This window comes from Lycium barbarum, chromosome 11 (assembly GCF_019175385.1).
Source record: "Lycium barbarum isolate Lr01 chromosome 11, ASM1917538v2, whole genome shotgun sequence".
NCBI classification, from domain to species: domain Eukaryota; kingdom Viridiplantae; phylum Streptophyta; class Magnoliopsida; order Solanales; family Solanaceae; genus Lycium; species Lycium barbarum.
The window spans coordinates 17,805,963-17,950,141 of record NC_083347.1 but is presented as its reverse complement, the minus strand read 5'-3'; the positions used below and the strand labels follow the sequence as shown (position 1 = coordinate 17,950,141).

General features: G+C 35.4%; 8 protein-coding genes, 2 long non-coding RNA genes and 1 other non-coding gene across 13 annotated transcripts; 5 read left to right on the top strand and 6 right to left on the bottom strand.

The window, feature by feature from the left end:
- The first annotated feature begins 36,682 nt into the window (after nt 1-36,682).
- LOC132618224 (serine/threonine-protein phosphatase 7 long form homolog) lies at nt 36,683-37,796 on the top strand. Its single transcript, XM_060333287.1, has 2 exons — nt 36,683-37,509; nt 37,602-37,796. The coding sequence occupies exons 1-2, from the start codon at nt 36,718-36,720 to the stop codon at nt 37,791-37,793; spliced, it is 984 nt and encodes a 327-aa protein (XP_060189270.1). The 5' UTR covers nt 36,683-36,717; the 3' UTR covers nt 37,794-37,796.
- Nucleotides 37,797-37,994: 198 nt separating this feature from the next.
- LOC132619499 (uncharacterized) lies at nt 37,995-38,794 on the top strand. Its single transcript, XM_060334391.1, has 2 exons — nt 37,995-38,312; nt 38,396-38,794. The coding sequence occupies exons 1-2, from the start codon at nt 37,995-37,997 to the stop codon at nt 38,792-38,794; spliced, it is 717 nt and encodes a 238-aa protein (XP_060190374.1).
- A 5,569-nt stretch (nt 38,795-44,363) lies between these two features.
- On the bottom strand, nt 44,364-50,923 carry LOC132618220 (receptor-like serine/threonine-protein kinase SD1-7). The gene is made up of 8 exons (XM_060333278.1): nt 49,528-50,923; nt 49,313-49,450; nt 48,779-48,948; nt 48,466-48,676; nt 48,138-48,375; nt 47,890-48,040; nt 47,294-47,793; nt 44,364-45,199 (listed from the first exon to the last, which is right to left on the bottom strand). The coding sequence occupies exons 1-7, from the start codon at nt 50,753-50,755 to the stop codon at nt 47,506-47,508; spliced, it is 2,424 nt and encodes an 807-aa protein (XP_060189261.1). The 5' UTR covers nt 50,756-50,923; the 3' UTR covers nt 44,364-45,199; nt 47,294-47,505.
- Nucleotides 50,924-82,969: 32,046 nt separating this feature from the next.
- On the bottom strand, nt 82,970-86,191 carry LOC132618221 (G-type lectin S-receptor-like serine/threonine-protein kinase B120). Its single transcript, XM_060333280.1, has 6 exons — nt 84,903-86,191; nt 84,651-84,788; nt 84,090-84,542; nt 83,746-83,983; nt 83,502-83,652; nt 82,970-83,394 (listed from the first exon to the last, which is right to left on the bottom strand). The coding sequence occupies exons 1-4, from the start codon at nt 86,143-86,145 to the stop codon at nt 83,775-83,777; spliced, it is 2,043 nt and encodes a 680-aa protein (XP_060189263.1). The 5' UTR covers nt 86,146-86,191; the 3' UTR covers nt 82,970-83,394; nt 83,502-83,652; nt 83,746-83,774.
- On the bottom strand, nt 83,104-83,645 carry LOC132619498 (cysteine-rich receptor-like protein kinase 10). The gene is made up of 2 exons (XM_060334390.1): nt 83,502-83,645; nt 83,104-83,394 (listed from the first exon to the last, which is right to left on the bottom strand). Exons 1-2 carry the CDS (start codon nt 83,643-83,645, stop codon nt 83,104-83,106), a joined length of 435 nt encoding a protein of 144 aa, XP_060190373.1.
- Nucleotides 86,192-98,335: 12,144 nt separating the features above from the next.
- Nucleotides 98,336-101,606, top strand: LOC132618204 (G-type lectin S-receptor-like serine/threonine-protein kinase B120). Of its 3 annotated transcripts, XM_060333268.1 has the most exons (8): nt 98,338-98,653; nt 98,753-99,586; nt 99,664-99,801; nt 99,901-100,070; nt 100,173-100,383; nt 100,473-100,710; nt 100,790-100,940; nt 101,039-101,606. In XM_060333268.1, exons 1-8 carry the CDS (start codon nt 98,365-98,367, stop codon nt 101,324-101,326), a joined length of 2,319 nt encoding a protein of 772 aa, XP_060189251.1. In that variant the 5' UTR covers nt 98,338-98,364; the 3' UTR covers nt 101,327-101,606. The 3 variants fall into 3 exon arrangements, with proteins under 3 accessions (XP_060189252.1, XP_060189251.1, XP_060189250.1); XM_060333267.1 differs by having other exon boundaries at nt 98,338-99,586; XM_060333269.1 differs by lacking the exon at nt 101,039-101,606 and having other exon boundaries at nt 98,336-99,586; nt 100,756-100,892.
- Nucleotides 101,607-102,834: 1,228 nt separating this feature from the next.
- Nucleotides 102,835-118,320, bottom strand: LOC132619497 (uncharacterized). Its single transcript, XM_060334389.1, has 16 exons — nt 116,653-118,320; nt 116,373-116,525; nt 116,077-116,273; nt 115,764-115,974; nt 115,423-115,660; nt 114,986-115,127; nt 114,598-114,909; nt 108,238-108,416; nt 105,720-106,894; nt 104,892-105,413; nt 104,580-104,732; nt 104,284-104,480; nt 103,969-104,179; nt 103,630-103,867; nt 103,359-103,500; nt 102,835-103,282 (listed from the first exon to the last, which is right to left on the bottom strand). The coding sequence occupies exons 1-16, from the start codon at nt 117,980-117,982 to the stop codon at nt 102,971-102,973; spliced, it is 5,712 nt and encodes a 1,903-aa protein (XP_060190372.1). The 5' UTR covers nt 117,983-118,320; the 3' UTR covers nt 102,835-102,970.
- A 3,692-nt stretch (nt 118,321-122,012) lies between these two features.
- Nucleotides 122,013-123,219, bottom strand: LOC132618206 (uncharacterized). Its single transcript, XR_009574024.1, has 2 exons — nt 122,800-123,219; nt 122,013-122,593 (listed from the first exon to the last, which is right to left on the bottom strand). It is a non-coding gene; the product is annotated as an uncharacterized LOC132618206 (long non-coding RNA).
- Nucleotides 123,220-127,933: 4,714 nt separating this feature from the next.
- LOC132618205 (uncharacterized) lies at nt 127,934-130,550 on the bottom strand. The gene is made up of 3 exons (XR_009574023.1): nt 130,125-130,550; nt 129,080-129,203; nt 127,934-128,361 (listed from the first exon to the last, which is right to left on the bottom strand). It is a non-coding gene; the product is annotated as an uncharacterized LOC132618205 (long non-coding RNA).
- A 4,868-nt stretch (nt 130,551-135,418) lies between these two features.
- Nucleotides 135,419-135,500, top strand: TRNAS-UGA (transfer RNA serine (anticodon UGA)). The gene has a single exon. It is a non-coding gene; the product is annotated as a tRNA-Ser (tRNA).
- A 772-nt stretch (nt 135,501-136,272) lies between these two features.
- LOC132618203 (G-type lectin S-receptor-like serine/threonine-protein kinase At4g03230) lies at nt 136,273-141,033 on the top strand. The gene is made up of 7 exons (XM_060333266.1): nt 136,273-137,993; nt 138,958-139,083; nt 139,221-139,417; nt 139,503-139,713; nt 139,795-140,032; nt 140,159-140,309; nt 140,391-141,033. Exons 1-7 carry the CDS (start codon nt 136,679-136,681, stop codon nt 140,700-140,702), a joined length of 2,550 nt encoding a protein of 849 aa, XP_060189249.1. The 5' UTR covers nt 136,273-136,678; the 3' UTR covers nt 140,703-141,033.
- Nucleotides 141,034-144,179: the final 3,146 nt, after the last annotated feature.

Sequence of the window (144,179 nt, the reverse complement as noted above, 5' to 3'; positions counted from 1 at the left end):
ACACAGAGATCTTCGTATTCTACACTTTTGGTTCCCCTAGCAACTTGAAGGTTTCTCATTGCTTCTTTGAGACTGTGGATCTCTTTTAGCAATATGTTATCTGCCCCTGCCTTTGCATCATTTTCCATTTCTTCGTATTGATCTACCTCGGGTTGGAACCTGACCGCTACTGGGTTGGTAAAGGCTTGTGTTTCTGCGGCATATACCGGAGGAACATATTGTGCATTAGGGGTGACAAAGTGTGCCCCGTGTATATGCTGGGTTGGATAAGTTTGGACGATGGGGGTGTTTTGGACAAGAGGTGGTGTGTTATAATTGGTGTTTATAGGTGGTTGATTTGGTGGGTTAAGAGGAGTGGTTGTAGGTAGTGGATTAGTGTTGGTGGGTAAAGGAACATAGGGAGTGTGAACTAGCGATTGATTTGGTGGGTTGACGGGTGGTGGATTAGGAGTAGTGTAGGTAGTGTAGGTGGGTGGTTGATTTTGTGGAGGAGTATAGCTAGTGTAAGTGGGTGGTTGACTTTGCGGGGGAGTATAGGCGGATGATGGATTTGGTGGATTTGCGGGTGTGATCGGAGGTAAGTTGCTGTTGGTAGGTGCATTGTTTTGAGAGGAAAATGCTCAGGAACTGGGGATTCGAGTGATGGGAAACGAGGTGGGTCTGGTGCAGTATTTCTAGGTTCAGGAGGTGAATTTTGGAGTGTGATGGATAAATTGGTCAAGTCCCTAACCCGATTTAGTTCTCCACGTAGATTCTCAATTTCTTGAGTCAGGCGGGCGATATGTTCATCTCGTTGAATAGCAGTTCCGTGTTCGGAGGTCTCGGGCGGATCGCTAGAGATCACGATGTTTTCCACACCAGTTGAAATAGATGCGGCCGGATCAGACATGGTAATTTCATTTCCTTGAACAACCCAACTACGTTCAGGTAACGATGACGTCTTTGACCTCGTGACGTAAGGATGGTCGGCCATCGAGTGTCAACACGAATCAACTCTCTGTTTGGGAATAAGATAAAATAAACATACAGTATAAACGATGTTAATTTCATGAACATATCTAGGTAAAGTCATGGTCACGTAAAGTCGAGTAAGGCAGGTGGCAAATAATTCATCAAATAGAGTCAAACAAATTGTCAAACAGATATAAACGATTATAAATAATAACGCGTCCTAATATGCATTTGACCTCTTTGTGCCAGAGGTGGGCCTAACGTTGTTTGAAGGGTAAAGTGTGCCATAATATGTCATCCCGTTGCTTTGATTAATTTAAACAGATTCTATTTCTCAAAAAATAAAGTACAAAATAATGTAATATTTATTACACGTCAAATGAATACAACATAAAGTGTTTCCTAATCTAAATAAAGTAAATAAAATTTTTATGCCTAACTTCCAGCTCCATTTGTGGTGCCCTTGATCTTCGTCATTTATTGTACTCCGATGCAAATGCATACCTGTCATAGAAACGTTAGTCATTCCCTCCTTCCTAAAGTTTAATTAATTAGAGCAAATAGTCAATATTTAGGCACAGTTATCCTTCAAACATGCATATAAAGTATGATTATTGTCACTTGGGATTGTGAACCCGCTTGGACGCTTGGGTAAAGTCGTCTAATGGGTTTAATACACCAAGGGTATTAAAACTCCTAGGTTATGAGATGTATGCTCTTAATAAAGGGTGTTGGTTTAGCTCTATCCTAGGTTGACTAAGAGTGGGTTTACTAGGCACAAGGTTCCCGAGCGGACTACTCGAGTGAGAAGGCTACGCGGTCCCCGTTACTCGGGCACCCCGCGCATACGCCAACTCTTCTAAAATTTGGATTCTACGAAAGAAATTTGCGGGTGCGCAAAACACACCTCGCGTGTACGTGTGATAGTGTGAGTTTTCCAGAAGTGGAAGAAATATGAACGGAATGACAATTTATCAAAGCAGTAACACTTAGACAGTTTATATCAAACAACAATTAATAACGCACACAATTTGTAGCATGTAAAACAGTTTAGGCAAATAAAGTAACTAAGTTAGCACACAAAGCCTAATTAAATCTAAGTCTGTTATGGTTAGAACCTAGGTTTAGTTCCCCAGCGGAGTCGCCAAGCTGTCACACCCCATTTTTAACCTCGGAGGTTAAAGTTAGAAGTACGACATATTGGAGATTCCCGTTTTGTTTGTGTTTTAAGGAGTCGCCACCTAATTATTTACGGTGAATTAGGAAACCTAAAGTTTATTAAAGTAGTTATCTAAAGTTGATATTATTGTAAAGTCTACGAAACCAAAAGATTCTAGGTAAGGGTTCAATTAGTCTAAAGGGAAGGTATTAGGCACCCTTTAAGACCCATTAACAATGGTTAACCGACCGGACTTATGATTAGTTAGGCTAAATTTAAATAAAGTATTATAGGAAAGAAAATAGCTTTGTAAATATAACTGAAGTATAACAGTTTTATATAAAAATAGTATTTCCGATGTTATTTAAAAATACGACTTATAAATGTTGTTAAAACTTTAAACGAAAGTATAATGATGTTGTTTAAAATAGTACTTATAGAGGAGATTCAGCAAACGTGAATTTTAGGTGAAAGATTATATTGTATGAATATTGTGATGTAAAAAATCTAAACTTGTTTTGTAAATAGGATGTGAAAGAAGCGGGTTTCCTTTCTCTTGCTTTATTAACTTTATTTGACCATTTTCGGCTAAAATACATATAATCGGGTAAATTTGAAAAAAAGTTCATAAAATATAATCGAATTCATATTTTATGTGTTAGTGACGTTTTAAAATTCCTAAACTAATGAGAAGGTAAAATAATTCCTTCAACCCAAAGATACATAGGCATGCTGTTTGAAGTCAATTACTCAAATAAATGTTATAGATACTATGAATAGTTTGAAAAATAGAAGTGAATGTAATTTGTGGAATTAACTACTCATTGCTAAACTACAGCCCTTATTATACTAGAGTTTATCTAAGTTAATAAAATAAGATGTTAGTCCTACAAAGCAAAGAAAATACACAATCATAAAAATAAGGAAGAGAGTAGAGGAATAAATGAGTTTGGCCCATTTATTATGGGCTCAACTGCTGAACTGTTCACGTTTATTGGGCTTCAGCCCAGTAAATTTCCTTATATGGCTGCTACAGGCTGTTCCTGTCTATTGGGGCTTTGGCCCAGATTTTTGTTTTCTATTTGTGCTGCGAACAGAGGCCGACTCGAGAAGAAAGATTGTTGTTGGGTTTTGGCCCAACACCAAATGCGGGAGATGACATTGAGTATTAAAGTAAGACTCTTCGACTCCGGTATGTACATGTAAAAAAGAAAAAGAAAAGAAAAAATAGGATTAGAGCGGTGGCATGATTCGAGATTTTATAATTGGCAATTAATCATAACAGCAACTTCAATATCCAAAACCAAAGCAGGTGACTGGTCATACGTTCATGCACATAATCGAACAACAATACACTTGCAGTGTAGGGACGAAAAAGATGGACAGGCAGAAAACATGAGATGCCTTACAGGTCTTCATTTTCACTATTATATTCTGTGAGACAAATAAGGTGTGAGGGAGACGATAATCTTTCTACATGCTTCCTCATTCATGTTGGGTCATTTGTAGAAGTTGGGTAAAATGAAGGTGCCAGACAGATAGTATTCTAATCCAGTAGCCATGAACAGTTTAGGCACAAAACAGCCAACATTCGATCGAATAAGACAGGATTGTGACATTTAGGCATACTAGTAAGCCGTAGTGATCCTCTCTTTCGTACAGATCCAAACATGTATTTCATAAGAGCGCATGTTCATCGAATTTATGCAATGCCCTCAGGTGAGTACAAACAGATCCAACTCATTAAGAAATGATCAAATAGTACATAGCTAGCGCGTTCGTTTGATAAAGAAACTTCAACATTATCACCAGACTCAACAGGTTACTTGCATGGGTTTAAAATTGCTAAAGCTGAGTTTTCAACAGAACTGAATCATAACAACAGTGAAACTTAAATAAGTAAGACCTTTGTTTGGACAAAGAGGACCGAATCAAATGTAATTTTGGATGTGAAATAGGCCAGCCCAAGAAATGGAAAATCAGCAGATTTAAATAACATAAGGCATGACCCATCCTTCTTATTTATCTTAGTTACTGGACTGAAATCAGTGACAAGGTATTTAAGTATAATAAAGTATGTGAGTCAATGATAGAAGCAGGTATCCAAACACCATATCAACCAAACACATCCTTCATGGTAAATATGTCATTTTTTAGCACAGCCGAAAGGGAAAGGGGAAGGGATGGTGCAGTTACAGATCTGAAACTAACAAAATCAAGTGAAAACCCTTTAATCCCAGTAACACACCAGCAAATATCCCATAGACAAGATTCAGGACACATAGAAATTTTGGAAAGAACTAGGAAATATGCAAATGATATAAAGGGACTGACTTAGCATATGATTAATTGACACAAGAATAACAATTTCCATTGAACTTAGCAAAAGGATTCAACAGGTGTAAGGTCAGGCATTTTAAAGTCAAAACCTATATGTGGATCTAAACACATAGACACATAAACATACTCATTGATCAACAAGAGAGTGGGGAAAGGACGAGCCCACACGAGCAAATTCAAAATGTGCAGAAAGAGGGAAGAAAACTCATGGGCATCTCATATATTCCAAACTAAAACAAATATGCCAAAGCAAATACAAAACACAATTACATGCATAACCAGAGAGAATACCCAGGTATCTTGACATGCTTCAAAAATAGATAATCAAGTGAACATGCATATTTGGCATTCCCATTTCGACATGTTAACTAGATGCAGCAACTTCACCATTCTTACAGGTTCGAACGAATGTCCTCTAAAGGCGTATACTCATATGATTCATACAATTCTTATAAGTAAACTTAAAAAGATTCAACTCAACAGGGAGCGATCATATAGCGTGTTTTATCAATAGGAAACCTCAAATATATTTTTTCAGAATTAAGCATAGTCCCTGCATGTATTTGAAGGTACTGAAGCTGGATCTAAAGTGTTGTTCAACCTTATTAACATGTTCTAAAATCTGTAATATTGATACTAACAGTACGTTAATTGCAGAGGCTTCATAGTTTGAGCATGAGTCATTCGGATGAATACACAAGTAGTCTTTTTTACTTAAAGTACCAGATCAATGTCATTCTAATCCTAATGAATGCAGTTTAGGCCCTATTTTTCATGAACCAAACAGGATTGAACGTCTCGACCCAAACTCTAATATATGACACTGAAACTAAACCCAAAACTGACATGTTTACCACATTTCTCATGGAACAGAACTGAAACCAAAGATGAAAGGGAAAGAAATTTGAGCTAGGCATCAAGGAATAAAGGAAAACACACCCATACAAACATTGCCACTTCCCTATATAACTAAATTCAGGCAACCAAACACACCACAAGTCACAGACCAAGATTATTTATTTGGATTAAGCGAGTGATCATTATGAATTGAACTAGTAGCAAATAAACCACATGAGGGCATTTAGATTTTACACACACATACGCAACCAACTGACACATACTAACCTATCGCAAAATAATTGTCATTAGTCTAAATCTGATTTTGCCAATTTAAGCCCAACTATTGCATGCTAACATAGGTGGATAAACTGAAACAGAACTAACTTGTATGCTAGTCCACATCAACGCCAAATCAACCAACTAATTTATACCATAGACATATATGAAACTTCACAAGCCTAATCCAAACAGAAACCAACACAACATCTATTACCACTAACAGCTATTAAACTAATCCATCAGCTAACTAATAAGTGTATAAACATATAAAACACATAAGATAGCAGGAAACATTTAATTCACCGATAGATACATAAAGCAGAGATGTTTACTGAACTTTTGTTGGTGCAGTGAGTCGGGGGCGTCGAGGTCTCGGATTTACTCTCTCGAATGGACAGATTCGAAGCCCGAATCGCAAAATTAAAATGTCTTTGTTGTAATTAAAGTACTTTTGCCGAGCGGCGACGACAGTTGATTGAATTGTGAAAACTTAACTTTTCAACACAAAAACTCATAAACTTAATCACTTTCTGATTTAAGAAAAGAAAAAGGGTTCAGGACCAGATTTTGAAAAATTAAAAGAAAATCCAAGACTTTTAGAAAAATCGAAATCTGGTCAAGACTTGTTGGAGATTCGAACGTTGGAGGAGTTTTGGGATTCAAGATTTTGTTTTCTCGATCTTGACCCCGTTTCTTGCTCGTTCAAAAATCCCCCTTAATGTTGAGTAATTTCGTTGTTTTTATAGAAAATTATGAAGAGAGAGAGAGGAGGCGGGACAGAGAGGGACAGAGGAGACAACGGCGTGGAGTGGAGAGTGGGGTCGTCGGTGAGTGGAGGGGAGCGTGTGTGGGGAAAAGGGAAGAGGAGCGGCGGTAGTGGGGTGAGTGAGACGAGGGAGGTACTTGAACCTGCCAGGTTCAACATTCGCCTCCAACAATTTATAAATTAAATGAAACACATCATGAGTTAAATCAGCGGAAGTCTTTATAAGTACTAGCCATCAACGTGGCAAACACCCATTAAGTCGTACGAGACTTTTGACAATCTACCCACAATTCTAACAACTATCTATGGAGCTTCTAAGAGACATAACAATCCTCAAACTTCGGGACGCAGCCCGGAAATCTAAAATAATAAATGAAACAGGAAGTGTCCCACGAACAATGATGTGGGCTCACCAAATCAGCAGCAACAGCGAGTCCTTTCTAAGCGCCTGAAGTGTCAAGAACCTGCTCTTCTCCGTTACCTAACATACCATCCAAAAACAACAATGGTATGCCTGAGTACTTCGTACTCAGTGAGTGCCTCGGGGACAATAAGTAATATAGACATAAATATAATAATACATAAAGAAATCAGTTCCGAAAAAGATAGTATACAAACTGTTATTCCACTTTATGAGTCTTAATATCACTTATTGCACAGTTTAATAAGCCATTTCAAAATACCAGTTTCAATTAAGCTTTAAATCAATCTGGCATAAATACCAATTTCATAATAAAGATGGATATCACAATCGCCTATATGAGCCCAACTCAATATCATCAACATTTCGTAATACACCGGAACATGACTTCACGGTGGCTACTCTTCCTCCCGAATAGCAAGGCAATTAATGCACCCCCAGGTAGCGAACCCGGAAGTGGCCACTCTTCCTCCCGAATGGCAAGGCAATTAATGCACCCCCAGGTAGCGAACCCGGAAGTGGCCACTCTTCCTCCCGAATGGCAAGGCAATTAATGCACTAGGATCCATAGTGGCTACTCTTCCTCCCGAATAGCAAGGCAAATACAACAACAAGATTCATGGCATAGAAGCCGATTTACAATTTATCTCAAAGTAGTCACACCATTAATAACATTAAAATTCATTAAGCCATATCGAAGGAATAAGTCATTCCAATCAACGGTTTGAAAACATATAACTTCTTTACAAAAGATTTCCATGTCCCAAATTCATCAATGAATATGTCATTACCAACCCTTAACCATCATCATTACGCATCTCTCATAGAAGAAAAACATTCACAATATCTCATACCTCTATAGGGTTTGTTACAATCTAGGTTTAATGTGGGTTTGTCCCCTCACACACATTAACCACCATTTAGACATGAATTAGAGTTCAAGAAACATGAAAAGGTTAGTTTTCCTTTAGTTCATAAAAAAATCTTGAAAGAAAATTCATACTTCTACCCATAGATTCAAAAGTGATTTTCATTCAAAATAAGTTCTTAAAAGAGAGACATACCTTAATTTGTTAAACAAGGTTTAACAATTCACTTTCTAATGAAGAACACCCAAACCCTAGCTTGAATCCCTTTGGAAAGAATTATGTTGCAACCCTAGGTTTTTGTCACAAGAATCATGTTAAGAATCATGGGTTTATTGTTAGGATTGATAATCAATGATTAAGATGTTCTTACCTTAGTGTTGGAGGCTTGGGGAATGATTTTCGTCCTTAGGGTTTTGAGAGTGAAAAGAATGGAAGAAAAACTAAAATTTGGCAACTTATAAATTTTCAGCCCGTCAGGCACAATCGACGGTTCAAACGACGAACCGTCGATCAGATCGACGAAGCGTCGATCTGTTCCGTCGAATTCGTCAATTTTCCAGTGAGTCAGGCACAATCGACGGTTCATTCGACGAACCGTCGATCAGATCGACGAAGCGTCGATCTACTCCGTCGAATTCGTCAAATTTCCAGTGAGTCAGGAACAATCGACGGTTCATTCGACGAATCGTCGATCAGATCGACGGTTCGTCGAAGCTACCAAACTTCCAGCGAAGACAGTCTTCAGTAAAACGGTCATAACTTTTTGTACAAAATGTTGCTCGGGCCGGGCGACCTACCGTTGGAAAGCTATTTCAAATATCTACAACTTTCATCAAGGATGTATTTCCAAATTCTCAACACATTTTCATGAAAATCGCCCAGAAGACAGACCTACCAAAACTTAGGCGAATTTCAGAGCCCCTAAGAACTTCACTAGTTGATTTGACTTCAAAACGATCCTTCTCCACCCGAATTCATCAAGAATGGATTCATATACATATAATATCATCTTAATACTAGATTTTTAATATATGCACACTTAATTCAAATTCACGAGGTGTTACAGTTCAAGTGTCTTAGGGAGTCTATGAAACCGTGTCTAGTGGGGTCACTTTTATATGTGTGTGCGCGCCACACATATAAATAGTTGACCACCAAGACATTTAAGTTTGTCTCACTTCTTTCAACTCTAGATCATACAATAGAGCTATGTTCTCGGAAATCATTTGGACTCGTGTGGTTTCTCGTTCTACCGAATACGACTCATTTCAGTGGATGAGGAAGATGTGAAACTAATTATTATCGATGTGTTGCTTTCAGATAGAGCTATCAGGAGTTATTCCGACTCGTGCGCATTGCATTCTTTCAGAAAATGTCTACTAAGAGAAAGGCAACTTCGAGCTACCATTGATGCGACCCCAAAGACGAACTCTCAAACTCCGAGAGTTCTAATTTTTCAATTCTGCGACTGTAAGTCATCAGAACCTGCTTCAAGTACCACTAATGTCTCAACTCAGACCAATGTGAGGAAGAGTGGTTTTCATAATCCTATTTGATGCAAGTGTAATAAGAGACATCAAGGGGTGTGCCGTTTTGGCACCCATAGATGTTCTAGGTGTGGCCGGCAGGGTCACTATCTGAAAGATTGCCCGCAAGTGAAACAGGATAACAAGGGTTTTTCACACCCTATTTGCAGTAGGTGTGGAAAAAGACATGCAGGAGTGTGTAGGATGGGTTCGGATGTGTGTTATAATTGTGGTCTCCAAGGCCACATACAAAGAGAATGCCCTTCAGTTATGCACAATAGTAACACTAAGGGTGGTGGTGCAATTCGTTCCCCCAAACCAGGCATAGCCAATTCAACAACACCGTTCGCAGCCCGTAGTACTCGGGCACTAGTAGACCAAGGCACTGATAGGGATGAAGTATTAGGATTAAGTGTGGATCAAACACGTTATCATGATATGGTAGATCGCCAGGACTCCGATGTGCTGTCCCATGTGTCATAGGTATGCCAATAATTTTCCCTCCTTGTCACATATGAGATATTATGCCCTAGATCTATTATGTCTTATGTGGTTATTGTGCAGTTGATAGTTCAGATTTAAGACCCTACAGAGTAACATGTTATGAAATTAGCTGCAGCAATCATAAATTGTCCACGGTAGTTTTGAGCAGGAAATAGCCTAAGAGACAACCACCTGTAATACTAGAAAGTCTCAACTTTTTTCAAGGATATATATATATATATATATATATATATATATATATATATATATATATATATATATATATATATATTTGCCATATGATCTATGTACATGACTAGAAAAGGACTGATGCGATAGGAAAACTATGAGTAGATGATATTGAAATTTTTGTAGGGTTAGTTTGAATTTATTTAAGCTTATTCAAAGCAGACCTAGAGAGTATGATGTTAGTGAGTTACTACAAGAAGCAGATATTACTATGAGATAAAAGATATGAATTCCCTCTTAGGTTATGTTATTAAGTATTTTATCCCTGATGTTTATAGTATGGTATAATTTTGAAAGTGGAGGTTAATTATTCCAATTTCTCGTTTGAGACAGATGAAGTTTCCCTAAGTGTGATCTATGCCTATAGTTCAGAAAGATAGTATACAATCTAAGAATAGAGTCAGATGAGGAGGAAAAGTTAGAAATAAGTAAGTTTGAGTAGTTACAGTAAATTAGAAATTTTCAGCAGAGTTAGTAGAAGTACGATTTGGGTTACTTAGCCAAGTTAGCACTACTAAGGTAACTGTCTGAATACACCGAAGGCGTGTTAGAACCCAAAGGGTTTAAGTTAAACTTGAGGTATAGAAATTGGTGAAAGAAGAAAACCATCTAAGCAGTAAGAGAGCAAGCTACAGAAGAAGAGTCTTTAAGAGTTATCAGAAAAGAGTTTTCCCCAAGGCTAGTATGCCAGTTATGTACATTAGAAACCCGTTCATTTAAGTAATCCAGTTTTCCCCGTAAGTAAGACTTGCTTGAAGTAAGCCGAAGAAATGGGTCGTCAGTATGTTAGAAGAAATTAGCGGAACCACTAGATGACCACTTATCACTAACTCAAGGGATCCACGGGCTTTAAATGTCAGCTTTTGAACTAAGGGGGAGATCGTGTGATAAGGTGCCGATATAGATTATGTGTTTCATAAGTTGATAGGTGTTAAAGAGATTATGTCAAAAGATCACAGTTTCATGTAGCTAAGATAAAGTGTGTTTTGTCATGTCGCTGAGATCAAGTTTTAGGGAGAATAAAAGGTTTAAGAGTGTAACGTTTCCAATTCCAGAATAATTCATGTACTATGTGGTACTAATGCCTAGACGTACCCTACTCGTGCCTTTCGTACCTATATCATGCCTATGTTAGAGTTTTACGCTCTACGATTAAGATACAAGAAGTAAGACTATATATGATACTAAGCTATGCAAGGGAATGTCCTTTCATGTTTCGAACATTAGGTTGTGCTCATGCCTAGAGTTAAAAACTACGTTCAAGGCCCACTTATTTATCGTGCTTTTACACCCATGTCCACGTTCTAGCTTCTAAGTGTTTTCCGAATATGATGTTGATTGTGATAATGATTGAGGAGAAGGTAACACAATAGTTTAAAGACTAAGAATCCTATGGAATGCCCACTTGGTCCTTGAACAAGGGAAAAATGCCTTAGGTAAATGATTTATTTCAACTCCAAAGATATGCTACCTACGTTCTCACGTACTCATGCCCACGACCGACTTCTTTGAGCATCCACATATAGAAATAGCATAACAGTGGGTTTGGTAGGTAATGATAAGAGTAAGTCAAGATGGATGTCATACCCACGATTCTACGTAACTCATGGTTGTCACACCCCATTTTTACCCGGAGGTTAAAATTAGAAGTATGACGTATTGGAGATTCCTGTTTTTTGTGTTTGTTGTTAAGGAGTCGCCACCTAATTATTTACGGTGAATTAGGACACCTAAAGTTTATTAAAAGTTATGTTTAAAGTTAGCTCTGTTTAAGGTCTGCGAAACTTAAGATTCTAGGTAAGGGTTCAATTAGTCTAAAGGGAAGGTATTAGGCACCCTTTAAGACCCATTAACAATGGTTAACCGACCGGACTTATGATTAGTTAGGCTAAGTGTAAATATATTATTATAGGAAAGGAAATAGCTTTGCAAAGTTGTAGATAACCATGTGAGAATGCTATTTAAAATAGAACTTGTATAAAAAATAATAATTTGTATAAAAGAATATTTCTAATGTTATTTTTGTAAACACGGCTTATAAATGTCGTCAAGGTTTTAAAACGAAAGTGTAATAGTGTTGTTTAAAATAATACTTATAGAAAATGTAATAATTTGCGTAAAAGAAGATTCTAAATGTTAAATGAGACTCAAAATATTGCTAAGACCTTAAATGAAAATATAGTAATGTTATTCGAAAAATAAGATTTTGTAGAAAATAGGGTAATTTGCCTATGAATAATAGCCTTTTAAAAGATAAATTGTCAAATGTTATCTTTAGATAAAAATGATGTTATATGAATATGGTGGTATAGAAATGCCTAGACTTATGTTCTTAAATATGATGAAAAGTCCATAAGTTTCTTTCTATTTTTTTATCACTCTTTATTTAACCAATTTCAGTATAATTGGATAAATCTTGAAAATGTTTATAAAATATAATTGGATTCCTATTTAACGACGTTTTGAAATTCATGAAATAGTAAGAATGAAAGATGATTTATTTAACTCAAAAATATATAGTCATATTATTTGAAAATCAATTACTCGAATAAATGTTATAGATACTATAAATAGTTTAGAAAATAGAAGTGAATGTAATTTGTGGATTTAACTACCCATTACTAAACTACAACCCTTAATATACTAGAATTTATCTAAGTTAATAAAATAAGATAAGATGTTAGTCATACAAAGCAAATAAAAATACACAACAAAAAATAAAATAGAAGGAAAGAGGAGCAAATGGACCAGTCCATTTTTTAAGGACTATTGCTGCAATCTGTTTGCTATTGGGCTGACTCAAGAAGAGGATTTTATTGGACTTTGGCCCAACACCGAATGTGGAAGATGTGAATGACGGAGTAAATGTGCATTCCAAGCCTGTGCGGGATGACGTCGAGTCTCAAAGTAAGACTCTTCGACTCCGGGTACATGCAAAGAAAAGATAAAGATTAGCGACAAGGGAATTTACCCGAGGATGTTCATGGTTTTAAATTCACGCATAACATGAATGAACACACAGTTACTGATCTATTTTCAGTTAATTCTCGTAACACAAAAATGGTACATCTATCTCATGCTGAGTATATCTATTTCTTATATGCTTATGAGTGTACAGAAATACGTATACCCTGTATATCATCGGGCAGTCTTTAGAGAACATCAAACAGTAAAGGAGCAGAAACAACCCAACTGAATCATGCTAAGAGGGAATTGACACCTGGAAACCACGCATAAATGGCACCACAAACAAGGCATACAAGACAAGAATACGCAGCATACTGGTACATACCTAGATCAGCTCATATCAATGTTTTTTACTAATCACACTTAGATAGCACGCAAAGCTAACAGGATCCATATTGTATATAGAGGTAGGCATAAATGGCCATACCATTGATCTTTTGTTTATTATCAAAACACACCAAATACATAAAATTAACAGTAGGCCTTACGGATTTGATCTTATACTCGTAAGTCTTTCACGGGACAGTTTGGGAGGCAGAAGATGGTGATTCAATACTCCATGACATGATTATCAAGTATAACGATCTGTTAGCCGCTTAATAATTTGAAAATAACAGGGGACTACTTCAGTTAACTTAGTGACAGCTTCCCGAACAAACAAGAAAAGGAAGGAGACTTTTAACAAATGCAGCGGAAGTCATTTTATGTATACAGGACATTGTGAAAATTCAAGGTAACCGAGAATATATCTAAAGAGGCAGCAACTGGGAGACGCTAAGCAGAATAACATAACCGACAAAACAACATCACACTTTAGTATTCCTCAGTCCAGATAGCTACTACGTCTTCATATATACACGCTGGATCCTTTAACAATTAGGCGGATATGTTGTACTCATCTACCAATGAGCAGGCATGCCAAGAATATAACACTTTGAACCATCAACTAATTATGGCAGAAAACAGGTTTCAAACATAGTAGCAGGTGGTACAACTCAACAGCAGCATGCTTTTAAAGAGTGACGATATTTGACCTCAAAACTAGCCTAAAACTTTAGTTTAAAATGCCGCAACCAACAACTAAACATAGCAGCCAAAAGTGCAACAAAGCAGAAACAAATAAGGATTGGATTAGCACAGCCAGGAAAAAAAAGATGCAGAGATGGCTTAAAGCAAGAAGAGATGGGATGTGATTTAAGGAAATCAGGTTTCAGAGCTGAGGATAGTATAATGCAAGAAATGCAAGGTCAACATTTTGGTTCAATGATAAACATTCATTCACAACTGTAATGAAGGCGTCAATGGACATGATTCCTAGGCAGATCTTAGGCTAAGGTGACATTTAGACATGGGAATGCAAAAGCAAGTAGGAGGAGGCACAGCAGCACATTTAAATAAATTACAGAATTTAAGCATACAGAATTAGATCAGTTTAAACACACACATCTTATTAAAACCATCGTAGACATATGTTTAGAAATTTCAGATTAGCTTGTTAACCAGAGGGGAAAAACTGAGAAAAAGAAACTGAATTATTCTATGACCAAGAGTGGTACATTAAACAGGGTTGTTCATACAGGTCCAAGGGGGCAATCATATAGTATGCCTATCATATTTTAGCAAATAAGAAATCTTGAGCACTTTGCCAGTTTTAGCAGGTCATTTATACATATCTAAAGATACTACGATTATGCTCCTAATGCTTTTAATCTTTTTTTTTTAAAACATAACCTATGACTCGTATTACTGCCAGCAGTCGATCACATAGCATAGAGCGGCTGAATGCAACTAATCTAGTCTAAATTATACATGGGTTTAACAACAAACCAATTATGCTTAAACAAACATGAACACCTACCAAATGCTTAGAAATAAAGGAACACCTCAGAGGAGAGGGGAGAGGTACAACATGATACAAATAAAACATCTATAGTTCCAAGTATTAGGCTGAAGGTCTTGACCAAATATGCCACAAAATTGCAGGTGATTCATCATACGGATTTAAACACAAAAAAAAGATCAATTAGAATGACATCTTCAAACTGGACTGGACTAAGTAATGTCCTCCACATTATTGAAATTTAAACTAGTCATGTTTTCATAATTACGAGTCAATAAAGAACCATGATTCAGCTAACGGAACCAACATAGCATTCCCAAGCTACTCCAATATCAAACAAAAACCATAGACTATACCAATAACATGTTAAATCATACTAACTTTATTTAAACAAGTTATAGATGTCTGAAACCAATTAAAACTGAGCATAAACAAGTGTCAATGAACTCCCGAGGATTATGCTAACCCACAACAGACTTGAGCAATTAAAATATCTAATACGAGCCCAGGTTAATCCATGCAATCGTCAATCACCCATAACCTGAAACAGACTTATTACAGCTAATTGTAGACTAATCTAAACAAACACAACCAAATACCAATCATATGAACATAAAAACACCAAATTAATGGCGTTACGCTAAAAGGAAGAAAGTTTTACCTTCTTCGGGTACAGTGAACTGGGTGTCGATGGTCTCGAATCTACTCTCTCGTATGAGCAACTTCGAAACTAGAGTTGGGTGAGTCGAACCCCTTTGGTCACGGTCAAAGTTCGCCGAAAAAAAGGGAAAATCAAGTTTTAAGGTTGATTGTGTCCCTTAAAACATTGAATAATTTTCTCAAAAAACATTCAAAAAAATACTCAAAATCCCCCCGTTTCGGCTGGATTTCAAGAAAATATTTTTAAACACGGTTGATGAAAACTGTCAGTTTCTCTCAAATTTGAGGTCGTTAAAACTTGTTCTTTGTAGGGAGATTTTTATAGATTCCAGATTTTTTCTTCGTTCCCCCCCTAACTCTGTTCTCGATTCCCCTTTTTATGGAAAGAAATGGGGGAGCGTAGTGGAGCGGAGGAAGAGTAGCGGTGAGTGGAGAGTGGGGTAGCGGCGGTGATGATAAAAAGGAGAAAAGAAAGAGAGGTAGGGTAGAGGAGGAGCGTGGAGTGGGGTAGCGGTGTAGGGTAGGCGGCGGTGTTGGAGTCGTCGGCGAGGTGGGGACGAGGAGGTGAGGCGGAGGAAAGGGGGAAAAGGAACGACGTGGTGGGGAAAAGGGAAGAGGAGCGGCGGTGGTGGGGTGAGTCGGCGTTGAGTGGGGAAGAGAGAAGCGGGAAGGAGAGAGGAAGGAAGGGGTGCGGCGGTGTGAAATGAGGGATGAAGGGTAGGTTTTCCCTCTTTTTGCTGAAAAAATGAATTGGACCCGGTCCATTTGTGGACCGGGTCAAATTTTAGACTGGGTATTTAAAAGAATGGACTGGTAAACTAAATATGGACTGATCTAAAAATTGAGATAAAAAATATGGTCTAGTCCAAAAATATTAGGAATTAATCGGACTTTGATTTGGGGTCCGGTAAGTCAAAATACGGACTGAGTGCAAGAAATAATTTGGCTTCTAGATTTGAATAAGAGACACATTTTGATTAACGATGTACTAAGGGTGCCAGAATATCACCTAATACGGAAATATGTAATTATAAAAAGACCCGGGTAAAAATTATATGATGTCGCAAATGACCGTGCAATAATATTTAATAACAAACGCTATCATTTAAATGTGCGAAATAAATGCGATGTGTGTGCAGAAGTTGGTAGAAATGTCGAGAAATGCAAGTTTCAATAATACTAAATAATAGTAGCAAATAAATAGCGGTAGTAATACTACTAAATAACAATGATAATGGTAATAATGATAATGTTGATGATAATGATGATAAAATAATAATAGATATAATAATAATGGTAAATAACAAACATTGATATTTAAAAAATGATAATAATTAATAATAATAATAATAATAAAGATGATAGTAATTAATAAATAAAAAATAATAACGATAAATAACAATTACTGATAATAACAAAAAATGATAATGAATTAATAACAATAACAATAATAGGGGTAATAATAAAATAATAATGATAATAATAATAAGAAATAATAATGATGATAATAATAATAATAAATAACAATTATTGATAAAATAATGATAATAATTAATAATAAAAAATAACGATGATAATGATGATTAATAATTGATAACAAATAACGCTGATAATAATGATTAGTAATTAATAATAATAATGATAATGATAATGATAATGATAATGGAAATAACAAGAAATAATAATTAATGACAACTGATAAATAAAAAAAAATGATAATTTAAGAATAATAATAATAACAATAATAATGATAATAATAAACTGCAGAAGAATAAATAAAATGTGGGTGTTAATAAAAGACTAATAATTATAGTAAAACTTAAATGCATATTTTTTAATTTCTCGAAATACCAGAAGTATAAATAGGTATTTCGGAGGAGATGCGGGACAAAATTGGGTGTCAACAATGGTTATGTCCTCTGGCTACTATTTTAAAGCAGCTCGTAGCTTGGCACAAAGGATGCCATTTTCTTTTCCGAAGTACCTATGCCTTGTTTAAGTTCAAGGTGACTATTTACTTATGCCTTAGGTTCTTGACGATGAAGTATTCATGCCTATGATCCTTTTCTTCATGAGTCTTATTTTATAATGAGGGTGTCGACTTACAGTAATAAAGTAAACTATGTTGAACCACGTTCCATTCTGTAAGTATAGCTATGTTCCAAAGGTGATATCTTATCCATCCCTATGTCTCTAAGTACTCAAGAGCGAAGCCTACAACTTATACTCCATGCAAGTCAGACTTATGTCTTATTCACACTTCAGTATTCATGACCTAATGTCCAAATGTCAGGGTATGTAGCTTCGAAGTACTTAAGTAAACGCCGTGTCTCTCATGCCCCATGCCATGCTACTCATGTATTCATGTCTTATGCCATATTAGTCTCATTTCCATGTATACATGTTCCATGTTATGCTCTTCAGTCTGATGTACCCATGCCACGTCTCTCTTCGAAGATGAAATGTCTGATTCGTATGAATGATCCCTTTCTATCACTCCTTAATGATCCGCTTACAATGATAAGCAAGGTAAGCCAATATATTCATATCTATGTTTCAGAGCGAACAAGGTAAGGTTCGAAGTAAGGTATGTTCCAAGTTTATAGTGAGATCCCTTCAGGTATTCTATGGTACTAATTATCTCAAAAATATTCTACTCAGATTTGATGTATCATGTCATGCCTATGCTAGAGCTTTATGAATACCTATGTTAGAATCATATTCCTAGTATATGACTCAACTCTATCTCATTCGCACCGAGTTGCACTTACATTCAGAGCCTAAGTCATACTCTTATCTCTTATGTCTATCGTGGTAACACACGAACATCTATGATCAAGTCTCTAAGTGTTCAGATCCTGCCTACGCTCAGTATTCAACCCTCATGTTGTAACAATCATGTTTTTGATATTCAGATCCCATGTTACGATATCCATGTTTACATGTATTCATATCTCATGACAGTGTAGCACTCAGGTATTCATGTCATCTATTCTTCATGTATTTATGTCCCATGTCATGCGTCTCAAATCATGTCATGTTCGTGCGTATTTCCAGTACTCATGCCATTCGTGCCTACAAATTCTCTTCCAAACCCCATGTATAGTAATCATGTAATCATTCAGCCAATAATCATGTGTTCAGGCCAGCCCAGTATTCATGTTAGCCACATTCAAGATTCAGTAATTAAGATTATGCCACATCATACGTATTGAGATACCCTGTGAGGTTTATGTTGATACTTTAGTTAGTTGACAGGCGTTTGAGAAATGTCATGAGAGTCCGAATTACGAAGGAAGTCCTGCCATAATTTTCGTAAATTCTAGAGTTAGTAGTAACTCTTAATCATTATTTATGAATCGAGGACAATGGTTTCATGATTCTAGTCCATGTAGGTGCTACTCAGTTTCATGTTCCTATGTACATGTTATATGTAATCACATATTCAGTTCTCATGATCCATGACCATGTTTTCATGTAATCATGTCAAGCTCTTATGTTTCATGTCATTTTCATCACGTTTATGTATTCGTGCCATGTCCAGTCGCATACCTAACCAAAACCCATCATTCGAGGACGAATGATCCCAAGGGGGAGATATTGTAACACCTCGTGCATTCGGGCTAAGATTTGACTCATAAGACGGGGGTATAATGAACCCAATTTTAGTATTATATAAATGGTGTTTGAAACCCAATCAAGACATGAGAAGAGTCCTTGAGCAAAAGAAAGTCGGAAGCTACCCTACGGAGCGTGTTTTCAAGTGAGTTTGCACCATGTCTCAATTAAAATGAGTATACGGAAAATTCCGTAAGGAATTTGGGAAAATTTCCTTCTTGAAAGTTGTAGATCTTTGAATTACCTTTCCAACGGTATATTATGGAGGCCAGAAAAATATCTGTACAAAAAGTTATGCCCGTTTTACTAAAATAGTGTTTTGCCGATATACGGTAGAACATACGGGCCGTGAAAATTATACGGGCCGTATATTCCAGCCGTAAAATTGGTCCAGAAAGCCCAAATCACTGTAATGGATGTACGGTTACATATTCGGTCCGTAAAACTTTTATGGGCCGTAAAATGGGTCCGAAAGAAATTTTAAAACTTTGTTTTAAGGCTTTTTCACTTCATTCTTCACACCTCCAAGCCCTAGAACGACTTTCTATTCTCTCCCATCATCAAGAACACCTAGGTAAGCCTACTCTAATCATTCCAAGTCAATTCTAATATATATCCTTGTAATCTAAACAACAATCATCATTCCAAAACTAGGGTTTTCAAGAAAACCCATCTCAAGGTTCAAGAATTCAAGATTTTGGAAATCTTCTTCAAAGCTCAAAATCTTTAGTTCAAGTTTGGAGCATTACCAGGTATGTAGAGTTACTATCTACGTGTGGAAACATCATTGTTCTTCCCCACGCCTCATAATCCATAAATTATGATTCTTTACGAAAACTAGGGTTTTTATATCATGCTCATGATAACCCTAGGTCCATGTCCATGATTATATTATCTATAAATTGTTATAATTCCATCGTTGAGTTCTTAATATTTCTTTATGATTATTAAGAATCTATGCGTAATCTATGAATAACCCATATATCTGATTCCATGGGTTCATGCATGCTAGTTTATGATATATTATGTTATTTCAAGAAAATACTATATATGTTTTACAAGTTCATGCAAGCAAGCTATAATTTATGATATCCATGTACAATCAGGTTATATTCATGAAAACCATGGGAAGCAAGTGCCGCTTATTTTACATGTTCATGTTTTTGGGAGTTTCTTTAATTACCGAGGAGGGCTTCAGATAGCCTGAAACTACGTCGCCACCGTAGGATGAGGATCGCTCCACCCATGTCCCGGACGATCTCTCATAATGACTGGATCCTTTCATACTTTATTAAATCTCATGCTCCCTGGCGAGGACTGAGTGTTTTGCTGGCGGAACACAAGCACCAGACCATATATCAGTTATAAGTTATTGCTCTCCCTACGTATGATATTTTTACCATGTTTTATATATATATATATATATATATATATATATGTATGTATGTATTCATGTTCATGACCAGGTTTCAGTTCCTATCATTATTATTTCATGTCCCAAGTTATTTCTTTCAGTTGCTTTACATACCAGTACATTCAATGTGCTGATGTCCCCTTTCTATTGCCCGAGGGCCTGCATTTCACGATGCAGGTATTGATCGACAGGACAGCAGATTTGCTCATTAGGACATTGCTCGTATCAGCTTTTAGTGAGCCCCATCTCATTCGGGGTTGTGTCTTTACTTCTATTTATGTCAGTAATGCATCTAAGGTATGCTGGGGGCCTTGTCCCAGTAAGTATGTTTTCCAGTCAGACTCATGATAGAGGTTTCATAGACTAGACAAGTCAATTATGTTATGTTAGACATTCGGAGTCGTATAGCTATTTTGGCTCATTCATGTTATTTCCGCACTCATGTTTAAACAAGTATTTTTATTAAGTATTATGACTTACTAAGTTTTATAAAGGCTCATCATGCATTCACGTTATATTCCGCTCATGTTATGCCCCATGATGATTTAGCAAGCCTTGTGGTTTGCTCGGTCACATGCAGTAAGGCACCGAGTGTCGTGTTTCACCCAGGCCATGGTTCGGGGCGTGACAAGTCGCCACTAAAGGTTAAATATCCAAAACATGTATAATATGTATATATTTAGTAAGAAATATCCCAAAAATATGGAGTGTATGTGAGCTAACGCTCTCTAAACCCTCTCGGCGCAAGTTAGCATCCTGACTAACGGGCACCGTCGACAACTATGGGACGGGGAAGAGCAAAGAAAACGCCACGAGAATGCCGCAGTCACCAGTCATGACGCAGGGAGATAGTCTTCAGATATCTGGAGGTGGATTGTTGGGTGGGCTGCAAAACTCACCGATCCCGCTCCCAGATCCCAAATTGGTGTTGTTCAACCCTCCACAATTGGACCCAGATGTGGAAACAGAAAAGGGCCCAGTAACGACGGAGATGAATACTGGGTTCCTAACCCAACTGCAGAGATTGTGCAAATGGGAAATATAGCGACAATGGGAATTCTGCCACAAAAAGAAACAACAGCGGAATTGGAGGAGGGAAGACCCACGACGAATGAGTCACAAACTCAAGCTACTAGAATGGGTGAACAGACATGGGCAACCGTTGTTGCTGGTAATAAGATGGCAGCTAGGGGCATGGACCTAAAATTCGTGGCACCGGAAATTATAGATGGAGTGAAAATTGCGAAATTAGAGATGGAGGATATAGAGACAGAGGTGGCGAAATGGAAGTTATCAATGGTGCTATATGTGATAGGAAACTCGCCGTCGATGGGTGCTATCGACAGATTTCATGCATCGAATGGTATGTACTCCCAGAAACCACAAGTATTTTACCACAACGAGGACTATTTTGTGATTCGATTCAACACAATGGAAGAAAGGGATGGGATCCTTTACTCGGGACCCCACACAATAAATAATAGGTCTGCAGTAGTTAAAGCATGGTCGCCTGATTTCAATATCCATGAGGAGGTCTTAAGCTCAATACCACTATGGATTAAACTCCCAAACTTGCCATTAAGCTGCTGGAGTATGTCATCCCTAAGCAAAATTGGCAACACACTAGGAAATCCTATATATGCAGACGAGTGCACCACTAATATTGCTCGAATATCCTATGCTAGGCTACTGGTTGAAATGAACATTACGAAGCCTCTTCCTAGAGTGGTGAAAGTCCAGGACCCATTTGGCAAGGTGTTTGATCAGCCTCTACATTATGAGTGGGAACCTGAATATTGCCCCACATGTATGCAAGTAGGCCACTGCTGTAGGACTAACAGGCAGCAGAATCAAAGGGCTCAGGAGGGTCAGCTCAAACAGGTTGAGCAGGCTGAGAAACGAAAGCAAGCAGAAAAGGGGAATAAAATTCAACTAGCTAACCAACATGATAGAAGGCAAGTAAAACCGTCGCAGCGATGGCAAACGAATGGGAAAGTAGTAACTCAATAGAAACCAGTGGAGGGCAAAATTGGACCAAATGACAAATCAATGGATTAGAGTGTACAAGAAATAGAATGGGCACAACTGATAGGCAAGGCTGTGGCAAGATCTCCAAACAAAAGTCCAAGAGGGAGTATGGCATTAAAAATACAAAATGCTTTTAATCCCTTGATTACTCAGATGGCAAATGCTGCAGGACCTAGCTGTGGAGGCACAGGAAGGGGAAAGGAAATGGGTCATATGGAGCAAGAAGTTGGTAACAACCCCATTCTAAATCCAGTATGATAATAACCTGGAATGTGAGGGGACTAAATAAAGCAAACAAGTAAAAGGAGATGAAGGAGTTTGTTAGAAAGAATAAAATGGCATTAATAGCAGTCATAGAGCATAGGGTAAATGAATAAAAGGAAGCAAGTGTAATAAAGAAAATTTCCCCTGGATGGTGCTGGACATCAAACAGCAGCCCTAGTACAAAGAGTAGAGTATGGGTGCTATGGGATCCAAATATCATGGATTTCTCAGTGATTGAAATGGACCCCCAGTACATCCATGGTGTGGTCAGGTTCTATAGATCGAATATCGCAGTCTCAGTCACACAGTATATGGGCTGCACACAATACATGATAGGAAACCACTCTGGGGAAAACTTGAACAAATAAACAACTCTCAACAAGGACCATGGCTTGTCATGGGAGACTTTAACACATTACTGAACACAGAAGACAGACAATGTGGTGCAAAGGTTCAGGAGGTGGAAATGAGAGATTTCAGAGATATGGTTATCAATACTGGAATGATGGTGTTGCCAACTACTGGGAGGGCCTATACATGGACAAATAATCACACTTATAGCAGGATTGATTGGGGACTAGTTAATGCGAAGTGGATGACACATATGCCTACACATCAAATTGTCCTTATGGAGCCTTATTTTTCAAACCATACACCCCTACAGATACATATACATAGAGAAACACCAGGTGGAAGGAAACCTTTCAGATTCTTTAACTGTTTAGCTGAGCACCAGCCGTTCATGCCTATAGTACAAGAAGGGTGGTCCAAAACTGACACTGGGGGGAAAATGAATCAAGTATGGCAAAAAATAAAGTGCCTCAAAGTGGATCTCAAAGGACTGAATGCTAAAGAATTTGTGAAAACATCAGAGAAGTTGGAGCAAATTCGATCCCAATTAAAGTAGGTACAACAATAGAGGGCTCACATCCCACATGACACTACAAGCATCCAACAAGAACTAGATCTGAGGAAAGAATTAGAGAAATGGGGAAACATCGAGGAAAGCATATACAAGCAAAAGTCTAGAGTCCAATGGTTAAATCTAGGGGATTCAAATTCAGCCTATTTCTTTGCTCAAGTGAAGAATAGGAATGCCACAAATGGAAATAGAAGATTGATGAATGAACAAGGAAACACTTTATTAATAGAGGAAGATATTAAACTGGAGGTCATCACTTTCTACAAAAGACTGCTAGGCTCATCCGCCAGTAGGCTGCCTGCTATCAACCCCAACATAGTAAAGCTTGGTCCAATTTTAAATGCTACCCAACAGAGAATTGATCAAACCAGTTGCTAAAGAGAAAGTATGGCTTGCCCTAAAGGATATCGATGACTCAAAGGCTCCTGGATGTGATGGTATGAACTCTTATTTCTTTAAGAAGGCATGACCAATTATTGGAGAAGACGTGACTGATGCTATTTTAGAATTCTTCAAAACCTCTAGTATGTTGAAAAATATAAATTGTACATCAGTTACTCTAATACCGAAAGTTAAGAATCCAGCAACCACAAAGGAATACAGGCCTATCTCATGCTGCACCACCCTATACAAGATTATCTCTAAGATTTTGACTAGAAGACTCCAACAGGTCATGGAGTATCTAGTGCATAAATCACAATCTGCATTTGTTCCTGGTAGAGTAATCACTGAAAACATTATCCTAAGCCATGAACTGGTTAAAGGATATGGCAGGAAAGGAGTTTCTCCAAGGTGTATGATGAAATTAGATATGCAGAAGGCATATGACTCCATCGAATGGGACTTCCTGGAGCAGATACTAGACAGTCTGGTATTTTTCGGAGTGTTTGTCAAATGGATCATGCAATGTGTCAAAACAGTCTCATACTCCATACTGATAAATGGACAGCCTACTATGCCATTTCTAGCTTGTAAAGGGCTAAGGCAAGGGGACCCTCTATCCCCCTTCCTGTTTGTACTGGCAATGGACTATCTACACAGGAATCTCATGACCCTCCGAGATGTGCCTGATTTTAACTACCATCCGAGATGTGAAAAGTTGCATATTGTGCAACTTGTTTTTGCTGACGATCTACTACTTTTTTGCAGGGGAGATACGGGCTCTGTGAAGTTAATTTATAAATGCTTCCTGGACTTCTCACAAGCCTCTGGCTTAAAGGTTAATAAAGCAAAGAGCTCCATCTTCTTTGGAGGGGTCCCTCATGAAATACAGGAGGAGATACTTGCTGAGCTTGGAATGCCAAAAGGAAAACTACCTGTGAGATACCTTGGAGTACCACTAAGTACAAAAAGGATCTCAGTTGCACAATGTCAGCCATTATTGGATAAGATGGTAGAAAGAGTTACTTCATGGACAGCAAGATCCCTATCATATGCTGGAGGATTACAATTAATCAAGAGTGTTCTGTTCTCTATACAAACATTTTGGGGGAAAATCTTTATCCTCCCAAAGAAGATTATCAGAATGATAGAGTCAATGCTTAGGAGCTACCTATGGAGTGGCAGTAATAGTATCACAAAAAAGCACTGTTAGCAAGGGATAGAGTTTGCATGCCAAGATCAGCGGGTGGATTCAATGTAGTGGACATAAATGTATGGAACAGGGCAGCAATTAGCAAGCATCTCTGGATACTATGCCAGAAAAAAGACTACCTATGGATAAAATGGATCCATTGCTACTATATCAAGAGGAACACAGCATGGATAGTAGAACCAAAACAAGCTTCATGGGTAATAAGAAAGATATTCAAAGCTAAGAAGCACCTGGAGGAGATTGGCTACAATTATGAAACATTCACTAACCTCATCAAGTTTTCCACAAAGAAGTTATACAATGAATTGAGAGGGGACATACAGGAAGTAGAATGGAAGAGGTTAGTATGCAATACTGATGGATATCCGAAATGGATGTTTAACCTGACTCTAGTGGCTCATGGTAGACTATACACGAAGGATAGACTATATAAATGGAAACTAACAACGGAGAGGAGCTGTCCATTGTGTGAGTGTGCAGATGAATCGAACATTTATTCTTCGGCTGTAAGTACTCTACAATAGTTTGGAGTAAACTGTTGAACTGGTTAGGCATTAGGAGATGTGTAATGGGCTGGTCACAAGAGCTACAATGGGTGACCCAATGGGCAAGTGGAAATAGTGTGCAGGAAGAAATATATCGCAAGACATTGGCTGGGGCTGTCTATCACATTTGGCAAGAACGAAACACATGTGTGTTTGAAAAGAAGTGCAGGAGACCTGAGCAAATATGCAGGATCCTGGTTCAAGAGATTCACCATAAGGGAAATAGATGCTTAAAGATGTACAATCAGCTTCGTTTATTAAATTTTTACCCCTAGTTACTGTATAGGAGTTGATAGATATGATAGTAGAGAGGCAAAGTGTGTGAACTGAGACCTGCCATGGTCCCAGTTACTTTGAGCTGTAATGATCACTTTGGTAATAAAATATTTTAGTTACCAAAAAAATATCCCAAAATATGTATAATATGTGTATATTTAGTAAGTATATACATGAATGATACATTTTTATATACATATGTTGAAATTATATATACAGTTTATATACATGTGCTGGAATTAATCATACATTTATTATACATAAATAATACATTAATTATACATTTATTATACACATATTATACAATAATGATATGATTGTTTTTACATATGCAATAGTGATACATATTATATACCACAATGATACGGTTTCTATGATACATTTTTTATACGTATGATACACTTTCTATACAAGACTGATACAGTTTATATACATATGTTGGAATTATATATACATTTTCTATACAAAAATGATACATATTATATACAAAAACGATATAATTTTCTATTCTATAATACACATTATATACACAAATGATACATATTATATACAAAAATCGCCTCAGAGTTTTTTGGGATATTTCTTACTAAATATACACATATTATACATGTTTTGGGATGTTTAACCTTTAGTGGCGACTTTTTTAATTGCCACTAAAAAGCCTGATTTTTCTGTAGCAGCCCTTTAGTGACCGCAAAAAGTCTTTTTATTTAAAGCGCCTGGGCTTTTAGTGGCGACTTTTTAAATCTTTTTCGCCACAAAAGACTTGTTACAAATTTTGGCTAGTGGATGGAAATAGTTTATGGGCTAATTTTTAGGTTTGGGAATAGATGGGCCAGCGCGTGGGATTATTTATGGCCCAGCAGCCATTTGTGTCTCTTTCCATTGTTTAAAGTGGTGTCAAATTTAATAAATATCTGCATTTTTTCTGAGACTGATTAAATTTTTAGATGGAGTGGGTTCATATGAACCCTCTTGGAACCATGTAGGTCCACCCCTGGTTGTTGATTAAAGCCTTTTACCTCTTCTTTTTCTATTTTGATAAATTTCTTCTATATAGTTATTGTTAAATATTTCTCTAAGTTCCTAAACTATTTGGTTGAATATTTTATTTTCTTTCATTAAATAATATACATTTTATTTTTATATTTTAACTGCTATGATTAAATTACATAGTTTGATATAAATATCGGGTGAGAATTTATTATTTACCTAACTAGATATCATAGAATTGAGGTGAGACCATTAGAACATGTGTGTATAGCTGGTAAAACGGAATCGTTGCACCGGCCAGAAATTCGAATTCTTCGGTCGTAAATATTCATACTCTCTCCGTTTCAATTTATGTGAATCTTTTCGGAGTATAAGGGTCAACCTTCATAACTTTAACCATAAATTTTGACATAGATTTATATATTTAGAAATTACATAAAAGTTATTATAAGTCATGATAATTTATAATTCAAATAATTTAGAAAAATATATAAAAAAAAAATGTGATCAAAGAAATACCTCATAGACTCCTAAATAGTAAAAGGTTCACATAAATTAAAATAGAGGGAGTATTATTTAATCAGGAGAATTTCCAACAAGGCCACTTTAAAGACAGTAGATGAATACTCAATTTGTTTTTACATTTAAAGAAAGTTGAATTTTTCTTCGTCTCAGTTTGGATTTTTGTAAGCAGATTTTGACTTTTCTTTGTCTCATCTTGATGCTGAATTTATGTCCGCTAATTAATTCATTGGACTTGCAAATCATCACCTGAGGGGAAAAATAGTGAAAGTTCCGCGAGAGACTAACGAAGTTCGTGACATGTGACACACGTGCCTTGTCGTTTGGGTTCTGATCAGTGTTATGCAGGTATCAGAAATGGAGGATTAGTTAGAGAGTTTATTTATGCACAGACACGTATACTCTCTCCGCCTCAAATTAGTTGTCCACATTACTATAAATATATGTCCCAAAATACTTGTTCATTTATAAAATAAAGAGAGAATTAATTAAGTTTTTTCTACTTTGCCCTTAACATTAATTGTTATTTAAAGTAAACAATATTGATTAGAGTACAATTAATTGGAGAGAGATAAGGATAATGTAGTAAAAATACATTTTTATTTATGATTTCTTAAAGGGCGTGTAAAGGAGAAACTGAACAAGTAATATGGGACGGAGGGAGTATATGATTTAGTTATTCCATATTTTATGTTGCATAAAATAATACATTAATTATCTCATAATTTATACCTATTTTTATTTATTTATATGAGATCGTAAAATGACAATCCATGACCATACTTTGCGTGCTAATTTTACGTAACATAACTAAAAAGTTACTAACATGATATTTGTTGGGTTTAATTGATAGGAATGGGAAATGGAGGGAAAAGAAGTGTAGGGAAAATGAGTTGTTCCCTCTTACTTTATGAAATAAGCATTTGTCCCTCATTGGTAGTGGAAAGAAAAGTTCTCCTACTTAAAAATAGAAGCACTCCTTCTTGTTGCTAGAGGGTTAAATAGAGGGTCTCCCCTCGCGCTATTGTCATCGTCGCTTGCTGGGCTTGGCTTCGGCTTCGGCTTCCTGACTTGGATCCGCGTGTCTGACCCGCGGCCCGTTTCTTTCTCGGATTATTTTAAAATTTCCCTCCGTTTTTCAAACTGTGACTTTTCTGAAAGGTTGCAAACCTTTTCCCAATCAGTGCTTCAATGGCTATATGTTTTCGTTGATCCTCAGAATTTTTACTTTTGAAATTTTCTGATATTCTTCTTCTTCTTTTCTGTACTTCTTAAAATCTCGTGTGATATACTGCCTTCGAGTGGTTCGTCGTCATCAAAATTTGTTGTACTGCTATTTTGGTGAGTAAATCGTTCTAATCCTTATCCTGGGAGGAAAGATTCCAACACCTCAGGTACATTGAGGGGAATAATTTCCTTAAGGACACACTGTGAATTCAGTGGGCTCGGTTTGATTTTCCATATATTTTCAGATACTGTTCATATTATTTCCAGTTTCTATTTTACATTTTCTGAAATTTTTCCAGATTTTGTTTCTGTTTAACTTTATATTTTTGGATTAAGATTAATAACAATATTAACGATGCTAATTTTACTACATGAACAACTCCTTTCCAATCAAATTCCTAACGAGTTATTCATTTCCAACCACACAACTCCTAATGAAAAAAGGATATTGAACTGGTTTATGAAAAGATGTGGAAATGATGAACATTACATTTTTTTTTTTTTTTGTCGTTTGTAAAGCGTTGAACTAAAAGTGCAAGAGAGATCGCATATATTTTCAAAATCAATTAAACATACTAGCCTCTCTACCTTTTCAAGGTAAGTGTAAGGCTAGCATATACTCTACCCTCGCCAAGGTCCCCATGTAGAATTACATTAAATTTGTTGTTGTTGTTTTTAAATCAAACAAACTGAAAACTACTTTTTATGTAGAACACGTATGAAAATTCGGCATGAATGTTATACTTTCAGAATCTACTTGTTTAGGGCTTTCCGTTGATATAGCCCATTAAAAACGAATGAAACGTGATTTTTGAAATTATGTTGAAATTGTTACAGTTTTTTGAACAATTGTGCACTGTAATATAATTTCTGAGATTTTCCTATTCAAAATTACAAAGTGTGATATAGTATTTCAGAATCTACTTGTGTAGGGCTTTTCGTTGATATATTATCCATGCAAAATGAATTTAAAACGAGTGAAATATGAATTTTAAGTTATGCTGAAATTGTTACAATTTTCTGAGAAACTGTGACTATTTTTGTTTCTGGGCATTACACAATTGAGATTACAATGTGTGATATACTTTTCTAGAATCTCGTTAAAGGCTTTCCATTGATATATTATTCACGTTAAACAGATTAAAAACGAGTGTGTTATGAAGTTCTGTTAATTTAAGTTTAGTTATTTTTCTTTTTTTTTTAAAAAAAATTGCATATTTTTTGACGACCCAACAGCCACATCATTACAATGGAATATGACCCTTGAACTTAATTCTCTTCTATGATATAAAGTGGAAAATGTTGTCACATTGAATGGTATAGCCATGCTCGCTATTTTCTTGTTCATATTTTAGACAAGGCTGGATAGAGATAAGCTCAAACTACTCTAAGCAGAAGTTCTCCAAATCGAGCAATGAGACACTGCAAAAGAGTATGTCATCATATGACATATTCCTGAGGACCTGAAGTCATAGGGAATGATGTCCCGAGAGCAATGCAAAATCTGTTAAGGGATCAAAGGGTTGTACGAAGGAAGGAGAGAAGAAATTTAGAGAGTTTAAAACTTTCAAAATGTCTCCTAATGCTTCAGTACCTGAACATGTTGACCTTTTTCAATTAAAACGAGATGAACTAGCTAATTATATTATAATTATGGATTAGGAAGCTTTAGCAATTTTAGAAAATTCTCTCCGAGAATCTTGGGGTGATAAATTAATTGATATTTATCATGAGGTTTGGTAAAATCAATCTTTTTGGGTGTTGTTCGAATACCTGAAGCCAAGTGGAAGAATTATGTCATTATAAATTTGTTATTGTGGATTTCTTTTCAATATATGAAATTACGTTGTTGTCTCCTTTTACGTATCCTATTTATTTCGAGTTGAAACTTAATTGGAAGTCACAACTATAATACACACGAAAAAATGTTTTTCACACTTGATTAAACGTTTGGACTGTAGATAATGATCAGATACCACGTGACATTTCAATTCTACACTAAATGTGAAATCATTATGAAAATTAATTTGCTTGAGTGTGTATATCACATGGAGGGTCAGTTCAATACACAAGCCACTAAGGCAAATGCTTTAAGCTCCTAAATTTTGGTGGCCCATTTTTTGGAAGTTACTAAATGTAAAGTTAGGTATATAGATCTTTTTTTCTTTAATAATATAAATTAGGCTAGAAAATAGTTCATAATATTTGTCTCCTACGTTCAGCAAACTATTCCAAGAAACATTTATACCAAGTTTAAACAATGTCCAATAATTTTGAGTTTAAGTATTTTTTTTATTTTTTATTTGGTTTCCCGCCCGATGTCCGGTACCCGCATTGGAGCCTGACTATATCCGGATTCACGTCGCGTAGGGCCCTATTCGAGGGAAGCGCTCCCTACCAATAATTTTTTCATACCCAGGGTTCGAACCCAAGACCTCTTGTTAAGGGAGGAGCAACCCCATCCGCTGCATCACATCCTTTGGTGTTGAGTTTAACTATCACGTTTGCTGAAATAGGATCATCCTTAATCATTTTGAGCTTACACCAATTTTCTTTTACTTTAGATGTACACCTTATCAACATGTTTAACAACAATATATATGTGATTTTAAATTATTTTTACTAATTGATATGGCATGAACGTGCGGCGCACGAGATGCAAGTGCGGCTCACGAGATGCACGTGTGACACACGCAAAAGCTAGTTTTATTAAATATACTTGAGACCTCTTATTAAGATTTGACTTTAGGTAACCAATTCCATTGAGTCGCCCCTGATCACATGCATTATTGATGAGTAAAACTTGCTTAATTGTCTCATATAATAGACATGAAATCTAAAAGCATCATTGCTGGCTTAAACAAAGGTGAGAAACTAAATAGTGAGAATGACGACATCTGGAGTCATAAGATGTGGTATGTATTGGAAGAACAAGATGCTCTTGAAGGTACTAACCATATTTTGAGTCACCCATAAGAAGGTAACACTGCCTAACACAAAACCGATCTTGAAGCTTACAATTGAAAAAAAAAAAAAAAAAAATTCACTGCACTTGAAATTATTGTGAGTTTTGTTGTTGGTGATCTCGTTCATGAATATGAGGAATACTCTATTGCTCATGTCATGTGGACACACTTACAAGAGACATGTTTGGGTATTACTGTGAGTAATGCTTTCAGCTTTGATTTGGAGAGTAATGATATATACACATCTTAAACATGGTTTTACACGTTAGATTGGATACCTCCTTGGTGAAAAGGAATTTTTAACCAAAATCATCCCTCTTGTTTCACCCCAACTTCCACTACATCTTAATAATATTTCACTTAATAGAAAATATCCTTTAAGTTTCCCAAAGTTAATCAAAAACTTCCCCCTATTAACTTTTCCATCCATATTTAACGGATTCTTCACTATGCATCGTAATTTGTTGCATTCTGCACTTTTATATGCATTATGTGCACATTATCCTGTTCCGCACACATTTTTCAATTCCTGCACCATGTTTTTCTTGATTCTGCACTTAAAATTCAGTTCTCCACACAGTTTTCAATTTTTGCACAATATTTTTCTTGATTCTGCACTTAAATTTCAGTTTGTGCGCCATAAATATCTTGCATTCTCCACATATTTTTTTGCGTTCTGTACACAACTTCTAATTTGTACACACATTTTTCAGTTTCTGCACACTAATATCTGCATTTTTTAAAAAGTTTATGTAGACGAAAATCTGCTTATTTTTTCAATTTCTACACATGATTTTCTACCCAAATACAGAAAAAGACAATGAATTCAATTCAAAAATTCACATTCTGCAAAAAAGAAAATGTAAGAAAAAGAAATAAGAAGTTTTGATTGATCAGTAATAGAAAATTTGCAACTGAAAAGGGAAAGAGAAAAAAAAAACTATTTTTAATTGATTCGCGAGAAAGAGATTGGAAAAAACCAAAGATGAAAAACGGTGCAACATTCTTTCGCTAATAATGAAGAGCTCGCTGAAGTTGATGGCTCTCCCTTCTGGAAAAAGAAAAAATCGCATGAGAATGAAGAATCCGTTAAATATGGATGAAAAAGTTAACAGAGGGATGTTTTGGTTAACTTTGGGATAAAAATCATCATATAATAATCCACAGAAATTACAATAGAAAAGAAATAAGGGAGGTTTGTGATTATTTTGCAATCTTTTCTACTAGGTAATCTAGGATCCTTATGCATGAAGATAATCAATTCGGTCGTTGTGGTCGGACTCTATTATGGATTTCTGACCACATTCTCCATAGGGCCCTCTTATCTCTTCCTTCTCCGAGCTCTGGTTATGGAAGAAGGAACCGAGAGCCATAGAACTCCCACTAAAACATCTTTGGTTTCTTTCATATCCACAAAACACATGCAACAAAAGATTTTCTAAGTCTTACTCCAAATGTAAAATGTACAGAGTAAACGAAATTGTAAGACTTGTGACGTAATCAATCATCTAAGACATTATATGAGACATCTGCATCAATTATTTCTATCTTATAAAATATTTGAAGAACCAAAACTAGAGAAAATGGGAGAAACTTGTCTGGACTGTCATAGTTGTAGAAGATTTTTTGGCAGTATCAACTTTAAGTAGTAATATATCTTGTTTCAATTGTGGAATTCTTTTAACCAGGTTCTCTTGTGGGACTTTAGCCACAAAGCTCAGATTACTCAGTTAAAGCGTCTTGCATTCACTATTTCATTCCCTTACTGTTGCAACAAATTAATTGAAGAATAGATCTCAACCCACACGTGTGCTCTACGTGTCTTACTCATAAGCAGCTCTTTTTATCAGTTCATCCAGATTTTTCCAAGACAGCTACTTTTTTTCCTAGATTTCAAATACAGAGCTACTTTAAGCTTACTTCATCCTTTGTAATATTTCTACTGCTCCCGTTGCAGTTGGAATTGGCCTTCTTTTTTGGTTAAATTGGTGAAAGTTTTTCATATTTCTCCACTTTTTTTGTTGAAGTTGTTTACTAATACTTCGTCGTGGTGCATCACTATGATAGTCTGGTTTTTATGATAGTTAGACTATTTATTGTCACTTTCACATTACAAACTATACGTCACTACCCGCAGTATATGATCTCCAGTTTTTATGAGGCGTCACTTAGAGTCTTGCTTTTATGGGTTGAGCTAAACTATTTTATTAATATGTTGATGTATCCATGGCAAAGAGACTTCAGTTGTATAGTCAGTTTTAGTTCTGAAGAGTTAACCATAAGACTATGAGATTGAATAATTAAAATGTGAAGCCAACTCTTGAATTAATCACCTTACATTATTGTGTCTTAGTATTTTTAGGGAACTGCTGAATGCTTTGTGTTTTGAGATGATCTCACCTGGTTTATACATGAGGAGAGAATGTGTATAGGATCATAAGTTACCAATTGAGTTCAAATTTAAGAATCAGTGTTTTATGCATGAAGTGTATACTATAGAAATAATTGTGGACGTGTTTCTTTTCAGCCCTTTGTGGGTTGTATTATGGTATATGACAACAAAGTTGAAGCTTCCTTGAATGTCGGGAGAAGTTCTTTGTTAGACAATGAAATCACAACATAATTCTGCTTTATTTAGGGCTTAAGTGTGCGATGAACAAAAACTGAGAATGGAGAATATGCAACTAAAGAAGGAGGCCCATAATTACTCTGGTTTCATATTATATAGTAATTGTTTATAGGGAGGCTTATTTCACAACTCTCACCAGCGCAACCTATTCCTCTGTCTTACACTAAACTTAATGTCCATGTATAATTTAGGACTAACTGGCCCTTCCCATCAACAACAACATACCCAGTGCGATCCCACAAGTGGGGTTTGGGGAAGGTAGGATGTACGCAGACCTTACCCCTGCCTTAGTAAGGCAGAGAGATTATTTCCTGAAGACCCTCAAACTGGCCCTCTCCATGATCTCCATAGTTTCCTTGACAGTTCCACGAGTAAGTTCAACTCCCCACTGATTTTTTTGTTTACTTTATTTGATTTGCATATCTTTGGGAACTTAGATTTATCCAAGTGATTTCATCTCAATTATAACATTATCAGGTTCAATTTGCAGAATTTGAGCTCGCTTTTGGAGTGATAAATTCGATTTTGGTCGACCTACACGGTAAGCTCATTGTTCAAACTTTTACTGCATTGGTTTGTTGTTCTGATAAGCGGGTGTGCTAAAACTTATTATCCATGAAAGACTTAGGTAAAAAATCTCCAATTAACAGATGGTAAGGAAGCAAAAATTGATTGTGCAATTTCTTAAAAGAAAATCGGTCGATAACTTGGAACACTTTTAAAAGAAAATCGAACATTATTCTGAATGATAATGATGGTTGCGTGCTGGTATGTTTGCTGTAGCATTTAACAGCGTGGTAAGTACTGCCCTTCTACTCCTTAAATTCTTCTTATTGATAAAGCTCTAAGCTTCAGACCCTTAAAGCTGAATCTTATCTTCTCAAGATGATGAATGATTTGTCTGTTACATTCATTATTTGTAGGCTTTTCAATTAAAAGATAATATTTTCTGTTTGATCACGTGTGTGCTCGATCCTTAACAAAGTAAACCTTGAGAGTTCCATATAGCTCAAAGTAAGCTACTGTGCAAAGTGTTGCTGCATTTTATGTTCCACTACCAAAATAAGAAAGAAGCTAGCAAAGACAATTTCTTCCCATTTAAATTAAATAAAAAATTGTACAAAGGAAATGATCTTCTGAGTCCGGAGCCTAAAGGGTATAAAAATACACGATATTTACCAAAAGGGAATGTCCAAAAATTAATATACCAAAAGGGGTATATCGTGGGCTGATCCACGATATACCCCAAAAAAAATTTTCATCTGTCAGCAAGTCAACGAAAAAAAAAAAAATTAATTGTATAACGTGGATCAATCCACGTTATACAAGTTATATTGTTAGCGTGGACTGATCCGAATTCTTACTCACTCATTTTGCCCTAAAAATTTTCATTCTCTTCCGCCGCTTCCTCCATTGCAAATACTTACAAAACCTCTACCTCTCCATCTCCTTCTCCTTTTCCTTCTCCTCCATTTATTTTCTTTTTAAACCCTACATTACAATCTAATTTTTGGAGCAACTTCTTCATCTTCATCTTTATCTTTTATTACTATTTAAATTAAGGAATTTTTTCTAACTCATATAATATTGTATATTTATAGTAGATGTAGATCTGTTTGTCTTATATATCTTAATTGTTATTTTTTATTTGTATTATTTTAATACGTTTGTGTTATTTGTGTTATTTTAATTTGAACTTAAAATATGATTGTTAGAAGCATTATTATATAAAAGGTATGATTTGTTTAGTAGCACTTTTGAAGAAATTTGTTGTTATGTTGCTGTTATTTTTGTGGATTGTTATATAAAAGATCTGAATAACTAAACAATATATTTTGTTATGGATTGTTATGTTGCTGTTATTTTTGTAGATATTTGTAAAATGTGGACTGATCCACGTTATACAAAATATATTGTATAACGTGGATCAGTCCACGTTTTACAATATATAATTGTGAAACGTGGACAGTTCCACGTTATTCAATATATTTTGTTATGGATTGTTATACAATATATTTTGTTATGGATTGTTATACAATATATTTCATTGTACCTTTAATGTGATATTTATATAGCCAGAAAAATGAAACTTAATTGATGCCTCAGTAGGCCAAAAAAAAAAAACTTAAAATGTCATGATAATGCTTTATTATATGGGACCTAAGTCTAAGTGGGTGGAGAATTATTTTGTCTATACCTTATAGGTATTAATGTGGTCCACTATCAGTGGTTTCTAAAAAAGGCTTATGGAAGTTGGCTTTATCTAGCCAATGCATATTTGTTCTGCTAAAATTGGAATAATATTTTTTTTTTAATAGTGAGTTACTCTAAATAGCTTGATCTGGACTTCATTTTTTTTTATATAAGGTATGGAGTTTCCACGGGTATGCGTACATCCGGGGCCAGAAGTGTACGATGTGTTAACACTCCAGGAGAAGCATCGATCAAAGGCTGTGTGGGATGGTTCCTTGAGAGGACCGACCGGATGCCTGTTTCCTCGCCGCGCGGATACCGAATTTTGGAAGCACGTGAGGCGTCATCCTTTTCATCCTCGCATCCTTGACTACTTTGGCCTGTGTGGACTTAGGGGAGTAGTAGAGGTAGGATGTGTATCATATGATTGGGCAGTCATCACTGCACTTATAGAGAGATGGTGTCCTGAGACGCACACCTTTCATCTGCGTACAGGTGAGGTGACCATCACATTACAAGATATTGAGGTCATGTTTGGCTTGGTTGTTGATGGTAATCCCTTGAATAATCTTAATGCTAGATATATAGATATTGGTGGGTGGCAACAATTGATCCATGAGCTTACTGGTTGGGCACCCGGTCTGGATTGTTTTAATGGTGTTAGTAGGTTAGAAGTACATAAATTAATTGAATATATTAGAGGCTTAGATGACATTACAGATCAGACCCCAGAAATTGATGTGCAACAGCGGGTTAGGTTTTACTTGCTATGGCTTTGTGGCGGCACGATATTTCCGGATAAGTCCGGTGACTTACTTAATTTAGACTATTTGCTTGACATGCGTGACCTTAGAGCAATGAGTAGACAAGCTTGGGGAGCGGCTGCATTGTCATATTTGTATTCTTGTTTATGTCGCGCTTCGTTGAGGAAAGCCAAGGATGTGTGTGGATTCATTTCCTTATTGCAGGTACGTGACCTTTAAAATTATATAATTTTATTTGGTCGTCCTATTTGATAGTTATAAGGTTTTTATGTATTTAATTTAATTTTTTAATATAGGTTTGGGCTTGGGAGCGCATTATACCGATGCAGCCACCATGCAGGGCTCTTCCGCCACACACGGCTCTTGCACGAAGGTGGACTCATCGTAAATCCCGCGAAAATGAGGCACGTGATGTTTTACCCATATGTAGGGATGTATTGGACAACCTAATAGATGGCCAGGTATTTTATCATAATTATGGTTGTTAATGGCGTTTTGATATAATAGTTACGCTTATGTGTAATTTATTTATTTTATTATCATGTAATTTTATGTTCTTTCTATCGTAGTTTGTGTGACAGCCTTATTCAGAGGCCATCATTAATAGACTCCCTGAGTGGTGTCTGCGTGGCCGAGATATTTGGATGGCGCAGGTTCCCCTTATTTGTGGGATCTATCGAGAGTGGCACATGGTAGATCGCGTTCTCAGACCGTTTGGTAGGAAGCAACATATTCCGGGTCCATGTGCTGAGATTGATCCTTTTCATTACAAACGTGACAAGCGGTATGCTATAAAAGTGGAGGATCAACAAAATTTTGCAGAAACAGACTTTTTGTGGGAAAATCGTCGAGAAAGGGTAATTCTGGCCGAGTATGAAACTCAAGACCCAGAGTCACTATCAGAGTATTTTTGTTGGTATCGACGTCACTCGCGCACTTTCATAGGAAATCCTGCGCATAAAGTGGATAGAGGATACCAACACATGGCAGGCAGGCATGAGGCACTGGTACGTACATTACATTCCAGTAGATGTTTGATGTCTTTATATGTGTCTTAGACCACTATCAAATCTTGCAATTTTTTTTTTAGGCTTTAGGACATCAAGAATCGTACAGGTTGGCTCAGCAGACTATCCAAGATCCAACCAAGTCTGATGAAGTGAAGGAAATAACAGAGATGTTTAGCCACATTAATACAGAGTCCATGGTTGCTGCCTCTCTGGGGACGATGTTGAGTTTCGCTCCCAATTATACACCACCGGCAGAGTATGTTGAGCCGCCTACTGTGCAAGTGCCTCGTCATCAACGTCCTAATGTACCAAGACCTGCTGCGCGTGATAGAGGACGCCAATCAGGTAACAGACGGGGTCGAGGTCCCGTGAATCACCAGTTGATTGATGAGGAAGAGGTTCGTTTTGGTTGTTTGTGTTGGTATATGGTATTGGAGGAACTCCTTGTTACAGGGGAGATGCTGCCCGATTTTACGTAGACAATCAAAGTAATTGCTAAGAAAATTTATCATACAAAAATAACTTCTATTTTTTTTGTGGCATTTACAGGATCCAGGTGTGATACAAAAGGAGGTTCACCAACGTAGATCAAAACGAGAGCGTCGGTGTGGCACGGGGGGGAAGGGACACTGTAAAAATTAAATTCTTATTGTATAGTGGGTAACTTCATGTTGAAGTATTAGTATTTAAACTTTATTCAATTGGAAAAGGATGGACATGTTTCTGTTTTTATTTGCCAGTGTCTTTTTGCTACTATGGTGACCCTTTTCAATATTTAAGATGAAGAATAAACAGACTTCAAAAAGATATGTATCAGAAATTATGGACAAAATGCACTGATCCATATCTTCTTGTCCACAACGCATATATATATATATATATAGGCTGCCTGCATATTGGTCCACTATGGTTTTCCTACCACACAATTGTTGCAAAACGTTGGCCAGCCCACGTTTTACAACAAAATTTTATTGTTGTAAAACGTCGGCCAGCCCACGTTTTACAACAAAATTTTATTATTGTAAAACGTTGGTTGTCAACGTTTTTCCTCCAAAATATGAATTGTTGTAAAACGTTGGCAGGCCAACGTTTTGCAACAATAAAATTTTGTTGATTGGTAATTGATTCGTGCAATAATTGATTGTTGAAAATTTTTTTACGCAATAGAATCATTGCAGTCATCAAATCACGCATGCAACTGTAAAAGCAAAAACGATCAATAATTTGTAATAATTTTGGTGTAAAATCGCAGAATGCATGAAGTCGTCGAATCTGCATGCAATCATCAAATCAAGCGTGCTTTGCGTAAAATCAAACAGTAAATATATTTTTTCAACATCAGCATTATGACATTCAATGGTCCGTGAATCATTTGTTTTATATACCAGTTAACATTTGTATTCTGCATATCTCCCTGAATTCTACACTTCTCTATTGTAGACTTCATTTTTGACGAATTCTCAACTTCCCTCTTGCACTCTCCATTAATTTTTACTTTTGTATTCTGTTGAAAATAATATGGCGGAAAATTATGTAAGAGTTAATTTATATTGGGGTGGTAAAGTTGTGTACGAAGAAAGTTTTCATAAGGTTTCCAATTTCCCTCAAATACGATCGTCTACAACGTGTTTTCATAAGCAAAATGGCCATATCTGATCCTAACCTTTCAGTGGTTATCACTGGTCGATATCCAACATCAATTACGGCTAGGGGATTTCCCATTTACGAGGAAACTCTTATTTCGGACGATGACTCCTTATCGTTATTTCTTCGAAGTCCTGATATATTTAGCAATCATATCAGTATAGCCACACTTGACATGTATGCAACTGTTGAACGCTCTTCTAATGTTGAAGCACCCATTGACGATGAGTTTGATATTCGGGGTACTACGTATCTTCCCGCTATGAATATTGGGCTTCAAAGAGGTACACTTCAACAAGAAACAATGGTAGGAATTGGTAGCCAGTCACATAACTTTGGTTGGACTATGCAGAGCTGTGATATTCCTGGACCGAGTAGTGCTCCAGATACAAGTGAATTAGGTGGCGGGAGTATAGTTCGATATCGCCCTACTCAAGTGGAGTCATTTACAGAAAGGTAAATATAACGATGTTTCATGAAAACTTTCTCATTTACGTTCTATTCAATGTCTTTGTGCGTTCAATCATCACAAGAATACAACATGTTATTTAGTGAATGCAATCCATTTGTCTCTTTTTTTTTCTTTTCTTTTTTGGGGATTTTCCTATGTGCCCTACTTTATTCTCCTCTGTTTTTTCCTTTTAGCGTTCTTCATTAGCCAAAGTACTAATGTTGTGGCTCCAACAATGATCTAAAGGGTGAAAAATGCTATTTTCTTATGAATGATAATACGAAATGTAGCTTTGGTCATTACTAGAGTAGTACTATTTTTATAATATAACTATATTTTTATTTTTCATTTTGTAATCGGCATGTTATTTTGATTATTTTTTATTTTTTAATTTGTCCTTGGGGTTAATATAATCTTTTTAAATTTTAATTTTATTTATTTATGTAGGTGTAACGATTTTGAAGAAAACCCCGTATTGACTCAGCTCACACAAATTGTGAGCAACAACGATGTAGCTAATGATCACTCTGATAGGTCAGATAGTGATATGCCATTAGATCACACAGAAACAAACGATGATCACTCATCTGATGGTGATGGTCATTCTTATGAAGACATTACTACTCCAAGTGATGGTAACGTTAGCTATCATTCTAATGCGATTCCATATTTGGACAACACAGAAGAAGGCCCGGATGATTTTGCCTTCATGAAAGATGACGGTCCAGTTCAATCTGCACTTTGGGATTGTAAAAAACCTGAATTTATCAGATCAGGTTAGTATGGTGGCAATGAATATTCTTTTTATTTGTTGGACCATTTTTAAGGGGTTGATAATTTTCCTTGTATTATGCAATTAGGTATGTTATTTCAGAACAAGCAGGAAATGAAAGGCGCAGTGAGACAATATTGTCTCAAAGAAAAGAAAGAGTTCATTTGTGATCAGTCCAAAGGTAAATTTTGGAGGGTTATTTGCAAGCGTCATATGTTGGGGTGTGAGTGGATGATCCGTTTTAGAGAAATTTCAAGTGGTATGTGGAAGGCAGGCAAAGCGGATCTCCACCACAGTTGTCAGACGGATGATTACAGAAAGGATCATTCCAATTTGAACAGTCACCTAATTGCTACTACGTTGATACCATATATTATGGTCGATCCATAAATCAGTATTAAGTCAGTTCAGCAAAAAATAAAAGGATTGCATTTGTTTACTCCTAGTTATAGAAAAGCACAAAAGGGCCGTAAGAAAGCTATTGAAATGGTATTTGGTGATTTTGAAACCTCTTTCAAGACATTGCCCCGATACATGGTTGCCTTAAAATATTTCAATCTGGGGACCGTTGTTGAGTGGGAGCACCAATCAACTACAATGCAAGGTGAACACATCTTCAAGTTTCTGTTCTGGGCTTATAAACCAAGCATCGATGGATTCAAAAGTTGCAGGCCTGTCATCTCAATAGACGGTACTCATCTGTACGGTAAGTATGAGATGAAACTGCTAATTGCTGTTGGAATTGATGCGAACAATAACATTTTTCCACTTGCATATGCTATTGTTGCACGTGAGAGCTTTGAGTCCTGGACGTGGTTCCTTGTGTTGTTGTGGAGACATATTGTTCGTGAGAGACAAGGAATTGGACTTATTTCTGACCGTCATCAGGGCATCTTGCAATGTGTCCAAACGCATGATTGGTTACAACCACCATCCACACACCATTAGTTTTGCGTTCGGCATTTGAAAAGCAACTTCAATAAAAAGTTCCTCAGCAGTGACCTTGAGAAGCTAATGTGGTTGGCGGCTACAGAGCACCAGAAGAAGAAGTATAAAATGAGGATGGAACAAATCAAAACAATGTCATCTCCAGCGTATCTGTGGTTAAAAGCTCTTCCGGAGGAAAAATGGACATTGCATAAGGACAACGGTCATAGGTGGGGGGCTATGACAATGAATGTCTCCAAGTCTTACAACGGTTTATTGAAGAAAGCTCGTGGATTGCCCGTTACTTCCATGGTCCGTTATACGTTTAAAAATCTTGTTGATCGGTTTGTTGAGAGAAGCACTCTTGCTGATTTGTTGATTGCGGATAAAACGTTTTGGCCGCGCGCTGTTGAAAAGAAGTTTGATGAATACTGGGAGAGGTCCCTAAAGCATACTGACATGCAGCAATACAATGCAACTGAAGGGGTCTTTGAGATTCTAACATTTGCACACGAAGGTAAGGGCGAAAATATCCATAAAGTCTCTGCCGAAGGAAAAAAGTGTTCGTGTGGAAAGTGGAGAAACTATCATATGCCATGTTCACATGCAGTTAAATTTTGTGATATTCGCGGAATTCAACCAAAGACCTATGTTAGCAAGTACTACAGTTGCAGGTTTTACAAGCAAACGTACAGTGGAAATTTTTCACCGTTGGGTGATGAGGCATATTGGCCACCTTCTCCCTTCAGTTTAATTGCAAACACTGAATACGAGCGAACTTCAGGAGCGCGGAGTACCACTAGAAGGAGGAATGAAATGGATATAGCTCCTGCTCGCATGGCTAGAAAGTGTAGTACGTGCAAGCAAACAGGTCACAACAAGAATCGCTGCCCCGACAGAAATCAGTAGTTGTTGTTGCTTGTTGGTTTTTAATGTTTTTTCTTAACTTGTATGATTGTTGTTTCCTTATGTACTCTTCCAAGAATATATAACATGTCTTATGTCGTTTAATAGTTAGTATGTAATTTAATATTTACTACTCAGTTAATGTGTGACGTTTATTTAACTTATATTTTATTTTTTATTTCTGTTCGCATATATAACACATTTAATTATTGCATATGTTAAAATATTTACTTGAGTTAATCATGCTTTAAAATTTTTAAAAATCAATAAAAAAATTTAGGGCAGAATAAGTGAGTAAGAATTCGGATCAGTCCACGTTAACAATATAACTTGTATAACGTGGACTGATCCACGTTATACAATTAAAAAAAAAAATTGGTTTCGTTGACTTGCTGACAGATGAAAAAAAATTTGGGGTATATCGTGGATCAGCCCACGATATACCCCTTTTGGTATATAAAATTTTGGGCATTCCCTTTTGATAAATATCGTATATTTTTATACCCTTTAGGCTCCGGACTCATGATCTTCTACTCTAGATCAAATCCATAAAAATATTGTATGTTCCGTCCTAAATAATTAAGCAGAATGAGAAAGCCAAAGTGCAAAGGTCTTGAATTATGACCAACATTGTGACATGACTGAGTTAATACACCAAAAGATGTTGCTTCCTGTGCGGCCTGCTAATATAATATTTCTTCCTAAAGCAAAAACATATGCACACACACATCTCATATATTATGAAGTTAATTTTCATTTGAGTTCAATAGAATGATATGAAGAAACTTACATCTATAGAAGATGCATTTTGAGCAGTTTTGCCTCCCTGGGTACTCAGATGAAAGCAAAATAAAATAAAATAAAATAAGAAAAAGAATCTCACTATTTTAGATTAATCTTCTAATGTAGGAAAGACGACAACAACATACCCCGTGTAGCCCCACAAGTGGGATCTGCTCGATCATACCTTATGGAACTTAAGAATTCACCCTAGCAACCAGATTGGGAAGCAAACAATGAGGAAAAACACATGATCACAATTTGAGGAACCACATTCTCCATCAATTTTTTTAGCAAAAGGAGAATTTCTTGTAGTAAACGAATCGCTGACTTTTAGAAGAGGAGCATATTTAATGATATTAGCATATAAAACGACTATAGGTTGTAACAGACCACTTCAAATGCAAAAGAAGCAGGAGTATTTTTCTCATACAAAGTATATTGCCAATGTTCGATTCATGAAAAACCAAAAGAATTTCAAGCCTGTAGCAACTGAAAACTCCTAATAAGATGATTCAGACATATCATCAAACACTCGGTATTTTTTAATTCCTATGAGCAGGAGATATAGTAGTCAACTTTTTGCCATTCCAGAAACCATAATGCAAGCAAATTATACATGTTTCAAGCAAATTTTTTGCACAACCATAAATAACACAGATGATGTTTGCTAATACTGTCCAGTAGAAATAAGTAGTGTACCTTTTAGATCATTGACTGAAAGAGGAGTAGGTCGTAGAAATTTTATGACAAAAACAAAGTAGTTAAAGAGTTGTCAGTTGTCTCGGGTCGGCATACTATCAAACAGCTTATGTGCATCAGAGTTCATATTGCCTTATATGTTTGTAGAATAAAACAACAATCCCTGAATAGTCAAAAGAAACCCAATCACTTCTCTTTCCATAAAATTCCACTGTTGCTTCTTCATCTTCGTTTCTTTTTTGATTTCCTTGAGAACTCGCCATCATTAACTAAGCTTATACATCTTTTTGAGAAAACTAAAAGAATAATTGAGATGCATGTAGAAGAACTTTCAGCAAAAGAATCAATCCCCCAAAAAGGGGCGATTACAAACAAAGAAAGTGTAGTAAAAACTCACAAACACAGAGAACTAAGATAAACACCAAGATACAGAGACATACAGAGAGAAAGTGTAGAAAACAAAATGTGGCATGACCAGAAGGTCCCTAAATGAACTTGTAATTACCAAAACACCCCTGTTCGTCCCTTGTTCGTACCCCAGGTCCCGTTTCTAATATAGTAGAAGTAGATGTTTTCGGTTAAGTGAAATATTATAAGGATGTAGTGAAAGTTGGGGTGAAACAAGAGAGATGATTTTGGTTAAAAGCTCGAAAAGAAGAATAAAACTTGGTATTATTTCATATATGTATACTTTCTTGATGTCTCATTTGTTGGGAATAAAATAGACCCACAAAAATAATATTCACGGTATTAGTGATAAACGCGGAATACTAACTTATGGTTAAATCAGCAAGAATAAAATGCAGCAATAATGACACCAAGATTTTACGTGGAAACCCTTCTGAATAAGGGAAAAACCACGGCCAAGAGGAGCAGCTGATATCACTATAGTAAGGAATTTTACACTGTGTAGTAACGAGTATAAATACTCCTAAGACCACTGCACCCACAAAAGAAATAACACTCTTTTGATTTCCCACCTTACTACAATATCACTCACACTCTATTTTTCTTCACAGACTATTTTCTCACAGTCTATGGAACACCTCACTTTGCTCTCACTCAGATGTATTGTCTGAGATTTTGGTGTGTATAGCAAATGATCTTGGTGATGATACAAATGAACCATAAGCCGCCTATTTATAGGAATGAATTTCCTATGATGAGGTAAGCGCTTACATCACGACTATGATGAGCTAAGCGCTTACATCACGACTATGATGAGGTAAGCGCTTACATCACGACTAAGATGAGGTAAGCGCTTACATCACGGCTATGTGAACAAAAGAATTGACTTGTTGGCCAATTCCACAATTGCTACCAATGTGATTTTGTCAAAGGAAGAAAAATCTTCCTTTCTTAAAATATGGGATAGAGGACTGGACCCCACAAATCTCCCCCTCCAGTCCCATTCACCTGAAGGAGGGTACACTGGCTTCTAATTTGAGTGCATGCCGACAAGTTCTTTGCACGATTCGAACTTGTCTCTCGGTACCACCTTGGTCAGCATATCTGATAGTGCGACACACTTCTGCAACTTCGACTGCCATGGTATAGCTCCCCCTGAGCTTCCTCTTAGATACCTGAGTATCCACTTCATAGCTTCCCAATGCTCTTTCCCTGGATTTTCGAGAAATCTGCTAACAACACCGACTACATGAGCAATATCTGGTCGAGTGCATACCATTGCATACATCTTGTTGGTACGAGTTTTTCGAGCATACAAACTTTCAAGATGCTTCCATAGGGTCCGAGCATGTGTCTCCCCAGAAATATGGTTCAACACATTATCGTCAACCCACTGTCTAATAAAGCCGCAAACCTGCCGATGCAACAAATTCCACTCTTCATCTGATTTATTATCAGGCTTTTTATTGGCAAAGACAGGTTGATGAAAATTCTTGACATAGAGCAAATCTTCCATTTTGCCCTTCCAAATGACATAATTTACGCCACTCAAAGTAACCATTCTACTAGTGTTGGCTTCCATCATTTATCACACATACAAATACTATTTTATTCGAATACCAAAGTAATTCTTTTCTGATGTGGAAGTTCAGACTGTGCTGCAACCACAGAGCATACTCAGACAGAACCTTGGCTCTGATACCACTTGTTGGGAATAAAATAGACCCACAAAAATAATATTCACGGTATTAGTGATAAACGCGGAATACTAACTTATGGTTAAATCAGCAAGAATAAAATGCAGCAATAATGACACCAAGATTTTACGTGGAAACCCTTCTGAATAAGGGAAAAACCACGGCCAAGAGGAGCAGCTGATATCACTATAGTAAGGAATTTTACACTGTGTAGTAACGAGTATAAATACTCCTAAGACCACTGCACCCACAAAAGAAATAACACTCTTTTGATTTCCCACCTTACTACAATATCACTCACACTCTATTTTTCTTCACAGACTATTTTCTCACAGTCTATGGAACACCTCACTTTGCTCTCACTCAGATGTATTGTCTGAGATTTTGGTGTGTATAGCAAATGATCTTGGTGATGATACAAATGAACCATAAGCCGCCTATTTATAGGAATGAATTTCCTATGATGAGGTAAGCGCTTACATCACGACTATGATGAGCTAAGCGCTTACATCACGACTATGATGAGGTAAGCGCTTACATCACGACTAAGATGAGGTAAGCGCTTACATCACGGCTATGTGAACAAAAGAATTGACTTGTTGGCCAATTCCACAATTGCTACCAATGTGATTTTGTCAAAGGAAGAAAAATCTTCCTTTCTTAAAATATGGGATAGAGGACTGGACCCCACATCATTGTGTGGTTTTACCCAAATTAACAGCTAAAATTCCTATTCTGGAACAGTAGTTGGGTGCCAACCATCTCTCCTTTATACAAACAAAATAAAAAAACTATCTCTCACAGAGAAAAAAGACCATACCACAATTGCAGATATTGATTTCGACAAGATGGTTATTTTCTTAACAAGATTACTTGCATAAGAAATATGGAGGCTAAATCCTCTCATCGAGGTCCTGGCAAACTAAATGTCATCTCATTTATGGAAAAGTCTTTTAACTTCTGAGGTCGCCAGCTGCTGCGGAAAGCTGGTTCTTTTGGCTCAGGGATGGCTAACGTTTCGTTGCTTAACATGGCAACTATATCAGACATTGTTGGCCGATCTGTTGGATTTTCTTGAACGCAAAGAAGAGCAACCAACATTGACCTTGTTGCTTTGTTACTGTCGCAGGTTTCCCTTATTGATGGATCAATCAACTCCGATACTCTTCCTTCTTTCCACTTTTTCCATGCCTAAGATTCCAAATCATTTGAAACATTAGTGAACAAGTACAACGAAAGAAGGAAAACAAATTTGGACTAAGTTTCCAAATGTCCGATATTACTTACCCATCCTAATAGAGACATAGAAATATCAGTCATGAAGAAGTCTGAGTTTCGTTCACCAGTCAGAATTTCCAACAGCAATACTCCAAAGCTGAATACATCTGATTTCTCTGAAAACTGGCCATAAACTACGTATTCTGGAGATATATAGCCACTATGCCACATTGGTCTTCGTTAGATATACACAAGATACAATGACATAAAAGCAAGCACAGCCCAGAAACCACAAATCATAAGGGGTCATCACTTACTATGTACCAACCACTCGTTTTGTATTGGCCTGTGTTTGACCAGTCCCGAAAATCCTTGCCATTCCAAAGTCTGATATTTTAGGAATCATCTCTTGATCTAGCAGAATGTTGCTTACCTTCAAGTCCCTGTGAATGACTTTTAGTCTTGAGTATTTGTGTAGGTAAAGCACTCCTTGTGCAATTCCTTCTATTATCCCCAAACGTGTACCCCAATCGAGTGTAACCTTCAGCAAAGGGTCTAAAAAAGAAAAATGAATATTCAATTAGCCAATGGAAATAAGAAAGACAAAGTTATGTTTCTCACAAAGATAATACTAATGAGTATAACCAAATAGAAATTTGTCCAGGCTGCAATTCAGCATATACTCATAGATCAGTATCTTCTCCTCTCCTTCAACACAGCATCCTAAGAGGCTGACGAGATTTTTGTGCTGCAATTTCGCGATTAGCTTCAACTCATTCATGAACTCCTCCAGTCCTTGTGATGACCTCCTGCTTAGCCGTTTGATGGCTACATATCCGAGCTCATCCAGGAACCCCTAAAACAATATGTTTAAATCCACATCCTCCATATTCATAAAAGGAAATGAAACAGATATCTCAAAGTAGCATTAGTTAAATATTAACAATGAATTTAACACCTTAAACACAGGGCCAAAACCACCTTCTCCAATTTTGTTATCTTTGTGGAAGTTGTTTGTAGCATCTCTTACATTCTGCAGGCTGTACTGTACCAACTTCATATTGTCTTTCGCAACTAAAGATCCACTAGGCACGGAGCTAACTAGAGAAGAATTTCTGTTCATCCTATCTAGTATCAAACAACAAATTAGTATGGCAAAGCACGGAGTCAAATGGGCTGAATGATTGCCCAAAGTTATTTGGACTGAAACGATTTGGGTTAAAATGGGCCAGAAAGCTTCAATTATTACTAAGTTTTAATTTCCTTATTTGTTCTTTCATATTTTTAAGTGCCTGATAAATTGTTTTTTTCTTTATTATGGCTATACATAACATGTCAAACAAAAAGAAATGCCTTTTTAAAAATATTTTAACCTCATGGATAAATTTGAGCTATATATCAGTCCAATTTTTAGATGGGCTGAAATGGTAAGCTAATAACTGAGCGGGTCAATAAGCTATACGAAATATGAAATCCTTACTACTGCATATACCTGGTCTTTTCAAGTGCTTTCTTTTGAAGATACAGGCGAAGATACTAATAAGAAGCAAGATAACAAAAATTGTAGAAACAACTTCTGCAATGATAATTTTGTATGTTTGAGCTGAATTCCCAGATAAATCATCAGTTACTGCATTCAGAGCACGAAAATTTTAGTAGTCTTTCACTTGTTGTTATTAGAATCAATAAATATAGAAGTAAACATACTTAGCTCGGAGCCATGAACTCGAACATAGAGAGCTCTGCTGCTGGTAATGTCATCAGCAAGATCCAGTAAATCTCCAAGCCATATAAAACAGGCGTTTTTCGAACAAGCATATGCTGAGCAGGAGCAGTTCCTAATGCACTGAGTTGCACACTTTTTAATACTCATATTTCCTAAGAAAATAGCATGATCAGGTAACTTCATATTCTCATGTTTCAAAAACCTATCTCCACCATCACATCCCAACGCTATTTTTCTCACACAACCTTCATTCCATTTCCCGTTTACCCAATCTTTGAGAAACTTTGGTTCAAACCCTGTTAAACATCTGCATAATCCACTTGATCTGATCCCACAACTGCCAAATGGACCACAGTGTGCATAAAGTTCACACTTAACTTGTGGTAGTTGAAATTCAATATTCCACTTATTACTACCATTCCGATTCCACACCATCACCTGAAGGTACCCGATAGGATTCAAAACGACTCTTAATCTTAACGGGCTTTTGTAGTAAGCTAAAGTAAGAAATACATTTTCATTATCAGTAATAACAGAGAAATACCACGCGATTCGTAGCATATACCCTTTGCTACTATCGTCAAATCTATAATGAATACCGTTCTGCTTCCAAGTGTAAAAACGCATACGCCCGTCTATTCCAAAAGAGAAATTTCCAGGCCGAGGATCTTCATTACTTGTCCACGAATTAATCACGGTTCTTAGGCCACTAATTTTATTGAAACCGAGTCTCATGTCGCGTATTAATGTATCAGTAGGATGTTCAAAACTATCCCACAATATGTTGGACTCACCGTGTTTGAGAACAAGATTTCCGTTATCTAACAATGCTCCCACGGTAGAATTTGAAGTTAATAACTCCCCTTTAACATTTGATGACCAAATGAGTTTATCCTTTTCATAAAAAATCACTAAATTTCCATCATCTCCAATAGTGAAAACTGGAAAAGAATTCTGAGGGATTGGAGATTCTCTATTAGCAACCCAAATAACTGTTTGTTCAGGGATAGTATTGTACCATATGCCAAGGTAGATAAAAGTAGAATTGGCTGGGGTGAAAAATCCTAAGGCAAAACTACCACCAGCTGAAACTAATTTGTGATTAGCAGTGATTGATTCACCTGTTTTAACAGTGTTTTGGCTAGGGAAAAGAGGTAACCACGAACAAGAAAATACTAGAACAAGAACAAGGATAGTATCCAACTCCATGATTTTCTGAAGGATTCTGTTTCATTCTTTTACTCTACTTTTTTATATGATGTTGCACGTAAGTGGATTGGGCAAGTTTCTCAAGGTCAAAGTTGAGGTGTTCAGGACAAGTTTTTAGTAGGTGTTTGGTTATAGGATTTGGGAGCAGGACTTCATATTTTGATTTTAAGTCCGTGTTTGTTTATGATATCTGCGCAAAATTCCAAGTTCAACTTTAAACCAAGATTTCAAGTCCCAAATTCTTCAAAAAGTGAGATTTGGAATTCCAAGTGCTTTTAATTTTTTTTAAATGTAAAACTTGACTCATAAATTTATTTTGTAAAAAAAAGATTCATCATTTTATATTTTGTAAAAAAAGACTCATGCTTCACGTGAAGAGATTGTCCGTACATGTGAAAAAATTATATTAAAAAATAGTTAGTTACTACTGTTGTTAACTTTTTGAACCAGTGGATTTTTATAAAATTATGTGTATTTGAAAGTTTGTAATAACATGTAATCACGAGCATTTATTTATAAAAGAAATATGGAGATATGCAATTTATTAATATAACGTCTTAGGATATTCCGATACCTTCTTTATGAAATATGATTTGCTCATTTGGTGAGATTGCATAAGACTTGGGAAGTTTTGATAGTTTTCACAAATTATGAATTTTTCATATTTATGAGAAAAATTACAACTTAAAAAGGTCCAAACTGCAAATCCAAACAATATTTCAACTTCAAATCAACATGATTTCAAATCATGATGTGAAATCATGTCCAAAAAAGCCCTTAGGAGAAAAGAAAAAAAAGTGCTTTTGGGTATTTGTTTTTGAGGAGCTGAAAAGTAGTTTCCCCCAAAAGTTTTTTTTTTTTTTATAAAAAACACTTTTGAGAAAATATATCTAGCAGCACTATTTAAAAATTTAATCAAACAGTAATTGCTGCTCAAGTGTATTTCAAGTTGATTAGTCAGACAAACAAGCTATGAGTTGGGCTATACCCAACTTATTTTTTTTTTTTGCTTATAAACTGTTTTTAGTTTATAAGTTACTTTAAATAAGCTAAACTAAACGGGCTCAATTATTTTTTTGGGTTTATTTTAAGCACAAAATAACTTTAAGCTGGTCAGTCAAACACTCAAAAAAACTGAAAACAGCTTATAAGTTGTTTCAGCAACTTATAAGCCAATCCAAATGGGCTCTATAACATTTTTAAATCTATTTTTTTAGAGTTTTACCCCTAATATATTGTGTATTTGAAATTATACGCCTAAATTTAATATTTAAGGGTTTTAATATGTGTGTGTATAAAATATACTCTTTTTGTTCCAATTTACATGCCATATTTTTCTTTATAGTATGTCAAATATGACGAAAAAGAATATTATTTTATATTTAAAATTATTTTGACTTTCAATTTTCATTTTTATCCCTAATAATAGTCACAAATATCTATTCATTTATTTTGAACCACAGATTTTTCTATATATTATAAGTTCGTATCAAGTATTGAGATTAGTTTAACCATAAAAAGTGGTTGCATCTGCTGAGACTAGAAACAGTGCACCTTGTCGGCAAACTTCAAGTCCTCAACGAATGGAATTAAATTGGAGAACTCTCTCTATTGATGTCTTGATATCAATATAAGTTTCTGGGGATATGTGATTTGAGAATATATTTTTCCAGTAAAAAGTTACTTCTTCCTATTCAAAAATATCTCCACTCAGCCTTTATTTTTTTGTTCAAAAAGAATGTTTACTTAATAAATCAAAAAAAAATTAATCTTATTTTTTCGAATTTAATCTTATTAAGTGTTAAGTGATCAAATCTCAATACTTATTTAATTATGAGTAGTTTAAACAAATTACCTATTTTGGCTGAAAAATTAATATTTTCTTAAGGAATGTGTAAATGGCTAAGTGGGCGCTCTTTTCGATAGAGTATGATTCAAGAATTACTCAACTAGTATGATATTTTCGGTTAAGAAAAGGAAATTAGTTAGTCCTTCTGTTTCAACATGAATGACGAAATTGGAGTTTGAGGGTCACATCATCTGATTTTGTGTGATTTCAGACGTTAATTTAAGTTTTAAATTCAATTACATTATATTTGGTAATTGTTGTCATATACATTGTGAAGAAGGAAATAAACTTTTTAATTTTGTGCTATTAGTTGCATCGTTTTTCACCGGGACAAAATTTATAATCTTACATCAAAATATTCCAACGAACTCTATCTGGATGTTGAGTGGTCAATTTAATTTACAGTGAGGTTCAGTCAATTCAAGGTTTGTTGAAGTCTACATTTGTTTCGTCCCGCTGTTGTTCCCTATTTTTGGGGTCAATAATACCGTTCACTTTTACGTATTCACTACTCCCTCTGATCCAAAATAATTGAGGTTTTTATTTATCAAGAAGATATTTTATTCTTTTTTAAAATTTACCCTTGACACATTATTAATTCAATGAACAAATTTGATGATTGTTATAGTTTTAAAGCCCCTCAAAAATTTTTTAGTCAATCCTCCTCTTAATTTTTATGAGTAAGTGAATTCCTTAATCCATGTGTCTAAGTCTAAAACCCCAATTATTTTAGACCAGAGAAATAAATAAAAAGAAATTTATACTTTTACTTGTCCCACTTTAACATATTAAGAAAAAACATATTTTTTTTTCTTCATATTTTACACTAAATATTAGTTATTATTTATTCCCCAAAATCATTTCTCAAAACTTAAGACTATACACTAATTAATATGAGTATTATGATAAAATATATACTTTATTTATCACTCCCTCCATGCAATTTAAGTGTCTTATTAGTTTAACGAGTCCAGAACCAAAATGCCTCAAAAAAAACATTTTGAACCAAAATACCCCCAACAAAAAAATAAAGTTACCAAAGTACCTTTAGCGCAGTATTTTACTGAGTTATAGGACTTTGTCTCTCTCCTATAGCGCAGTAAAATACTGCGCTATATCACTCCACTAAAACCCGATCGGGTTCCACCAGTGGTCCCTCCAGTGGTGAAAAAAATAATTTAAAACGCCATTGGAGGCGAGCCAAGGTGGTCCCCACTTCCCAAAAAACATCGTTTTCTATTAAATTTCGTCCGAAAAGTTTAGATTCTCGGTATATTCAAGTCAAGGAGCAAGATTCTAAGTTCGAATTTTGAGAAAAAGCGGCGTACAACTCAATTAAAATAACTCTACAAAAAATCTTCGATTAAGGTTTTGTACTATGAACTTTTGTTATTATTTTGTTATATACATTATATTGCATGGATGTTTAACATTTAATCGTCGTTAATTTCCAAAAAAAAAAATGCATAAATTTCGTTTTTTTTTTTTTTTTTTGGTTTGATCAGGCTGGACAGTGGCCTCAACCACTGTTCCGTTTTTTTTTTTTTTTTGTTTAATCCATTATTTGTTAAATGTTTATGAATTTTTAATTTGTTAAATGTTTATGAATTGTTAATTTGTTATATGTTTATGAGTTGTTAATTTGGTTAATTATTTATGAATTGTTAATGAATTAGTATTTTGTTAATTGAGTATTTGTTAAATATTCTTTATGAATTGAAAGAAGTTGATTGGTAATGAATTATTATGTTGTTAACACTTTGTTTGGATGATTATTATTTATTATTTTGACATTTATCGTATTGTGTTGTATTGTATAGGACCAAATCAGTGGTTACATAAAATAGAACCTTTCGTCGTTAGCTTATGTATTTATGAAAAGAAGAACTTTAACTATTCTTTTTAAGATAATCTTTTTTTATTTCACATATATATTCCCGCTTTTAAAATTATATAGATTAACATTTCATAATCGTTTACAACTTGTTTGTTTAAATAAAATTTTTTCTATAATTTTAAAAGCGGGAATATATATGTTAAATAAAAAAAGATTATCTTAAAAAGAATAGTTAAAGTTCTTCTTTTCATAAATACATAAGCTAACGAAAAAAATGTAAAGTTTATAGGAAAATATAATATACTCTTTTAGTTCAATTTTTTCGTAGTTGTGTTGGCTATTTGTTCAACTAAAAATATATCACATATTCAAAATAGAGTTCCAAACAAATATTACTGCTGAATTTCGATTAGTTAATATATTTTATCTTTCATTTCAAGAATAATGACTAATTTAGTTTGTACAGACCGGACTCTTTCATGGATCCGAATGTTCCTCCTGGGCCCGATGTTCCCCCGGCGCCCGCTGCTCACCCGGGGCCCGATGATCACCCGGGGCCCGCTGATAGATCAGTATTGTCTTTGCAAGACAATCATAGGTCAGAGTTATTATGGGTCGGTACTATAGGGATATCTACTAGGCTCCGTCCCCGTAGGCTGCAGAGAGCGTGGGCTCTTTTACGCGAGCACCCCCCACACCCTCGCGTGTTGGAGATATTGTTTCGGGGCGGCATCTACCGTTGCGTGTCCGTTGGTCGGGTACAACATGATTGGGCGCTCATCACGGCCATGGTTGAGCGGTGGAGGCCAGAGACACATACCTTCCATCTTCGCACTGGTGAGGCCACAATTACACTTCAGGATGTGGAGGTCCTCTTTGGATTGAGGGTAGATGGAGAGCCACTGTACACTCGGTACGAGCCTCCTCCTGGTAGGACATGGGTGACGGAGTTGACTAGGCTCACCCACTTCGTGCCTGATATCGCGGCCCAGATCTCGGGACAGAGTCGGGTTCAGCTTAGTGCACTTTGCACTTATTTGGAGGGTCTGGATCCGGTTGACGACGGCACCCCGTAGGACGATGTTGATCGTCATGCCTGTTTGTACCTGCTTATTATATTTAGGGGCATCTTGTTCCCGAATTCATCGGGTGCCTTTGTCAGTTTACGTTACTTGGTTTTCTTGGAGCATCTGGACCGCTTGGGAGACTACAGCTGGGGCGGTGCTGTTTTGGCGTATCTTTACAGATGCCTGTGCCGAGCGTCTATTGGTGTTGTCAGAGATGTGTGTGGATTTTTTTCTCTTCTCCAGGTAATATTTTAAGTGTGCGTTCCTTTAATGTCAACAAACCTCTTGAAAGAACGACTAAAAAATCGTATTTTTCAATATCGCTTACAGTTATGGGCGTGGGAGAGGATGCTACCTTTTCAGCCCGTACCTAGGCATTACCTCGAGATTGACATGCCTTATGCGAGGAGGTGGACAGCGGGTTTTGACCGGGATGTCGATACGCACCACAGTATTCTTTCATTCCGGGACCAGTTTGATCACATGACGGACGATGCGGTAAAACTATTTAAATTTACATTAATAATTTAATTAAACGTCTTTTCTACTTGGTGATCACTGATTTGTATTTATATGTTATGTAGCTATTTATATGGACGCCATACACTGCTATATTAGATGGTTTGCCGGCCTTTTGTAGGGCAGGTCAGGGGGTTTGGAGGTCGCGGTGTCCATTGATACACCTGGACATCGTTGAGGATCACATGCCTGAGCGTGTCTTACGACAGTTTGAGCATACACAGAGTATACCCCCTGATGTTTGTCATGAGTCCGACACTACTAGCGGGACGATCAGGCTGCCGTTGATGACGATTTTTTGGCTTTCATGGATGTCCAGCTCCACTGTTGGGAGAACAGGTTGGGCACTTTAGCGGTGGTCGGCCATTTGACTCCCATTGAGCATTACATGCGCTGGTATCATCAGATCACACGCCGATTGATCGGCAACCCAGCTTTGCGTCCCCCTAGGGATGTAGGATACTCAGCACTCGCGGGGCAGTACGAGGCATTGGTAAGTTTATCGTATTTAGATTTATCTAATTTCATTAATTGTTACGTTTTAAAAATAAACTTTTTTTGTTTCTATTAAACACAAATGCAGCTGGTGGCCGTACAGCGTTTACGCATCTTGGGGTTAGAGCATATGCCTTATCCTGGGCTTGCCGCGGAGATGGTTAGGATTTCCGAGGATGGTATCCGGCAGGCAGGCGAGATTAGGCGCATGGCGGAGCCTGTTCCGGAGGCTGAGTATCAGGCAGCACCGGGTGCTCCCAGAGGAGGACGTCGTGCTGGCAGAAGACGCCGTGCTGCCGGAGGACGCCGTGCGCGTAGAGGACGCGACGCTACTGCCAGAGGACCTGGTGGTGGAGGACATGTTGACACCCAATTTCGTACCTCCTTTATTCCAATTTATTTTCTCGGGCTTCTAAATTTATTGACGAGCTAAACGCTTTATTTTCACTATTATTTTTTATTGCTACTATTATTAATATCATTACTTTTGATTTTCACTATTCTACTATCAACATTACTGGTATCACTTTATCACAAATTTTAAATGGTTCATCATCGTTTCATTTTAGGATTTGCACTCGATAAATTAATTTTACTTTATTAAACCCTTTACTTTCTATATATTAATTACTATTTATCTTCACGTAATATATATTGTATTAGTTACTAGTTATTAAATTAGAAGCCTGGGGATAATTAAAATGAAGGAGGAAAAGATCCATGATTTGCAACCCAATTCGTCAAATTGAGCCCAAATCATGGACTAAATGAAGCCTTTCATCAGCAGCCCACAAACTCTTTTAAATTATCCCCACTATCCAATTCACCCGGACCGGCCCACTATTTCACCCGACTCGACCGGCCCATGTATTAAGCCTCATTTTCATCTTCCAACCCTACTCCCTTCAGCAAACATATGCTGCCCCTCTCTTTCTCCTTTCCCTCTCTTTCTCCTTTCCCTCTCTCTCGTCTCTCCTCTCTCCCTCTCTCCCCTCCATTTAGCAAAACTTCAGTCCCCTTTCACCATCGCAGCCTTGTCCACACCATTTCCATACAAATAAAACTGGTCCCTACGTCCACTCATCTGTGCACTCTGTCGTTGACAGAGAAAGACTTCCGTTTTTCGCTTTAAGATGCAATAGATCTTCAAAAATCAGATTTGGCCGAACCATTTTCGGTAACCCCCGAATCAAATCACGTGAAGTTTTCTCAGATTTCAACGGATCCATTTGACTTATTTTGAAAAACTAGAGATTGGAATCCCGCCCAATTTCTAACAGAGAAAACCCTATCTTGACGCTATAAATACAAACGTGCATGACCAGTTTAAGGGGGTTCTTTTTTCGGGTCTCAAAAACAGTAGCCGTATATTACTCTAAATCACCATATTTTCATACAATCGAAATTTTGAGTTTAATCGGCGCACCCTCTGTTCGTCATCTTCGAACGTAGATCCGAGACCCGAGGCCTCGTTCACTGCACTTGAAAAAGGTGTGTAATTTGCCTTTCATTTCTGTTCTTCTTTGTATTGTTTATTTTTGTCTTGCTTGAGTTATTATGTGTTAGTTGGTATTAGAGCATGTTAATTAGTGGGGTTAACTAGGGGTTTTGTGTGTAACTTGGTGTATTCTCCTGATTGCGGTAGTCGGGTATGTTAGTATAATCGAAGACGTTTGCTGGTAATTGTAATGTTCAAGCATGTCTTATTTGTGTAAGTGTTGATTTTCTGTTTGAGAGTATGAGAGATATACCTAGATATACTAGATGTATATAGTTCCTGTATACCTTTGATCTACAAGAATTTGTATATTAAAGTATATATCGGGTATATCATTTATGTGAACTCCGAATTATTAGTTTGTGCGTCATAATGGTATTAAGTTGGACCAGGTTCTTAATTGTTTGCTTCTTTGGGCTGTCTCCTTTATTTGTTATTAGTTGGTGTCATACCCCATTTTAACCGGGTTAAAGTAGAGTACAACATATTGGTGATTCCTATTTTGTTTATTTTAAGGAGTCGCCACCTAATTATTTATGGTGAATTAGGACACCTAAATTTATTAAAGTTATGTTTAAAGTTAACTCTGTTTAAGGTCTGCGAAACTTAAGATTCTAGGTAAGGGTTCAATTAGTCTAAAGGGAAGGTATTAGGCACCCTTTAAGACCCATTAACAATGGTTAACCGACCGGACTTATAATTAATTAGGCTAAGTGTAAATATAGTATTATTGAAAAAGAAAGTAGCTTTGTAAGTATGGCTAAAGTAATAGATAGACATGTAAGAATGCTATTTAAAATAGAACTTGTAGAAGATATTAATTTGTATAAAAGAGTACTTTTAATGCTATTTTGAAATACGACTTATAAATGTTGTTAAGGTTTTAAACGAAAGTATAATAGTGTTGTTTAAAATAATACTTGTAGAAAACATAATAATTTGCGTAAAAGAAGATTCTAAATGTTAAATGAGACTTAAAGATATTGCTAAGGCCTTAAATGAAAACATAGTAATGTTATTCAAAAATAAGATTTGTAAAAAATGGGATGATTTGCCTATGAATAATAGCCTTTTAAAAGATAATTTTGACAAAATGTAATTTTTAAGAAAAAAAAAAACAATATTACATGAACATGATGGTATACAAATGCCTAGACTTATATTCTTAAATATGATGAAAAGGCCATAAGTTTCTTTTTTATTTTTTTAGTCTTTATTTAACCAATTTCGGCCAAAAAAATATGTATAATTGGATAAATCTTAAAAATGTTTATAAAAATACACTTGGATTAATATTTATGTATTAATGACATCTTGAAAGTTCATGAGAATAACATGATTCCCGTGATTTAAAATATATCGTCATGCCATTTTGCAAATCAATTATTCCAATAGTAGAAAATATAACAGTATAGATACTATAAGTAGTTTTACCATAAAAGAGGAAAATGAATCTTATGAAATTAATCATTGGCTCTTCCTACCCATTTTACTAAAATCAAACCCATTAATTTCGCTAACTTCATTACGGTTCATCTAATCTAGTAAGACAAAATAAAATGTTAGTCATACAAGGCAAATAAAATACACAACAATAAAAATAAGGAAGAGAGTAAAGAGTGAATGGGTTAGGCCCATTTTCTCGGACTGCTATTGCGGTCTATTTTGCTATTGGGCTTTGGCCCATTTATTAAGACCTGAATGCTGCGAACTGTTCATGCTATTGGGCTTCAGCCCAGATTTTGTTTTCTATTTGTGTTGCGGGCTGGGCTGACACAGGAGGAGAGTTTCGTTGGGCTTTTAGCCCAACGCCGAATACGGGAGAAGACGAGTCCCCTCGGACTCGTATGCGATGTTCATGCATAAAAAAAATGGAAAGAAAAGGATTAGTAGATAACCAATAAATAAGACTAAACATGTATAATGTAAATGATTCATGTATATACCAGGTATACTCTCATGTATATATCCTAATATATACATGATGTCTCCTAAACCAATGCTTCAGTTCATTTGTTTACAGTGGCCAACAGGCAGAATACAAGGCCTTCTTTGCAATCGTGAACATAGGGGACAACAGTCACTGAACAATTTTTAGGCAATTATAAGACTTCCTCATATGTATTATGAAAATACCAAGTAGGAAAAGAAAAACAGAAGATGGAGGAGAGGAATAGAAACACATAAGAAAACAAGTCACAAAGGAGCAGGAGTGTTATGCAGAAAAGTTAGCAGGAAACAGTAGCATAGAGTAGCATGGGTATGCAGCAGCCAAGATGAAAGAGAACAGGCAAGTTACAGCATGTTTGAAGGGAAGAGATTATGCCAAATTTATTCAATGATACATGATGACATATCTAGTACAGGGAGAATAATCAACTCTAGATAAAGCACAATCCAAGCAACAAACTGAGTGTGACAGTAGGAATGCATCAGGGTCAATTAACACATTCAACAGAAAGGAAACAGCCAAGACAAGTCATGGAGTCAGTCACTATACAAAAACAGATAAGTTTAGAAACAATTCCAAAAGCAGATGTGGGCATGAGCAGGAGACAATGCACAAGTACATACATGTGAAATTCACATCATAAAAGACCTTAATGACACAAACAATAATAAAGTCAAACACATACTCCTTTGAAAGGGCAAAGACAAACAATAAATAGCAGCTGTAGGCAAGGCAAAAGGGAGAAGTATGCAGCTGCTGAGGACAAGCAAAGGCAAATTAGGTTGACAACCAACTCAAAACATTAACGCAGAGCTGAGTGGAGTTTTTCCATACAGTAAGACATAGAGGGAACATTTCAAAGTGGGAAGACACTGCAGCAGACTGACCAAGCTAGGCATGGATCATGTTCAAACAGGCTGTGGACTAAACAGCTTCTAATGAGTACCTCTTAGGACAGTTTTCACTTTAAACAGAGCTTATAGGAATTCCAGTGATTAGGTAAATTTATCTTAGCTCAGGTTAGGTTGAAGCAGTAACTAAACCAGGCTAAACCAACTAATGCATACAAACCAGATAACAACATTGCATGTATGATTTCTAAACTAAGCTATATAAAAAAAGGCTAATGTTAATCAAATTTTGACTTAAAACTCATAAACTGACTAAATTATAAATCAAGCAGAGAAACATATCAAACAAACAGAGAAACATATCCAACAAATATATAAAGGGCCCATTAACAGACTAATCTGCCAGAAGTCAATAAAGTTGCACTAGGCATCATATTAAGCCAACCAAACAGCCCCCATATGCATAATTATCAAGCTAATCTAACAACTTAATATGATGAATGTCACACTTACAGATAGTCTGCTGGACCATATCTGATTAATACTAAACATACATAAATTACTAAGAAATGCTTAGTGACTAACGAATACCAACAGAATCCAATTAATCACTAAGCTAACACTCGACTATCACTTAGGCATAAGTTAAATAAATGGATAAACTACAAAGCAATAGTCACATAGATATCAAATTTCAGGAATTGAGTCAACATGAGTTTGATTGAAGAATACGCTGACTTTAAACACCAAAATCACCTTAAGCGAAAACCGGCAAATGAATAAGCTAATCTAAACAGGCCCAAACAAACATGACTATGTCAAATTAGAGACCAAATCGAATCAGCGAACAACATTGACATATCATGCAATCATTTCATCGTATCTAACCCGAGCAGATTTCGTTCATGCCAGAGTATATTACTTGAATAAACAGAGTGAAAGAGGGATAGTGCCGACCTGTTTTAATCATATACACAATATACCTAAGGTATATACACCATGATGTGTATATCAGATGTATATCGAATGCATACCTCCCCCTTTACCTTGATACCCACCGTATATCCTATGTATATTCAGCTTTGAATAGGTTCTAACTCCTGAGAATTCAGTCTAAGCATCCAAAACTACGATGTACATCTTTCAAATTCATTTTTAGTAATCAACATCCTATCCTAACAGCATCCAAACATCAACAAACAACACGACGACAGGGAAACTACATAGTTAGCTAACTAGAGCAAAAACTAAAACTGAAAGTAAGAGACGTATCAAGATTTACCTTTTTTGTGTGCAGTGAACTGAGGCATCGATGGTCGCGAATCCTCTCTCGTATTGACGGATTTGAAACTCATACAAATGAATCCGAAGACCTCTGTCGTGGCCAAAGTGCACCAAGACAGAATGAACGTTTAACAATCTTAAAGTTAGAATGGTAATAAAAAATGAAAGTCGTAAAATGCTAAAGATTTCTGGTGAAAATTGAGACGAACAAAAACTTGTATTTTTGCAGGGGAATTTTGTAGATTTCAAATCTTGATTTTTTTTCTCTGTTTGATCTTGTTTTATTCAGTTTTTTTTTTTTGCTCTGAAAATCCCCCCCTTTCAAGGTGTACGCTCCTCTCCTTTTATAGAGTGAGGAGAGAGAGGAGCGGGGGAGAGAGATGAAGGAGGAGACAGGTGTGGGGGACAAGGGTGAGTGGAGAGGAGAGGGTAACGTGGGAGAGAGAAAGGGGGCGGCAGGTGAAGGATGGAGAAGAGAAAGAGAGGAGAGTGAGGGATTAGGGTAAGAAGAAAGATAAGGGGATTGGGTTGGGCCGGTCGGGCCAATTTCGGGTGTGGGCTGGACGGGTAGAATGGATGGTATGGGCTGAACGTTTGGTCCGAAATGATTTTGTGGGCTGGATATTGTATTTGTATTTTGGGCCATTAGTTTGGCTAAAAATTGTTGATCCTCCTCCTTTATTTAATTATTTTTGGGCTTCTAATTTAATAACTAGTACAATATATACTATGTGAAGACAATTAATAATTAATATGTAGAAAAAAATAAGGATTTAACAAAGTGTTGTCTTTTAGCTAATTTAACGAGTCCAAACCCGAAAATAAAATGATGACGAACCATTTAAGATTTGTGATAAAGTAATGCTCGTAATGTTGAAAATAAAAGTAGCGAAAATAATAGTAGTGAAAATAAAGTATTTAACTCGTCAGTTAATTTAGACGCCCGAGTGAATAAAATTAAATAAAGGAGGGATAAAATTGGGTGTCAACAGTTGGGTTTCTCTAAGCCTTTCTTATTCGCCAAATGATAGTCAACACTTTTTCAGAGCAAAATACATCTTGACGATATGATTTGTTAGTTTCTCAAAACACTGTTGCTATTTTCCCATTGTACGCCAGGTTTAACCCCTTTTATTCACTCGTTTCCTTTCTGTTTTAAAGAAAAAGAGTGTTGCTCATGTTTTAACTTCTCTCTGTTGTTTTCTATACTTGGGTTAAAGTAAAGTAGGAACTAGTTAATCTGTTGCTTTTCTTAGAACAATAACGTTTGGATGATTATGTAATTCGTTCACCTTCGTCTATGTTCTCTTCTTAAGAGTTCTGCGGGTGTGTGTGTGTATTCTTTCAACTTATTACATCACCAATGAATATATGGGATATTGGTTAAATTTGGTTCCTTCACTATCTGACTAGTAGTGAAAAAGAACAAAATTCAAAATGTCTTGAACATTTAGGCTGGTCTAAGATCTTCCTCTGTTTTTTTTTGAAGTTGTATTTGCGGATTGTCACTGTTTCCAGTCATAATAGAAGTCGTCTAATATGTTTGAGCCTTATTCTGGATTTTCGTAAATGAGGTACTAAATATTTGATTAGGAAGATTTCTATACCTGGGATTTGCGTTATTCTCAAGTAGTTAGCTGCCCATGTTCTTTTTGTTGCTTTTCTTTAAATTTCTATCAACGTGAATGTTAGTCTAGTTTAGTGATGTTTCGGGTCCAAATGTTGGCTTTTATTGGTTGGTAAATCACAAGTTTTTCTCTTATTTAGGAGTCATGAGATTTTAGGGGCAGAATTCTTAGGTCACAATTGGTTTTGGACCACTCCTAAACATTTACAGTTTCATGTTAACATGTTCCTGTAGAGAGTGAACAGAAATAAACCAGGGGATAAAGTGTATGTATTGTTGACACCCAATTTTGTCCCTCCTTTATTTAATTTTATTTACTCAAGCTTCTAAATTTATTGACGAGTTAAATACTTTATTCTCACTATTTTATTTTTATTGCTATTACTATTAATATCGCTACTTTATTTTTCAACATTACAAGTATTACTTTATCACAAATTTTAAATGATCGTCATCATTTCATTTTCGGGTTTGGACTCGTTAAATTAATTACAAGACAACACTTTGTCAAATCCTTTATTTCCTACATATTAATCACTAATTATCATAGTATATATATATTGTACTAGTTACTAAATTAGAAGCCCATAATTAATTAAATAGAGGAGGAAGGACTAACAATTTTCGGCCAAATTCATGACCCGAAATATAAATACAATATTATTTCCCTACCCAAATAAATAACCCACATTTTAATACCCAACCCACATTTTTCAACCCACACTTTCGGCCCAAACATCTCACCCGACCAGCCCATTACCCATTTTGACCCGTCCGGCCCACTTATTCTAAACCCTACCCTTTTCTTCCTTTCTCTTTCTCTTTTATCTCCGCCTCCCTCACCTTTCTCACTCTTTTTCTCCGCCTCCCGCACCCTTACCCTCTTCTCCTTCCTTCGTCTCTCTCTCATCGTCATCTTCACGCCTCACGTGCTCCCACTCTCCCCTGTCTCCCTCACGTTCTCTCCACTCTCTCTCTCTCCCACGTTTCATCTCTGCCATATCCATGTTTGTCCCCCACGCTCTGTCACACACTACTCTCTCTCATACGCTCCCCTCTCTTTTCTATAAAAGGGATAATACAACGATCTAAAAGGGGACTCAACATTCTTCACCTTTCCACTACGGTTTAAGTCTTATTTTGTGCTATTTCTACTGGTTTTCAAGTTTCTTTCTGGCCGCTGAGGTCCTCCTTGAAAATATCAATTTCTTGAGTCCTAACACTTTCGGATAGGTTATTCCTACATTTGACACGATTCGATAAATCATTCAAGTCTGCTCTTGAACATTTCTAGAAAAACAAGAACTTCTGGATTGTTATAATTCGAGTTTTGAAATCGTTCGTCGTGTTCGAGAGTAGATTCGACGCCGTCGACACCCACTTCACTGCACCTACAAAAGGTCAGTAAACCCTTTTTCTTCTCTTTATTTTTGGTATTCTGGTTTGTTTAGTTTAATTTATGTTCATGTGTTAGTTAACAGCTATGTTGGTGTTCGTTTAGTCCAACCGAATTTAGTCTTAGTTAATATAGCGTAGTATCAATTTAAGCTCAATGTAGTTAATTATGTTCCCCAAATTAATGTTACCTAGTTTGAACATAATAATTAATCAAGTGGTAATTTTATCTAGTCGATGATGTTTGCTAAGTTTATTTGTTGGCTATGTTAGTTAAATGATGTTTATGTGTTGATGTTCTAATTTATGGTAATCAAGGATTGTGTTCATTGGGTTTAATTCTATGTTTCTCAAAGATAGGTGTGTGGTCTGATACATACTCGTACCTAGAGCACTTGGTGATTACCTTCTCTATGTTTGTTCATGTCTATTTAGTTGCTAGCTAAATCTGCTGTTTGGCTGCCCACGGATGTGTTGAGAATGTTCTGTCAACATATTAATCACAATCTACTATACATGCATGTCTTTATTTGAGTTTAAAATGTTGATTTTCTGTTTGAGTATATAGGAGATATGCCTAAATATACTAGATGTATACAATTTCAGTATACTTTCGATATACAAGAATTTGTATATTAAAGTATATATAGGGTATATCATTTACGTGGGTTTTGGATTATTAGTTGGCACATCATATTGGTATTAAGTTAGACCTGGTTCATAATTGTTTGCTTCTTTGGCCGTCTCCTTTATGTATTATGAGTTGATTTTTCTCTAAATCTTCCTTGCTGCTCAAACGACAGTCATTACATTTTAGAACTAAATGCATCTCAATTCCCAGAATCCTGCCTTGTCAAGTAACTATTTGTTGAACTTTTTGGAGATGAAACTGTGTGTTGCTTTAGTTTAACATTGCCAATAATGACTCTTTTTGATCTCTGAAATCCTTATCAATTTATTCTGATGGTAGATGATTCTTTGGTTTAAGTTTAATTTCATTTGATAATAAACTTTCAGTTTCTTGGACTTATTGGATACTTGCTTTTGCATTCCTTGAAACTGTTTTTGCTTACTTAAAGGTATACTAGACATCTCCATTTACCATGTTGTCATTGCCTCATGCTTGCTTTTGCATCCCTACATCTAAATCTCACCTTAGCCTAAAATGTGCTTATGAATTATGTCCATTTATGCTTTCTTTATAGTTGTGAATGAAATGTTTGTTATGAACCAAAATGGTGATCCTGCACTGATTGCATTACACTGTCCCATAGATTTGTTTTAAATCATACATGTTGTCTCTGAATCACTTGGCCTAGCTATTTGTAGAACTATTTGGAACTTGCTTGTATTCTCTGTCTATATGTTGTTGTGATTCACCTGGCTTCATAATCTAAAAGAAACTCTGACCAGTCCCCGGATACCCCCTTGTGTGAACTTACACTGCATAGACTCAACTTGTGTAAATCTGTATGCCTATGGAGTTGAATAAGAGTGTTGTTTTACTCTTTTAATTGAAGTCATCAGTTTGTGCTTATGGAATGTACATTTGTGTCAATGACCTACTGTTCTGTTTATGCTGGATAGAGGAAGAGATGGCTTTAAATCACTGTGTCTTTTCTTCCATTTTCATCATTCGCCCTTTATGCTTATGTCTATATGTTAATGCATCTTGGTATAAGCCAAGCTAAGAGTTATGCAGATTTAAAAGTCAGATTCTGCTTAGTTTTCTTGATGATACAAGATATAAGTCGCATGTTAGTCTTTCTTACTACTTTGGTCATTTAAATACCCTCACAGTTAGGTATTATACATACGAATTGGGGGTTTAGTCAAATATCTAGGAATATGACTTAAGAAAGGTTTTTGTTTGAAGGCTACAGTGGTTTAAATAGCATCACTAGTTCAATCCTGCCATCTGTATGTTTGCTTGATTAATTCAAAAGATTGCACTAATTCATCATTGAAGGATCCCTGAATAGTTTAAGTCCAAGATAAATGGCAAATAGATACTACGCTCGTTGCTGCATTTGGGTTGATTGGTGTTATCTTGAGACATGCACTTCTGTTGTTATGTTTCTGCTGTATTCCTGAGGCAGACAAATGCTATAATTAATGTCCCAACACTGCACTTTGAGACTGCTAATCGCTGCAAACTTTGACTAAAAATCTTATTGTTTTTTTTTAGGCTGAAATCACTACTGCGTTTTGGCCAAGCTATGGCTGCACTTTGAGCAAATTTGATATGCATTGATGTTGCACTTTGACCACTACTTTTAGCTAGTTGTTGTTGCCACTTTTGGGCTTGAATACAACTGCTCTTTTATTGCACTTTGAGTTTTCTTTATTGCTGCTTAGTTTGCCATTTGGACTTATATGCCTCTAAATTTTGGAAAGTTTGGCTGGTACACTTCTAAGGGGGAATAATCACTAAAACAGTGAACCATTTGAGCATTAATGATTAGTTGAAACGGTCTGCTAAGTTTACTAGATTTAATCCTTCTAAAAGTTGTTGTCTTGATGCTTCATTTTGTTGCTGTGTTTTCTTTGAACTTTATGCTAATCTTTACCTTTTCCTTTACATGTACACATCGGATAAAATGGAGTCCTAATTCGGGACTCATCATCTGCCGCATTCGTTGTTGGGCCAAAGCCCAACGAAACTCGCTCTCTGTCCAGCCGCAACAGTCCACAAAAAAAAAAAAGACTGGGCCAAAGCCCAACAACTGCAAACAGATCACAGCAGTCCGAATGGGCCAAGCCCATTTACATTATATCTACCCTTCCATTTTTATTGTTGTGTGCATTTAATATGCATTGTATGACTAACATTTGTGCTGGATAATTAAGATAAACTTTAGTAACATTAAGGGTTTTAGTTTAGTAATGGGTAGTTAATTCCACAAATTACATTCACTTCTATTTTTAAAACTATTTATAGTATCTACAACATTTATTTGAGTAATTGATTTTCAAAATAGCGTGACTACATCTTTTGGCTAAGGGAATCATAATTTATGCTTACTATTTTAGAAGTTTAAAACGTCATAAATCTTACACTAACGTTAGCTTATTCTAAGAAATAAAAGCAAATTAGTTTCAACGGATAACTTTTTCACTTCAGTTTCTGTTCAACACTTGAAGTACATATTTGTTTAAAATAACCTTCGCACAATATACGTTGAACTAATAGCCTTTCTATAAAACTTTATTAAATAACTCTTTTAAATTTGTTAGTCATTTTCTCCAAAACATATAAACATTACACATCCTGTTTCTTTTAGTTCATTTGTAATTAAACTCTTTTATGCAACTATTATTTTCTACAAGTTTCACTTTAAATAACTTTAGCAATACTTACAAGGTATTTTCTTAAATATTTAAATATTTACACCTACATTTAGCCTTTAATTAAATAACATAAGTCCGGTCGGTTAACCATTGTTAATGGGTCTTAAAGGATGCCTAATACCTTCCCTTTAGACTAATTGAACCCTTACCTAGAATCTTAAGTTTCACAGACCTTAAACAGAGTTAACTTTAAACATAACTTTAATAAACTTTAGGTGTCTTAATTCACCATAAATAATTAGGTGGCGACTCCTTAAAATAAACAAAAATAGGAATCACCAATATGTTGTACTCTACTTTAACCCGGTTAAAATGGGGTATGACATGTATTTGGCCATGTGCAGTGATAGAACTAAGCTTATACGGTAAAGAAACCCGAAAGAATTGGATATCAAAGTTAATACTCCTCCCTTCTTCTACACCCAAAATGAGCAGATGCTTATGCGATGAAATGAAGTAGATGTGCGCTTAGTTTGGTCTTATGAGTTTCTGTTTAATCGCAAGTATATTGTGTAAAATATATGAAATCCATTTTCCTTGGTCATATGAAATTTTACTTGGAACTGAAGGGATGCTTAAATATCATACTTGTTGAGAATTAAATCTCCCTTTGCTAATTCCTCTTATTTTCTTTTTTGTTTGCATGAACACCTGAGCCGAAGAGTTTCCCTTTGAAACTCAACGTCACCGCTACCAAGCGGAGCCTGCACGTTCTCTTTCCTTCTCGCCTTCATGCTACTGTTCAGATTGCCAAAGGGGTTTTGCCCTCCCGTTAAAACCGAACATGGCTATTGATTATTCCGCTTATTTCAGTTTGTTTATTTACTTGTGTTGGTGTGACTAACATTCTATCTAGTTGTGTGTTTATTATAAAATGCTTAATTTCTTTACTTTAACCAAGTCCCATTTAGGATGTCTTAATCAGCAATTTAGGCCTTAAATCAAGTGAGTTTAATTGTTCCTCATAAGTTTGGCATTCTTTTAGAAAGAAAGATATGCTTCTAAAGCATCAAAATTTCACACATTAACATTAGCTTGTTTTGAGGAATAAGAAAAACGGACTAGTTTTCATGGATAACTGTTTCACTTTAACTCCTTTTCAACATTTGAAAGACGTATCTGTTAAAACAACCTTTGCATAGTTTATATCGAACTAATAGTCTTTCTATAAAACTTTTAAAATTTTATTAATATTAATCTTACAATGATTCTTTCAATTTGTTAATCGGCATAACTTATTTTCTTCAAATGTTTATAAAACGTTGCACCATCCCACACTTTTTCAGCTTATTTATAACTAAATTCTTTTACGCAAAAATTATAATTTTCTACAAATCCTATTTTTAATAGCATTATTATATTTTTATTTATAACCTTAGCAACATTTAAAAACCATTTTCCAAACATTTAAAATATTATATTTACACTTAGCCTGATTAATTGTAAGTCCGGTCGGTTAACCATTATTAATGGATCTTAGAGGGTGCCTAATACCTTCCCTTTAAGTTAGTTGAACCCTTGCCAAGAATCTTTTTGGTTTCGTAGACTTTAAAATAAAATCAACTTTAGATAATTACTTTAATTAACCTTAGGTGTCCTAATTCACCATAAATAATTAGGTGGCGACTCCCTTAACTTTAAATAACCTCGGAATTGCTGGGATGTTGTAAACTATTGTGACTTCTGTTAAAATAGGGTATAACAGGACACCATCTGGTAGATGAGGCGGATGAGGCCGATCCCATTCCAGAAGGTGTTCACGGTCTAGTCCATCCGCAGCCCTTCCAGGCCGGTGGCAGCTCACTTGGGGACTCACCTATGTTTACGCCGACGCTCTTACTTGCTGAGATACCCGGGTCTTCATCACAGCCGAGCCAGGATGCATACATGGAGGAGCGTGATAACGTTGATTGGGCGGCGTTACGCGCTTCATTAGCTGATGAGCGACCTGTGAGGAATTTAGAGGGAGCCCGGATTCTTGACTTCGATGAGTTTTTGATCCCGTTTAGTATTTAAAATACTTATTTGCTCATTTAAATTATTTATTTTAAATGTATATATGTTACTCATTATTTAGTACTATTTTATATTTTAGGATTCGGCGCCAGCGGGTCCACCAGAGCCACCCACTCAGGCATTTTCTCATGGGCCTGCCGAGCCAGCGATGTCTTCCCATGTGACTGTCGAGCCACATGTAAGCTTTTAATTAAAATTAGTTTTATTCAATATAAGGTCAATATTTAATATACATATTTGATCATTTAAAGTACTTATTTTAAATATGTATGTTACTTATTGTTTCATTTTTGTCATATTTTAGGATTCGGCGCCAGTGGGTCCACAGGAGCTGCCCATTCAGGAGCATTCTCATCAGCCTGCCGAGGCAGAGGTGTCTTCTCATGAGACTACCGAGGCGCATGTAAGTTTTTTACTTAAAACTAATTTTATTCAATATAAGGTAAATATTTATTTAATTTTTATAACCTTTACTTGGACTTCGAACAGCATGTCGTCCAGGAGACTACCTCATATTCACCACCACACCCATCTCAGGAGCCTACAGACCCATCTCAGGAGCTTACTCAGGCGCCCGTTGACACACAGGTATGATTAAATAAATAACGTTAATGTATTCAATATAAATAAGAAATGGTACTAATATTTATATACTTTTCAGGTTCATCCTTCGGCGCCTGCGGTGGCGACTCCCGACGAGGAAGAGGTCGAGTTTCCAGACCCAGCTCAGCCTGAGGTTCTGAGCGTGCCAGTGGGAACAGATCCCAAGAAGAAGCACGTTCTAGTTAAGGGCGCAAGGGCTAGGGGAAGAGGAGATGATCATGGCTTGGAGCGCCCGGTTATTAAGAGGAAAAAGGGCGATGGAGACGATGGCGAGGGCGGTGGGGATGGTATGAGCCTTAGGCCTAGAGATAGTCTCCGGCATACTACATGTGGGACCCATCCTCGATAGTGTATATACATTAGTGTTGTACAATTTATCGTAAATATTATCTATTTTTTGCATATTTATAAACATTATCTTAGTCTTTATTATTGTTTATAGTTTCACATCCTAAATTGATAATAAAAAAAAAATGTGACACATTCGAAATAAAGTTAAGCATTAATTTAAAACTAAGACGAAACCCTAAAAGATAAATAACTTAAAGCTAATTATTGCAAGTCTTCAAACAAAAAATGACTTCAAGCACTTTTCAACCACTAAAATAGCAATCCAAAGTATTGCGTATTCTTGATGTGTTGAGCCTGTTTTATTAATTGTACAAATATAACTAGAGTTCTATATAAAATATTGAAGTTCCGGAATCTCAAAGCATGATTAATATACGGCTAAACTACGTAAAAAAGATAAACTACATAAAGAGGAGTGAAAATGTGATGTTATTGAAAATGGCGGACTCCTATAACGCAGTAAAATACTGCGCTATAGGTGAGAGAAAGTTTTGTATAGCGCAGTATTTTACTGCGTTATAGCACTTAACGGCTCCGTCTCCGTGAAGTGCTATAGCGCAGTAAAATATTGCGCTAAAGGTACTTTGGTAACTTTTTTTTTGTTGGGTATTTTGGTTCAAAATGTTTTTTTTTGGGCATTTTGGTTCCGGACTCTTAGTTTAACTAGGCACGACATTTAAGATGTGTATGAGGTACTGAAATGTTGTTTAAATCTTGTGGTTATAAAGTTGTCATGTAGGATATTTGAATTATCAACTTACTAAATATAGAAAGAGACACTCTTTTTAAGACAACGGAGGGAGTATCATTTAAAGGGAGTGTAAAGTGTATTGCAGACAAGTAAAACAGAACAGAGAAAGTAATAAAAATAAAGGAAACTTACGTAAATATAGCCTTCGGCCAACTAGTTTACCAATATGGTCGAAATACACATTACCTATATCCTTTTGCTATATACGTTGTGTATATGTGTGTATGTTATATGTGTAGTATATATATATATATATAGTATCAACTATACATTATTTATACACGGAGTACATATTTTATAAACTAGACGAACGCATGATATTTCGCTCTATTTTTTCATATAATAATACCCCAAGATAAGTCCAAAATACTAGAGTCTCGTTACTAATGAACCAAAAAGGCCATTTTTTTGGCTGGACAGACAGTTGTTGGAAAATGGAGTTTGGGCCTTTCGCATTTGCGTATGGAACTGACGCTATAGCCATTAATGTCTTGTGAATACGTGGAGCTCAAAGAATATATCATGACGAGAGAAGTTTATTTAAATAGCAAGTAGATAAGGAGGTTGAAGGAAAAAAATTTACTCAAAATTTCATAAATATCTTACTATTTTTCACGTAAAAAAAGTCATAAAACCCCTATTTATAATAGCACAAAATCCACTTTACCTAAAAATTAGAAAAAACTTCATATGTAATTTTAACTATAAATTCTATTTAGACATGATTTAAAAAACTAGAAAATACTAAAATTCCAGACAACTTTAATTTCCTACTCCAACTTTAAATAAATCTTCTAACAGAGGAGTACTAAAATCTCAAAGTCCCAAGCATAAATGGATATGTGCCAAACGATTCTGATTTTTTCAGAATCTAATAATTGAATTAATTCATGCTCTACTTCATCCTCTTCACGTGGTACTACACTGAAAATGAGTAGAGATTTTTTTTTTTTTTGGCGTTTTTTGTTTCTGATGTATATTCTTTATTGTGATTTACACTCCATCTTATTTTTCAAAACAAATATGTGCACTCTTCTTATTATTTCCTTGCAAAATAATAAAGGAAGTTTTTCAAAAATATACAACACAATATGTTGCACCTTTTTTTTTTTTTTTTTTTTTTTGCAATAGGGTTTATAAACACGGTGTAAAATATTATACACTTACTGTAACTAATATATCAACCTTATATAAAAGTGTATAATAGCTTATAAGAGGGGTGACTATACACACTTTTAGACTGTTATACAAAATTATACAATATTATACAACTTTATATAAAAAATAGGTTTTGTGTCCTACGAACTTCAACCATGAAACTCCATCCGAAATGGATCAAATCTTCATCGAATAGTTTCAAATTCTAACCACAATTCCAACAATCCCCAATCATTATAAAAAAAATTCAACAAATCATAAAACCTGTTTGTGAGTTTTCAAGCTTTTAAAAATCTCAACAATGGAATTTTACTTTTTCACTTTAATTCACCCAAGTTTAAATCTGTGAAGATAAACATAAATGTCACTCTCAATCAATTTCCATAATCACAAATAAAGAAATTATTTTCTTTCCCTTAAGAATTTTAAAGGAAAAATTACTTGTCATAGCTACCTCTAAGAGGTAATTATTGATAATAACTACTATTTAAATTATTTATATTTCATAGCTACAACGATTTTGTAAATTACACTTCGTAGTTATACTAAATACATAGAGTTATTCCACTATATCAAACTTTTCCCTTACATGTCTCTCTCTCCATCACCTCTCTCTCTCTCTCTCTCTCTCTCTCTCTCTCTCTCTCTCTCTTTTCCCTCTCTCCGGTGCCATCTGGTGGACGAAGTCCACCACAGCCGGCGTAGTCACCTCCGGTGCCCTCCGTCGACCGCTCCATCTCCTCTTTCTGGTTCTTCACCGTCACCGTGGGCCCTCCATCAACTCTTTCGCAGCCATCGGCCACTCCATCTCCTCATTTTGGTTCTTCGTCGCCATCGACCAAATCTAAACTCCTTCGCAGCCATCGACCAGATCTAAAAGAATCAAACTCTGTAGATCTCTCTTTTATGCATGTTTTTTTCAGATCTGTATGAAGAACAATGTATTTTTTTAGCGTATTCTTCATTTTCTAAATGTAAATATAGTGTGAATACATTATTCAACAAGTTTGCACTTGTATGATCTCCGGTGGAGTTGTTGCAGATATGTATGAATATAATGTTATCTTGATTTTTTTGAGTAAATACATTGTATTTTTAAAGGATTTGAATGTATTCTTCATTTTCTTAAGTGTAAACAGTGGTATTTTGTATTTCGCCGGAGATCCTATTGGTTTTGATTGTATTCTTCCTTTTTTAAATGCAGTGTATTTTGTAATTTCACCGGAGATCTGACTATATTCTTCATTTCGTCATTTTCTGAGCGTCAATACATTTAAACACCGTCGAATACATTCAACCTTGCGACATTCGGTGGAGACCTTGCTGATCGAAGCTTGAATACATTCAAATACAGTAGAAACAAAAGGATACATCAATATATAAATACACTAAAATACACAACTCAATCGTGTATTTAAATGCACTGGAATACAATCATTTTGAATACATATGTATTCAAAGAATTAAGGTTGCATGTATTCAAATACAGTCAAATACACGCAACATCAGATAAGGTTGGATACAACTGAACAATGTATTCAAATACAGTGAATTGCCCTAAACTAGCTACGAAATGTAGCTACAGATTGTTAAAAGTTCTTAAAAGGTAGAAGTTCTGGTAAGTTGTCCTATTTTAAATTATATACAAAATGAACTAAATAGGATAATATCTGAAAATATGGGTTCATTTTGATTATAAGCACGGCCAAGTGATATAGGTTATAAATTTTGTTAGGAGTGTGGACAAAGTTACACATTGGTAGCTGAAAAGAAAGAGGAGTTACTTATAAGATAATGGATGCTTTTAATGGTGTGAAACCTTTAGAGGAAAACCGTGTGGACTTGGTCCAAAGTGGACAATATTGATCACACCGTATTAAGAGCATTCTTAGACAGTTTTAGCCCAACAACTAGTATCAGAGCCAAAAATTTTGCGAGACGAGTCTCAAGGTGCCGCGGGGCCAAGCTTTGTGTCTTTGCCCGTCTATGGGCCTGTTTACGACATTTATCCATATCTTTGAAGACGCATACACATCCTTTGGACTTGGGTGATCGTAAATACTCCAACGATGTGGGTGCATAAAAAACACCTTGAACCTCTGACCTGTGAATCATGGTAATGAGCCTTGTTGAGCTTAGTTTGAGGGGGAGATTGTTGGGTATGCGAACAAAGCCCCACGTTGGTAGTTGAAAAAAAAAAGGAGCTACTTATAAGATATTGGATGTATTCTTAATGGTGTGAGGCTTTTTGGAAAAAACCGTGCAGGCTTGATTCAAAACAGACAATGTCACTCCGTATTAGTAATCTTGAACCGACAATGTCACACCGTATTAAGAGTACTTTTGAACCGTTTTGGCCCAACAAACTTTTCATGGGGACAAAATAGGAAAAAAACAAATAAAGTAAAGAAATGGAGTAAAATTTAAATGAGCATTGAATTAAAGGTTATTACAAATAGATAATTCAAAAGACACAATTTATGAAAATTGATATAGCTACGTAGACATAATAATACATGCACTTAATGATCTTCTAATCCATCAAATTATTGATCATTCAACCTCATATCATATAAGTTATTGTTATATCTTTACAATAAAATTTAAAAAGGTAAAACTTTAAGGAAATTTATGTGGTGTAGAGAACATATAAGAGGTATTTACATTTAGTAACTACACTTTACTTTAATTACATCTGGTAGCCAAATGTTGTATTTCAATTATACAAGGTAACAAATATAGCAACAAACGGTTCCTTTCCCTGCATCAAAATTCAAAACCCATCTTCCCCGATTCCTCCACTCTTCTTCAACCGCCGCCGGCGCTTCCGCCTCTGCCTCCTCCACCATCTTCGCCACTTCCGCCTCTAAGTGTATTTCTCGGATCTGCGTGTATACGAAATTGAAGAAAAAATACAGATCCCCAAATTGATCTAATTTTGTCAAATGGGCTTAGTCTAAATTTCATCCAAACCTGGAGGGGAGCCTCTAGTGGGCAAAACAGCCTTACCTGTGGGCTTTTTGACACGGAAGAAGGAAGTGATGCCATTTGTAGCCATTTTTGGGAGTGGAAAGCCTGACAGGGTTATCAAAAGTTGTTGTTGTTTGAAATGTATTTGTATTTGTGTTGAATACATAGAAAGAAATGGTTTCTGGTTGGATCTTTACCGGACGACGGCGCTGTTGTCGGTGGTGGAAAAATCTTCGGCGGTGTATTTTAGATCTGAGTGTATTTTATTAATTCTTCTATCTCAAATCTGAGTTTATTTTTTTCTCGTATCTCAGATCTGAGTGTATTTCAATATATTCGTTATTTTTTTAAGTGTAAAATACAATGTTTCTTTATGTATTTTTCACATGTATTTCGAAAGAGATCTTTTTATATACAAATGAATACAATGAATTTGAATACAACAGAATATCCCTATATTTTTTTGCACTTGTATTGTTTGAATACGACCGAATTTGAATACAATACACTGTGAAAGTAGATACGAATGAATACATCCGAATTGAATACAACGAAATACAGCCGAATTTGAATACATGTTACTGTAGCTATGAAATGTAATTAGTAAAAATGTAGCTCTGCCTAAAAAAAACTCCAAATTGTAGTCATTTGTGAAAATGCGCCAAAATTTTATAGGGCATATACGGGAAGGACAATCAAATTGTGAAGCCCACACAGACTATTCTTGGACACGGTTGACTCAAAGCGTTTAGAGACTGTTTTTCTCCCAGGCGAGTCTCAAATAACTTTACTTTTTAAACTATTAATAATGTTTCAGTATATATTCCTTTTGAATTTTAAGGAGGAGTGGACAGGTGATAAAGGTAAGGAAGAAAAAGTCTTGGATGATATTTACGGTTGGTGATCTAGTGAGACTTGTACATACGCATAACCGTGCGTGTTTTCCCATTCTGTATGGATTTCAATATATGTCATATGATTCTGGTTGTAACTCAGGTAAATGGATCAAAATAGTTCTATTTGATTTCCTGGTCCATTGATTTTTGTAGCTCTTTACTAACTTGTTTTTAGTTTTACGTCTTTTTTTAGAGATATATATTGTGTATAATAAGTATAGAAATAGTATATAGCGCTGAAGGTTTCAAACTCATTCGGAGTTGGAAAACGAACAAAAAAAAAAAAAACAGATTCTCAAGAGAAATGTTTCACATTCCTCTGATATTACGATCTTTACTACGACGATAAAATGGGAGTATATTGGTTGCAGCTTTACCTTGTACTCAAGTGGTAAAGGGTTCAAATCTTATCAAAGCATTTCCTATTGCTTAGTTTCTCAGGTAAAATATACAAATAGCCAACTGTCAGTTAATGTAATTGAAAAATAACTATAGTCGTGAAGTTTCAAATTCCACATGTAAAACTCTAACATGGTCATGAAGTTATACTTGTGGAATTTAAAACTCTATAACAATAGCTATTTTTTAAAGACAAGACCGAGAAGTGGCTAGTGAACTTTATTTCTACTTAGGTTCCCTACTCCCCGCTCACGGGCCCATGTCTGTCCCTAAATATAAACGTAAAAAATAAAGGAATTTTGACACTACATGACAACCTAATAAAGTCCTTAATAAATAAATAAATAAGACAAAATACATAGATAGAGACTTAAACTTGACCCTAATTATCAGTTTGACAATTAAACTTTTCCAAATGACAAAGTAGATACTTACCCTATGGCCTATTTGAGTAAGTATTTACCATGCACGCATGCTATCCCTACAAACTTTTTTTTTTTTTTTATTAAAAAAAAAAGATATAAACACCGTACTTAAAAAGAGACACCCGAATCATAGGTGGGAATGGACTTCAACGGAATAGTTAAACCAATAACATTTTATATTTTTCAGATTAGTCTTCATTAATTAATTCATTAAGGGCTTATTATACCAATATAATGTGACATCATAGGATTGAGGTCAAACCATTAATTAAAACATGTGTGTAGCTTTTGAAACATGATCTTCGCACCAGAAATTCGAAGTCGTCAGTTGTAAATATTCATGTTCACTTTAGTCTTTGCTATAACCGACTGGTGAATACTCAAATTCCTTTTACATTTAAAGAAAGTTGATTTTTTTTTTCTTCGTCCATTTTAGATTTTCGTAAGCAGATTTTGTCTTTTTTCTTGGACGAATTCCCTTTTTCTTTACATGCCGAATGGTTTATGTCCGCTAATTTAAGTGTCTTAGATTGACAAGTCACAAAGTTTAAAAAATAAAAGGAGACTTCTGATTTTTGTGGTCCTAAATTAAAGATGTATGTAATTTACTAAAATCCTTTGAATCTTGCGGTTTTAAATTTGCTATGTAGGATATTTGAATTGTCAACTTACTAATATAGAAAAAAACATTCTTTTTGAAACTGACCAAAACGGAAAGTAAGACACTTAAATTGAAATGTAGGAAGTAGTTGAACTTGCACATATAAGGTGAAAGAAAAAAAATCGCCAAGCAAGGCTTTGGCTAGGGCATAACTAAAAGTTTGCCTTATAAGGTAGAGTCTACCGCATAAGGCAGACTTTTTGCAAAGCCTTATCTTGCGAATTTTTATTTTATTTTTATGATTAAACCGGAGTTCGAACCCAGAACCTCAAGGTATTTTAGGCGAAGGACAAAAATTAAAGACCAGCACTTTGAGGGATAAAAATTAAAGACCACCCCAACAAAGGTCGCAAATTGCCCTTTTGAAATTGCTGGTTAACATTTTTGTTGAATTTGAATTGGCAATATAAAATAACCTTTATCTAGTATCATAGAAATATAAATTCCGAGTGTCTGATTCTTAAATCTTTTAGCTAACGTATGCAAGTGATCGTCCTCCTACATATGCTATTACTTAAAATTAATTTGGATATCCGTTGAAAAACATACTTTTACTATTTTAATATTTCCAGTAGTTTTAAATATAGTACTCAAATCTAAATATATATTTATCTAAAATGTCCAAAACACAGAATAATATATAGGTACTTTTCAAATTTTAAGATGAAATTTTGCAAAACAATGTTGTTAGAAAGAATAAAATAACGTTATATAAATCATACAAAATAATAAAGTATGTTTATATTATTGCTAATGAACTAAAACTAAAAGTGGATAATTAATACGTTGGAAATTGTTTTTATGCTGAAAACCATTTAAGGGATTATGTTTAGACTAAACCTAAAAGTGGATTATGTTTAGAAGTTCCATTTCTTGAAAGATTCGCAAATTGGAAGCCTAGTTTCCCAAACATAAGTAGATTACAAACGAGAATGAGAAATGCAAGGAAAGTAAAATAAAAAAAGGAAAGGCGAAAAAATAAAGCCATTTTAAGGACATGCTGAAAGCCATTTAAGGGCATGCCACATGGCAATAAACAACACGATAATCTATATCTATATGTATATATAAAAGAGAGACATAGACCCGTTGACATGACGCTCTCGTAACATAGAAAATACATTTATCTTTTTTCTCCTTTTTTTGAATTTTCCTTCGATTTAAATTATTTATCTCAGTAGTTACTTCACAAAACATAGAATTCTTATTGAAAAGGCACCTCCTCACTTATTAAGACTTGGGAAAATAACTGTTCCCTCTTATTAGAACTCCTATAGAAATAAAACGTTCAGTGCTGCAAAAAGTCACCATTACGACGCAAACGTTCTTTTCTACGGTAAAAATAGTACTTATTTTGAAGTCCCTAAGAATTCACTTTCTATTACGAAAAAAGAAGTCATCAATGGCCTTCAATTTTACATTCTACATCAAAGTACAGTATAATTTTTCACAACTGGTCACAATTACGAAAAAAGGTGTGTTAATTTTTTATCCTCTTGTTTTATCAATTTCCATTACATTTTAATTGTTCCTTCTATAATACCTTCGTCTTTCACAATGAAATATGATGTTGTCATATATCGACTACGTGTGCTGAACTTTTGAGATACTCTATTTTCTTCTGCTTTTCTGGAACTTGCATATATCTCTATCTTTCGGAGAGTTACTTGTCTCTATTTATACAATAAGACGAGTGACAAAAATATTGAAATAGAAGTAAAACTTGATGTATATTTTATCAGTGAATTAGGGGGGAAAATAGAGATTTATAATTGTAAGTTACCCGACCATGCCCAATAGAAACAAAAACATGCAAACTTAACATCTTGGTTGTCAAATGGCGGTATTTCTACGAAGAAAACGCTAATCTATTGAATTTGGAAAAGCCCCATAAAATTGTTATTCATCCTTTCTTGGAACTAATTATGCAAAAAAGAAGAAACATATCTTAAATGCTCTTGGTGAGAAATATTGTGATAAATTACGCAACAAATAAGTTATTTTCTTTTTCTTTTTCAGTTGTTTGCTTTTCTGGAACTTGGATATATCTCTCTCTTTCAGAGAATTACTTTTCTCTATTTATAAGACGAGTGACAAAATTATTACTTAAAACAAAAGGAAAATTTATTGAATATTTTAGGGTGAATTAGGGAGAAGAAAATAGAGATTTCTAGTTGTAGGTATAAACAAGTAACAAGTTTAGAAGTAACCGTAGGAGAGACAGAGAAAAGATTTAAAAAAAAAAAAAAAAGATAGATAAAAATAATAAAGGAAGTGGCAGATTAATAGGGTGAAAAAGAGAAAAGGAAATAGAAAAGATTACAAAGGATAGGGAGGAAGTCAATTGAGTGGACAAGATGGGTTTGCTCTGATGGTAAGCACTCTCTACCTCCGATCCGAAGGATGTTGATTCGAATCACCAAGGGTGCAAAAGGGGGAGGGGTTAAAAAAAGAAAAAGAAAAAAGAAGTCAATTGAGTGTGAGATTATGGAAGAGAAAGAGAAAGAAAAAGGAGAATAATGAAAGTAAAAAAAATAATTAAAAGGAAAGGGAATTGAGAGTTTTCTTTTCTCTTTTCCTTCCTATTTTTGGTTTCATTACTTTTTTTTTTTTTAATCATTCTCTTTTACTTGAATAGAAGAAAGTGTACTGCACAAAAGTTATACAATCTAATTAAAGTATAAAAAGTTAATCGAGTCCTTAGGTACATAAATAATTATATTAGACTAAGAGAATAGTGTTTTGACGCAAAATATATGAATTTTTTTTCCTACAAATGATCATTTCATTTTTAAAGAATATTTGACAATAAAAATGTAATTTATTTAAGCTCTAATTATCTTAAAATATTTATATTGTGATTTTATCAGTATATACAATTTAATTTCTTAATCATATAGTTGATTTTCTTTTTTGTCTAAATTTAAAAATAATCATATTTTAGTTTATTGGTGTTTCTCGAAACAGCGCGCAGCAAATTCCCTAGTTGTTGACGTAAAGCAGTAATTGACACAAAGTAAAAGAAACAAATATGTCAGAATGGCACAACCATGACCTATTCCTAAGCATGTCAACGAAGATCTTATATAGGAGGAGAAAAAGAGATATTGGCTTATCAAAAATGAGATGTGGAAATGACGAACATCGTATTTTGTTATCATTTCCTAATTGAGTGAAGGGTTAAACTAAAACTAGTCATGAGCGTATATGATTACTAATACTACTTCTCGTTTTCTCACATTCATATTGAGTAGTCTAGATCTCTTTTTCTTTTTTGTCATAATGAAATTAGCATGTAAAATCAATAGCTTAAAACTAGTCATGAGCGAATATGAATTGATTGGGGTCTTTGAAACTAGTCATAATGAAATTACAACCGTGTCTAGAACGTAAGTCGTAACAGTAAAAAATAACCAAACCTAGGATTTTTTCTTCTGAGTGGGGTCTTTGAAAAATCCGAAATACTAGGAAACAATCCAGACACATCAATGTAGTTTAGGTTGCTATGTGGACTGTGGTAGAAATTAGAAGTACATCGACTAGCGATTCACATTTGCGACCGTCCAAGCTTTGTTATCTTTTTATCAAAAAAAAAATTACAGTTTTTCTCGCTTTTAATCAGGCATTTACTTAATTCTGTCATTTGTTTCATTGCAATGATTTTATGACCAAAGTAGATACATTAGTAAACTGCACTCTGCGTACACAAAAATTGTTTTACTTCAGTAATTTATTTTAATCTAACCAAGTTATAGTCCAAATGAACATTATAAGCATATCAACAAGTCGGGTGATAAGTATTCTTTCATCCTTAACCAAAGGTTTAAGATTCAGCTCTGAGAATAAAGTCATTTTTGTACGAAGCGCTTTACCCTAAAGTGGAACTCTCTAGCACGAATCTGGATTAGTTGGGCCCCCAAGCGGATACCAAACACCAGGTGAAAATTAAAAACAACCATGAACAAGTGCTTATAGTGGAGTAACTGATTTGGGTCGAGTGATTTCAGATGATCAACTCACAAGTTTAATATTGGGAGCCCAGAAAACAAATGAAAAAGCATTGGACAAAGAAGCTCCGTTTGTCTTTCCATAATCTACACTATAATAAGAAAGTCATAAAGCTTGAAGTGTCTTAAAGTAAAACTCTCTACGTTACAAGTGAAGTTCTTCCAGAAACTGACGCCTCGTATATCTTCTTTGAAGGAATACAAATGAATAACCGCTTCATTATTTGAAGCAGTGGAGGAAGCTACATTTCTGTTTACAGGTTTGACATAACTTAGTAACTTTGACTTTTCAACATCCAGTAAGCTTGCCTTCTTGAAAATTCAAAACTTATAAACTAAAAAACTAACTCTGCCTCTAACTATAAGAAATAGTGACATAATTTTCTCCTATCGAGGTTCTGGCAAACTAATTGTCATCTCATTTTTGGAAGAACCATTTAACTCATGTTGAGGTTGCCAGCTACTGCGAAAGGCAGGTTCTTTTGGCTCGGGAATTGATAACGTTTCGTTGCTTAACATGGCAACTATATTAGACATTGTTGGCCGATCTGTGGGAATTTCTTGAACACAAAGAAGGGCAACCAAAATTGACCTTGTTGCCTTGTTAGCGTCGCAAGTTTCCCTTATTGATGGATCAATCAAATCCAACATTCTTCCTTCTTTCCACATATTGTACGCCTAAAAAGCCAGATGATTTGAAAGATAAGTTACAAAAGATAAACAAAGAAAGAAATAAAGACAACAAATTGGACTGATCAGTTTTAAAATATACAGATTACACTTACCCATCCTAAGAGGGATAAAGAAATTTCAGTCATGGAAAAGTTCGAGTTCCGTTCACTAGTTAGCATTTCCAACAGCAACACCCCGAAGCTGAATACATCTGATTTCTCCGAAAATTGGCCATATATTACGTATTCTGGAGACATATAGCCACTATGACGCGTTGGCATAAGTTAGTCTTCAGTAGCAATACATCAGGGGTAATAACATAAGAACTAGTTACAGATCACCAGGGGCTATACTTACTATGTTCCGACCACTCGGTTTGTATTGGCCTATGTTTGATCAGTCCCGAAAATCCTCGCCATTCCAAAGTCTGATATTTTAGGAATCATCTCTCGATCTAGCAGAATGTTGCTTACTTTTAAGTCCCTGTGAATGACTTTTAATCTTGAATACTTATGTAGATAAAGCATTCCTTGAGCAATTCCTTCTATTATCCCAAAATGTATATTCCCGTCTAGCACAACCTTCAATGAAGGGTCTAAGAAAAAATGAAATGTCTAATCAGCCAAGGGATATGGGAAAAAACAGTAATGATTCTCACAAATATAATAACACTAATGAGTATTTAGAAGTAGAAGACGAACCAAAAAGAAAGTTGTCCAGGCTGCGATTTGGCATATACTCATAGATAAGTATCTTCTCCTCGCCTTCAACACAGCATCCTAACAGGCTGACTAGATTTTTGTGCTGCAAATTCGCGATTAGCTTCAACTCATTCATGAACTCCTCCAGTCCTTGTGATGACCTCCTGCTTAGCCTTTTGATGGCTACGTCTCCGAACTCAGCCAAAAACCCCCGAAACAGAATGTTTAAATCCTCTATATTCATGAAAGAGAATACTATGAGCATCAAAACATTGAATTTTTGCACCTTAAACACAGGGCCAAAACCACCTTCTCCAAGTTTGTTATCTTCGTGGAAATTGTATGTAGCCTCTCTTATATTCTGCAGGCTGTACTTTACCAACTTCATATCATCTTTCCCAACGAAAGAACTTGACGTGAAGCTAAGGAGAGAAGAATTTCCGTCCTTCCAGCCTTGTTTCAAACAGCAATCAGTTAGGCTAAGCAGTGTAAACTATAAAAAAACTTGGAATCATTAATACTGCTAATTTACAATTGCGAAATTAGTATCACTAGACACACCTGTTCTCTTCAAGAGCTTTCTTTTGAAGATAAAGACTAAAATACTTATAAGAAGCAAGGTTGCAGCAACCGCAGAAACAATTTTTGCAATGAGAATTTTGTATCTTTGAGCTAAATTCCCAGATAGACCATCAGTATCTACAACACGATTGAAAAGTAAATAAATTTGGTTAAATTACACTACCAAATACATTAATTAGAACAATATTTCATTTGTTGTTTGTACAATTGATAAGGTTAGAGTAAACATACTTAGCTCAGAGCCATCAACTCGAACATAGAGAGCTCTACTGTCATTGAAGTTATCTGCAAGATCCAGTAAATTTCCAAACCAAATTAAACAGTTACCATTTGAATAAGCATAAGCTGAGCAGGAGCAGTTCCTAATGCACCGCGTTTCACAGTCTTTACTGCTCATATTTCCTAAGGAGATAGCATGATCTGGCAACTTCATATGCTCGCGTTTCAAAAACCCGTCTCCACCATCACATTCCAATGCTACTTTTCTCATACAAGCTCCATTCCACTTCTCATTTTCCGAATATTCGGAAAATCTTGGTTCAAATCCAGTTAAACAGCTGCATTTTCCACTTAAGATTCCACAGCTGCCAAATGGACCACAATAGGCATAAACTGCACACTCAACTTGTGGCTCCCGAATTGTAGTAACCCAATTACTATTATTCTGAATAGTTAGCAGCACCAGGAATTGCCCACTAGGATCCAAAACGACCCTTATTATTAACGGGCCTTTATTTTGATCGAAAGTAAGAGATACTTCATCGTGATTAGAAACTAAATCAGCATGCCATGTAACTCCTAGTATAGTCCTCCGCGGGAATTCGTCTTCACGGCCAAATCTATAATAAATACTGCTGTGCTTCCAAATGAAATAATGGTCATGCCCTTCAGGATCTACTCCAAAAGAGAAATTTCCAGGCCGGGGATCTTCTTTACTCGTCCACGAATTGATCACAGTTTGTTTGCCTGTCTTTCTGTTATAACCAATTTTCATCCCGGGCATTAATGTATCGGTAGGATGCTCAAAGCTAGTCCATATGTTAGATTCACCATGTTTAAGAACAAGATTTCCGTTATCTAACAACGCTCCCACGGTAGAATTTGAAGTTAATAATCCCCCTGTGGTGGATGTAACATTTGATGACCAAATAAGTTTACCCTTTTCATCAACAATCACGAAATTCCCATCAATACCTATAGTGAAAACTACAGTAGAATTCTGAGGGATTGGAGATTCTCTGTTGGCAACCCAAATGACATTTTGTTCAGGGATAGTATTGTACCATATGCCAAGGTAGCTGTTTGTAGAATTACCTGGAGTGAAGAAGCCTAAGGTAAAACTTTCACTAGTTGAAACCAGTGTCTCATTACCAGTGATTGATTTGCCTGCCTTTATACTGTTTCCTCTTGCAAAAAGGTGTAAGCAAGAACATGAGAATCCTAGTACAACAGCTACAACAGTATTCAATTCCATTTATTTTCTAAAGTTCAGCTCCTCCTCTGCTCTTATTTATTTTGTTTTGCCACTTCATTTTGTCCCAACTTCTAGGAAGTCAACATGAGTTAACTTTCTTTACCATCATCATTTTGTAGGAAATTAAAAAAACTAGGCCAACTATATATACAGTCCCTTAGAGTTGACATTTTTAAGAATGTTTCCCAGTAGTAAAAATCTTGCATCTACCTTGAAAATGTGTCTATTGAACACAAAGCACTGACATGGACTAGAGTGTGTTTCTCAAACTTGTTTTTTTTAGCCATTGGAGCAATTTTAATTTTTTGTCTTACAACGGGCGAATTGCCCTTCTTTTGGGTGGTCTTTAAATTTTGCCCTTCATATTTAAAATTTTTAAATTTTGCCCTTCGCTAAATCCCATGGGTTTCAGGTTCGAATCCCACACAGTCAAAATTTTTAAAAAAAAATCGCAAGGCAAAGTTTAAATTTCGCTATGCCCCCATCGGCATACACTTGTGAAGGAATTAGCAAAGTTATGCCGGACCCGGCATACTTATGCCTTATGGCAGACTTGGCATAAGTATGCCGGTTCCGGCATAACTGTCACGACCCAACCCCGTAGGCCGTGACTAGTGCCCGAATTGGACACTCATATTGCCGGTTAACTGTAATCATTTATAACTAGTATGTCATCAACTTATTTGTATAAAAAGGTATGGTGTTGTTTTAAAGCTGTCAATTTTTTTTTTTTGTATGTCGTAGGCACCTGTCTCCTCAGAAGTTACAATTTTTAAACAACAACATATATTTTTCTACGCAAGCCGACAAGGCTACCACGATATGCAACATACCAAACATACATATATATGCAAGCCGACAAGGCTGCCATTACGAATGGGTATGCCCCAAACATAAGTCATAGTCACACAACGCATCAACAACTACATACAGACCCACAAAGATGTCCACAGACCTCTAAGAGTAATGACTGTATCATATGGAGGGACAGGGCCCCGCCGTACCCAATTAAACACATATGAATACAACACAAGGGAGTTATACCACAAGCTAGCTCCGGAACAAAGGAGCAGTCCAAAATAGCTGAATAGGTACCCTAAGCTGACGGATCTCCAAAACGAGCGTCTGTACCTGCGGGCATGAACGCAGCCCCCCGAAGAAAGGGGGTCACTACGGAGTATGTACTGAGTATGTAAAGCATGAAATGTAGTAATAGACTCATAAGGAGACAAAGTATGTAGGACCCAATGCAACAATCAGAAATTCATAAAACTTGCCTTTGGACATATTTCATCTGTATAAATCTCATATCAATATCGTTATAGAGTTTTGTAATCAAAGCTGCATAATCATTCTGTATATAACATATATAACGTGTCACGGCCCTTTAATAAGGGACTCGGTAATTAAAATCATAGCATCACAAACATAAACATAGACGTGTCCCGGCCCTTTAATAAGGGACTCGGTAATAGGGAATATGCCCTCCTGGCCACCATCTCCATATCATCATGTCATCACATCATCATATCATCATCATATATATATATATATATATATATATAACGTGTCCCGGCCCTCTAGTGAGGGACTCGGTGATTAATATAGTAAATATGCGCACGAGAACGTGTCCTGGCCCGGGACTCAGTGAAGGATATAGCGGTAAGCACGAGCAGAATAAATAACAACCACATATATGCAATTCATCTTTTGAGACTCAATGGACAAGCACTAACCAGCTCTAAAGTGTCAAAATAATATTCATATTCAGTTCTTTTTAAGTCTCATAACAAACTATAACAAGAAACGTTTCAGATTTCGTGTACATGTATCAACTTAACATGGCGTAGCTTTTGAAAGTCAAGTATGCCTCTATTTGTGCATTTCTTTAAGAGTAGGAACTTCTATACATCATTCATTAGTCAATCATATAGTAGGCTTGTGACAACAGCATTAAGGAAATATAGAATCATAAGTCATTCATGGAACTAGAGAGTAGAATTTACCCCAAGGTTCATATCGTTTCATACTTACGTCTAGGACATGCCAAAAGAAAGAAGGAATAGGCTTTACATACCTTTAGCGTTTAGTCGTATAATAACTTGTACTTGCTGCCCAATGGTACTTAACCTATATCAAGATATCACAAGCTATGATTAGTTTACGAGGGAATTCGATACGTATTTTGACACTCACAATCCCTTTCTAACATTTAGACGACGTTTCGTTCGCATTCAAACCAACTAGTGCTACAAGCTAATATTGCTAGTCGTTCTTTCATGTATCAATCCAAACTTGTATACACATGATTTAAGGGACTTTGGAAAGTCCATACATCATTCAAAACTATCCCATACTCACGGCCAAACAGCACACACAACACTACAATTTCTATTTCGCAATTTTTCCAACTTCAATTACAACGACAACAACACGTTTACAACATTACTTATGCGATTATCGGAACTGTTTCAGCATCATATTTATTCTTATAACAGTCCACAAACCATTTCAATTTCAACTTGAATCATTAAGCTTCACTTTCACTACACGTTCATAGCAACAATCAATATTCAACATTCACTAATTTGCTTATAACCTTAAAACAGTCCACTGTTTTGGACTGCTTGCGTACTTCAATTTGATTTGTTTCTTTAACACCTAAATTCACATATTCAACATACATACAATATACCACAATGTTCATAACAACAACAATCAAAACTTGGCACAAAACAGTCCATAATTTCCCCTAAAACAGCCCCTTTACACGGCTTCAACACAACTATAACAACTTCATGATTTTCATCCATTCATCCAAACCACAACACATTCAATCCATTTCCAATACATGTACAAGGAGATTAAACATGATTCCATTAAAGCCTACAACACATGGCTCATTTAAACTTTTTAGAAAACAGTCCATTACCACAAGACGTCCAAAACAGTCCAATAACATGTCCAAAACAGTCCCTAAACAATGTTCGGAATTCTTGCAAACATTTACGAACATACTAAGCAAACCACCTATGATTCTTACACATTATTTCATGCCTTCTTTTCATATATTTTCAGTAGGTTATGACCAGCTATCCACACGACAAATACAACATCAATTCGTACACAACAAAACTACATCGTCATTTCTATAATCCTTACAACAACTCACAAACGATTTTAGTTTCAACTCCAACCATTAAACACCTTCATTTCCATCATGAAATTCATGATAATAACAATCAAAATATCAAGTAAAAACAGTTCACTAACTCCCTCACAAAACATTCCAATACCAACATGCAACATCATAAACCAACTTCTACAATCTTTGTTCATTTACATATGTTGACACCCATTCAATTCACCAACAATACATACAAAATGAAACCAACCATGGCTTCCCCAACACTCACGGCTCACTCTCTACTTCAACTACAACAACAATCCAACAACAACCTTCATGAACTATACATTCAAATCATCATGCAACACAAGAACAATAAACATTCTTACCTTACAACTTGTTCTTCACTTTGGCCGAATCTTCAACCCTATTGAGGTGTTACACCTCCTTGTTTCTTTTCAACAACTACTACACGTTCTTGTACACTAGATGAGGAGTTGATTTGAGGAAGAAAACTGATTTTTTTGGTGGTGGAGGAGCTGCCATAGCCGTGGCTCTCTTTCTCTTTCTAGGGCTTGAGAGCTTCTCTCTCTAAGTTCTAGTTGGTGGAAGATGATATGGTGATAAATGACTTGTTTTAATCATCCAAGATGATGTTCATGGGCAGCATAAGCTCCCTCACGTGTCAAGATCAGATTTTTGTTTAATAATACCTCCCACTATCAATTGTCCAAGAATATGACTCATATTTCATGAATTTATGTGTCTCCCCTCTCTTTTATATCCATATAATAATAATTCCCCACCACTAAATATAAATCCACACTTAATAATCCAATCATGGTTAATTAATCCCTAATCTCCATTAATGCTTCTATACCAAACGAAATTTGTAAGTAAATTGTGACTTGAAACGAAACCGGAAGTTAAAGTCTTAATCCCCACTCAGACCAACTTGCATCGACCATATCTCCTTATCCCGATATAATTTTGATGAGCGGTTTGTTGCGTTGCAAACTAGACTCGATGAATTTAATTTTAGGCTTTTGAAACGCCTTAAAACTCCTCATATACAAGGAGATATGCCTCCAACAATATGGGCTAAAAATCTGGTCCGAGATTTTATTGAAGTTGTTCCGATTCATTTCATTTAACTTCTAATCCTCTTCCAACCTCATGTAACCTCTTATACATACATATACATACTTATATACATACTCATAGCGCGATTTCAAATCCTTTAGGTAACCGTGTCACCTTGAGATACTTAAGGAAACCATATATAACGATATTCTTACTAACTCGATTAACTTTCCTGAACCTTCTTAACTCATTCTTTCTTGTTTTAATACAAGTTACACGGATTATTATGGAGTGTAACATTCTTCCCCACTTAGGAACATTCGTCCTCGAATGTTACATTAGTGTTGTATAAGCATACTTAACCCTTCATCCTTCCTAGTCAATCTTATCCTTCACAACCTCACAGCCTGTCTTACCAATACATTCGCATCTGTCACAATTCTTTTTCTTCTGTACTCTTGTCTTAATCATACTATTACTTCTTTTAACTATAAACGCGTCATAATTTATCCCTGCTTATCAATTCAGTCAGTACCTCATATAACACCCTAATAAGATTTTCCATCCTTTTCTAAATCATCTCTTATTATCACAAACCCTTCCAAATTGCCCTATCATTTCCTTTTATACTTGTGGAAAATTTTAGCAGAGTTCCCTCTGTATTTCCTTACTATCCCAGAACCTGCACGCAGGAAATACCAACAATGCCTCACAGGGCCAACATATATATATATATATATATATATATATATATATATATACACATCATATCGTATCATAGCCACACAGAGCTCCTAATATTAACAACAGTATGAAAGTGATGGACTTACCTCGTATGTCTAATCCAAACTGCACCTGTTATACTTTCTCTTTCGATTTTCAACTTTACATTTCAATCGTACTTCCATACCTTACTCGACATATACCTTTCGTACCTTTGCTTACCTGCGTACTTTGGAACGTCCAATATCATCAATCACTTTCTTCTGTCGATGTCATTCTTCTGCTGAAATCAAGGGTTAGTATAAGGAATTTCATTTCCTATAACTGGGCTCTATCGCACGATCTTGGATATGAAAGAAAGGTAACATCCTAAATGTCCTGTAGCTTCCTGTTTATAGATGTGGTGCACAACACATCGATAAACAAGACTCTACTAGACACGGTCTGTAGACACTCCTAGGACGAACTGCTCTGATACCACTTCTGTCACGACCCAACCCCGTAGGCCGTGACTAGTGCCCGAATTGGACACTCATATTGCCGGTTAACTGTAATCATTTATAACTAGTATGTCATGAACTTATTTGTATAAAAAGGTATGGTGTTGTTTTAAAGCTGTCAAATTTTTTTTTTTTTGTATGTTGTAGGCACCTGTCTCCTCAGAAGTTACAATTTTTAAACAACAACATATATTTTTCTACGCAAGCCGACAAGGCTACCACGATATGCAACATACCAAACATACATATATATGCAAGCCGACAAGGCTGCCATTACGAATGGGTACGCCCCAAACATAAGTCATAGTCACACAACGCATCAACAACTACATACAGACCCACAAAGATGTCCACAGACCTCTAAGAGTAATGACTGTATCATATGGCGGGACAGGGCCCCGCCGTACCCAATTAAACACATATGAATACAACACAAGGGAGTTATACCACAAGCTAGCTCCGGAACAAAGGAGCAGTCCAAAATAGCTGAATAGGTACCCTAAGCTGACGGATCTCCAAAACGAGCGTCTGTACCTGCGGGCATGAACGCAGCCCCCCGAAGAAAGGGGGTCACTACGGAGTATGTACTGAGTATGTAAAGCATGAAATGTAGTAATAGACTCATAAGGAGACAAAGTATGTAGGACCCAATGCAACAATCAGAAATTCATAAAACTTGCCTTTGGACATATTTCATCTGTATAAATCTCATATCAATATCGTTATAGAGTTTTGTAATCAAAGCTGCATAATCATTCTGTATATAACATATATAACGTGTCCCGACCCTTTAATAAGGGACTCGGTAATTAAAATCATAGCATCACAAACATAAACATAGACGTGTCCCGGCCCTTTAATAAGGGACTCGGTAATAGGGAATATGCCCTTCTGGCCACCATCTCCATATCATCATGTCATCATATCATCACATCATCATATCATCATATATATATATATAACGTGTCCCGGCCCTCTAGTGAGGGACTCGGTGATTAATATAGTAAATATGCGCACGAGAACGTGTCCTGGCCCGGGACTCGGTGATTATTAGGAATTTTTTATTTTCTGTGATTTTATTGAGATGCCGTACCGTATAGCCATCCTTTTAGTCTATTTCCATCTTTGTATACCTCATCACTAGTAGATCTACAGATCCTTGACATTCGAAATAACCTAACGTTTTAGCTTTTTTTATTTTTTTTAATTTTTAAAATCAGGTTAGCACTTATGCTGCTTCATGCAACTATATTTATTTAATCAAGTACGATCTCAAAACACATGTAGGATAAGAAAGTATTCTAATGGTACCCCCAAAAAAAAAAAAGTCAAATTAAAGTAAAAAAATAAATGACTTTAAATTTGTTTTTTAAAGTCACGGAGATATTTTTTGAAACTTACCAAACCCGACACACCAGAAAAAAAAATTACCATGTGGCTTTAGAAAATTATGTCTACTAAAGAAAATATAGGTAGACTTTTTTTTTAATTAAAAAATAAATTAAATGATTTTTTAAAAAAAATTCCGTTAGTGAAAAGGGTATATTTGCACCATTTTGTAACTGCAGGGATATATTTGCACCATTTTTATAACGGCAGGGGTATATATGCACCACTTTTGTAACAAGGGGCATATCTGCTCTAAATCGCAAAGTTGAGGAGTATATTTGCACCTTTTCCCTTTTTAATATGCAGGACAAGTAAAAATGGACTGATGGAATATTTATCAAAGGTCTTCTGTTGGGATGAAGCCACAAGGAAGCTTTCCAATTTTCTAAATACCATTCTTAGCTTTCAACGCAGATCGTTTCAGCGAAATCGCCTTAAGGGCAATAATGGTTTCTCTTTTTTCTTTTTCTTGTTTGGTGATTTGTATTATTTTTTAGGAGTTCAAGTTCACTAATTAAATTGATGAAATTTATGTTTTGGTATGACACTCCGCTAGACCAACTTTTTAACAAATATGTTGATAACTGCTAATCTTATGCAAGTTAAATTAACAACCTTAAAATTTGCGTGCGCAAGTAATTTATGCGTTATTTAAACAATGACAGACTGAATGACATAAGTCTTTTGAATTATATATATATATACACACGTACTAGGATTACACCTTTTTCCAATAGGGGAAAGAACACTTATCATGTCATCTTACAATCCGTGTATGGATGTTGAGCAGTCAATTTAGTTTCCAATTATGTAGGAGTGAGATGGCCTTGCTTGGTTTCTACTTTTTTTTTTTTTTTTCCTTTCAAGTCCAATTATAAGAGGGCAATTTGCAGGATTGTCCTTAGCTGGGGTGGTCTTTAATTTTTCTCCCTCAAAATGGTGGTCTTTGACTTTTTCCCTTTAGGCAGAATTTGGACCTTAAAGGCAAAATTTGCACATGGACATAATTTACAAAATTTTGTCTTAAGGCCCAAATTCTGCCTTGCATGGATAGATTTGCAAAATTTTGCCTTGCGATTTTTTTTTCTTTTTACTGAGTTGGGGTTCTAATCCATAACTTCAGAGTATTAGGCGAAAGACAAAACTTAAAGACCACCAATTTAAAGGCTAAAAATTAAAGACCACCCCAAATGAAGGACAATCCGTGCAAAAAAAAGATTATAAGAGTCTCATTATTGGTCAAGGTTTGAAACCAAGCTGGTCTACTTAATAGGACGTTATAGTGGGGCTCACTCTCTCCATCCTTATTTCGGTGGCCGGTGGCGTTGTTTCACCAAACGTGAAGTTTAAGAAAATAAGGAATATTTTTTTTAATTTATGATTTAAAAAATATATGAGCATTTGTGAGGTTATAAATTATAAAATATTATTCTTTTCGGAACAAATTAAAAAGAAAAGTGTGTCGCATTAATTGAAATAAAATGGACATGACTACAAAAAGTGTACTATGTGCTGCATTAAGAATATCAACCAGTTTTTTTATTCCTTCTACGCTCTCATTGTTTCATAGATTTTCCTGTTAGTTTCCTCATGCCTTTTCATTAATTAATAAGGTACATTTGGAATTGTGAATTAGGACATTTATGTCCATACAGAGACGTGTATCATGTAAACCACATGTTCCAGCAAACCTTCGTTCCAATTCCAATTATGCTTAGCCCAAAAGAATGAAAAAGATGCTAGCCCAGAAGTCAAAAAGAACTAATACTACATAATTGCTCATTTTCTGATTAAGACTCAACTGATTAGAGAGCTTACTAGGAGATGAGAGAATTCACACGACTTCAATGTTTTAGGCCGAGCTTTTCCGATATATCCAAGCTAATACAAGGGACACCCTATTATTATTATTATTATTATTATTATTATTATTATTATTATTATTATTATTATTATTATTATTATTATTATTATTCACATAAGCAACGGAAAAAATGTACCAAAAAAGAAAAAGACATAAGAAACGGAAAAAATTGTACCCAAAACAAATACGTAAAACATAAGCAACGGAGAAAAATAGACAACTTCTTATACTAAAATATAAGGAAAATGGAGTTTGGGAATTTTTGTATTTGATCTTCAAGCTGGAATAATATATAATGACGAGGGATGTTTAGTTAGTTGAAAACCGTAAGTACATAAGGATCTACTAATAAAATCTAAATGTCCAGCAAATTATTAGATGTGCTAAATGGTATAGGGTTTTATAGAATGTAATTTTAATTAATACACCCTTTATTTCATTGGCAAATTACTTACTCAACTTAAAAAAAAAAGAGTATCAATTCCAAGCCCCCTTTTTATTTTTGAGATCTTAACATTTTTAGCCAGACGGGTGAAAAAAATTTCACCCGCCTAGTTGTAATTGTTTGTAATCATCTCCGATATATACTTGGTATATAGCAAGTGTATAATAAGTATATAACTAGTGTATATACACACTGATTTTGAATTCGTTATCAAAATAGCTACTACATCCACCAATAACTTTATTATATCACTCGTTACCACTTCTTTCTTGGATACCTTAGTAATTCTTCTTATGTTATCCTAAATTCGATAGAACAATTCTCTAGAAACTACCACCTTTTACTACACAAAATCAATTGTTTCAAATCAACACGGATAGAACAAACTAAAAACAAAATTTTAAGACTTTTTCGTCGTCGCACTTCCTTTACCCTTTGTCACATGTTCACTCCTTAAAATTCAAAAAATAAAAAGAGTATGTGCTGAACATTAATTGATGGTTTAAAAAGTAATGTTGAGGCTTGTGTTGAAGCAAAACAGCCTGTAAATGCTTTGAGGCAACCATGTCCATGGGAGAGTAAAGGTTCACAGGACTAATGCTATGATAGTCCCATTTGCACGTTAAGCCCTGGGCATGCTTTTTTTATTTTTTTAAATTGGGGGCCAGGGAAAGAGATTACAAATTGGGGAATCGAACTCTCACCAACAAGGTAAAATTTTTGATAATCAACCAACTGAGCTACTAAAGTTCCCCTGGGCATGCAAATTACCTTGTACACTCCAAAAATATTCTATGTGCGCTTCACAATTTGATTGTCCTTCCGTACGTATGCAAAATTTGAGTGCAATTTACCTTTGAAATTTTATTGTAAAGATATAACAATAACTATATAATCAGAGGTTATATGATCAATATTATGATGAATTGGAAGTTCATTAATTATTATGTGTAGTTATATCAATTTTCATATATAATTTAAGTATGTTTACTTGTAATATCCTTCAATAATTTATCCTTCAATTCAATGCTCATTTAAATTTTACTTCATTTTTTAATTTGTCTTTTTCCTATTTTGTCCTTGTGAAAATATAAAAAGAGAGTGCTTTCATTATTATACAAGAAAGTAATAAGAAGAGGTGCAAATCACAACAATGAACATATATGAGACGCACAAAACACACACACACACACAAAAAAAAAAAGATCCTTATTTTCGACAGAGCACCTAATGAATAACTATGGACCCGTTTGGCCATTAGAATTATTTACTTTTTTCCGATTTTTTTTTTACTTTATTTGAAAATTAACGTTTTGCCATAAAAAAATCAAATTTTGGGAAACACCTAAAGTCATATTTGAACTTTTTTCACTTTCAGTTTGAACCATTGCATTTAAATTTTATTTTTCAAATTTTAGATAAATTTTTTATTTTTATAAAAAGGACCCCATTTATATCAGCCACCAAACTGATGCACGCTGTACTACCCATTACCCAACATTCTAAACTTCATAGAAAAAAACCTAACACTCATTGAGAGTTGATCAATTTGAAAAAAAAATAATAATCATTAAAGTTAACGAATGTGGCTTTTATATATTGCATAAATTTATAAGGATTAAGTTTACGAATTTGCTTTGAATAGAGGAAGAAAATTAAATAATAAGGATGATAAATTCGGGTAAATTAGTCAAGTTGGATGGTTTTGCTAGTTTTTAGAAATTGAGAAGCATAAATCATACTTCATGTTTTTTCAGGTAAAGTATACTCAAACAACCAAATATTATTTACAAAGACACAATTGACAGCTATATCTTCAACTCCACCTTAAAAAATTCCAAATAAAGTGAAAACAAATTTGGTTTCTAATGCGCATTTATGTTGGGACTTTGAGATTTTAGCTCCTTTAGATATAACAACATACACAGCGAAATCTTATAATGTGGAGGTCTGGAGAGGATAAAGTGTATGGAGATGCGTCCAATTAATTGTCCTCCTCATCATGTATTCTTTTGGTTCCACGTCTTCTCAAGAAACTAATGGCGATAACGGCAGTTTGATACCCAAACACAAAGGGCCCCAATTATATCTCAACAGCTCGCTCATAGTAACAAAGACACTAGCATTTTGGACTTATCTTGGGATTTTATCATACTATTATTGAAGACCCCCGCAAAAAAAGAGAAAAACAAAAAAAGACAAGACGAAACAAATTAAAAAGTAGAAATTCACAAGACCTTGAATTGACTGCATAAGAATATATTCACTGGAAATTAAATTGTCCGTTCAACTTCCAGATACAGTTTGTTGAAATATTTTGCTGTAAGAATAGATATTTTGTACTGGTGTACACGATTGAAACGAACTGTTTCCTTCCTTACAATGTACTCCATATGACATCAATTATTGGCAAAGAAAATTAGGTGTTTGTTTAACTTACATTCAAGGTAAAATAATAGTTTTGAATTTAATTTGATGGACTATCATATTAAAACATAAATTTGATTAGTAAAATGATTTATTATTAAACTTATGAAAATATGTGAAATATTATTTTTAATGAAATAGTATCAAATTTCTTGAGACGTCCCAAGTGAAACCAGTGTTACTATATTTTCCGGATTGAGGGAACACGTTTTTTTTTTATTCATTGTCATTTTGTATCATATTTCATGTCTTAAAGATTATATGTATCAATTCCTTTAGTTGACATATATTATTTGGAGAATCAAACAACTTTGTCTACGTTGTATGCATTTAAATATAGTGATTTCTCACATGATCACTCAACTAATAATTTTCTCAGAAAGTTATTTTTTTTTAATTTAATAATAGAAATATAACTCAACAAATGTTAATTATCTCAAAAAAAAAAAATTATAACAGAAAAGTCACCAACTATTGTCATTTTACTTACAAAGTGACTTCACTAATTCAGGTGAATTTTTTTACGCCAAACTTTTAAAAATAAAAAACTATCCATTTTAATTAATCATTAAATTGGCCAGCTCCAATAGTCACACCTGCTTTCATTAAATGGGTAAATATATAGTGCAGGGGACCTTTCATTTTACATCTATGGATAATAATGGAGTTGGATAGTGTCCTAATTCTTGTACTAGTATTGTCATGTTCTTGCTTACCACTTTTGTCTAGCCAAAACACTGTTAAAACAGGTGAATCAATCACTGCTAGTCAGAAATTAGTTTCAGCTGGTGGAAGTTTTGCCTTAGGATTTTTCACTCCAGTAAATTCTACTTTTATCTACCTTGGCATATGGTACAATACTATACCTGGAAAAACAGTTGTTTGGGTTGCTAATAGAGAATCTCCAATCCCTCAGAATTCTACTGCAGTTTTCACTATTGGTGATGATGGTAATTTAGTTATTTTTTATGAAAAGAATAAACTCATTTGGTCATCAAATGTTACAGGGGAGTTATTAACTTCAAATTCTACTGTTGGGGCATTGTTAGATACCGGAAATCTTGTTCTCAGACATGGCGAATCAAATAAATTGTGGCAGAGCTTTCAGCATCCTACTGATACATTAATACCCGGGATGAGACTCAGTTTTAATAAAACTAGTGGCCTACGAACCGTGATCAATTCGTGGAAGAGTAACCAAGATCCTCAGCCTGGAAATTTTTCGTTTGGAATAGACTCTACTGAAGGGCGTACACGTTTTTACATTTGGAAGCATAACGGTATTTATTATAGATTTGACGATAGTAGCAAAGGATATATGCGAGGAATTGCGTCGTATTTTTCTGTTACTGATAATGGAAATGTATTTCTTACTTTAGCTCCGCTAAAATTAAGAGTCGTTCTGAATCCTATCGGGTACCTTCAGGTGATGGTGTGGAATCGGAATGGTAGTAATAAGTGGAATGTTGAATTTCAAGCACCACAAGTTAAGTGTGAACTTTATGCACAGTGTGGTCCATTTGGCAGCTGTGGGATCAGATCAGGTGGATTATGCCGATGTGTAACAGGATTTGAACCAAAATTTTCGAAAGATTGGATAAATGGAAAGTGGAATGAAGGTTGTGTGAGAAAAAGAGCGTTGGGATGTGATAGCAGAGATAGGTTTTTGAAACATGAGAACATGAAGTTGCCAGATCATGCTATCTCCTTAGGAAATATGAGCATTAAGGAGTGTGAAACTCAGTGCATTAGGAACTGCTCCTGCTCAGCTTATACTTGTTCGAAAAACGCCCGTTTTATATGGCTTGGAGATCTACTGGATCTTGCAGATGACTCTATCAGCCGAATATCTCTCCATGTTCGAGTTCATGGCTCTGAGCTAAGTATGTTTAGTTCTATCCTTATCAATTCTACTAACAAGAAGTGACGGACTGCTATAATTTCTGTGTTGTGGATGCAGTTACTAATGGTCTAACTGGGAATTCAACTCAACGACACAAAATTCTCATTGCAGAAATTGTTTCTGCAACTTTTGCTCTCTTGCTTCTTATTAGTATCTTTGCCCTTATCTTCAAAAGAAAACGCTTGAAAGGACCAGGTGAATCTAGCATTTCTCAATTGTAAATTTACAGTAGTAATGATTTCAGATTTCGTATTGTTCACAGTGCTTTGCCTTACTGATTTTGATTAAAACTAGATAGGATTGATGGAAATTCTGCTTTGGTTAGCTCCATGCTTAGTGGATCTTTAGTTGGGAAAGACGATATGAAGTTGGTACAGTACAGCATGCAGAATATAAGAGATGCTACAAACAACTTCCATGAAGATAACAAACTTGGAGAAGGCGGTTTTGGCCCTGTGTTTAAGGTGTTAAATTCAGCGTTAATATTTCATTAATGCTTCTTTGAGATATCTGTCTCATTTCCTTTCATGGATATGGAGGATGTGGATTTAAACATACTGTTTTAGGGGTTTCTGGCTGAGCTCGGAGACGTAGCCATCAAACGGCTAAGCAGGAGGTCATCACAAGGACTGGAGGAGTTCATGAATGAGTTGAAGCTAATCGCGAATTTGCAGCACAAAAATCTTGTCAGCCTCTTAGGATGCTGCGTTGAAGGAGAGGAGAAGATACTGATCTATGAGTATATGCCAAATTGCAGCCTGGACAAATTTCTTTTTGGTTATACGCCTTTGTATTATCTTTGTGAGAATCATAACTTTGTTATTCTCAGTTCTCTTGGCTAATTGGATATTTATTTTTCTTTTTAGACTCTTCATTGAAGGTTACACTCAATTGGGTTACACGTTTCGGGATAATAGAAGGAATCGCTCAAGGAATGCTTTATCTGCATAAGTACTCAAGATTAAAAGTCATTCACAGGGACTTGAAGGTAAGCAACATTCTGCTAGATCGAGAGATGATCCCTAAAATATCAGACTTTGGAATGGCAAGGATTTTCGGGACTGATCAAACACAGGCCAGTACAAAACGAGTGGTCGGAACATAGTAAGTATAACTAGTTATTACTCTGTTGTTGCGTCTTGTGTATAGTTACTGAAGACTTATTTACGCCAATGTGGCATAGTGGCTATATGTCTCCAGAATATGTAGTATATGGCCAATTCTCGGAGAAATCAGATGTATTCAGCTTTGGAGTATTGCTATTGGAAATTCTGACTGGTGAACGAAACTCAGACTTCTTCATGACAGAAATTTCGGAGTCTCTATTAGGATGGGTAAGTATACTCAGACATTTGAACACTTAGTCCAAATTTGTTTCCTTCTTTCGTTGTACTTTTTAACTAATACTATTTCAAATCATTTGGGATCTTAGGCATGGAAAAAGTGGAAAGAAGGAAGAATGTTGGAGTTGATTGATCCATCAATAAGGGAAACCTGCGACCGTAATAAGGCAACACGATCAATTCTGGTTGCCCTTCTTTGTGTTCAAGAAATCCCAATTGATCGGCCAACAATGTCTGACATAGTTGTCATGTTAAGCAACGAAACAATGCCCATCCCTGAACCAAAACAACCTGCTTTTCGCAACAGCGGGCAATCTCAGCAATTAGATGATTTTTCCATAAATGAGATGACATTTAGCTTGCCAGTACCTCGATGAGAGGATTTAGCTTCCATATTTCTCATGGAAGTAATCTTATTAAGGAAAAAACCATCTTCTCGAATTCAGTATCTGCAATTGTGGTATACTCTTTTCGTTATCAGAGAGAGTTTTCATTTTGTTTGTTGAAAAGGAGAGCTGATTGGCACTTCCCTCGCCTGGTCTTCAGCTCTCTCAGAATTTAGCTATAGGTAAAACCTCAATAAACCGTAAAGCTCATGTATGTTCCAATTGATGCTGATGTGTATAATTAAAGGAGTAGACATATTTTATTGATTAACTTATCTATGTAAAGGACGTTTGTGCACACGCACATAAACTTTTTCAAAATATGAGCCGGAAGTGTCTAATTTATCATGTCATAGTTTGAGTGTCTAATTGAGATTTGTAGACAAATTTAAGGGACTGTCAATGCATTCAGCCTTTTTTTTTTTTTTTAATGATATTTCAAACTTTACCTGTTGATAAGGTCTTAAGTTTCGAAACTACTATATTGTTGGCTTTGAGAAAAACAGAGAAATGCCCTGCACTTTGTTTTTTTCATTCCTTTCTGGATGTTCAGTTTATTAACTTTGTGACTTCAGTCCATTGTTCTACACTATAGACCATTCAATTGGCAAAAAAAACACAAGTGGATATAGACAGAAATCAAATTAAGTGAACCTCGGATATACTGATTGAAAAGCTTAAATTAATAATTAAAAAAAAAAACATTGATGGCCAATTGGATTTAGGAAGAGATCAAATCAGTAAAGATTGAATGGGCAATTGAAAATAAAGCAACCTTTCTAGTTCAACCATTTACTCCATTTGAAAACAAAAAGCTGTGTTAATAATTTCCACAAAGATGGAATCTTATTTTGACAAACCAAGACATCCATCTTTCTCTATTATAAAGTGACTCATGTTTCACATTTCACCCAGCATCATTAGTCCCCCTTGGGAAAATTTCGCGTTGGTTGAACTTAGGTGATGTTGATTTGACATTCCAAAATCCAAATGTTTTACTTGTGAGCACAAACCATTAGGGACAAATTACACATCAAGATCCATTTGTCCAAGAAAACATAATGTTAAATCATATTACAAGTAAAGAAGATACTAACAATCCTGTCTTAAATAACATTTTATTGGGTTGACTATGATTTGATGTATATATAGTTTGGTTTCTTGACTACTATTCTTGTTATTTCTTGATGTTTATGAGTTGTTTTTTTCAATTATGATGTTTGTTAGAGGATATAAAAGGCGTCTTATGCCCTAATACTGTGTTTTGAAGCCATGTGCATCCAGACTTACCGCCGATAATATCACTAGTGAGTTCAACTATCACATTTGTTATAAAGCCATAATGCATACAACCTTGGATGACGGTAGGGAAAAGATAAGGATGCCAAGTCCCTAAAAGATGATACGTAATGTTCCAGGAAATCCTACACCAACAAATAAAGAAAAAAATGTTGGACAGTAAAGGAATATAACTTTGAATTCAAGTGACGTATTATCACTAGTGGGAAGAAACAATTTGTATTATGCACGCCAAAAGTTTAAATGGAAGAATCACACTGAGTCAAAAGAAAAGTATGGAGTATATGATCTCTTAAAATACTGTTTACTTATTCGTCATGCATTTACATCTACATGTCATCGGCCTTCTTCTTCATGAGTTATCGTCAACTGTTTGTTGGAAGTGCAGTAGTGCTTAGAAGAGGAAGAAGATGTACTTGAAGCATTTCTTCTTGTGATAAAATGTGGTTGATTTGGTCTTGGAAGAGTCATGCTTTCGCCTCCAAGCATAAGGACTACATTTGACATTGTGGGACGATCACCTGGATCTTCTTGCAAGCATAGAAGTGCCACATTTATGCACTTTATCACTTCCTTGTCCTCGCACGAATCAACAATAGTTTGATCCATCATGTCTAATGCCTTGTCTTTCATCCACAGTCTCCATACCTGTGATTTGTATTTTTTGAGTCGTTGAAAGCTTTAAACAGAATGACAAATTAATGAGGGATATTTTTGTACTTACATAACCAGTGAGGTTTACATCTTCGAAAAAATTCATGTTTCTCATTCCGCTGATGATTTCTAGTACTACCACTCCGAAGGCAAATACATCGGATTTGATCGAAAAGAGTCCCTCCAATGCATACTCCGGTGACATATAGCCACTGTTTTTAATATTCCATACAATTAGACATCAAAGGAAGTGCATATATAGTGAAATAGTACCAAATTTTAGATGCGTGTGTGTTTGCTCTCCAAATGATCAAAGCTGAAAACAGTACTCAGAGACTTACTAAGTTCCAACAACTCTGTTTGTATTAGCTTCTGTACTTTTTCCTTCAACAATCCTTGCCAACCCAAAATCTGAAATTTTGGCATTCATTTCTTCATCTAACAATATGTTGCTTGTCTTTAGATCTCTATGAATAATCCTTAGCCTTGAGTCTTGGTGAAGATAAAGAAGCCCTCGAGCGATACCCAATACAATGTCGAAACGTGTCCTCCAGTCCAATAATCGGCACAATCTATGATCTATTTGCAAGTTTACAAGGATAGAGATAATCAATGTGAAAACTATATATTTGTATAAAACATTACGAAGAGTTTTGAGATAGGGAGTGGAGTATACTGACCGAATATAAATGTATCCAAGCTTTTGTTGGACATATATTCATATAGCAAAATCTTTTCATTTGCCTCAACACAATAGCCTAGAAGCCTAACTAAATTTCTGTGCTGCAGTTTGGCAATTAACATTACTTCAGTTTTAAATTCTTCAACACCTTGTCCGGAATGACTTGACAACCTTTTCACTGCCAAGTCTGCACCTTCAGGAAACTTACCCTGTATGTATAATTTTTGTCAGAATCGTTGTATAACGAAAATAAATAAATCCGAATGGTACATCAACTAAACAACAAAAGAAAGGCAAAAGAAGGTGATCAAACCTTATAAACAGGTCCAAATCCACCTTGCCCAAGCTTAGTTGCATTGGAAAAGTAGTCTGTAGCTACTAGTATGCTATTCAAGCTGAAAAATGGAACATCAATCTGTTTCTTTTCATCTGCAGTGATCAAATCTTCATTGATAATTTCTCTACGAGGCAAGTGTACCATAGGATTCCCCAAAACAATTTTTCTGGATTCTAAAATCAACCCAATTAAGTAATTAGTTACAAAATTTGTCATAATCAATCTCCAAAAGCTGAACTTGAGAAAGCCAGATGAGATTTCTTGATTCTTACCTTTAGTTCTTGCCACTCTATTGTTCAGGTATATTATGTAACTAGTGCAGCACAAAATTATAATTCCAAGAATTAAAGAGATGGAAATTAAAAGAGCTCTCTGATTCCGTGAGGGGGGCCGTTTCGCAATAGATGGTCCTTGTGTTCCATGGTCTGAAGCAAATTTAAGAAATGAAACATGTGTTGGTATCAGAAAGGTCATATGGAGAACATAGAGATACCATCTGGTAAGCAAGAAAAAGGTAACATTGAACTATTGGCAAGAAAATCAAAAGAAGAAAACCATTTGTAGTAAGGAACATTGATCCCCACCTGAGCTCAAGGAACAATTCAAGATCAAACCATCCCATTTGTAATCAGATTTGCATATGCATCTCCTATCTCCTTGTTCTGTTACATTGCATGTTGAATTTGGCCAATCTGTGCAGTTTTCTGAAGTAGTGCAAATTGGCTCCAATGGGGGATTCCAACTGATCAATATTAAATCGTTCCTTCGACTTAAAGCTGCCGAAGTAAGATTCTTTTTGGGATTGAAACACCAGTCTATCACCTTAAAAGATGATGACTGGTTGAACCAAGAAATTCCTGTCACCAGCCCTTTGTCATCACAATTACCAGCAGATTCTTTGTCGGCTGCTTCTATAACAAACGTGTTCTTCCCCCTATCAAAGTTAATAACGGTATAGTTGCCTTTCGATGTCTGGAAGCTTACCTGGCCGGCTAAATCATCACATGAGAAACTATAATACAAAGGGTCTCCACAATATGGTCCACTGCTTAATGGATATGGTATTACGTTTCTGCCACAAGGCTTGCAATTTCTCCTTGTTGCTTCTGCAAAGCCAAAAAATAAAATTACTGTACTATTTATAGTCACACATTAGCTTCTTATGTAAACTGTCTATGTACATAAGTTAAAGGGAAATTTTCATTTTTGGCCCGTTGGCGGAACTTAATTAAGGACGTTAGCCAAAATATACAGAACATATACACTAATTATGTATATTACATGTATAATTATGCATACTATATGTATATTTATACTTAAATATACAAAATCTATACAAATGCTGGCTATCTCATAAAGTAGATAACTGAAAGACATTGTACTGCAAATATTTAAATCAGAAAAGAAAATACCAATTTCGGAAATGCTGACACGGACAGAGAGGTTGAAGCCACCATTGTAGTTCTCCTGGAGATTCTTGAGACTAGAGAACCAAATCGAGCATCCAGAATTATCAAAAGTATAGGCCTCGCACGTGCAGTTGCCTAGACAAAATTTCCTGCAGTCCTCATTGGTATTAATCTTTTTGTATGACCGGTCTGAACTCCCGAATTTCATTGACTTCAGATCCAAGAACGTGTCGAGTGCTTCCACATTGTCTTTGCAAGAGTTAACTGACATCCTGGAACAACCACCTGAAAATTCTCCAGCTCTTAAATTTTCTGCAGAGTCGGGCTCAAACCCAGGCAAACACTTGCATACTGGCTCATGGTTGCTGTTACAAATGCTAAACTTCCCGCATTTCTTATAGACATCGCATGTATCTTTTGGCGCTGACCACATCAAAGACCATCCACTTACCTGTTTATCCAAACCGTAGAATTGTATTTCCCCCGAGGAGTTCATTAGGAGCCTATAATACTTGAATGTTCCTGGCGTCGCTTCCACTGAATTATTGACAGTGTCATTCTTAGTGAAGTTGGACAACATGTAAGCGACATAACCAGGCATCTGACCGAAACTGAAATGTCCAGAAGTAGCTAATTCCGCGGACCCTTTCCAGTGAATCCCGCCTTGCGTCTGAAGTATAACATATTTCTTTTTGCTTGATTGATCAAATTGGAATGTATAGTTCCCACTTCTGGAATCAGTTAACTTCAAACGCTCGTCCATTTTCATTCCAGGAAGAAAAGTATCGGTTGGATACAGAAAACTCTCCCATCGTTTGACTCCTGATTCACCAACTAAAACCAAGTTCCCTGTATCCAACAACTCTACTGTCCCGTTATCAGCACTACCGATTTGTGTGGAGAAATAAGTGTCTTTACTATTTGAATTCCACACTTTGAAGTCACCATCTTCAACGACGATGGAAATATCCTCATTCTTAATTCTTGAAGCTTGAATCGGATTTTTCCAATTAGCAACCCATACAACAGTTCTTGGACTCACATTGTAATACCATATGCCCACATATTTGTTTGACTGATCTCCATCATAAGAAAAGAATCCCATTTCAAACTTCTCTCCAGTAGACACTAGAGTTTCCCCATTGTCAACTAACTTACTGCTTCCATTGATGGTGTTCCTTGCATCACATTGATATAAAATCACCAAGAGTGCAAACAACAATAACAAGAGAAAATTACTTAATTGCATATGGCTATGCAATGGTGCAGGAATAATATTTATTTTTCCAGCAACATGAGTCAAGAGCATTTTTATGGAATTTTGACAGTTTGAGGAACATTCGTTCAAAGAGTAGCTCTATTTCATTTCAGTGGGAGCCTACATGACTAAATGTTTCATTGAGAGAGTAAAGTTCCCCCTTTCCCACATCACTTTCCACATTGCCAGCTCCTTGCCAATTGACCAAGTCGTTGGTGTTTTTCTTAAATTACTTTTCTTAATTTTTTTTTTCCCCACCGTCCATTATCTTTCACTATGATGAATTTATTTTTTCAAAACTTAATGGCCTAATTAATCCGAATTCGCATTTGGCAGCACACTAACTTAAGGGGGAAAATGCTCTATACAAAATAGTTCTTTATTCGCTTGAACCCGAGGCCGTTGTTATTGATGGAGGGATCTCAACCATCCAGCGAACTCTTTGGTGGTTACTTACCATAATTAATTAGTTCTCGGATTACTTCATCCATCCCAAAAGCTTTAGCTACTCTTATCATCTCACTGGGCATGGAGTTTAAGATAAAAAATAAAAGATTATTGAAACTTATAGTCTAAAATAAGGTTGAAAAATTTCTATCGCTATAAATTATTTCATTAAAGGTAAGATGTCACTTTTTTGGGGACCGACTAAAAAAAATAGTACAGTCAAACCTCTCTATAACAGCATCATTGGGTTCAAAAAATTTTGGGTGCTATAGATAATTGTTATTATACACCTATAACATCATTTGTCATTTAAACAATAGTTGGTTGTTATTAGTGTCACGACCCAACCCCGTAGGCCGTGACTAGTGCCCGATCTGGGCACCCGAACCCATCTATCAAATATTATCTCAAATTCTATCAACTCATTCTAGTATATGGCGGAAGCCGACAAGACTTTATTTCAAATTTAGGTAATTTCCAGAAAATTTCGGCAGAGTTTCCTTTGTTTTACGAACTATCCAATATACCCTGCACGCAGAAAATACCAACAAGAGCCACACAGGGCTAACCAAGCAATATATAAACATATGCGGACCGGCCGCCTCGGCGTATAGGATCGCCCAAACAACATATGCGGACCGGCCGCCTCGGCGTATGGGATCGCCCAAACGACATGTACATACATCCATACAGAAAGACCCTAACCCACAAACATGTCCACAGACCTCTAAACAGACCGACAGAATCATATGACGGGACAGGGCCCCGCCGTACCCATGAACGAATATATACAAATGCACTAATAAATATATATACCAAAAGTATAAGCTCCGGAAAGAGAGGAGCACTCCGAATAGCAGAAAGGGTGTCCTAAACAGGTGGATCACCAGGCTGTGCGTCTGTACCTGCGGGCACGAAACGCAGCCCCCGGAGAAGGGGGTCAGTACGAAATATGTACTGAGTATGCAAAGCAGAAGGTACAGAAATAAATCTGAATAATAATCGAATCAGATATATAGAAAATAATACCTATCAAAATGTTTATTTCCAAAGTATAAATTATGCATAGGGCACTGGAAAATGTGGTCGCCCGCCTGTCGATGGCGCCACAACACAGCATAACACCAGAAAGTTTCAAATCTCCGAATCCCCGTCACACATCACAACACAGCATAACGCCAAACACAGCATAACGCCAAACATAAGTGGAACCCGGCCCTCGAGCGAGGAGCACGGTGAACCATAAACACAACATAACACCGGAATGTATCAAAAAGCGCACGACAACAGAACCGGCCCGGGAACCGGCGAACGATATCATAGTAGGCACGAGCGGAGTAGTGAGGAATCATATGCATAAAATCATTATTATAAATCCGAAGGATAAGTAAAATAGTCATATTCGAAATCGGAATAATAATTATCACTTTTTGATTCAAAGTTGTCGAATTTACATAAAGGGCGTCGCGGGACCCACGGACGAGTATAGACCCGAACTGAGCCCGCCTATGAAAAACATCATGGTTCATATTTCATAAAAACATACATAAGAGTGCCAAAGAATATATATATATATGGATCATAACATGCTCGGATCTCGAATTTGGAATTCCCTTAAAGCTCTAATCTAGCCTATGTGAAACTAAGGCATGCCAAAAGAAGGAAGGTTGCTTTACATACCTCAAACGCACTCAAGATAGTCAATCTTAAGCTAATCCAAATCTACGCCTCGGGCTCCCCAAGGTCTACAAGTATGCCAACGAATATCCATTATTAACCATAGGCACTTAAGCAATTATTCATTCCAAACTAACTCTAAATTCTACAGAAAATTCGACAGCATTTCCCCTGTAAATAGGCCATCCCGAGAATTTAACTCGCTCAAAATCAACAACAACAACCACAATAACCAACCTAGCAACATCGACAATCAATCCGAAAGGCAAAATAATAATAGTAGCTCTCTTTTACACCATTCGACAACTTTCCAATTATTCAATTCTATGGCTTACATTCAAGTCACAATGTCGTTCATACGTTCGATTATTAACCCAAACCCATACTAACAACATTCAAGAACATTCTAACAATTCACATAATATTTCCAACAACCCATAAAAAAAAAAAATCCAAAAGTGGCCGAAAACAGCCCCTAGCCGAGGGCAGTCCACTGTGCCCATTTCTCAATTTCAATTCGTGTTTTGTATCGACACTCCACAATATAACGATGTCATTTTCATAAAATATACAATTTACGTCAAACGCACAACTATCCTCAAAACAACCCACAAATTCTCAACATCAATCTTGAGTTATTAATTGCTCATTTCCAACTAGAATTCATAACGACGACAATTGAAACGTTAAGCGATATTAATGCGATCTTCGACGTATTATATGGCCCACATTCGTCCACACTACACATACATATACATGTATCGATGATTTTTATTCTTTTCCCCACTCGAGACCAATCTAACATAATATAGAATTAATTCATCAATTCCATTTCTCACACCCATATACACGGCTAGAACACCCATCACACAACCCACTTCCAATCATACTATATTTCATGATTTCCATCCCTATTAACATACCATAACATGAATAAAATGTTCAAAACACAAAAACAAGAGCAAAACATACCTTTCTTCTTCAACCCACCAAATAGTTAGGGTTTGCTAATTGACATAATGGATGGTTGGATGACCCAAACAATACTTCCACGCTACTTAGGGGCTTCAATATAGTGGGTTTGTATCAAGGAAATAATTTTGGAGTGGCTTGAATTTGATTTGGGTTTTCCTTTGTTCTTGGTCGTGAGGTGCTTGGTGATGGCCTTCAATTTTCTTGATATTTTACTAAGTGTTGAAAGTGACAAAGATGACTTAGAAGTCCTCTTTTTACCTCCACAAAATTCCTCCATGTGTCCTTGGGCCCACACATGTGTTGGACCAATTAAAATTGGCCACACAAGGTGTGGGACCATTTGATGGGCCACACGGCTAAAAGGGCCAATTATTGCACAACATTTTTAATTCCAATTTTATGAATTGTGGTCCCAATTTTTCCTAAGTGTCCCATACCAATAAATTCATGCACAACTTATATCTCAAAATAAAATCGAAGGTTAAGAATCCCGACTTTGTATCCCGAAAAAAAAAATTGTCCTGAGCTTATCATAAATAAATCCGGATTATTCCACTGTACAAAAATACGGGTTCTAACAATTAGATAAAAAAGATGCATAAAATCTAAATTTTTTTTTCAATGTTTTAAAAAATTAACATAATTATTTAGATTTTAAATCTAAAAGATGTGCATGCTTCACTACTTAGACATTAAAGAAAGATAATACAATTTCAATAAATTCATAATTGAATGTATAAAGTTTTAAGCTATAAGTCACATATTTTAAATCTCGTTGAAAACTAAATTCTTTCAAGAATGATGGAAGAAATTTATAATTTTTAACCGGTTTCATAGGTTCCGTTTTAAAAGGATTAGGAATCAAAGATTTGTCTCTTTGCTTGCTCTAAAGAGTATGATTCATACTCCTTACTACATTGTTTTCCTTCTTAAGAATTATTTATAAATAAAAATAGAAAACAATGAATTATTTAGATTACAAAGATGTATTCATATGCAATATTCTGTCATAAATATAGTATATTAAAATATCAAATTTAATATTTGATCAAAGTCTCTACGCTTATTATTGGTAATCATGGATATTCTATTTTTATAAAGATGGTTCATTATTATATTACCAAAAAAAGAGGGTAGTTGTTATATGGGGGACAATTTTACAAAAAGCGTACTGTTATAAAGTTGATCATTGTTGTTATAGGTAAAATACTGTTATAGAAAAGTAAAATATAACATAAAAAATTAATTTCGAAAAAACTTAGCTACTATAGAAATATGTTGTTATATGCCGGTGCTGTTAAAGACAAATTTGTTATGTGCGGTTGCTGAAAGACTGAAGGAGTATATGTTTTGAGTAAACTAATTCTTTAAAAATTAAATTTTATTTGAGTGAGTTCATCCGTGAGTAGTTTCACTTAAGACGTTTAGATACTACTGAAAATTACTATTCCTAAAGTGTCAATAATGTGTTTCAAGATATTACATTCTCTATTTCTGATTTACTGTTTGTTGTGGCTTTCACACAAAAGCTAAGAGATATGTCGAATTTTATATTAATGTGTACAATTTTTTCTATATATAATAAGTGTCATGGAGGGACGAACACAACGGTCTCTCCTTGTACCCATTGCTTCACGAATTGTACCCGTATTAAATTCGTGTACTATGAGCTATATAATTTGTACACTTTATCCAACTATTTTTATATTCGATGTAGATATGTGTCATAGTACTTAATATTTATTTCCTTCTCATGTATAGACCGTATGCACTTTATATTTAATTCTCCGACACATTTATTTCCCCCGTGTACTTTTACTTGTTCACTTTTGACTTTTCGTGTTCTAGCTTAATATTTATTTTCTTCTCATGTATAGACATATGCAGTTCAATTTTAATTCTCCTATACAAATTTATTTCCTCCGTGCACTTTAATTTGTTCACTTTTGACTTTTCACATTTTTTGAGAATTAATAAATCCCACATGGATATATGTCATAGTACTGAGTATTTATTCTCTTCTCATGTATACACGTGTGCACTTCTATTTTAATTCTCTGACACATATTTATTTCTTCCGTGCACTTTTACTTGTTCATTTTGACTTTTCACGTTATTTAAGAATTAATAAATGAAGTACTCCTTCCGTCCCATATTACTTGGCCACATTACTATACTTGACTTTTCACGTTCTTTAAGAATTAATAAAAATGAAGTACTCCCTTCGTCCATATTAACGTAGACATGTGTCATAGTACTTAATATTTAATTCCCTTCTCATATATAGAGGTATGCATTTTAAATTTAATTCTCCGACACATTTATTTCCTCCATGCACTTTTACTTGTTCACTTTTAATTTTCGTGTTCTAGCTAAATATTTATTCTCTTCTCATGTATAGACATATGCAATTCAATTTTAATTCTCCTACGCAAATTTATTTCCTCCGTGCACTTTAATTTGTTCACTTTGACTTTTCACATTCTTTGAGAATTAATAAATCTCACGTGGATATATGTCATAGTACTGAATATTTATTCTCTTCTCATGTATACACGCGTGCACTTCTATTTTAATTCTTCAACACATATTTATTTCCTTCGTGCACTTTTACTTGTTCATTTTTTACTTTTCACGTTATTTAAGAATTAATAAATGAAGTACTCCTTCCGTCCCATATTACTTGGCCACATTACTATACTTGACTTTTTACGTTCTTTAAGAATTAATAAAAATGAAGTACTCCCTTCGTCCATATTACTTGGCCACATTACTAAAAATATTATGTCTATTTTTTATTCTATATTTATCTTCCTTTCTATTTCTATTATCCCCGTTTTCCTTCTTTGTCAATACTTTAAAAGTGAAGAAAGGACGAACAATAGCAATGCAAATTTGCACCAAAAGTTATTTTAATGCTCCTACACATAATTTGTTCACTTTTGACTTTTCAAGTTCTTTAAAAATTAATAAATCAAGTATATATTTTATCATAATATCCATATTTATTGGTATATAGTCTCAATAGCCTCAGAAAATGATTTGAAAATAAATAATTAATGTGAAGGGTAAAATAAGAAGAAGAATTTTTTTTCCTTGATATGTTAACATTGACAAGTAAAAGTAAAGGGAGGGAGTGACATTTATTCCTGTTTTCCTTCATTGTCAATACTTTACTTATTTACTCTCCTTTGCAGTCTGATTATTGTTTCTTTATATTTATAAAATGTATTACTTTATATTTTCATTTCATAATTAAAATTTGGTGATTAATGATATAACATATATCTTTCTAATTTTGATTTTTTTGTAAAAATTAATATAAAAAATTATAATATATATTTTAATTAATTTAATAAAAATATTTTAATCCAATATATACAATAAAATGGTTTTTATGTTTGGATCTGAATAGTTATTTAATTGAAATGGATATCAACCTGTCGGTATACATATAAAATACTAAAGAATTTAAAAGAAAAAATTTAGAATCAAAGTATTAATTTCCCTCATATTCTTACTAATTTTCTTTTACATCAATGAACAACTTTCATTGTCATGATAATGATAAAAAAAGTCCGACTCTTTCCATCTCAAAAACTTTTAATTACAACTAAAGACTGACTAATTAAAATGAATAGACATGTTCGACCCGTGCATCGCACGGATATGTATTGCTAGTTATATTATAAACGGGAATATAAGCCACACAAAATGTTTTTTTTTTTAAATGAAGTGATTGACACGTGAAGAAAATGTAGGTCAAGTCAACTTTCTCCAGCAGTCCCTTTGTTTCTTAGCGGTACAGCACTTCCAACAATGACTTGACGATAACTCAAGAAGAAGACCGATAATATAGATGTAAATATCCAATTTTAAAAAAATCATCTACTAGTTATTTTTTCTTTTAACTCAATGTGAATTTTTCATTTTAACTGTTTCAACAAGCAGAATAACCGATTGTATCTTCCCACAAGTGATAACGCGTCACTAGAATAAAGTATTTTTTTTTCCGTGTTTGATGATGTAGGATTTGCCTATTCTTTTAACCAACTACGCAATTTATTCATCTTCGGAGAAGGGTTACAGATGATCTGAGGGTGCTGTGTCACAATTACAAGCATCCCTAGTCATTCTTGAAAGATATATGATACAAACGAGATGAGGTAAATGCATTTGGTATGAGGATACAAATGTTATTAAGCCTTGAGGAGTGAGCTAAGCATAAAACTAAGCCTACATATATGCAAAATAGAAGTCACGGAGGATCAAAAGCTTTTTGAAATATGCTATTTCCCTAGCAAATAATGCTGTGTTTTTAGGACTCCTCATCTGAGAATCAGTGTCAGGTTCAGCAAAGTTTAATTGATAAAAGAGATATGACTCTTATCAGAGACTAAATGAAATCGGTTATTCTGCATGCCAAAATAATTTAACAAAAGATCCACACAGAGCTAAAAGAAAAGATATACTGCTGAAATACTTTTGCTTATTCGTCGTGCATTTAATGTACATCTTATATCATCGGCCTTCTTGTTGAGTTATCGTCAACCCATTGTTGGAAGAGCTGTACAGCTTAGAAGAGGAAGAAGATGTACTTGCACCAGCACTATTTCTTCGTGCGATAAAAGCTGGTTGATTTGGTCTCGGAAGTGTCATGCTTTCACCTCCAAGCATAAAGACAACATTTGACATTGTGGGGCGCTCAGCTGGATCTTCTTGCACACACAGAAGTGCCACATTCATGCACTTTATCACTTCTTTTTCATCGCACGACTCAGCAATGGTTTGATCCATCACGTCTAATGCCCTATCTTTCATCCACAGTCTCCATATCTGTGATTAGTTATTTTTGAGTCAATGAAATCTTTAAACAAAATAACAGATTAATGTACGAACTTTTGATACCTACATAACCAGTGAGGTTTACATCTTCGAAACATTCCATGTTTCTCTTCCCACTTATGATTTCGAGTAGGACCACTCCGAAGGCAAATACATCAGACTTGATTGAAAAGAGTCCCTCCAATGCATACTCCGGTGACATATAACCACTGTTCATAATGTTCCAAAATAGGAAATTTAGCATCTAATTTTTGTTAACCACACAGAAAACATCAAACAAACTATACATATTGTGAAACAATACCATGTTTTATTCTTCTTTTCACCAAGGAGGTATTTAGTCTAAGGTGTTAAACCAAGTTTTAGAGATGTGTGTGTGTGTGTGTGTGTGTGTATGTACATATATAGATGTGTGTATATATATATATATATATATATATATATATATATATATATGTATATTGCCCTTCAAATCAAAGCTAAAAGCAGTACTAAGAAACTCACTAAGTTCCAACGACTTTGTTAGTATTAGCTTCTGTATTTTTGCCTTCAACGATCCTTGCCAAGCCAAAATCTGAAATTTTGGCGTTCATTTCTTCATCTAACAATATGTTGCTTGTCTTTAGATCTCTATGAATGATCCTTAGCCTTGAGTCTTGGTGAAGATAAAGTAGCCCTCGAGCAACACCCAAAATAATTTCGAAACGAATCCTCCAGTCCAATAATTGGCAGGATGCATGATCTAATTACAAGGTTTATCAGATAACTTTTGAGAGAATCGATCCTAAAACTATTTGCATAAAACATTACAAAGAGTTTTGAGGTTGGGAGGGGCATATACTAACCGAATAGAAATGTATCCAAGCTTTTGTTGGGCATATATTCATATAACAAAATCTTTTCCTTTGCCTCAACACAATAGCCTAGAAGCCTAACTAAATTTCTGTGCTGCAATTTGGCGATTAACATTACTTCAGTTTTAAATTCTTCAACACCTTGTCCTGATTGACTTGACAACCTTTTCACTGCCATATATGTACCTCCGAGAAACTTACCCTGTATAAATATTGCTCAGAATTGTTGTAATAACGAAAAATAAAAAATCGAATGCTAAAGAAATCACAGAACAAAATAAAGGAAAAAAGAAAGTTGCAAAACCTCATAAACAGGTCCAAATCCACCTCGCCCAAGCTTAGTTGCATTGGAGAAGTTTTCTGTAGCAACTAGTATGCTATTCAAGCTGAAAAACGGGACATCAATCCGTTTTTTATCATCTTCAGTGATTAAATCTTCATCCGAACTATCTCTATGACGCAAGTACTCCATAGGCTTCCCTAAAACAATATCTTGGGCTTCTAAAATCAAACCAACTAAGTAATTAGTTACGAAATTAGTCATAATATATCTCCAAAAGCTGAATTTGAGAAAGACAGATGAAAGTTCTGCATCATTACCTTTACTTCTTGCCGCTCTTCTGTTCAGATAAATTATATAACAAGTACCGCACAAAATTATAACTCCAAGAATTAGCGTGATGGGAATAACAAGGGCTCTCTGATACCGTGAAGGTGCCGTATTTGTGCTCAATGGTCCTTGTACTGCAACTTCTGAAGCCAATTCAAGAAATGAAACAAGTGTTGGTATCAGAAAAGGTTAAATGAAGAATTTATGGTCACACATCGGCTTCTTATTTACATTGTCTGTATGCATAAGTTAAATCCAAAAGGTAAATACCAATATGGGACACGCGGATAGAGAGGTTGAAGCCACCAGCGTAGTTCTCCTGGAGATTTTTGAGATTCGACCACCAAATCCAGCATCCAGAATTATTAGAATATGTGTATGCTTGGCACGTGCAGTTGCCCAGACAAAGTCTCCTGCAGTCCTCACTGGTATTACTCTCTCTAGACCCGTCCGGTTCCCCAAATTTCATTGACGTCAAATCCACAAACGTGTCTCTTTCGCAAGAGCCAACTGATGTTCTCGAACAACCACCTGAAAATTCCTCTTCCCCTTCTTCGTAATTCTCTGGAGGATCGTGGTTAAACCCATGCAAACACCTGCACACTGACCCCCCATGGTTGACGTTGTTACAAATCTCAAATTTTCCACATGTTCTATACACATCGCATTTATCTTTTGGTGCAGACCATATCTCTTTATCCCAACTGTAGAACTGTATTTCCCCGGAGGAGTTCATCACGAGTCTAGTACCTTCGAAAATAGAATTGTTGATACTGTGGTTGGCATAAGTTTTAAAATCAATAGGAGTATATTTTCTGTTGAATGATGTTGCTGTCTTATTGAGAATGTCACTCTCTGTAAAGTTTAATAAGTAGGCGACATAAGCAGGCATCTCACTGAATCTGAAGGGTACAGAATTACCTTTAACAGAATTATCTAAAGGTACAGACCCTTTCCAGTGAATTTTGCGTTGCATCTGATCAAATATAACGTATTTCTTGTTGCTATTTTGATCTAATTGAAATGTGTAATTCCCACTTTTTGAGTCAGTCAAATTCAACTTCTCATTCATTGTCATTCCAGGAAGAAAAGTATCAGTTGGATTCAAAAAACTCTCCCATCGTTTAACTCCTGATTCCTCAACTAAAACCAAGTTCCCTGAATCCAACAACTCTACTGTGCGGTTAGGATTCTCAACACTTTCTAGTCCTGAGGAGAAATAAGTGTAATTACTATTTGAATTCCACACTCTGAGGTTACCATCTTCAGCAACGACGACGGAAATATCCTCATTCTTTATTTTTGATCCTCGAATCGGATTACTCCCATTAGCAACCCATACAACGGTTCTGGGACTTAATTTGTAATACCATATGCCTACATATCTGTTTAAATGGTCTCCATCATCAGAAAAGAATCCCATTTCGAACTTTTTTCCAGTAGATACAAGAGTTTCACCATTGTCTACTAACTTACTGCTTCTATCAATTGTGCTCCTTGCATCACATGGACATAAAATCACTAACACTCCAAACAACACAAAGAGAAAATTACTTAACTGCATAAGATAAACTTTTCCAGCAACTTGAGCCAACTGCATTTTTTTAATGGTATTTTGATGATATGAAAAACATTCATAAAAAGGGGTAGCTCTATTTCACTTCACTGGGAACCTATAATAATAGTAAAATGCTTCATTGACAGTACATTTTGCCATTCCGACTTTGTTTTTACATTGCCAGCGTTTTGCTAGTTGACCAAGTCAATGGTGGTTCATTTATTTTTCTTAGTTATTTTTTCAGCCAACCATTACTCAGATGACTCAATTATCCAAATTCAAGTAAATTTATTATATTTTTTTGTTTCCAATAGAAAAATCGCTTATCTATGTCTATATCACTTAAAAAGGTATTATATCGAATTTCTCAGACTTAGCATGGAACTTTTATATTTCTGGACCACATAAATTAACTAATAACCAGACCAAAAAAAAAAAAAAAAAGAGAACCGACCCACTAAATAACAAATCCACCCACAATATCAACATTTTAATTTACAAATGACAAGAGGGTCAAATTTGCTATACAAAAGGATCAATTTTACCCTCAGTTATACTATCCATAAAAAAGAAAGCTTATATTGCAGGTGGATTTGTTATTTTGCGGGTCGGGTTAGTATGGGTGGGCTCTAGGCTCTTATATTTTGTTTATGTCCCTGGTCATTTTATGTGGTAATAAATAGTCCATGTTAATGCCACATCAGATTTGTCAACCAGAAGTTTAAAAAATTTAGTTGAGCAACTTTTGAAGTGATACAAGCATAAATAAGTGACTAAAAAAAAAAACATAACTTTACTATTTAATGGAGTATAATTGAGTGACTAGCGGAAACATGACCTTTATGCTTAATATAATATAATTAATAGATTTCGCCAAGTTTTTTGGAGGTCAAAAGTGCTTATTTTAAAAAAGTAAAGTGTTTAGCTAAGCTTTTGAGAGAAAATAAATATTTCTTGGAAGTAGTAGAAGTTGTTTTCAGAAGCTAAAAAAATAGTTTTTTTTCCGAAAAGAACTTTTTTGAAAAACACTTTTAAGAAAGATACACTAAAAATCACTTTTTAAAAATTTGGCAAACACTAATTGCTGCTCAAAATTATTTTTTAAATTAATTGACCAAACACAAACTGTAAAGGCACTTCTGGAAAATACTTTTCAAAATAAGCTGATTTTAGACGTTTGGCCAAACAGGCTATTAATAGGTATTAGCTCAATTCATTTGCCAAAATTTAAAAATCAAGTTAATCTAAGGATTCGTTTATATATTTAATAGTAATTTTTTAAAATTATGTAGAAGTAGTAATTGTTGATGGAAATACAAACCGCCTGCAATGTTTTAGTTTTTTAAAATGAACTAAGTGATCGAGGAAAAATCAAAGTCAAGTCAACTATGAAATAGATAATTTTCTCCTGCATTTTCTTCTCTTCCTTTATTTTCTCCATGGAGAAGTAGACATATATTGTCCTATCTCTCAAATGATTTAAGGAATCAAAAGCTTTTCGAAATGTGTCAAAAGAAAAGACTAAAATCCGTTTCCCTGGCAATCAAATAATTACTGCTCAAAAGTATTTTTTAAATTAATTAGTCAAACACAAATTATTTCTCATCAAAAATACTCTTTTTAAAGGCACTTTTAAAAAACACTTTTCAAAATAAGCTAATTTTAAACACTCGGCCAAATAGGCTATTAATAGGTAATAGCTCAATTCAGGTGTCAAAATTTAAAAATCAAATTAATCTAAGGAGTCTCTTATATATTTAATAATTTTTTAAATTATGTAGAAGTAGTAATTATTGATGGAAATATAATAGCCTGTTTGGTCAAGCTTCTAAAATCAATTTATTTTGAAAAGTACTTTTTTTTAAAAGTACTTTTTATTAGAAGCAGTTTGTGTTTGACCAATTAATTTAAAAAGCACTTTTGACCAGTAATTAATATTTGGTCAAGCTTTTAAAAAGTGTTTTTAAGTGTATTTTTCTCAAAAGTGTTTTTCAAAAAAGTGCTTCTCTAGAAAAGCTTTTTTTTTAGCTTCTGAAAAACTGTTTCTGCTACTTCCTAAAAGTACTTATTTTTTCCGAAAAGCTTGGTCAAACACCTCATTTAAAAAAAAAAATAATAATAGTACTTTTGAAGAAAAATAAGCTTGGTCAAACAGGCTATAAGCCACCTGCAATGTTTTATTTTTTAAAAATGAACTAATTGATCGAGGAAAAATCTAGGTCAAGTCAACTATGAAATAGGTAATAACTTTCTCCTCCATTTTCTTCTCTTCCTTTATTTTCTCCATGGAGAAGTAGACATATATTGTCCTATCTCACAAATGATTTAAGGAATCAAAAGCTTTTCGAAATGTGTCAAAAGACTAAATTCCATTTCCGCGGCAATCAATGTTGTATTTTCATTTTTATGATAATGATGGTAGTAAAAGATTTAGAAGATGGTTGAATTCCCTGTGTATTATTCACATAATGGTTCAATATTTATACAAGAAAGCAAGAGAAATATCCTACCAAAGATAGAAGATTCTAATTGTAATGAAATCCTAATCATGTTAATTACAACCAGATTATAAGGGATTATAATCAAATCATATCAGATTATAATCAAATCGTATCAATCACTTGAGAATAGGATTATTTTCTAATATGCCCCCTCAAGATGGCGATTGATCAGAAACGTCAATCTTGCACCGAAGATCTGCAAACAGAGAACTAGGGAGTGCTTTTGTAAGTAAATCCGCAAGTTGATCTTTTCCAGAAATATGTGAAACTCGAAGCTGGCCATTCTGAACCAGAGTGCTAACAAAATGATAATCAACCTCGAGATGCTTCATCCGCAAATGGAAGAGTTTCACCATTGTCTACTAACTTACTGCTTCTATCGATTGTGCTTCTTGCATCACATGGACATAAAATCACTAAGGCCTCATTTGTTTGCACTTATTGGAGGTCTGAGCCATTAAGTGCATTTGTTTGCATTAAGATCTAAACACTTATTGGGTCTGAATAGGTCTTAATCATTAAGATCTTGAACCAAGTCTTAATATCATAAAGAGGTATTTTTGTATGAAACTTTTTTATCACCAGCTCCAACCCCAACCCCAACCCTCCACCTCAACCCCACCCCCACCCACTCTCCACTCCAACCCCACCCATCCACCTCAACCCCCCCACCACTCACCCACCCTCCACTCCACCCCCCCCCCCCCCACTCCCCACCACTCCCACGCCACCACCAACCCCAATCCCACCCCACACCGCCCACCCCCACTCCCCACCACCAATCCCTACCCCACACCACCCACTACCAACCCCACTTCCACTCCCCACCAACAACCCCTACCCCACACCACCCACCCCACCACCAACCCCACCCCCACTCCCAACCAACCCTAACCCCACAACCTCCCACCCCTCACCCCAACCACCCACTCACCCCTCTGACCCCACTGACCACCCACCACGACTACAAAATATCTCCACCATTACTAGTGAACATAAATGTTTCATTTTTTTTTCAAATAATATTTTTTTAATTAAATTTGTATTTATTTTCTACTATTTAGTTACTTTTTAATTTGAATTGTATATTTATTATGTTTAAATAAACACATTATGTACATTCAGATATTGAAAAATAAACAGTCTTAATCATTCAATATTCAGACTTAGAGGCAACATCTTAATAATTCAGATGTGCATTCAGATTTAGACGTCTTAGTCTTAATGAAAATAAATGAGGCCTAACACTCCAAACAACGCAAAGAGAAAATTACTTAACTGCATAAGATAAACTTTTCTAGCAACTTGAGCCAACTGCATTTTTTTTAATCGTATTTTGATGATATGAAAAACATTCATAAAAAGGGGTAGCTCTATTTCACTTCACTGGGAACCTATAATAATAGTAAAATGTTTCATTGACAGTACATTTTGCCATTCCGACTTTGTTTTTACATTGCCAGCTTTTTGCTAGTTGACCAAGTCAATGGTGGTTCATTTATTTTTCTTAGTTATTTTTTCAGCCAACCATTACTCAGATGACTCAATTATCCAAATTCAAGTAAGTCATAGATAGAACTCTAAATTTATTCATATTTTTCACTTGAACCCCTCAACCGAGCGGCGTATCATATGAACCCTTCAAGACAATCTTTATTGTGTCATATAGACACCTGTCACTGTGCCTGTTACCCACTTTTTTTAAGGAGCGTGAAAACCATTTAAAAAGCTATTGATGTGGATCCCAAATAACAAGTGTCAACAAAAAAAGGAAAAAAAAAACATTGTTTTCTCTCTCTCCTTCATCTTCTCCAAAAACGGTTACTCCACCAACAACATCATTTCTCCGCCACCTCTCACTATTTCTCCTTCACCTCAAGTGAGAGCATAAGCATTGAATGTAAAGTGTCAACAAGCTTTGTTTTCTCTTCTTTTCCAATGTATTTTTTTTTTTCTGAGACATGGGTTATTAAGCTTTCAAATTCCTTACAAAAACTTTCAAATACACAATGGGTTATTAAGCTTTTCGATATACAAAGCAAGAGTAGAAAAGAAAATTCAAATGGAACTCACCGGAAACGCCGAAATCAAGTTGGAGTGGTTCTCGGGTCCGTCATATCATCGAACAATTTGTCACAACAGCAATGTATATCTTCAATATCAATGAGGATAAAATGTTTTAGCCAACAATTAAAAAGTCTATTTCCAAACATGCATGAGCAAATCAATAAAATTCCAAACATGCAATAGGCAAAAGCTAACAATAATAAGCAAAAAGAATATCACACTAACAGACACCCAACAACATCAAATAAGAAGAGTTTGCAGAAAAAGCACACCAAAACATACAACTCATACTTGGAAAGCAGAAGAAATTAGAAGAACTTGCTTGCCACTGAGCACAGAGATTATTGTGCCTTTTTCTTCACCATTGCCATTTCAGAAGAAGAAGAGTCGAGCAAGAGAATATAAGTGATAGAGAGGGCAAATATTCATCATCAACAATTAGCATAAAAATTATATCGAGCAAAATAAGAAACTAACATGAAATAGGAAGGAAAAAACACGGTGTAAATGAGAGAAGAAGAGCAAGAAAAGAAGAGGAAGAATGGCGGAAGAGAAAGAGGGTGGGGAGGGGGAGGGGGAGCGGTGCTTTTTTGGGAAGAGAGAGAAACAATGTTTTAATTGTTTTTTTTTTTTTATATAAAAAAGTCCTTTTTTATTTGTTTAAATTAAAATTCACGTGTCACGATTTTATTTGTTAGTTTGGCATGTGAATTGCACGCTCTTTTTGTGTTTGGCTACATATTAATTTTGTGTCCAAGTGACACAATAAAGGTTGTCTTGAAGGGTTCATATGGTACGCCGCTCAGTTGAGGGGTTCAAGTAAAAAATATGGACAAGTTTGGAGGTCTATATATGACTTAAGCCTAAATTTATTATATTTTTTGTTTGTAATAGAAAAATCGCTTATCTATGTCTATATCACTTAAAAAGGTATTATATCGAATTTCTCAGACTTAGCATGGAACTTTTATATTTCTGGACCACATAAATTAACTAATAGCCAGACCAACAAAAAAAAAAAAAAGAAGAACCGACCAATACTGACCCGACCCACTAAATAACAAATCCACCCGCAATATCAACATTTTAATTTACAAATGACAAGAGGGTCAAATTTGTTATACAAAAGGATCAATTTTACCCTCAGTCATACTATTCATAAAAAAGAATGTTTATATTGCAGGTGAATTTGTTATTTAGCGGGTCGGGTTAGTATGGGTGGGCTATAGGCTCTTATATTTTGTTTATGTACCTAGTTATTTCATGTGGTAATAAATAGTCCATGTTAATGCCACATTAGATTTGTCAACCAGAAGTTTAAAAAATTTAGTTGAGTAACTTTTGAAATGATTCAAGCATAAATAAGTGACTTTTTTGTTAAAAACAGAAAAAAACATAACTTTACTATTTAATGGAGTATAATTGAGTGACTAGCGGAAATATGACTTTTATGCTTAATATAATTAAGTGAATTTTTGAGGAATGGACTCGAAAAAAAGCTTTAGACCCATGATAAGACACGGAAAATTGATAGGTTTTTTTTGCGCGTATTGCCCTTCATTTAGGTGGTCTTTAATTTTGGCCCTTCAAATTGGTGGTCTTTAATTTTTGTCCTTCGCCTAATATCCCGAGATTCTGGGTTTGAACCTCAGCTCAGTACAGTGGCGGAGGCAGGATTTCAGTTCAGGGGGTTCAAAAAATAAAATAAGCACGCTTGTGTTGGCAAATGAGCGGGTCGGATCAGGAATAACTTAAATACATAAAGTATGCTTAACGAAGCACATAGCAATGGAAAGTCAAAAAGCAACTAACTTGCATGAGAGAACCTTAATAGTCCAATAATATATAAAATTTGAAATATAAGTAATACCTTGCAGACTTTTATCTAAATCACGCAGTAAGGCATACTTCCTCCGTAAATGGTTCGGAAGAGCTTCTATATCTGAGACAATATCATCAATGTAGCAAATTGTTAGAAATCAAAGTAGAACTACACAATCGAACTAATTCCTATATAATAAATCAAGCATCACTCTTGCACAGACAATACTAAAAATCATGCTCGAAGCAAGAATAGTGTTGTCAAAGGCCTGCTTGAGGCGTACATAAACCTCGAAGCTGGGTGAAGGCACCTCCGCTCGTGATGAAGAAAAATATCACAATAAAATCCCACAATATAGGTAATAAACTAAGCAAAAGCTAATAAAGTAAGAAGTTTCCATTAAGAAAGGCAACTTGAAAGAAATAAACAATTCTGTAGACAATTTTACTCATTTAGTTCCTTCTTCCTAGAATAAATTGCTCTTCCTAAAATAAGTAATTTAAACACAACAAGACATTTTCAACTATCATATCTCCAAATACAAAAAATATGAGACAGTCTTTAATAAGATTTGGAGGGTGGACGTGATAGATTTGATTATCTGCTCATACTAAATGCATATTATGGACTAACTCTTCTTTTACTAGCAATCATATATATATTGAGAGACAAAAGTACTGATAATGTGGAGACTCCAAAATATGAAGTACTACTTAATACTGACCAACTTGAGGAGGAAGTGAGAAGCTTTAGTAAGCGTTTGAGTATCTTTGGTTTAAGTTATAAAAAAAAATATTTGAAGTTAAAGAGAAGGTATTTGTAAGTTAATTTATGTCCTAATTTGTCTTTTTGCTGCGATTAGTGAGAACACTGAGATATATTCATTTATATTAAAATTACAACTGAAAAATTGCATCTGAAAGTTGACTATCATATCTCCAAGATTCCATGGGTATAATCTAAAAAGCAAGAGAGAAAATTTTGCAACTGACCAATTCTCAGTCACTCCGGGCAAATTTGAAGCAATTGAGCTAAAATTTATAGCAAATATACAAAATAACAACAACAACAACATACCCAGTATTTTATTCTCGCAATAAAGCAAATATATAGAATTTTAGAAAAGATAAAAAAAAAATGGAGAAAGGAGGGATCTAAGAACTTACCGAAGAAGCCATGAACGGAGACCAGAGAGCAGTGGCGGAGGCAAACAAATCAGCAAAAAAAAAACTGAGCAAAAAAAAAAAAAAAAAAAAAAGGTGTTAGGTGAGGTGACAGTGACGGAAGAGAAGAGAAAGAAAACATTTGGTTTGTTCAATATTTGACTTATTTAGGGATTTGAATCCAATTAGATTTGTCCCCTACAAAACTAGGTCGTTTTGTCCATTTATTTTAAGTAAATATAACGTTACTAAACTACGTCGTTTTGTTTAATGAAACAGCTGAAATAAAATGTTTAGAAAAATATTGCAAGTGCGGCTGCTAGGGTTCGAACCCGCGTGTAACGGGCAACTCTGAACCCCCTGCACCACTGAGCTGCGCCTTTCGTTTGTTTTGAGAGGGTTCAATATTAAATATATACACATAAAATAAAAATTTGACCTTATATAAACAGTGTAATTTTTCGACTGAGGGGGTTCGGATGAACACCCTGGGATATACGTAGATCCGCCCCTGGCTCAGTATAAAAAGAAATCGCAAGGTAGATGTTTGGATTCGGCAAAACTCTGTCTTGCAAATCCATACTCTACTTTGCGAATTTCTTAAAAAAAATTGACTGAGCGTAGGTTCAAATCCGAAATTAAAAAATTTTTAGCGAAAAGTAAATATTAAAAACCACCCCCACGGAAGGCCAATCCTGCAAATTGCCCGAATTGATAAAAAGATAGTTAATAATTAGTTCGTGGATCGGATTACTTCCTCCAACCCAAAAGTTTTCACTTTAACTGGAGTATTTTCGAGACTGAATTAATTCTTCAAAATTTAGATTCATTTGTTCAAGTTCATCGTATTGGTAGATTACTTTAGACATTTAGATACTACTGCAAAATACTGTTAGTATTGAAATATTTAATAACGTAGGACTAGTATTTATTGACGGAATTATAACCACATACAGTGTTATTTTTTAAATGAAAAAAAATGAGGACGAGGAAATATCTAAGTCAAGTCAACTTTGAAATAGAGAATGTTCTCGTCCACTTCCTTTATCTCTTCCTTTATTTTCTCCAACGACAAGGAGGCTATATATTGAGCCCGTTTGGATTGGCTTATAAGTTGGCTTATAAGCTGTTTTCAGCTTTTTTGAGTGTTTGGCTGGCCAGCTTAAAGTCATTTTATGCTTAAAATAAGCTCAAAAAAATAATTGGACCCATTTGACTTAGTTTATCTAAAGCAGCTTATAAGCTGAAAACAGCTTATAAGCCAAAAAAAATAAGTTGGACTACCCCAACTTATTTTTTTCAGCTTATAAGCTGCAAACAGCTTTAAGCTGTAAGCCAATCCAAACGGGCTCTATATATTGTCCTATCTCACAAATGAATCCTGGAATTAAAAGCTTTTTGAAATACGTCAGAGCCTAAAATCCTTTTCCAGGGCCGGCTCCAGGATTAATTTATCCCATTTTTTGAAATTATTTTATCCCATCTCAAAGATGGGATAAAATAATCGCAACTTTAGGGGTCGTTTGGTAGGAGGATTAGTTATCCCGTGTACATGGGATTGGGAGGGATAAGATGAGATTACTAATCCCTCCCTTTATGTGGGATTACTAATCCCACCTTATCCCACCTTTTATCCCATCTACATGGGATTGAATGGGATATCAAAAAAATTATCCCACCAACTAAACATAGGATTAATTCCAATCCCATTGGATTAATAATCCAGCCCATCCTATCCCTTCTACCAAACGACCCCATATCCCACCCTTAGGATTATGCTTCATTTTGTACCGTGTTTGGTAGGAGATATAAATTTATATATATACCTCCTACCAAATACGGTACAAAAAATTAATATTGAAATATCTCAGCCTATACCATGCATCAAACGACCCCTAAGTTCATTGCCTTAGGCCCCCAAATTTTGAGGGGCCCATTTTCTAATTATAGTTGGGAAATTTGTAGGATTGTCCTTAGCTGGGGGTGGTCTTTAATTTTTGTCCCTCAAATTGGTGACTTTTAATTTTTTCCCTCTTCCTTTGCAAGGCAGAATTCTAAAAGTTCTGCCTCACAAAGGTAGAATTCTACGCATGCAAATTCTGCCTTAAAAGGCCCAAATTCTGTGGTAAAGGGCAAAAGTTAAGGATCACTAATTTGAGGGCCAAAACTTAAAGACCACCAATTTGAAGGGCAAAAATTAAAGAGCACCCCAAATGTAGCACCCCCTTTGGGAGGACACTATTACGAACAAAAGTCAATTTTACACTTACACCGTTTAGAAGGAACTTATGCCAAAAGATATTCACAAATATATTTAATAGCGAAAAAAGGCCCATGCGGAAAAATTTGAAAGTACGACATTTTTTTTTTTATTATTATTATTATTATTTTTCATTGCGCTCTCCGAAAAATTTCTTAGATGAAATACAATAGCAGAGTATCATTTTAAAATGGTAATTCCCTTCTCAAATAGTCAACACATTTAAGAAGCTTCGTTTTGAAATTTTATTTCCAAATCAACACCATTACGGGTCCATAATATGCACAAAACTCAAACTAGTGATTTTCACAAAACTATTATCATCCTTTGTACATAATTACAAGACAAAATACAAATTCAGTATATGACATGACTTGGGTTAAAAACACACCCTAAAATAGCAAAACCAGTCATCAAGTTTAAGTTACAAGCACATGGTCTTGTTTTCCACAAGCCTTCAAAATTTCATACGTAAGTGCCACATATGTATCATGTACAAGTCCCCAAAAATTTACAAAAACTAGATGCATATGCAGATGTGATCTTCACAAGGGCTCCCAAAAAGTCTACTCCAATTGGCCATCTTCATACCTCATCTCGCGCATTACCTACGATAGAAAACAACTATCGCTAAGCATGAAGCTTAGTGGTGTATAAACTTTGGGCTTGGAGCCATTAAATTCTCCAATTCTCTTGTTCGCTGTAGGTGGCTCAATAAGGTAACAATAAGCCCAAGTGAACAAGAATATCAAAGTATCGAATACAAACCTTGAAGAGTTTCAAAATATCAATACTAATATTCTAAGGCTCAAGTATCAAGAAAGCTTATAATTCAATTCAAGAGAATTTGTCAAATTACCAATTTCGCCCAATATGTACGTCATGCCATCACACCAAGCACAATTAATATCAAGACGGGCCGAAGCCCCGAAATCAAGAAGGACCGAAGCCCATATCAAGAAGGGTCGTCACCCAATATCAAGAGAATCAAGAACCATGTTGAAAGTGGCTTTCCACTCGTACTCGAAAATGGACGAAAATCCATCGTCAAGACGAAATGTAAATCCAAAGTCAAGATGGGCAAGATCCGAATCGAGGGGCATGCCAATATCGATGACTAGTCACCATAACAAGAAGGACAAAGTCCCAACAAGAATGCAAAATGATCAAGCAATTCGTACAAGTGGGCGATTTAGCAAAAGTCTTGCAATACTTGAGACAATAACCATATAATAATATAAGATGAAGAGTAAAGAAATAACTCATCAAGATACTTCAAAATTCCAGAAAAATAAAGATATTTTAAGTTCAAGTTTATACACAAACCTTGGCGTTTTACCACACAACAAGTTCTACCACAACTCGAGGAGTTCAAATCATCTACGCCATAGACCAATCAAAGTCCACTTCGTCAAATAATTCCTCTTAGCTTGTACAAGAGCATATATACCTTAAATACACAAATAAATATCTACTTAAGTTCAAAAGTCCCAGCACATCACAACTAAACACGAAATCAACGAAAATCAGCCCAAACCATCAAAACAGAAATTCTGGACAGCGCTACTGTCTTGTATTGTTGCTCAGTTTCGAAGGGGTAAATGGAAAAACTGGACTTTGTGTCCTCAATTAAAGTTGTATATATATGTCTTAAGGTCTCATAGAAATTCGAATCACCCCTACAGCAATTTTGTACAAAAAGATATGTTCAAAATACTAACAGCAGTCCATGTAGAATGTTCAAAACAAAAATCTGGACAGCACCTCCCCCTGCACTTCATCACCCCTTTTCGGGTAGCTAAAGGCAAAACTGGGTTTTACAGCCTTGATGAAAGTTTTAGGTCTATGAAATATCTTTCCAGAACATCTTGAAGCACTCAAAACGGAGCTGTATACAAGGAGTTATGCTAAAAATTCTAACAACAGTCCCAATCCAAAAACGGGTTTGCAAAACAAAAATCTGGGCAGCAACTCCCTTGATATTCCAGCCCACAAAACAATTCAAAACAACCACCAACCAGTCCCAAAATATTTTCATAAAACAGCCACACAAAAATCATATCAAACAGCCCCAAAATATTATCACAAAACAGCCATAAAAATCATACAAAACAGCCCAGTATACGCTTTGTATACGATATTTTCATACACTTTATTCTCCCAATTTCGAAAACAGCAACTTATCAACAACATCAACAATCATTGTACATCATAACTCAACCAATTCCACCCATTTAAATCCAACAAAACAGCCCCCAATCCATAAATTGCAATAAGGCAACAAACGAGTTTATAATGTCATCTTCTCCGTTCTAATCCGTTAAAACTCCAAATAAACACTTTAATAACATAAAATAAATCTTATACATACCTTAGCAGTAGCTCAACCACGAAAATATCCTTCCCCAAGGTCAATATTTAGCTTAAAATGACGATGACAACTCGTACTACACTTTTCTCTTCACGAGCTTTGGGATTCGGAGCTCCGATTTTGATCAAATCTTGTTTTTTTCTCTCTACTCTCTTCTCTCTCTTTCTCTAGGAGGTTCTGGAAAATCTTGGTCTGTAAATGAAGAAGGGAGCTGAAAATATCCCTTAATGGGCTAAGGGGTTGGGCCTGACCCGACTTGGAATCGGGTTGGGCCGAATTTTGCTGTCCAGCTTGACCTTTCTGCATTAAAACGTCCATAACTCTTTATCCAGATGTCACCTATAAGCCCATAATATATGGTTGGAAAGGTATTTCAATTATCTACAACTTTCATTTTATGAGTTTTCCCAAATTCTCAAATTCGGATGGGGTTACGACCTCCCGAAGTCAGGTCACCCGAAACATAACTAAAAAAAATATTTTTTTTTCTTCTAAAAATTTGAGGTGTTACTTTCAAAAAAGAAAAATTTGGGGTGTTACACCAAATGAAAGGCAATCCACGCAAAAAGAAGATTATAGTATGTGTATATGTTATTTTTTAAGAATTTTTTTTTTATTAAATAGTGTAGTGTAGAAGCTATGAAATATTTACTCTCTCCATTTCAAAATAATTGGTGTCTTTCACTTCTCGAGAGTCAATTTAATTAATATTCAAAGCTAAATTAGATTTAATTAATTCAAATGTATTAAAAGTTAAATATTAAAAAAATATATGAAAAACATTATAAGTTGCAATTTTTCTCATATCAATATGATGAAAAGATACATCTTTAAAATGCTGATCAAAATGTATATAGTTTGACTCTTTAGAAACGAAATATGACAAGTATGTTGGGGTGGAATGAGTATAGAAAATATTTTTTTTTTTAAAAAATTATTATTGATAGTAGTGTTGAAAAAAGAACTCATTTAGATTTTTACATTATCTCTGAATATAGAGCTTTTGGGTCATCTACATTTGTCATTGGAATATATGACACAAAATAATTAAGGCCTCGTATTGCATTTTGACTTTAGGCCACCGAAGTTATTGAACCGCCCCTGTCCATTTCTTGCTATTTTCAGGACTCCTGATCTAAAAAATTAAGGGGGATAAATTGGCGGTTTTGGGTTGGATTTAGGCAGGTCAAAATGAGCCGAATCATTAAATATTGTCCACCTCTATCCAAAAGTTAGTTGGGTTGAAATAGACGAAAAATGAATCATATCTCAACTTGCACGACTTCATAACAAGTTTTTAATAGTTATAATAATTTGCTTAATTACCAGACAATATTAGAAAACCCATTATTAAATTTTTTGGCAAGATTTCTGGTGGATCGATCTAAGATGTATACTTAACCAATATAAGCTCAATTACGAATCAAGATGAGCCGAGTTAATAAATATATAGATAATTCATCTAACTTTAAACAGATCGGACATCAACTAATTTTTTCACCCCATGCGGATAATCGGTTTCAGAGTTGAAGTGACTCTACATAGACTAGACAAAGTGCACAAAAGAGAGAGAGAGAGAGAGAGAGAGAAAGTGGAGAGAGTGATAGTAAATAAGTAATATAACACCTCGTACCTTTAACGTAAACTTTAACCATGATCCTAGACTTGAAAAATCAGATAAAGAATGTGGGAATTGGAATTTTCCTGTTCAGTTGTGAGATGGTGGTTTACGCCCATGAACAGTGGACGTATTTTAGTTTACGGGCCGTAAACCAAGTCGTAAACTGGTACCAAGGATTTCTGAGCATTCTGGAATTTGACAGTTGAATGTCATATGATTAAATACGGACCGTATTTCACTATACGGCCCGTATTTCAAATCGTAAACTGAAACCAAGAATTTCTGAACATTCTGGAATTTGGCATTTTGATGTCACATGGTTAAATACGGATCGTATTTCAGTTTACGGCCCGTATTTCAAAACGTATTTGGAATTTGGGAAAACTTCCTTGATAAAAGTTGTAGAGCTTTGAAATAACTTTCCAACGGTATATTATGGGTGTCAAACGGACATCTGTGCAAAGAGTTATGACCATTTTACTGAAGAGACGCAGTGCAGTCCATATTGCAAAATACGACCCGTATTGCAGTTTACGACCCGTAAACTGAAAATATGGCCAACACAGTGCTGGACGTAAACTGCATTTTCCCAGGACAGTAAATATTCGTCCATACCAGTTCAAATCATTATTTTTCATTCTTTCAAACCCTAGAACGACTTCCTACCCTCTCCCATCATCAAGAATACCAAGGTAAGCCTACTCTAATTATTCCAACTCAATTCTAACACCTATCCTTGTAATCTAAACAAGAAATTATCATTCTAAAACTAGGGTTTTCAAGAAAACCCATCTCAAGGTTCAAGAATTCAAGATTTTGGAAATCTTCTTCAAAGCTCAAGTCTTTAATTCAAATTTTGGAGCAATTAACGTATGTAGAACTTCCATCCACATGTGGGAATCTCTACGTTCTTCCCCATGCTCTGTTTCTTGATATTCATGAAGTTCAAACCCTAGGGCATTAAACCTAACATATTGGTAGCCCGTATTTATGTATTTATGTACATGAATTTTGTATCTATATTCGTTATTGTATTCCTAATTTTCCATTACGGTTATTAGGAACCCTAGCTTAATCCATGAATCATGAATTCTTCCTCATGTGTTCTCATTATGTTTATATGAAACTTTATGATTTTATGTAGCAAGTTACAAGCATGTTTTCAAGTCAATTATATATATATATATATATATATATAATTATGAACTATTGTTATTACTCATGAATCAAGAACATGTTTGCAAGACTATGACAAGTTATCTCATGAAACCATATTACAAGATATTTCATGAAACCATGTTTACAAGTTATTTCGTTAAATCATGATTACAAGTTATTTCACGAAAATCATGGGCTTCTTAGCCAACTATATTATGTTCATGTTTTTGGGAATTGCTTAGTTAACCGAGAAGGCTCAGATAGCCTGAAACTACATAGCCACCGTAGGATAAGGGTTGTCAGCAAGGAGGCAACACCTTCATTATGCAGTTTGGATCCTTACATGCTTATTATTACTTAAATCTCATATCCCTGGTAAGGTTGTGAGTGTTCTGCTGGTAGGACGCAAGTACCAGACCATGTTGTCGGTTATACTATAGCATTCCCCACGTTACAAGTAGTTTTACATACAAGTATTTCTATTGATTACTGTTTTAAGACTTCACTCACGTTTCATGTTCATGTTCAAGTTACATTCAGTTTCAGTTCGTAACCTATATCTAGGTTGTGCCATGTTCTTCATTTCAGCAGGTTTTACATACTAGTACTATTCACCATATACTAACGTTCCTTTTTCCCGGGGCCTGCACTTCACGGTGCAGATACTGGTTTTGAGGAGCATACATCTGCGCAGTAGGATCACTTCAGATATCAGCTTATTGGTGAGCCCCACTTCTCTCGGGGTTCAACATGGAGTCTGCATTAGTATTCAGTTTATGGTAGTCCAGGGCCATGTCCTGGTAGTTAGTATTCAGACATGTTTTAGAGGTTTCATAGACATATGTTAGTTCACAGAGTCAGTTATGCTTTTATGTTTGCAAACTATTGTGTTTCTATGATATTTCATGCTATGAGATAAATTTTAAGACTTTATTTCTCAAATTACCTTTTCATGATTTATTTAAATTGCATCATATAGATTATATTGTTTGATGCCCATGTTGACAAGCAAGCCATGGGGTTTGCTCGGACACATGCAAGCAAGGCCCGAGTGTCGTGTTACCCCCAGACCATGGTTCGGGGCGTGACAAGTAAATAGTATTTCCTCTGTTTCATTTTATTTGTCACATTTTGACCTAGCATAAAATTTTATGAAGCAATAAAATTTTTGAAAATTATGATTTTAAATATGTTATTAACATTTTTGTCAATTGAAACATATGTAAAATTTGTGGTGAAACATATCATATCATTTCATAAAACCTCCATTAAAAAAATATAGGAATGTGTCGTTCTTTTTATTACGGACTAACAAGAAATATGCCAAACAATATGGAATGAGGGGAGTATACACTTTTAAACTATTAGGAGTAATTGTAAAACTTTTTAAATTAGCAAATTTTGACTTGGGACTTTTGCAATTTCTTTAAGCTCAATATATAAAAGGCAAAAGTCATTGTAACCATTTCTTTTATATTTTTTGTTTTAATCTCTGATATTTAGAATGTGTTGATCCGAGTTATTCAAATTGGTGGTAATTAGCAGGATTGTCCTTTGCTGAGGGTGGTCTTTAATTTTTGTCTCTCAAATTGGTGGTCTTTAACTTTTGGCCTTCGCTAAAAATCTCTTGGTTTCGGGTTCAAACCTCCGCTCAGTCAAAAATTTAAAAAAGGAATTGCAAGGTAGAGTTTTGATTCCCAAGACAGAGTTTTGCCTTCAAAACTCTGCCTTAATGCAGAATTTTGGCCTGCAAATTCTGTCTTGCGAATCTAAACATCTGTCTTGCGATTTTTTTTTTTTACTGAGCTGGGATTCGAACCCACAACCGCGAAATATTAGGCAAAGGGCAAAACTTAAAAAACCACCAATTTGAAGGATAAAAATTAAAGACCACCCCAAATGAAGGCAATCTGCGCAAAAAAAATAAAAAAATGGAGTAAACCTATTATTGAAATTCTCATTATTCAAACTAGAGACTCTAGTTAATCATTAGTTAAGTGTGAAAAAATCACAACCATCCTGAACTGTGTTGAAGACTAATAAACAACAAGAAAACCTAGGTCACTGGACACCTATTGTTTCCTAGCTTAATTTACCTTTTTCAGGTCTAACTAATGGTGATGCTGAGCAGCCTTAAACCACCTCCTGTTAACATGGGTAACGATCCAGCATATATTGTTATTGTTATATTTAGAAGAAGCAATAAACCCTACGTTCGACAATACTTCAGATTTTGAGTTGTAAGGATTATTGAAGGCAAACGTATATGTAGAAGCTGACACGAACAAAGTTGTCAGAGTTTGAGTAGTTTTTCAGCTTTGATTTTAGAGAGGTGAATTACACATATACATGAGTACACTGTACATATAAGAATGACATCAACTCTATTAATTTAGTTTATATGCTAACATTTGATCCGAAACCTTCGGTGAAAAAGAAGAAAGAACTTTCATTTCACTAAATTAATAAGTAAAATTATTATGTTACTAGTTAATAGGCAAAAGTATAAACAAATGTCGATATGTCCGAGTGGTTAAGGAGACAGACTTGAAATCTGTTGGTCTTCGCCCACGCAGGTTCGAACTCTGCTGTCGACGTTTAACTTATTTTACACTATTAATTTTTCCATTGCTTACATGATCCCATTTACTAACTTGTGAACCTCAAACCAAAACCGATTGCACAGAAAATACTAACATATCTTATGTTTTTGTCAAAACTTTTTTTTGCTATTCCTTTTGGTCTCTTTATAGTTGATGGTGATGCCGAATGAAAATCGACTTTTTAATAACAAATCGACAGAATAAAATGGGACAGACCCTGGCCCCTCTCCATTCGTTGGAAACATGTAAACCGAAAGTTTCAAGCTGAAAGAGTAGATATTTACTTTATCTCTGTTATAGTGAGTTAAAGTCCAACATTGATTAGGAAGTAAATTGGTGATATGTTAATATGCACTTGCGCAATCCTCCTCTAATGAGCTAGTTTTTGGGTTGAGTTAGACCCAAGTGACATATCTTACGTGATATCAAAGACAGAGGCGTTTGAGTCCTACATTGGTTGGGAATAAATCTAAAGTAAGGTATCTCGATTCCTTTAAAATGTTGGACTTTGATGGCAACAATGTTGTGTTCCCACCTTCATGAGTAACGATTTCATTGAGAGTACAGTCCCCTACCGGCATGTCTTTCCAATCATTGCCAGCTCTTTCCCGTTAATTGACCAAGTCAATATTGGTTCATTTATTTTTCTTAATTCTTCTCTTCCATCCATTTCGAAATAGTGATACTTAACTGTACAAAATATCTAACACTTGTTTCTCACAAATTTTCTCGTAAAAAACCCTCTCTAACTCACTAGGATTACATTATGAATACTACAAGTGAAAGGAAGGAGGAGCAATTTATAAGAGTCCAAAACCTTTTAATTTCCTCCAAAAAAGAAAAACACTAGCCACGTGCCGAAGATTTATAATTTCCTTTTCTTTAAAGGAAAATCAATTATGGAAATTGTGTTGCCTTCCTTCAAGAAACAAAAAAATTCAAATATGATAAGAAATTAAGGCAAACACATAAGCGAAACCAATCCATAGTGGAGTGATGGTAGCCTTATTTGACACTTCTTACTTATTGAGGAAGTCTAGACAAACCGCGTGCTTAATGACTTGCCTGTTAGACAAGTCTCCTCTGACTGTGACCAAAAAAAAAAAAGTCTAACCATGATTATCCTGTAGTACCTACTACCACATGACCTTAATTTATGCTATGCATCTTTCATGTACACATTTGGTGCAGCCATGCAACTGCAACATTATTCTTTTCTCCTACTTTTTGTGATCCTTACATGTTTATCTCTCTGTATCCATCAGTCTCTTGGAGTTGATATGATATCAGTAAATCACTCTATTTCTGGAAACCAAAGTATTGTCTCTTCAGGTGAAAACTTTGAGTTAGGATTCTTCACGCCAGGTAATTCGAAAAATTATTATCTTGGTATATGGTACAAGAATGTAATTAAACAAACTGTATGGGTAGCAAACAGGGAGAAGCCACTTTCTGGTACTGATATGTATTCTTCCGAGTTGAAAATTTTAGATGGAAATTTAGTGCTTATTACTGAATCCAAAAACTTGTTCTGGTCCACAAATATCAGCAATACAATTAGCTCAGATACTCTAGTGGGAATTCTTTCAGATGATGGTAATTTTATTTTGAGGGATGGATCAAATTCAACTCCTCCACTTTGGCAAAGCTTCGATCATCCGACTGATACATGGTTGCCGAATGCTAAAATGAAGTTTGACAAGCATGCGAATACAGCAAATATTCTTACTTCTTGGAAGAGCTTAGAGGATCCTTCTCCGGGGATTTTTTCCGTCGAGATGGATCAGAGGAATAGGCAGTTCCTGATAAAGTGGAACAGGACTCTGATTTATGCAGCTAGTGGAAGTTGGAATGGGCATACTTTCAACTCGGTGCCTGAGATGAGTTTGAATTCGGATAAATACAATTTTACCTATGCTGATATGGAAAACGAGAGCTATTTTATGTATTCCCCCCGTAATTCTTTCAAAATTAGATTAACGCTAGATGTCTCTGGACAAATCAGGCATCTGATTTGGGCGGAGAACTTGACGGAATGGCAACTTTTTACATCTCAACCAAGACAACCGTGCGAGGTTTATGCTAGTTGTGGTGCCTTTAGCATTTGCAATAAGGAGTCCAAGGCCTTCTGTAATTGCTTGACTGGTTTCATGCCTAGATTCGATACAGAATGGAACTTGAATGATCATTCCGGTGGCTGTGTAAGGAAGATAAGCTTGCAGTGTGGTGATGGTAAAATGAAGGGCAGCTTTTTTATGAATCCCAACATGGCATTGCCCGAACATTCTCAAACTGTGCCTGCTACTAGTGCTGCGGAATGTCATTCTATTTGCTTGAGTAATTGTGACTGTAATGCATATGCTTATGATAACAATGCGTGTTCAATTTGGAATGAGCTGTTAAATCTGAAGAAACTTTCACCAGAAGATGGTGTTGGAAGTGTGATTTATACCAGACTTGATGCCTCTGACGAAGCATACGGTGAAGGTAAGTTAAAATCAAGGAGTTGTATTTGATTGTGCTTATCATTTATATGTATGCAAAAGCTCATTTCTGGATTGTTACTAACACAGATTTCTATGGATGTTTGTTTTTTCTTGTCTGATGTTTCAGTTCATTACCTCATGTCTTTCAACATTAGGTCTGTATATTCTCTTAGTACTCACAACAATTAACTAGACAATTATCACTTGCTTATAAGTTTACGCAAACACCCTCTACGTTTTAAACACGCATCCGATAGTCACTGACCAAATGTAATTTTATGCAAACACCTTATACGTTTTAAAAACACACAAGATAGTCACCGACTAAATGTAAGTTTACACGAACATCCGCTATGTTTAAAACACACATAATCACTGACCAAATGTCTATGTTTAAAACACACATAATCACTGACCAAATGTATGATTTTCATGTTTTTACAACTAGCCAGTATGAGTTGAAGTCCTTTCGCCAATACACTAATACCAGTTTGTTGAGTTCCCACATCGGCTCTTTAAGGAGGGGATGGTCTCTTTATATGGTATTGGATAGTCCTCACCTCGGGAGCTAACTTTTGGGGTTGAGTTAGCCCAGGATCCATTGTTGGCAGGAGTTGGTGTGCGGGATTGTTGAGTTCCCACATCGTCTCTTTAGGGATGGACGGGATGGTCTCTTTATATGGTATTAGACAATCCTCACCTCATGAGCTAACTTTCGGGGTTGAGTTAGGCCCAGGATCCATTTCAGTAGGAGAACCATGAGCTATCTTTTGGGGTTTGAGTTATGGCCAAAAGTCCATCTGTTATCACAGTTTCCTTGTGCTGACAGGAGTGTAGCTTCATTTTTTCTTTATTTATTTCTCTGTACCATTAGACCTTATCTTTTCACAAGTTAAAGAGTCATCAAGAGTCCTTTTTCTTGAGTCCCTAATAAAAATCTCATGTTTCTTCTTTTCTGTCATCAGATGCAAAATCAAGGAAATTTCCCCTGAAGATTAAAGTTATCATATCTGCCGTGGTAGTCGTTGCAGTTCTACTTCTATGTAGCTTTAGTTACATTTGTTATAGGAGAAAGATGGCAAAGAGAATAGGTACTTTTGTTGTTATTACTTTCTCTGGAGTAGTTGTTTTACCAATACCAGAAAAATTTCTCCTTCCGTTTTCTTTTTTTATTTGAATCAGATCAAGAGAAATATCTCAAATGGCTGCTCTTGTTTTCTTATCTTAGCAAACAAACAAAGCACAGAAGGGAATCCAATGCCACATTGGTTCAACAGAGAAAGAGAAGCACGAAACCTGATTAACGAAAATGATAAGCAAGACATCGCTGTTCCATTCTTTAGTTTGGAAAACATATTAGCAGCCACAGATAATTTCTCAGATATAAATAAGCTTGGACAAGGAGGATTTGGTCCCGTTTATAAGGTTAGCATTGGCTTTTTCACTTCAGCTATTCCACTTTATGTAGTCATTTCATAATATCCTAGTTTCCGCATCAAAATTCTTGCAGGGCATATTATCAGTTGGACAAGAAATTGCTGTGAAAAGGTTATCAAGCCAATCTAGACAGGGCATTGACGAATTCAGGAACGAAGTCATACTGATTTCCAAACTTCAACAAAGAAATCTAGTCAGGCTTTTAGGCTACTGTATCACAGGGTATGAACAGATTCTACTTTACGAGTATATGCCAAACAAAAGTCTAGACACCTTCATATTCGGTTAGTAGCTGAATTTATCTTATATCTTAATCTCTATATTTGCTTGACATTGCTAAATTTTCCCCTTGGTTACCAAACAAGATCCAACACGTAGCATGTCATTGAAATGGAAAAAGCGATTTGAGATCATATTAGGAATTTCTCGAGGGCTTCTCTATCTTCACGAAGACTCAAGGCTCAGAATTATTCATAGAGATCTGAAAACAAGTAACATTCTTTTGGATCAAGAAATGAACCCAAAAATATCAGACTTCGGCTTGGCAAGGATAGTTGAAGAAAAAACAACAGAAGCAAAGACCAACATAGTGGTTGGAACTTAGTAAGTAATATAACATGATAATGTACATGCTGAAGGAATTTGCTAGTTTCTTATAATTCCATTAGGAACTTGTTTAATTGCGTCACAGAGTTGACTCGTGACAATTTCATTATTTGGTTGATTTAGCGGATATATGTCTCCTGAATATGCATTGGAGGGGGTATTCTCAATTAAGTCAGATGTATTCAGCTTAGGAGTAGTTATACTGGAGATAATAACTGGAAGGAGAAACACAGGATTTTATCAATCTAAAGAAGCTTCAAACCTTTTGGTCCATGTGAGTGCCTAGAGTACACTTGTAGTTAGTTTGTTCCAATCTGTTGGCCTTCATATTTATTGTTTTAATTCATCATATCAGGCATGGAATTTCTGGAAAGAAAAAAGGGCACTACATTTGCTGGATCATTCATTGCTCGAATCATGCAACCCGAAAGAAGTAATGAAGTGCATAAATGTTGGGCTGTTATGTGTGCAAGAAGATCCAGGTGATCGTCCTATCATGTCAAATGTCGTGACGATGCTTCGTAGCGAAAGTACGTCGCTTCCAAAACCTAATCAACCAGCTTTTGTGTCGAGGAGAAATGTTTCTAATTCATCTTCTGTTTCATCTGGTAAACCACACAGCTCCTCCAAAATTGAGTTGACAATCACAGAGGAAGAAGGCCGATAGTGTGACAAATTCATTAGTTTTTCAAATGAACTTAAAAGCTTATATTCTCCACATGAAATATCTTTCCACCTTAGATCAAAATAAAGCACTGGAAGCCGTATCTTTTTCTATTACCCGTTTTTTGTTGTTTAGGCAGTAGCAGATATAGGAACACTGGCAATGTTGATAGCGACGACCAGTATATATATATATGTATATGCTTATTATTATTAAGCAGCCTATATTTTTATATTCTTGATAAAAAAAAGATTAATCTAAGTGTCATCCAACAAATTAGATGCATGCATCGAGCTGTTCTGCCAACGACTAGCTTCGGTTGAGTTTAAAGTCCATAAATGCATTAAGTGAGGGACTTTAAAGGTGAAGTATGAATTGAGAAATGGAGGGAAATGAAAGTTTGAAAAATAATCTTTCAAGTGAGCACTTCTCCCATATTGGTGGTTGAAAGTGTTATGTGTGTGCTTATATTAAGCAACACATTCTCTAACTCATAAAGGGTTGAGGAGAGGACCACCCTTCGCGCTGTCATTGTCACTTTGAATTTGATCTAATTGATTGATAATCTTTTTGGACCAAATTTATTTTATTTCCATTTTCGTTACTTAATATTTCCAATCTTGATATTAATTAATTCACGCAGAATTTAACTTAATTAATTAAATTCGCGGAATTATTTTTCCCAATGGAATTAATTATTTCCGAACAAACATAACGATGACTAACGGTCATCTTCTTCACCGAACAGGCACTTTCACACCTGTTGAGCAAAATAGCAGGCTATAAATTTTTAGAGGCTTCGCCTCATTTTTCAATCACTGAAACAAAAAATTTTGAAATTTTTGCTTACTAAGAAATAAAAAATTTCCCCTCATACTGCATTGTTTTCAAAACCAGAAATCAGTAAGTGTCGTGTGATTGCTACCATTCGTTGAGTTCGCTGAAATTCTGCAATTTTCATTGCCGGTATTGCAGAATAGAATTTCGTTCTATCCTGGGAAGAATTAATCCAAACCTTTGGCAACTGTGCGGGGCTCGAAATAAACATACTGTTCTTTACTTTCTACAAACAGATCATAATTTGATTAACAGGAATCACAAACTTAAAGAATTTAATGATAATTATACTTCTGTTTCATCTAAGATTCTGTTATGGTTGGAGACTAAAATCCTCAGATTTTCTACTCCAATAATCTACTTGATTTGAAGATATAAAAATTTCATCGAGATTATTACTTTGTGTGTTCGATTAGAAGAATATAAAAACTTCATTAAGATTATTACTTTGTGTGTTTGATTAGAAGAATATAAAAACTTCATCGACATTATTACTTTGTGTGTTCTATTTATTGATTCTGGTTTTGTTTTGTTGTCAAACAGAAAATGGTTGATACTACTGCTGAGAACGCTACTGGTTCTGGTGCAACGACTGTCGCCTCTTCTAGTAGCACCACAACTGTCCCTGCAATGGCTGCGGCAGAAAAGCCCGAAAAGTTTTCTGGCATCGACTTTAAACGCTGGCAATAGAAAATGTTTTTCTACTTAACAACCCTCAGTTTGCAAAAATTTATTACTGAGGAAGTTCCTGTTCTACCAGAAGATACTCCGGACAACGAGCGTTTCATCGTGACGGAGGCATGGAATCATTATGATTTTCTATGTAAAAACTATATTCTCAATTGGCTGGATGATGGTCTATATAATGTCTATAGCGGCTGTAAGACATCTAAGGAATTATGGAATGCTTTGGGCAAGAACTATAAGACCGAGGATGCTGGGTTGAAGAAGTTTGTTGCTGCGAAGTTCTTGGACTTTAAAATGGTAGATAATAAATCTGTCATGTTGCAAGTCCAGGAACTTCAAGTGATTACACATGATCTGCTTGCGGAAGGAATGGTAGTCAATGGAGCTTTCCAGGTTGCGGCCTTTATTGAAAAATTGCCTCCTTTATGGAAGGATTTTAAAAACTACTTAAAGCACAAACGTAAGGAAATAACATTAGAAGATCTAATTGTCCGACTTAGAATTGAGAAAGACAACATATCTGCTGAGAAGAAGACCAATGGCAAACAAGCAATAATGGGGGCAAACATCGTTGAAACTGCCCCTACAAGTTCAAACAAAAGGAAGCAGGCTTCTGGAGGGAAGAATGTTCCAAGCAAGAGGAAATTCAAAGGAAGTTGTTACAATTGCGGCAAATTTGGACACATGGCTTCAGACTGTCATGCTCCGAAAAAAGATAAGGAGAAGAAGAAAGGTCAAGCCAATATGGTTGAAATGAATAATAAAGTGGATAATCTATGTGCCATGTTGTCCGAATGCAACTTGGTAGGTAACCCGCGAGAATGGTGGATAGACTCGGGCGCTACTCGCCACGTGTGTTCTAATAAGGAATTCTTTTCTTCATACGATGTAGCTGGCCCCAATGATACGATCTTCATGGCTAATTCTACTACTGCCAAAATCAAGGGAACAGGCAACATTGGCTTGAAGATGACGTCTAGAAAGATTGTGACGCTAAAAAATGTCCTTCATGTTCCAGAAATGCGGAAGAACTTAGTCTCAACTTCACTACTAGTCAAGAATGGATTTAAATGTGTTTTTGTTTTTGATAAGGTTGTTGTTAGTAAAAACGATATGTATGTTGGAAAGGGCTACCTCAGAGAGGGCCTTTTCAAACTCAATGTAATCTCAGTTGATATGAATAAAATTTCTCCTTCATCTTATTTACTTGAGTCAAATAGTTTATGGCATGCACGTTTGGGACATGTTAATTATAAAACCTTGCGAAAAATGATTAACTTGGAAATACTGCCTAAGTTTGAATGAAATAAGTCCAAATGTCAAGTATGTGTTGAATCCAAGTATGCTAAGCATCCTTATAAGTTTATTGAAAGGAATTTCAATCCTTTAGACTTAATTCATACCGACATTTGTGACATCAAGTTAACACCATCACGCGGTGGGAAAAAGTACTTTATAACTTTTATTGACGATAGCACTCGATATTGCTAACTGTATTTACTTAACAGCAAAGATGAAGCTATTAATGCATTTAAACAATACAAAAATGAAGTCAAAACACAACTGAACAAGAAAATCAAAATGATTAGAAGTGATAGGGGTGGAGAATATGAATCTCCCTTTGAAGAAATATGCTTAGAATATGGAATTATTCATCAAACTACTGCCCCATACACCCCACAACCAATGGAATTGCGGAAAGAAAGAATCAAACATTGAAGGAAATGATGAATGCCTTATTGATAAGTTCTGGTTTACTGCAAAACTTTTGGGGGGAAGCTAGCCTTACAGCAAGCCGAATACTCAACCGAGTTTCCCATAGCAAAACAAAGTCTATTCCATATGAACAATGGAAAGGTAGAAAGCCTAACTTAAAATATTTCAAAGTGTGGGGGTGTTTAGTCAAGGTGCAAGTTCCTAAACCCAAAAGGGTAAAAATGGACCAAAAACCATTGA

Coding starts and splice junctions, on each gene's coding strand:
- LOC132618224 (XM_060333287.1), top strand. CDS start 36,718: ATGGAGTTTCCACGGGTATGCGTACATCCGGGGCCAGAAGTGTACGAT. Junction 37,510..37,601: donor GATTCATTTCCTTATTGCAG/GTACGTGACCTT, acceptor TTTTTAATATAG/GTTTGGGCTTGGGAGCGCAT.
- LOC132619499 (XM_060334391.1), top strand. CDS start 37,995: ATGGTAGATCGCGTTCTCAGACCGTTTGGTAGGAAGCAACATATTCCG. Junction 38,313..38,395: donor CAGGCAGGCATGAGGCACTG/GTACGTACATTA, acceptor TTTTTTTTTTAG/GCTTTAGGACATCAAGAATC.
- LOC132618220 (XM_060333278.1), bottom strand. CDS start 50,755: ATGGAGTTGGATACTATCCTTGTTCTTGTTCTAGTATTTTCTTGTTCG. Junction 48,041..48,137: donor AAACGAGTGGTTGGTACATA/GTAAGTGATGAC, acceptor AATGTGGCATAG/TGGCTATATATCTCCAGAAT. Junction 47,794..47,889: donor CTATGTCTCTATTAGGATGG/GTAAGTAATATC, acceptor TTGGAATCTTAG/GCATGGAAAAAGTGGAAAGA.
- LOC132619498 (XM_060334390.1), bottom strand. CDS start 83,645: ATGTCTCCAGAATACGTAATATATGGCCAATTTTCGGAGAAATCAGAT. Junction 83,395..83,501: donor CTTTATCCCTCTTAGGATGG/GTAAGTGTAATC, acceptor CTGGCTTTTTAG/GCGTACAATATGTGGAAAGA.
- LOC132618221 (XM_060333280.1), bottom strand. CDS start 86,145: ATGGAATTGAATACTGTTGTAGCTGTTGTACTAGGATTCTCATGTTCT. Junction 84,543..84,650: donor AAAGCTCTTGAAGAGAACAG/GTGTGTCTAGTG, acceptor GTTTGAAACAAG/GCTGGAAGGACGGAAATTCT. Junction 83,984..84,089: donor CCTGGACAACTTTCTTTTTG/GTTCGTCTTCTA, acceptor ATTTTTTCTTAG/ACCCTTCATTGAAGGTTGTG.
- LOC132618204 (XM_060333267.1), top strand. CDS start 98,365: ATGGAGTTGGATAGTGTCCTAATTCTTGTACTAGTATTGTCATGTTCT. Junction 100,711..100,789: donor AAACGAGTGGTCGGAACATA/GTAAGTATAACT, acceptor AATGTGGCATAG/TGGCTATATGTCTCCAGAAT. Junction 100,941..101,038: donor CGGAGTCTCTATTAGGATGG/GTAAGTATACTC, acceptor TTGGGATCTTAG/GCATGGAAAAAGTGGAAAGA.
- LOC132619497 (XM_060334389.1), bottom strand. CDS start 117,982: ATGCAGTTGGCTCAAGTTGCTGGAAAAGTTTATCTTATGCAGTTAAGT. Junction 116,526..116,652: donor TATCCGCGTGTCCCATATTG/GTATTTACCTTT, acceptor AATTGGCTTCAG/AAGTTGCAGTACAAGGACCA. Junction 115,661..115,763: donor CTTGGATACATTTCTATTCG/GTTAGTATATGC, acceptor CCTTGTAATTAG/ATCATGCATCCTGCCAATTA.
- LOC132618203 (XM_060333266.1), top strand. CDS start 136,679: ATGTACACATTTGGTGCAGCCATGCAACTGCAACATTATTCTTTTCTC. Junction 139,418..139,502: donor GATTTGGTCCCGTTTATAAG/GTTAGCATTGGC, acceptor AAATTCTTGCAG/GGCATATTATCAGTTGGACA. Junction 139,714..139,794: donor TCTAGACACCTTCATATTCG/GTTAGTAGCTGA, acceptor TTACCAAACAAG/ATCCAACACGTAGCATGTCA.